General features: G+C 48.6%; 5 protein-coding genes across 8 annotated transcripts; 4 read left to right on the top strand and 1 right to left on the bottom strand.

Moving 5' to 3' along the window:
• Positions 1-35,756: 35,756 nt before the first annotated feature.
• hspb3 (heat shock protein, alpha-crystallin-related, b3) lies at positions 35,757-36,425 on the top strand. Its single transcript, XM_062451387.1, has one exon. It carries the CDS (start codon positions 35,811-35,813, stop codon positions 36,231-36,233), a length of 423 nt encoding a protein of 140 aa, XP_062307371.1. The 5' UTR covers positions 35,757-35,810; the 3' UTR covers positions 36,234-36,425.
• A 474-nt stretch (positions 36,426-36,899) lies between these two features.
• snx18a (sorting nexin 18a) lies at positions 36,900-46,727 on the top strand. Of its 2 annotated transcripts, XM_062451386.1 has the most exons (3): positions 36,900-38,650; positions 38,716-38,769; positions 44,968-46,727. In XM_062451386.1, the coding sequence occupies exons 1-3, from the start codon at positions 37,257-37,259 to the stop codon at positions 45,083-45,085; spliced, it is 1,566 nt and encodes a 521-aa protein (XP_062307370.1). In that variant the 5' UTR covers positions 36,900-37,256; the 3' UTR covers positions 45,086-46,727. The 2 variants fall into 2 exon arrangements, with proteins under 2 accessions (XP_062307370.1, XP_062307368.1); XM_062451384.1 differs by having other exon boundaries at positions 36,904-38,769.
• Positions 46,728-56,882: 10,155 nt separating this feature from the next.
• On the bottom strand, positions 56,883-78,307 carry cspg4ba (chondroitin sulfate proteoglycan 4ba). Its single transcript, XM_062451491.1, has 10 exons — positions 78,124-78,307; positions 75,193-75,356; positions 70,132-73,698; positions 69,401-69,874; positions 69,061-69,237; positions 65,942-66,140; positions 65,311-65,442; positions 61,033-61,205; positions 60,644-60,827; positions 56,883-60,381 (listed from the first exon to the last, which is right to left on the bottom strand). The coding sequence occupies exons 1-10, from the start codon at positions 78,203-78,205 to the stop codon at positions 58,340-58,342; spliced, it is 7,194 nt and encodes a 2,397-aa protein (XP_062307475.1). The 5' UTR covers positions 78,206-78,307; the 3' UTR covers positions 56,883-58,339.
• A 1,605-nt stretch (positions 78,308-79,912) lies between these two features.
• si:dkey-193c22.1 (uncharacterized protein LOC567837 homolog) lies at positions 79,913-83,283 on the top strand. 2 transcript variants are annotated; one of them, XM_062451390.1, is made up of 9 exons: positions 79,913-80,227; positions 80,640-80,666; positions 80,748-80,897; positions 80,978-81,098; positions 81,224-81,436; positions 81,532-81,615; positions 81,836-81,977; positions 82,128-82,290; positions 82,449-83,282. In XM_062451390.1, coding segments are annotated over exons 2-9 (1,110 nt in total). In that variant the 5' UTR covers positions 79,913-80,227; positions 80,640-80,664; the 3' UTR covers positions 82,684-83,282. The 2 variants fall into 2 exon arrangements, with proteins under 2 accessions (XP_062307374.1, XP_062307375.1); XM_062451391.1 differs by lacking the exon at positions 79,913-80,227 and adding an exon at positions 80,324-80,395 and having other exon boundaries at positions 82,449-83,283.
• A 541-nt stretch (positions 83,284-83,824) lies between these two features.
• Positions 83,825-98,227, top strand: wdfy3 (WD repeat and FYVE domain containing 3). 2 transcript variants are annotated; one of them, XM_062451492.1, is made up of 8 exons: positions 83,825-83,995; positions 92,629-92,839; positions 93,095-93,218; positions 93,314-93,423; positions 95,746-95,943; positions 96,202-96,393; positions 96,634-96,819; positions 97,042-97,179. In XM_062451492.1, exons 2-7 carry the CDS (start codon positions 92,660-92,662, stop codon positions 96,694-96,696), a joined length of 867 nt encoding a protein of 288 aa, XP_062307476.1. In that variant the 5' UTR covers positions 83,825-83,995; positions 92,629-92,659; the 3' UTR covers positions 96,697-96,819; positions 97,042-97,179. The 2 variants fall into 2 exon arrangements, with proteins under 2 accessions (XP_062307476.1, XP_062307477.1); XM_062451493.1 differs by lacking the exons at positions 83,825-83,995; positions 92,629-92,839; positions 93,095-93,218; positions 93,314-93,423; positions 95,746-95,943 and adding exons at positions 97,306-97,785; positions 98,132-98,227 and having other exon boundaries at positions 96,253-96,393; positions 97,042-97,208.
• The last annotated feature ends 4,821 nt before the right edge of the window (positions 98,228-103,048 follow it).

Raw genomic sequence — 103,048 nt, 5'->3', positions numbered from 1 at the left:
TTTTTAAAAAGTTTTAAAAATAGTTTTTGGAAAGTTTCAAAGTCTTAATATATTATTCTCTTCTGTACTCTATTGTACTCTGCTATGCTTTAATCTACTCTGTTTAAGGCTTCTCTGTTCTCCCCTCTCCCCCCCTTTCCTCCTCCTCTCCTTTCCTCCTCTCCTCAGTGGGTGTGTAAAACAAAAGTTAACAAAAAAACGATATTTTTGGAAACGAGTTTGAAAAAAAAAGTTTTTAAAGTTTGAAAAAATATTTCTGAAAAAAGTCCTTTCCTCTCCTTTCACTGTGTGTGTGTCTGTGTGTAAAACATGAGTATCTGTACTTCTACTTAAGTGAAGATTGTGTGTACTTTTGCCAACTCTGTCAACAGTACGTTTGGGATTTCTTCAAATTTAGCCCCATAGTTGAAGTGCTGATGACTAACAGCAGGACTAAACAAGGACAGGGAAGGAGACGGGACGGGGCCCCCCTCGCCGGGGGACCTGGGGGCCCCCCTCGCAGGGGCACACCTGCGGGAGGACCTGGGGGTTGGGAACCAGAGAGCAGAAGCACAGCTTTTCAGCAGGAGATATCCTAGAAGCCTAGAGGGTTGGCGTCAGGGAGCAGGGCCAGTTAGCTTCCACAGCTAAACTGGGCTTACAGCATAAGATATATACAACAGAGATAAGTGCTATATAAAGAGATCCCTGAGAACTACTGTCCTCTGAGAGGGACAGTAGTTCTTACCCCTGGTGGGGTGAGGGGGACAGTAGTTCTTACCCGTGGTGGGGACGATCCCGTCTCTTCCCTCGCTGCAGAGCCGGGACAGGAGGCTGGTCTTCCCCGCCCCTGTCAGTCCGATACACACCACATCATACTCCGGCCTGGGGACCGGTGGTCCTTTACAGCACAGGGCCCGGAAACACTGGAGGAACAACACACACACATGAATATTCATGATGCGGCCACTTGAAGAGAAGGGCATGTTCCTTCTAAAACACCAAAAGACCTTGCTTCCGCCCTGTGTGACCCCTGGTTTTGAGGTTGTGGAATTTTTTATGTTTTTGAAAGAGTGTTTGACACGGAAACAGCATAGCAGTTAAAACAGCATATTCTGCAGGCTGATCAACTGTGCCAATGGTGTCTCAATGAGCTGGTGACACATGTTCATCCTTCCTCCCTGAAATAGAACCAAAAAGAGAGAAGGGGAGAAGGAAAGAAAGCCAGATGGGGAGAGAAGAGGGGGGGGAGGAAAGAGGGAGAGGAAGAAAGAAAGAGAGAGGGAGGGAAAAGAGAGAGAGAGGCAGTCGTAGTGTGCGATCGCGCCTCGCTGCGTGTGTGCGCGCGTCAGAAACAGTAACGTCTGCGTGGTGTGTCCCGTCTGGTGGCTCATCGCCGCCACAGGCAGAGCTGTCACTAGATGAATCACAGTCTGGGACTGGCTGCCTGCTGTGAGACATTAAGGGGCAAATGCGGTGTGAACCGTGAATGAGATCTTTAAAGCTTGTGTCGAGAGATCAGTATCCAGAACTAAAAAGAGATCTATTTTATTAGCGAGGCAGACTAGTCTGGCCGGGCAGCACAGGACCCCTGTTTTTCTGTCTCCACACAACTGCCCACCCCCTCCTCCTCTATCTTTCTCCTCCTCCTCCCCCCTTCCACTCCTCTCCCTCCTCCTCCACAAACAGCCACATACACTTTTTAATCCCTCTAGAAGGACGCAGGGTTGCTGCAAGTCTGGGAGACTTCAGTAAAACCCTCAGGATGAGGAAAGAACAGCTTGGTTGCTGCTCACAAACCAAAACTTCTGTTTTGGTTTGTTTTTGTAGAGCCTAAAGCTAGTAGTGAAAGAGTTGCCTATCAGAATGTCATTTAGCAAGGGTAGGTATGATAAGCTAAATCAGAATCAGAATTAGGTTTATTCGCCATGTATGTTATACAAACACGGAATTTACTGTGGCAGGGAGGTGCAAAATACTAAACATATCTTAAATTAAGTCAAAGTACAAAAGTTTAACTATTTCTAAGAACTAAACAATCTAAGAATACAACAATATAAAATAAAATATATATAAAAATAAGAATAGAATGAGCAGCGTGAATGGTCAACATAGTGCAATCGGATACTGAGAAAGTGGCTTATGCATACTAATTTCACTCAATATTTGTTGTTTGTTTTACTTTTAATTGAATGCCTTATTGTTAATATTGGACGTTGTAATTGAGGACCAACTATTATTACTCTTCCCTGTTGATGAGGACTTGACTGGACAGCAGTCTGACATTGGTGGAGCTGCAATTCAGCCAAAATATCAAATGCCACAAGATGTCAAAGCCAAGACCGAAACATCTGAATTACGTGACACTGGCTAGACACACCACACTTCTCACCCAAATACATCTTGGGCCAGGTGTGTCTGGCAGGCTTTAAAGACACACAGCAGAAAGAAAAACTGTTAGGTCTGTAAGGTCTGTATGGTCTGTTAGGTCTTTCAGGACTACACCCTGACACTCTCAGTGTCTCGACTGACAAGAGTCAAAACCACTTAATTTATTCTCCTTCTGGCGTGTAAAAAAAACAAAACTACAGGATTTATATATTTTTTTAAATAAAAGTTTGAATTCAAATACATTTCCTGTCCTGACATGAGCAACGAATACAAGCAGCCTCTCTCTGATCGTGTGTCGGTTCCTCCTTCAGAGGAGCACAGCTCAGACCGGCCCAGAGGTCTGGGGTGAGGAGGCCTGCTGGGGTCATGTTCAGGGTTTCAGCCCTTGTTTGATGGAGACGTGGGGAATCTGGTCAGAGGAACCAGGCGTCTGCAGAGGAACCAGGCGTCTGCAGAGGAACCAGGCGTCTGCAGAGGAACCAGGCGTCTGCAGAGGAACCTGACCCCGCGGCTCCTCCGTGACCCGGCCGGGCCCTGAGGAGCAGGACGAGATGCTCTCACGCGTCCTCAGAGCTGAAACACACGCGTGTCAGTGGAACACATGTAGAGCTGGTTTGATGGTTTGATGAGGTCATTTGTCTCCCCCCTCCTCACACACACACACACACAGCCTTCTCTCAGGTCCGTGTGTAAGATCTGTGAGCCGGTTGAAATGTGCCCTTCAGCTGTCAATTCTCTGAGGTCAGGAATTGCTGACCAATGAATCCTCTGAGGAGGTCTTGGTGAGGGAGGGGAGGGAGGGAGAGGCTGGGTGAAGGGCTCTAACTCAAATCAACATACCCTTCTCCATTTCCCTTCTCTCCCAAGCTTCAAAGCCTGAAACATTCTCCCCCCCACCTCCATCCCCCCTCCCCCCCAGATCGTCCCTGTCCCAGCAGCGCGGGAGAGCAGAGTGACCTGGACATGTGCTTCAGGGGGCTGAGCCAGAGGTGTGTGTTCCCAGGGACCCTCATCTGGGCTCACTTCACAACAGTTGCTGGAGAGGCGTCCGGGGCCTGACCCCAGGCCTCCTGGCTCTCTGAACCCCCGCCAGAGGACACCAGGAAGGGACCTGCACCCCCCCCCCGACCCCCCTGACCCCCCCAGACCCAGCTGACAGGGAGATTGACGAGGGGGCGCTTGGTCAAAGAGCTCGGAGGAGGAGGAAGAGGAGCAGGAGGAGGGGGAATGTCTGGACCCCTCAGCCCTCCTTTCCAGGTATTCCAGAGCGCCTTCCCTCCAATCAGACGCTGCTTCTAATAATCCCTGAGTCACCTTTCCAGGGGGCCGGAACAGTGTGGACCCCCTGTAGTCATCCCTGGAGCGTGACCATCCACAGCGCTGCCAGGACAACAGCCCCAGACAGCCTCAGGACCCATCACCGAGGCAACCAAGCCCTTCCCTCGGTCCAGCCTATTGGGTTGGCGTTGTCACGGGGATCGGAAGATGCAGAGCCCGCACTTGACAGTGTCAGAGTCACGACAATATTCACCTGGTCTCACCTGTACTCTACAGCATCCTGTCATGGCTTCAAGGTGCCTCTGCTGTTCTGCTGTGCTGTTAGAGGCGGTTCTGCTGTGCCGTTAGAGGCTGTTCTGCTGTGAGGTTAGAGGCTGTTCTGCTGTGAGGTTAGAGGCTGTTCTGCTGTGCTGTTAGAGGCTGTTCTGCTGTGCCGTTAGAGGCGGTTCTGCTGTGCCGTTAGAGGCGGTTCTGCTGTGCCGTTAGAGGCTGTTCTGCTGTGAGGTTAGAGGCTGTTCTGCTGTGAGGTTAGAGGCTGTTCTGCTGTGCCGTTAGAGGCTGTTCTGCTGTGCTGTTAGAGGCTGTTCTGCTGTGAGGTTAGAGGCTGTTCTGCTGTGCTGTTAGAGGCTGTTCTGCTGTGCCGTTAGAGGCTGTTCTGCTGTGCCGTTAGAGGCTGTTCTGCTGTGAGGTTAGAGGCTGTTTTGCTGTGCCGTTAGAGGCTGTTCTGAAATAGTTTTCTGAGTAATAAAAAAGTCTGAATAAAACCTTGGACGCTCTTGGCAACACTTCCATACTTCCATAAAAGCTGATGGGACTGGATGTTCTCCTGATTGACTGGCTCTTATTAGATTGGACACGTTTTAATTGTGCAGCTCTGAGGGGCGCTCCCAGACATTACCTCACCGTTGTTGTGAAAGCTGATTAGCCGAGGTTTTATGTAAATGTGGAGCTCTCCTGGAGTATAAATACCAGGCTTGACACCGCCAGGCTGCACTCCCAGATGAGACGGCTCCTGAAAACCTGTCTGACAGGAGAAGGAGGAAATAAACCCTCCCAAACCCTCCATCTGAACAAGATGTCAGGACATCAACAGGGTGATGTCATCTGGTCTGCTGGCCACTGGCCAGGCATGGCACAGATCAGGGTGGAGGGCGGGGGGAGGAGAGGAGGGAGGAGCAGGGGCTGGAGGGGTGAGGAAGAGGGAGGAGCAGGGGCTGGAGGGGTGAGGAGGAGGGAGGAGCAGGGGCTGGAGGGGTGAGGAGGGGGGAGGAGCAGGGGCTGGAGGGGTGAGGAGGAGGGAGGAGCAGGGGCTGGAGGGGTGAGGAGGGAGGAGCAGGGGCTGGAGGGGTGAGGAGGAGGGAGGAGCAGGGGCTGGAGGGGTGAGGAGGGAGGAGCAGGGGCTGGAGGGGTGAGGAGGAGGGAGGAGCAGGGGCTGGAGGGGTGAGGAGGAGGGAGGAGCAGGGGCTGGAGGGGTGAGGAGGAGGGAGGAGCAGGGGCTGGAGGGGTGAGGAGGAGGGAGGAGCAGGGGCTGGAGGGGTGAGGAACAGGGGCTGGAGGGGTGAGGAGGAGGGAGGAGCAGGGGCTGGAGGGGTGAGGAGGGAGGAACAGGGGCTGGAGGGGTGAGGAGGAGGGAGGAGCAGGGGCTGGAGGGGTGAGGAGGGGTGAGGAGCAGGGGCTGGAGGGGTGAGGAGCAGGGGCTGGAGGGGTGAGGAGGAGGGAGGAGCAGGGGCTGGAGGGGTGAGGAGGGGTGAGGAGCAGGGGCTGGAGGGGTGAGGAGGGGTGAGGAGCAGGGGCTGGAGGGGTGAGGAGGAGGGAGGAGCAGGGGCTGGAGGGGTGAGGAGGGGTGAGGAGCAGGGGCTGGAGGGGTGAGGAGGAGGGAGGAGCAGGGGCTGGAGGGGTGAGGAGGGGTGAGGAGCAGTCAGACATGGTAGTCAGCTCCACAGCTGAGCCAGATTCTCTGTTGCTCCATTAACACCAGACTTCCCTTCATGGCAGGCCAGGCACCGGCAACACGCAACGCTGATCCTCTAGGAAAACACAGGGCTGCAGAAGAGTCCTCCGAGACCACGGCTCCTCTTTAGAGCCCCTGGATACCAAAACACCCACGCTAGCTCCGCCCAACCCTGCAGCCCCCCAGCCCTGCGCTATCACTATGGAAGTATTGTGTCAGTGGAACATCATTCTTACGCTTGGTCTACTTTTCTCTCTAAATATATATCTATTTACTGCTTGATGTTTTTTTTACCTGTAGTATAGTACTATAATTAAAGTGCATTATTCTTGTCCTTTATTATTATTAAAAAAAAGACAAATATGAAATATACCCTAGTTGTATGGGACGACTAAGGTTGCGTGACAGGTTTATCCGAGTGGAAGTATCAGATGGCTGCATGTCAGAGTATATGTCCACACACACTCATTAGCCCTTCTGACGCAGTAAATATCTGTGCTTATTAAACAGCTTGTTAATGTGGACAGCATGGCTAACGACAGCGTGATGTCTGGATGCAGGTGTGCAGCAACCAGCACTCCCAGAACGCCTCGGTCCTCCACCAGACACACAGCTTTCACACACGCACACACGTGTGGAAACACGCAGACTCAGACACATGCATGCACACACACACACTACAAAGACACTGCAACAAGCTATGTCCTTGCTGACATAGACAGAGAGAGAGAGAGAGAGAGAGAGAGAGAGAGAGAGAGAGAGAGAGAGAGAGAGAGAGAGAGAGAGAGAGAGAGAGAGAGAGAGAGAGAGAGAGAGAGAGAGAGGTGTCAGGTGGACATGAGGACAGGGATGAGCTAACACCCTTTTTATTTTCCAGACAACTCCTGGGGGTAGAGTATGTGTGTGTGTGTGTGTGTGTGTGTGAGCAGGGCTCACTCCTGACCTTTCAGCAGTGACAGTACTTTATATGGGTGTCCCGGCGGACAAGCGGGCGTGAACGGATATGCGTGTAATACAACTCTAACACACACACACACACACTAGCCTGTCTGGGAGGGTGGGGGTGTAGGGAGACAAACAGGGTCTGAGAGGAAGGGTGGGGGTAGGGGGAGGGAGGGAGGGTGGGTGGTGGGGTCCTGGGGTCTGTGAGGGTGGGAGGTGTAGGAGCACATTCATTCATCCTCATTCATCTTTTCCACAACCCCCCAGCCGCCCCCCCCCCTTCTCTTGTTGTTGTTGTTGCAGCTCCCAGGTTATGGGGAGAAGCTGAAGGGACAAGGCCCAGTACAGTGAGGAGGGGAGAGGGAGGGGAGAGGGGGAGGGGAGAGGGGGAGGGGAGAGAGCGAGGGGGTCCACATGCCGTTCTCGTTACAGGGTGAGAGAGACACGGTGCTCGCCCAAACCTTCAGCTGCTGCCGTGGAAACCCAGACCCCGCCTCCTCCTCACTCTCCCTTTCATGTTGTCTCGACAACACAGCGCTCTCGCCCAGGAGGGTAACAGGAGGGTAACAGGCTCCTATCCTTCCAGACCAGCTCCTCAGAAGGGCGGGATGAGAGGTAGGCTGGGGAGGACGGGAGGCAGGGGGGCTGGGGAGGCAGGGGAGGACGGGAGGCAGGGGAGGACGGGAGGCAGGGGAGGACTGGAGGCAGGGGGGGGCTGGAGAGGCAGGGGAGGACGGGAGGCAGGGGGGACGGGAGGACGGGAGGACTGGAGGCAGGGGAGGACGGGAGGACGGGGAGGACGGGAGGACTGGAGGCAGGGGAGGACGGGAGGCAGGGGAGGACGGGAGGACGGGGAGGACGGGAGGACGGGAGGACGGGGAGGACGGGAGGACTGGAGGCAGGGGAGGACGGGAGGCAGGGGAGGACGGGAGGCAGGGGAGGACTGGAGGCAGGGGAGGACGGGAGGCAGGGGAGGACTGGAGGCAGGGGAGGACTGGAGGCAGGGGAGGACGGGAGGCAGGGGGGCTGGGGAGGCAGGGGAGGACGGGAGGCAGGGGAGGACTGGAGGCAGGGGAGGACGGGAGGCAGGGGAGGACTGGAGGCAGGGGAGGACTGGAGGCAGGGGGGGGCTGGAGGCAGGGGAGGACGGGAGGCAGGGGGGGACTGGAGGCAGGGGAGGACTGTAGGCAGGGGAGGACTGGAGGCAGGGGAGGACGGGAGGCAGGGGAGGACGGGAGGCAGGGGAGGACTGGAGGCAGGGGACAGCACTGTCACGCCTGACTGGCTTATAAAACAACCAAACAGGCTCACCGGATAACTGAGTGTACCGTGTAGGCTGAGGTCTTACCACAGCAGACCGTGTAGGCTGAGGTCTTACCACAGCAGACCGTGTAGGCTGAGGTCTTACCACAGCAGACCGTGTAGGCTGAGGTCTTACCACAGCAGACCGTGTAGGCTGAGGTCTTACCACAGCAGACCGTGTAGGCTGAGGTCTTACCACAGCAGACCGTGTAGGCTGAGGTCTTACCACAGCAGACCGTGTAGGCTGAGGTCTTACCACAGCAGACCGTGTAGGCTGAGGTCTTACCACAGCAGACCGTGTAGGCTGAGGTCTTACCACAGCAGACCGGGTTCGAATCCGGCCTGGGCCCTTTACTGCATGTCTTCCTCTGTCACCCTGCCTTTCCTGTCAGACAAACTGTCCAATAAAGCATGAACAAATGCCCAAATATCTTAAAAACAACAAGCTAACGGTGGTGTCTGTTAGAGAGTTAAGGGGAGAGTTTCAGCCCGCGACAAAACAAGATTTACTGCACCCTGAACAAGATGGCTGACTACAGACACTAAACAGGTGCCGTTCAGTACCCACAAATCAGAAATAGATCCCACGCGGACAGACACACACACAGTGGACCGTTGTGTGGGGTTGTCCTCAGTCCTGTGCTTGTTGACTGGAGTTGATGATGTTTACCTCTGATCCACCAGACAGCCCTGCTGCCCCTCCAGAGAGCGCTTCACAGGGTGACCCTGTCGGCTGGTACCTGTCTGGGGAAACAGAGCGTGACTGCTTAAGCAGACACAACAACACTCCATTGTGTCGGTCGTGAGATTAGAGAGCGGGAACAACAACAACCAATCAGAACCCCACGCCTGCTCCTGACCCTACACACACACACACACACACACACACACACACACACACACACACACACACACACACACACACACACACACACACACACACACACACACACACACACACACACACACACACACACACACACACACACACACACACACACACACACACACACACACACACACACACACACACACACACACACACAATATACAGAACACACACACACACCCCACTTTACACAGCTCTGTAGCAGGAGAGATCGACCCTGAGGACTCAGAGAGAGACAATCCTTCCCCCTCACAACCCAACACCGTGATGACTGCTCCCCCTAGCTTCCTCCGGAAAAACACCACGAGAACCAAGAACACCAACAGTACGACATTCCAGTAGAGCTGAGCTCCAAACACAATATGTGGAATGGAATTTTAACAGCCCGTGGGAGAGCAGTTTCAGGGTCTAAGTACAATCAAACTCTGTTCGTAAATTGAAAAAGACTTCAGGAGGTGACCGCATATGATGTGTGTTGCTAGTTATACTACAATCGTTTCCCAATTGCAACAGAATGATAGGGCTCCATTCATTAAAGGGACTGAAAAAACAACAAACTTTAAGGCCTAAAGCTGTATATTAAAAAATCCCTCTTTTAACAGAAGACCACAAAGCATTGACTCCATCTATGGCTGTTGAGATGTTGTCGTCACGGTGATGTGCAACAGGCCTGGTGACCTGTTTTCTGTGGGTCAGTCAGGAACTACAAGACAACACACACACACACACACACAGGCAGGCAGGCAGGCAGAGAGACAGACATGCAGGCAGGCAAGCATGCAGGCAGGCAAGCAGGCAGGCAGAGAGACAGGTAGGCAGGCAGAGAGACAGACAGGCAGGCAGGTAGGCAGGCAGAGAGACAGACAGGCAGAGAGACAGACAGGCAGGCAGGCAGACAGGCAGACAGGCAGAGAGACAGACAGGCAGGCAGAGAGACAGACAGGCAGGCAGAGAGACAGACAGGCAGGCAGAGAGACAGGCAGGCAGACAGGCAGAGAGACAGACAGGCAGGCAGAGAGACAAACAGGCAGGCAGAGAGACAGGCAGGCAGACAGGAAGGAAGGCAGACAGACAGACAGACAGGCAGGCAGGCAGGCAGGCAGGCAGGCAGGCAGACAGGCAGGCAGAGAGACAGACAGGCAGAGGAGGAGGTGGAGGAGGAGGTGGTGGCCCTGCATGGTGAGGGTTAGAAAAGCTGGGGGGGGTGGGGGGGTGGGGGCGTCGATGCTGTAAATCTTGATGTCACTGACAGGAAGGCTGTTGAGGACCATTACCATAAATGTGACAGACGCTAATTTGATGTGAGGCTGTGTGTGTCTGGTCAGAGGCCAGTCTAGACAGCTCCCTCCAGCACCCTGTTTGTTCCACTGCCATCTGGAGATCACCGCAGCTAGCGCCCACCGGCACAGTTCTCACACACACACAGTTCTCTCACACACACACACACAGTTCTCTCACACACACATACACACAGGGCTTCAGTTGGTCTCCGTTTCAGATGAACGAAACAGATGAAACAGACATCCAACAACTGACTCTTGGGATCGACTCTCCCCACATCTTTACCCACATCTTTAAAAGGTACAATAGATGAAAAACATGTTCAGTAAAACGAGATATGTTTTGTCCCCTTAACTGCTTGTGTGAGCTAGCAAGGCTTTCAGAGTTGTTTAGCAACTAAGACAGCTCAGTGCCAGTGGAATGTCAAATTCTAAGTTTGGAGCGGCCCGCTAATTTCCAGCCAATCCTGTTCCAGCCGATTGCTTTCGGAGGAGGAGGACTGAAAGAGGAGCAGAGGGCCGTGGTTTGATAGTTACAGCTCCCTCATTCAGGTTTAAAACATCCCTCCACCATCTCAACCACACATCAGCTCCTGGTCATCTTACCTAGCGCTAAACCATACCAGACAACAACATTCTTAGCAGGAACCAGATTCAACAATCAGTCAATGGGCCCATTCAGGATCCCTGCTGGAACTCTCTGAAACAGCAGTTTCAGAGTTTGGTGGTGGCTGGTCTAGTACTGGGAGGCCTGATTTACAGCGAGCAGGATAAGACTGTTGCCCGTGGGGACGAGAGAAATATGATCTGAAGAGCAGGTTCAACAGTCAGTCACCAGGACCCCCAGCCCCCCGTCCCCCCTGCCTCCGTCCCCCCTGCACCCATCCACCCCACAAAGAGTAAGCATTAGTCTGTGTGAAGTCTACAGACGAGCGTTTGAGGACAGGACTGGAGGAGTACATTAGGGTTAGCAAGGAGGCCCAGGGCTGGAATGTTTTCTAGATTCATCCACGGGTGGGTGAAGGGGTGAAGGGGTGGAAGCTGAGGGAGGGGTGGAGGAGGGAAGGGTGGAGGGAGGGAAGGGTGGAGGGAGGAGGGAGGGGTGGAGGGTGGAGGGATGGAGGGAGGGGTCGAGGGGTGAAGGGGTGGAGGGAGGGGTGGAAGGAGGGGAGGAGGGGTGGAGGGAGGGATGGATAGGTGGAGGGAGGGGTGGAGGGAGAGGTGGAGAGAGGGTGGAGAGAGGGGTGGAGGGAGAGGTGGAGAGAGGGGTGGAGAGAGGGGTGGAGAGAGGGGTGGAGAGAGGGGTGGAGAGAGGGGTGGAGAGAGGGGTGGAGGGAGGGGTGGAGGGAGGGGTGGAGAGAGGGGTGGAGAGAGGGGTGGAGGGAGGGGTGGAGAGAGGGGTGGAGGGAGGGGTGGAGGGAGGGGTGGAGAGAGGGGTGGAGAGAGGGGTGGGGGGAGGGGTGGAGGGAGGGGTGGAGGGAGGGGTGGAGAGAGGGGTGGAGAGAGGGTGGAGAGAGGGTGGAGAGAGGGGTGGAGAGAGGGGTGGAGAGAGGGGTGGAGAGAGGGGTGGAGAGAGGGTGGAGAGAGGGGTGGAGAGAGGGTGGAGAGAGGGGTGGAGAGAGGGGTGGAGAGAGGGGTGGAGAGAGGGTGGAGAGAGGGGTGGAGAGAGGGGTGGAGAGAGGGTGGAGAGAGGGGTGGAGAGAGGGGTGGAGAGAGGGGTGGAGGGAGGGGTGGAGAGAGGGTGGAGAGAGGGGTGGAGGGAGGGGTGGAGGGCAGCTGTGCTCTCAGACAGAGGGTCCCTTCCCTCCACAGGGGTTGCCGGCAGTGATAGGGGGCCCTGACCGGAGGACAGGGAGGAGGGGTGCGTCACAGGCGCCTCGGAGGAGTATAAATCTTGTAATTGGGAAGGGTGATTAGCCGGGGCCTATTAGCATACGGCGGCAGAGCAGCAGAGCGGTGGAGCGCTGCCTGGGCGCGGAGCGGGACCCAGAGATGTTTTTCAGTTTGGATCTGGAGGATCAAAGCTGAAGGGGCCTCCTTTTGAAGGCCCTGAAACGAATGTGTGAGGGCCGAGGGGAGCGGGGGGCGCCCCATGTCACAGACATTAAAAGGTGGGGGGGGGGGGCGGAAGGGGTAGAGGGGTGTACTCGCCCCCCCCCCTCCCCCCTCCACTCATCACTTATCAGATGTTTTCATGTACTGAAAGATGGGGGGAACGTTTATGACAAAAACACGAAAATGTGATCAAAACATTCCCTTTTCCCCAAGGGAGATAAAGTATTTTTCTGTGAGACCTCCCTCCCTCCGTCTGTCTGTCTCCAGGCTCCGAACGAGACAAATAAAAGATGGAGGCCAACTGAAGCTAACAATAAATCTGTTTTTATACATTGTGCGCAGGGCCAGAGTTCCAGACTGCGGGAGGACACACATGAGAAGCCTTTTCAATGCAAATGAATCCTCACAGAGTACGGACAGAGCTTTGATTTGATCGCTGCCGACTATCGCTCACGTCCCACGGAACACGCCGGGGGGCCGCGCTGATCGCTCACGGTGTCCCCGACAACCCCAGAACAACACAGAGAGCCCGGGTCATGGGGAACAGGAACAGCGGTTTGCGATGAATTATTGACAGAGTAAAAACCAAACAAAACGGTAGAACAGGAGGGAATGGGTCCGCTCCCAGACCAGCGGTGAACAGACCTGTCTGAGGTTCTCTCATACAGCTCGGACAGAAACAGAGGAGTAAAGAGGGGTTCATGACGTGTGTCGATCCGGGTCGAAGAGAGAAGGGTTGTTGATAAGACAGGTGTTGGAACCCTGGAGAACTGTCTAGACAAAGTAAGACAGCTCCCAATCTGGGAGCCATCGGGAGAGTCAGGTGGAACTCACCACATCACCAGGAGGGTGGAGGCAGGTTATGAGGACTAATGACTGCATCGTCAGTAGCTAATGAGGATCTATCCTCACCTCACCAGCCTCCAGTTACATTCATCAACCATTTTTGAACCCTCAGGCCAATGGCTACATCATGAGAATACTCACTTAAAAACAGCTTCACTGATGTTCTTTTGTTAATCAGAATTCCTTTTTGAGGAGGAATTCAGTTTATGTAGCACGATTACAAAATCGAAATTCTCTCAGACAATCATGGAGGTACAGAACAGAGTCTTATCCAGAACATTCAGTCCTGCACACATCACATCACCCTGACCTTTGAACCACATCCTCCCTGTCCACCCCCTGAGCTGTTCCACCCTCCAGGACAACCACCGTTCAGACCAGCTAATTAACAAGAATCCCCAAACAGGAAGCACTGTAAGCTCTGTGTTCCAGGGTCGAGCAACAAGAGCTCTGCCCAGGGGTTCCATTCCAGTCCTCCTGGAGCTGAAGGCTCCTGGATAAGAGATGAAGGAGATGGTTTTCATCTCTTCGTATCGGTTTCTGGTCGTGTCTGGCCTCACCTCAACCCCAGACCTCCTGTCTGCCCAGGCAGAGCCCCTAATGCCCACTGCTTTCCAGCAGGGACAGCTGGCAGTGAACTTGGAAAGTATCGATGAAAGTATCGATGGCGTTCAATGTCAGGTCACAGCCAGAGTATTAAACCTTAACTTAATCACAGCGGTGCATGTTGAGATGAGTTTCAAGTTGCCTCCAAGGCACACACACACACGCACACACACGCGCACACACACACACACACACAAAGCACCGGTCTTGTTTTCATGATTACGATGATGGCAACACCACAACAAAACTCTGCTCACCTCGGTGACAGACAAGCCCTTGTCTCACACCCGGAGAGTTCCAGCAAGACTCCTGAATGAGCCCATTGACAAAGCTGCTCCAAGGGTTCACAGCCTGGGAGACTGGGGTGTGTGTGTGTGTGTGTGTGTGTACAGACACCCCCAGCCACACCCTCAGTGAGCAGGTGCACCATGGTCTGTTATTTGAGGACTGTAGTTTTGTTCTGTTTAGACCCCTGGACCCCCCCCCCTCCTGTAACACCTCCACTCTGAACACCCCCACCCCCTCACGCCCAGGAAACACAGATTAAAAAAAAAACGCCCCACGCCCAGGAAACACACAGATCAGACCAGAAACACTTACACCAGCCGCAGCATTCTGACACTCACAAACATTCCACTTGTTAGGGTTAGCTAACCCTAACCTAACCCTCCCTGTCTCCCTATCTGAGTCTCTCCCTGGGTGATGACATGACAGAGATGCGCACCATCTCCACGGTGTCTCCCATACTTGTGTTTGTTTCATGTGCTTTGACGTGGTTGTCTTTAACCCTGGAATCGTGCAGGCCGTGCCATCTTCATTACACGTTTCTGCTGACGTCAGGCTTCCATCTGAAAAGACCTTCAGATTCATCAAGTGGTTTAGTCATGTTCGGATCCAGCTGGGAATGAGGTCTCCCTTGGTCTGTTTGTTTTTATTAAAGCTGAAAAGCGATCGACCTCCCCCTCTGATGCACGACCACTTCACCTCTCTGACAGGATACTCTCAATTGGTTGCGTCACGTTCACAGCGCCAGGGCAGAGTTTCAAACTGGTTTAGATTCCTATCATTCAGACTTCGCTTTCCTCACCGACCCCATCCTCACACGACCCCAGAGCAGCCGAACATTCGGCGGTTAGGCAAATATTTGTATTTCCCTGAAGAAAAAGCAATCTCCAGAATACATCACATGGCCCAGATAAACGATATCTAATACTAGTTCACGTCGACCTTGTCGATTTCCACATCCGCCTGCCTATTACACATGACTGAGCGTTCCAGCGCAAACAAACGGCTTTCGTTGAGAGACAGGACGCCAAGCAACACATCTGGTCGACCTTCAGGGCCTCTGAGGAAATCGCAGGTCGTTCCGTACCCGTCGCCTTCGCCATTGAGCGCCGAACCGCGGGACTCTGGGGCGGGCCGGCATGTTCGTCGGAAGTTAACCAGACACATTGTTTTAACCTTTGCCTGTAGGGGCCTGTGTGTCAGCCCGTTGCCTGGCAGAGTAAAAGAGGGTCATAGACTTCCTTCATTAAGCACAGTTAGCGGCAACAGTTAATTATGCAAATGAGCAGAGAGCCTCTCTTCATGTGAACATGTGGTTTCCGGACCTCCCCTCTCTCAGCCTTCACCGCTACCCCCCCCCCCCCACACACACACACACACACACCCACCCCCCCCCCCCCACACACACACACACACCCCACACACACACACACACACACCCACCCCCACACACACACACACACACACACACCCCCCACACACACACACCCCCACACACACACACCCACACACACCCACACACAGCACTGCTGGGACGCCCCTCATATTTATTTCAGCGTATTCCCTCTCTTTCTCCACTTCCTGTCGGAGTGTATCTGTGTTTGTACGGCGGATCTGTGAGCGGCAGCCCATGGAGCCCCGGAAGCCTCCGTCGCCTGTTCTCACCCTCAAAGAAGCATCCTGAACGTACAGCTGACAAACACCAAGTTGTCCCCCTAACCGATGAAGGGGCGAGCGAATGAGGAGGGAGGAAAGCCCCCCTACCCTGCCCACGCCCCTCTCCCCCCTACCCTGCCCACGCCCCACGCAAAAAAACACAAAAAAACTGCATCAAAACAGTCAATTAGGCAAAAATGCATGACAGTGAAATTCCACCATTGTTTCAGTGACGGTACTGACAGTCCCATCTCTGCCACCCATCTGATGAGAGAGCTCAAAGGAACGCCAACAGTAATTAATTATCACACGCTCTGGGGTCTTCAGATGTTGGCGGGTCCTTTGTAGGAGCATCCCTCCATGTCAAACTCAGATCAACTACTGACCCCTGTTAGCGCACACACACACACACACACACACACACACACACACACACCACGCAAGCAAGCCTCCACTGACATCAACACAACACAAGTGTTGTTTACAGACTTGGTCCGGTGTGGTTCAGATAAATGTTTATCCACCATTTGAGGGAGACTTCTGGATTAAAGCACTCCTCACAGCCTCCCAGAGACTACAGATGGTGGGAGGGGAGAGGTGCTCCCTGCTGAGGGGAGGGTGGGAGAGGAGAGGTGCTGCCTGCAGAGGGGAGGGTGGGAGGGGAGAGGTGCTGCCTGCAGAGGGGAGGGTGGGAGGGGAGAGGTGCTGCCTGCAGAGGGGAGGGTGGGAGGGGAGAGGTGCTGCCTGCAGAGGGGAGGGTGGGAGAGGAGAGGTGCTCCCTGCAGAGGGGAGGGTGGGAGGGGAGAGGTGCTGCCTGCAGAGGGGAGGGTGGGAGAGGAGAGGTGCTGCCTGCAGAGGGGAGGGTGGGAGGGGAGAGGTGCTGCCTGCTGAGGGGAGGGTGGGAGGGGAGAGGTGCTGCCTGCAGAGGGGAGGGTGGGAGGGGAGAGGAGAGGTGCTGCCTGCAGATGGGAGGGTGGGGGAGATTGAATGCTCTCTCTGGTTAGGTGAAGTTGAGGGAGGGTGAAGGGGAGGGTGAGGGTGCGGGAGGGTGGGGGCAGGGGCGGGGGAGGGTGGGGTCCACATCAGAGACCGTGTCTATTAACACGCTACATTAGCTGTTGGAGCCCTGCTTCTTTGTTTGTTATTTAGTTTTTCCTTTAATTTTCTTGGTTTTCCGGAGCCAATGTCTCAAAAATAACAATGTCAAATGGCTATCAATTCAAATGGCTTATGTAATAGTAAACAGAACCAGATTATAACCCAGCCTGGCCGAACACTGAACCTGGGAGCTAGGTTATTACCCACCAACCCTGCACCGTGCATGTGTAGAAAATACACACAACCCAACACATTTCATACCTCTCGCTGTGAGGAGAAACAAGATTAAACAGACAGTCCAGTCCGCAAACAAATCCCAGTTTTCCCATGTGTGCCTCACTTCCACACAGGTCCGTTTTGGAGCCGAACAAGATTAAACTGTGTACTTGGTTAATCTGGGTTTCTGATTTAGCACTGATTTAGGAGACACAAACTAATATCACACAGTACAACAGGGGGTGGTCAGTGGCGCTAAGCTACGACCTGATGGAGCTGTGGGAGTGGTCAGTGGCCTGCTGAGTCTCTTCTACCCTCAATCCAGGAAGCTACAGCTGATACAGTAGACAAACACTGCCCCCTGCTGGCTGGATAAGAACTGACAACGTTGCCACTTGCCAGTGTACCGATAGATCCTTAAGTCAGGGCTCTTTGATAGTGGTTAAAGATGGACCGCGTGCACACACACACACACCTTTAGTTTATAGGTTTCTGGCCCTCTCCCCCTCCCTCCCTCCCTCCCTCCCTCCCTCCCTCCCTCCCTCCCTCCCTCCCTTCCCCCCCGATAGCTGTAGTGTTGTGGAGTACTTAAACAGCTGTGTGTGATGCTTGCTGTGTGGATCCTATAGAACCCCCATCGTCCAAGGCCTGACAGGAGCCAGGCCAGGCATTTCTCGTGAACACACCAATATCAGCTTCAGCAACACACAGGAATTTATCCAGCTCAATGTTATGCCTGAGAACTTTCCATATGTTTCCACATCCTATTAATTTTCAGTCAACGTTGTGAAACTGAAACCTGCAAACATCTAGGCTGACTGCATAAAATATCAAATAAAACACCCAAAGGATTTTTTTCTGATTTACAGGAAAAATGACCTTGTTTGCAGTGAGCAATTATTTTCTTGTATTTAGCATTAACCAGTTATCAACATCATGAACAATATGGCCTATGGCCTAAACTCAGCTTTGGTCGTCAAAGTAGATTGTTGCCAATTACTGCTTTGTGACCATACAGCGCCACCCAGTGGATAGCTGATGAACTGATAATTGAATAAATCGAGAGCAGTGGTCTTCAACCCTGGTCCTCAGTTGAAGACCACTGACCAAAAGAATATACATATAGAAAAATAATCATCATCATAATCACACACAAAGTATAGTTCAAATTATAATGTATTCCCTTAGAACCAGTCTATTGCTGCACCTGCAAATCCAATGTCTCATCCTTCATTTCCCACGATGCACTGGGATAACAGTACAGGAAGCAATGGGACTTTCTGATTAATGGCAACAGTCATCTCGAGAGCAGAACTGATATCAGAACAGATGGATGGTAATTGGGACAATTAGGACTACAGAATATATTACGGAGTTGAGATGTTGTCATTGGTGTGTGACAACAGCAGGTGGCAGTAGATACTTAGGCAAGCATGGGGCACACAAGCCATCATATTCAATGGTGGTTAAACAGTAAATATTAAAGGCCTGTGTGTTTTCCACAGCTTTGGTTTGTGAACTGGAGCCACAACACCAGGAACGTTCACTACTACAAACTAGCTGCTGCTTCTCAAGACCAGCAAGGAACGGAATAACCACTGACCACCTGACAAGCCTGCCTGCCTGTGTGTGTGTGTGTCTGATCACGGCTAATCTTCACATCCTTAGTACTCACGTCAAGTACATCATAACTCTCCAAATATCCGCTTTCATTCTCGTCGGAGGAAATCCCTGTTTATAGGAGGGGTGGTGCTCATCACGTGCAGCAGAGAGGGTTTGATCCTCATCACGTGCAGCAGAGAGGGTTTGATCCTCATCACGTGCAGCAGAGAGGGTTTGATCCTCATCACGTGCAGCAGAGAGGGTTTGATCCTCATCACGTGCAGCAGAGAGGGTTTGATCCTCATCACGTGCAGCAGAGAGGGTTTGATCCTCATCACGTGCAGCAGAGAGGGTTTGATCCTCATCACGTGCAGCAGAGAGGGTTTGATCCTCATCACGTGCAGCAGAGAGGGTTTGATCCTCATCACGTGCAGCAGAGAGGGTTTGATCCTCATCACGTGCAGCAGAGAGGGTTTGATCCTCATCACGTGCAGCAGAGAGGGTTTGATCCTCATCACGTGCAGCAGAGAGGGTTTGATCCTCATCACGTGCAGCAGAGAGGGTTTGATCCTCATCACGTGCAGCAGAGAGGGTTTGATCCTCATCACGTGCAGCAGAGAGGGTTTGATCCTCATCACGTGCAGCAGAGAGGGTTTGATCCTCATCACGTGCAGCAGAGAGGGTTTGATCCTCATCACGTGCAGCAGAGAGGGTTTGATCCTCATCACGTGCAGCAGAGAGGGTTTGATCCTCATCACGTGCAGCAGAGAGGGTTTGATCCTCATCACGTGCAGCAGAGAGGGTTTGATCCTCATCACGTGCAGCAGAGAGGGTTTGATCCTCATCACGTGCAGCAGAGAGGGTTTGATCCTCATCACGTGCAGCAGAGAGGGTTTGATCCTCATCACGTGCAGCAGAGAGGGTTTGATCCTCATCACGTGCAGCAGAGAGGGTTTGATCCTCATCACGTGCAGCAGAGAGGGTTTGATCCTCATCACGTGCAGCAGAGAGGGTTTGATCCTCATCACGTGCAGCAGAGAGGGTTTGATCCTCATCACGTGCAGCAGAGAGGGTTTGATCCTCATCACGTGCAGCAGAGAGGGTTTGATCCTCATCACGTGCAGCAGAGAGGGTTTGATCCTCATCACGTGCAGCAGAGAGGGTTTGATCCTCATCACGTGCAGCAGAGAGGGTTTGATCCTCATCACGTGCAGCAGAGAGGGTTTGATCCTCATCACGTGCAGCAGAGAGGGTTTGATCCTCATCACGTGCAGCAGAGAGGGTTTGATCCTCATCACGTGCAGCAGAGAGGGTTTGATCCTCATCACGTGCAGCAGAGAGGGTTTGATCCTCATCACGTGCAGCAGAGAGGGTTTGATCCTCATCACGTGCAGCAGAGAGGGTTTGATCCTCATCACGTGCAGCAGAGAGGGTTTGATCCTCATCACGTGCAGCAGAGAGGGTTTGATCCTCATCACGTGCAGCAGAGAGGGTTTGATCCTCATCACGTGCAGCAGAGAGGGTTTGATCCTCATCACGTGCAGCAGAGAGGGTTTGATCCTCATCACGTGCAGCAGAGAGGGTTTGATCCTCATCACGTGCAGCAGAGAGGGTTTGATCCTCATCACGTGCAGCAGAGAGGGTTTGATCCTCATCACGTGCAGCAGAGAGGGTTTGATCCTCATCACGTGCAGCAGAGAGGGTTTGATCCTCATCACGTGCAGCAGAGAGGGTTTGATCCTCATCACGTGCAGCAGAGAGGGTTTGATCCTCATCACGTGCAGCAGAGAGGGTTTGATCCTCATCACGTGCAGCAGAGAGGGTTTGATCCTCATCACGTGCAGCAGAGAGGGTTTGATCCTCATCACGTGCAGCAGAGAGGGTTTGATCCTCATCACGTGCAGCAGAGAGGGTTTGATCCTCATCACGTGCAGCAGAGAGGGTTTGATCCTCATCACGTGCAGCAGAGAGGGTTTGATCCTCATCACGTGCAGCAGAGAGGGTTTGATCCTCATCACGTGCAGCAGAGAGGGTTTGATCCTCATCACGTGCAGCAGAGAGGGTTTGATCCTCATCACGTGCAGCAGAGAGGGTTTGATCCTCATCACGTGCAGCAGAGAGGGTTTGATCCTCATCACGTGCAGCAGAGAGGGTTTGATCCTCATCACGTGCAGCAGAGAGGGTTTGATCCTCATCACGTGCAGCAGAGAGGGTTTGATCCTCATCACGTGCAGCAGAGAGGGTTTGATCCTCATCACGTGCAGCAGAGAGGGTTTGATCCTCATCACGTGCAGCAGAGAGGGTTTGATCCTCATCACGTGCAGCAGAGAGGGTTTGATCCGAGGGCAGAGGAACCGCTGGGTACAGGAGGCATGTCTGTCAGGGCGGCTCTGAGACGCTGACATCTAGACTGGCTGGACCACCACACGGCTGCTGGACTGTGTGACTTCAGAGCTTTTTTGTCCTAACAGGTTGTCTAAATGACCAGAAAGGAATTAGGTCTGTCCGGTCAAACAAAAGGGACAAACTGATATATATATTTTCTTTTTAAGTTGAAATTCTAAACAATTATAGAGAAAATGAACTGAAAATGTCTTCTACGTTTAGTTTCCAACTTTCACAATTATCAAATGATCATTGAAAGTGTGTAACTTACACTTATAGTCTACGAACTCACAACTTTACCTTACAAAAAAAAAACGGTTTCCGATCAGACTAAACAATCTACGATTGACAACGATATTCTCAACTAGCTGTAGAATCAGAGATCTCAGAAATAGAACTGGAATACAAAACAAAAATAGAAAGCTAATTCGAGCCGTCTGTTCCGTAATTCTGTATTCCCCACAGTCTGTTACAAGACTTGGCTGCTATTCTGTCATTATCTCTGAGATGTCCTCATTAGGATCATTTCACCCGCTCCACAAGGTCCACTTTCTTAGTGGGGAGGGATAGCTTAGCGAAATTAGGTTACTGGCTCATTAAATATAAGGTCCAATCAGGGCCCAGCATAAAACTAAATATCAACCTATTCTAACCATAACCATAACCATAACCATAACCTGAACCATAACCTGAACCATAACCATAACCTGAATCATAACCTGAACCATAACCATAACCATAACCTGAACCATAACCTGAACCATAACCATAACCACCAGGTCATGTCCTCTGTGTCAGATCACACTACAGAAAAACTAAATAAACACTCTGGTCTGAGACCAGGGAGATTCTGTCTGAGATTCTGTCGCTAAGCAGATTAGCGACCATCTCAGCCAGAACCTAGGCTGCTGTCTGTCTTGTGGCTGCTGCCAAACAGGCTGTGACTGCCAGCCAGACTGCGAACAGGTTAAAGCAGTCTATAAGCTGGTTTTAGACTAACCCTAACCCAGAACCAAGAGATACTAACAAGGAAAGAGAAAGAGAGAGGAGAGGCGAGAGGCCATGGGACTTCTCTCATGGGATTTGTGAACCCAATCGGGTCACACAATACATGTTGGATAAGCATGTTACTGATGTTACTGTGCTTGACTGTGGCGTTGATCTCGCTGTGTGAGGATGGGCCCCACTGGAACAAAGACCATCACCACGTATGAAAGCTTCGAGGCGTCACAAACCTTTCTTACACACTCTTTCAATCCCAAGGCTGGTGAGACGCTTTAGAACAACAACAATACAGTGAAGGAACGTGAAATGCTGTATATACCATTTATACCTAATATAAATGGTATATACCTAATAGCATTTAACACTTAAAGGAAGCCCTGTTTGGGCTCTTTGATGCATGTCTGTCTCTCTCCCTGCCTTTCCTGTCACTGTGCACTTGAAAAAAAGTTCAATGAAGCATGAGAAATGCTGAAATGTATATCTAAAAAGATCCATGCTTGTGGTTTCTATAAAGGCCAGACCTTCTGGAGAATAACTTGTAGGATTCGGACGGTCGCCTCTGATCTGAACTAAAGTGTGTGTGTGTGAGTGAGAGAGCTTGTGCTTGTGTGTGTGTGTGTGTGTGTGTGTGTGTGTGTGTGTGTGTGTGTGTGTGTGTGTGTGTGTGCGCAGAGTTGAGCTGTGTGGACACAGAGCCTGTCAGCCTGACAGTCTTCTCACGTGAGGCTCCAGGGCTTTGCTGTCTTCAGTAAAGACAGATGGATCTTGCTTCTCTCTTCACCTCCACCTCTACAATTTTCCCTTTTATAGTTTTTTTATCTGCCTCTCTCTTTTCAGTCATTCCCTAGGAACCCTGCACCCCCAGCCTCACACTCTCTCCATCTCCTCCATCTCTCCTCTCTTCCTCCTCTACACTCTCTCCTCTCTACCTCCTCCACTCTCCACCTTCTCCATACTCTCTCCACCTTCTCCACACTCTCTCCACCTTCTCCACACTCTCTCCACCTTCTCCACACTCTCTCCACCTTCTCCACACTCTCTCCACCTTCTCCACACTCTCTCCACCTTCTACAGACTCTCTCCACCTTCTCCACACTCTCTCCACCTTCTACAGACTCTCTCCACCTTCTCCACACTCTCTCCACACTCTCTCCACCTTCTACAGACTGTCTCCATCTCTCCTCTCTACCTCCTCGACAACCAGCAGTACATCCCTCCTTCATTAGTATTCCAGGCCGATACAACTGACGGGTTTCGGATCAAGTCCACTGACTGGTTGTCGTGACAACGTCAGATGGGGTGGGGCCGGTGGGTGGTGGGTGCTGGCGGCCGACATGGCGGCGTTGCCACGGTTATTTGGAAGCCTGGGATATTCCTGTCCCAGGATGAGGGCAACGACTGCTCCCTTCCTGCCTGTCAAAGCAGGAAGCAGTTTGAGAGTGAACACTACCTCTCGGGAGCCAGGGGAGCAGAGCCCAACGTTTCCATAACACAATGGGCCCTCGACTGGTGAAAAATAAATATATATTTATCTTCTTCTTTTTTTTTTTACAGTCTTTAGTTAGCTTAACCTACATGCTTTATGCCTGGGAGTACGGAGAACTGGATTGATTGTTTGTCACTGTTGTCTAAAATTATAACTGAAACTCTCACCCAACAAGCAAACAGAACATAACTTCATTAAAGAACATTTCTGAGGTATTTTCCATTCATTTCCTCTCTAAGATAAGTCAGTCTACTAATAGCCTACCTTGCATCGGACTTCCATGTCCTCCTGACAAAAACAGGATAGACATTTGTTTTGTCGAACAATAATATCCTAAATTTGGAAATTCCTTAAGCAGTGAGTTCTGGTTTAGGATTAATGTACTGTGCAACGGCGCAAGGTCGTGTGCATTTCCCGACACGCTTGTGGATGTCATCCAGCCGAATATGGGAACAAGGTGGGGTTACAGAAGGAATTATAGTAAAGTAAAAGGACAGTAAGATGATCTGTGTTATAGAGGGACACTCTTCATCCACCATCAGGCATACACACAGCTACAGTATTTAAGACAAACCTCCGACAGAAAAGAGCACGCTTCAGAATGCAGACGTTAGCAGCTAACTAGCTTGTAACGCCACACAACAATGAGCGGATAGGGCCTACACAGAGAGACAGACAGAGACACACACAGACAGAGACAGAGACAGAGACAGAGACAGAGACAGAGAGAGAGAGAGAGAGAGAGAGAGACAGCCAGGGTCTGATAAGAAGGTGGATGTGTTTGATGGCTGGAGAGCGTCATCCGTCAGGCACCAGGGGACACGTCACCAATGAGGTTGCCAACGCAGACTCCAGGGAAACAGGAAGACGGATGGATGGAAACTTCCCTGGAGAGCTGTTGGCTCTCATGCAGACCTTCTAAAACTACAAAAACTAACTTGTGCTGTTAAAACACAAGGAAAACCCACAGCACCATGTCTAAACGCCTGGAACAGAACACACGTCCCGGTCAAGGACAACAGGATCAGACAGGTGTGCCAGGGGAAAGAGCCAGGCCTGATCACCTCGTCCTGATTTCTCCCCCTACGTTCTCCACGTAATGATCCGACCACGATGTTTCAACCATTACGTTTAATCATCCTCGCCCTCCCAGCATCCTGGAGACACGACCACACAGCAGGCACCAGGGCCTCCAGCGCATCACACAGCAGGCACCAGGGCCTCCAGCGCAGCACACAGAAGGCACCAGGGCCTCCAGCGCAGCACACAGCAGGCACCAGGGCCTCCAGCGCATCACACAGCAGGCACCAGGGCCTCCAGCGCATCACACAGCAGGCACCAGGGCCTCCAGCGCAGCACAAAGCAGGCACCAGGGCCTCCAGCGCAGCACACAGCAGTCACCAGGGCCTCCAGCGCAGCACACAGCAGTCACCAGGGCTTCCAGCGCAGCACACCGCAGGCACCAGGGCCTCCAGCACAGCACACAGCAGGCACCAGGGCCTCCAGCGCAGCACACAGCAGGCACCAGGGCCTCCAGCACAGCACACAGCAGGCACCAGGGCCTCCAGCGCAGCACACAGCAGGCACCAGGGCCTCCAGCGCATCACACAGCAGGCACCAGGGCCTCCAGCGCATCACACAGCAGGCACCAGGGCCTCCAGCGCAGCACAAAGCAGGCACCAGGGCCTCCAGCGCAGCACACAGCAGTCACCAGGGCCTCCAGCGCAGCACACAGCAGTCACCAGGGCTTCCAGCGCAGCACACAGCAGGCACCAGGGCCTCCAGCGCATCACACAGCAGGCACCAGGGCCTCCAGCGCATCACACAGCAGGCACCAGGGCCTCCAGCGCAGCACAAAGCAGGCACCAGGGCCTCCAGCGCAGCACACCGCAGGCACCAGGGCCTCCAGCACAGCACACAGCAGGCACCAGGACCTCCAGCGCAGCACACAGCAGGCACCAGGGCCTCCAGCACAGCACACAGCAGGCACCAGGGCCTCCAGCGCAGCACACAGCAGGCACCAGGGCCTCCAGCGCAGCACACAGCAGGCACCAGGGCCTCCAGCATAGCACACAGCAGGCACCAGGGCCTCCAGCGCAGCACACAGCAGGCACCAGGGCCTCCAGCGCAGCACACAGCAGGCACCAGGGCCTCCAGCACAGCACACAGCAGGCACCAGGGCTTCCAGCACAGCACACAGCGTTTGGGCTCCTCAGAGGAGCAGCCAGGGTGTCGCTCCCGGTCTGGGGAGACTGCCTGCTCTGGCACGTAGGGGGCTGAAGGTAACCAGAAACGACTGAACGCTTCAAATCTTTTTAGTTTCTTTCTTTTTAAGAGTTTTTTTAGGGGCAGTATACACACACTTTTTAATGAGACTAAAGTCTACAACTCAGAAGGTTGATAGGAGTTCCTTCAGTCTTTTCACCGACGATGGACTAAGGTCATGACACATTCAATTTACATATTTCAGTGTAAACATGCATGTGACTGTCCCTGGAGCAAAGTCAATACATAACCAATTATTTTTCAGTTTTAAACATTCTCATCTCTGTAGTCAACATGGGGGGGGTCAGATGGCTGAGCGGTTAGGGAATCGGGCTAGTAATCTGAAGGTTGCCAGTTCGATTCCCGGCCGTGTCAAATGACGTTGTGTCCTTGGGCAAGGCACTTCACCCTACTTGCCTAGGGGGGAATGTCCCTGTAGTTACTGTAAGTCGCTCTGGATAAGAGCGTCTGCTAAATGACTAAATGTAATGTAAATGTAAACATGCTCATAACCGGCATGCTTGCTTCAACGCTTGAAGGTCCATTCATTGACCAGGCAGTGGCTGCTTCCGCACACACACACACACACACACACACACACACAAGCTGTACGAAAAAAACTACAATACATCAATCTCACCCACACACATCTGACTGCAGCTAGCAGAGCTATCGATATAGGTGTGTATTTCTTTGCTTACCGTGTACAGCCCAATCCTACACAGGGCTAAGGAAAGCTGCATGTGTTCCGACATTGTCCCCGGCGACAGCCCGTTACCCCCAGCAACAAACAAGCCAAGCAAGCCTGTAGTAATTGAGCAAAGGGGGGAGGAGGTTGGAGAGAGAAAGAGAGGAACAGGCAGAGGAGCGGTGGAGCAAAATAACCAGCCGATTCAAGTCGACCAGCAACGTGGTCAGCCGGTGAAGGGAATCACCGATAGTCCGACAGAAAAACGTTTCTCCCTAAGTTGTGGCTGAGAGGAGCCAGAGGGTGGGGAGGGAGGAGTAGAAGAGGGGGTGGAGCTCTAGTATTCATTCATAAAAAATAAAAAACAACGCAAATTAGAGAGGGGGATTTGGGCGGTGGAGCCCCAATATTAATTGCTTGGGTGTATCTTCACAGAGATTAAAGGCTTAGTGATAGCCAGGACTCCGAAATAAGAATGTAAATTGGATTAGTCACCCTTACACATCTACTACACAGGCACGCAGACAGACATGTGCGAGCGTGGACGCGCACACATCTGATCGAAGTGTGAAAACACTGCTGTCCACAAAAGTGGGAAGGGGATAGCCTTTTACATTTAGTCATTTAGCAGACGCTCTTATCCAGAGCAACTTACAGTAAGTACAGGGACATTCTCCCCCGAGGCAAGTAGGGTGAAGTGCCTTGCCCAAGGACACAACGTAATTTGGCACAGCCGGGAATCGAACCAACAACCTTCTGATTAATAGCTCGACTCCATAACCACTCAGCCATCTGACCCCCCTTTTATCAAACAAATAGGTGTGTATTTCCATCAGCCCACTCCTGATCATTTGAGGAAGCCAAACCTTTCCCAAACGTACTGTCAGTCAGGATTGCTTGTTGACGTTGAGGATGTGTAGACGCTACTGTCTGCTGCCTCCTCGTCTTATCCTTACATGAGGATACACAAACAGGGATCAAGCTTCACCTATTAGATTTTGTACCCAATTTAGAAGTTAAGTCAATAACAGGTTTACGATAGGGCCATCTACAACACATTAGCACAATACCACTTTACAGAAATGTCTGGTAAAAATAAATATAAACCTGTTTTGTACAACCAAAAATGAAAAATCCCAATTTCATCAACAAGACCTACGAGCTCATGTCAGGGAGTTCACGCCATCACATGGGAGCTAAATATTTGTGATGTTTGGATTGGAATCTGCCCATGGCAGATGTTATCAGATATGAAAATGATGAGGGAAAAACCACATGACATTGCGAGGTGAACTTTCCAGTACTAGGACCTGGGAGACAACAATGAGGTCGGATCAGGTCACATGTCCCGGAGAGAGCCAATGAACTTCTACAGAGCAGTCCAATTCAGAGCGTCCATTTATGTCCCTGGTCCGTTGTTGAGACTCTCCAACCAGCGGCACCACCCTGATACAATCATTGCCCCCCCCCCGACCCCCCCACCCACCCAAGTCACATGTTGCCCGGAAGTTTTTTCTTGTATTACTCTAAATATTAACTGTACCAGTCAGTATGCCATTTCTTAACGCTCATGTCCCAACTATGTCTCATTGACATCGTTTTCCACTAGCCTATATACTACAACAACATTATAGAACCCAGGCCACCCCCATGAAACACTTCTGGGGGTGCCACTGGCTCCAACCTAACGAGAACTCACAAAAATGTAGTTGCTCTTGTACGACATCTTAGGAGGAAGTTCTTCTCGAAAATCAGGAAACAATTAAAGGTCCCTGAAGGCATCTGCAACCAAGAGCTCCTGCACAGGTAAAGTGTTTTACCATCAGGTCCACCCCCATTGGTCAAGGAACCCTCAGGTGACGTACTGCAGGGCTGAAGTACTGGTATGCATCTCCACTTACACAGGAGGTATTTAGGGAACGACTTCTTGATAACGGCAAACGATCTGATTACAGAGCGCCTTTTATGGAGATCTTTAAAACATGCATTTGTCTTGATAGATTCATCTGGTTTCCAGCAGACAAAAAGCTATTGCACATTTTCATCCAATACTACAGGCCATGTAATAAACCGATATTAGAACAGGGTCAGAGAGCGGTCGACAGCTAGCCAGGAGAGAGAGAGAGAGAGCGGTCGACAGCTAGCCAGGAGAGAGAGAGAGCGGTCGACAGCTAGCCAGGAGAGAGAGAGCTGTCGACAGCTAGCCAGGAGAGAGAGAGCGGTCGGCAGCTAGCCAGGAGAGAGAGAGAGCGGTCGACAGCTAGCCAGGAGAGAGAGAGAGCGGTCGACAGCTAGCCAGGAGAGAGAGAGCGGTCGACAGCTAGCCAGGAGAGAGAGAGAGCGGTCGACAGCTAGCCAGGAGAGAGAGAGAGAGCAGTCGGCAGCTAGCCAGGAGAGAGAGAGAGCGGTCGACAGCTAGCCAGGAGAGAGAGAGAGCGGTCGGCAGCTAGCCAGGAGAGAGAGAGAGCGGTCGACAGCTAGCCAGGAGAGAGAGAGCGGTCGGCAGCTAGCCAGGAGAGAGAGAGCGGTCGGCAGCTAGCCAGGAGAGAGAGAGAGCGGTCGACAGCTAGCCAGGAGAGAGAGAGCGGTCGACAGCTAGCCAGGAGAGAGAGAGCGGTCGGCAGCTAGCCAGGAGAGAGAGAGAGAGAGCGGTCGACAGCTAGCCAGGAGAGAGAGAGCGGTCGGCAGCTAGCCAGGAGAGAGAGAGAGCGGTCGACAGCTAGCCAGGAGAGAGAGAGAGAGAGCGGTCGGCAGCTAGCCAGGAGAGAGAGAGAGCGGTCGGCAGCTAGCCAGGAGAGAGAGAGAGAGCAGTCGACAGCTAGCCAGGAGAGAGAGCGGTCGACAGCTAGCCAGGAGAGAGAGAGAGCAGTCGGCAGCTAGCCAGGAGAGAGAGAGAGAGCGGTCGGCAGCTAGCCAGGAGAGAGAGAGCGGTCGACAGCTAGCCAGGAGAGAGAGAGAGAGCGGTCGGCAGCTAGCCAGGAGAGAGAGAGCGGTCGACAGCTAGCCAGGAGAGAGAGAGCGGTCGGCAGCTAGCCAGGAGAGAGAGAGAGCGGTCGGCAGCTAGCCAGGAGAGAGAGAGAGAGCAGTCGACAGCTAGCCAGGAGAGAGAGAGCGGTCGACAGCTAGCCAGGAGAGAGAGAGCGGTCGGCAGCTAGCCAGGAGAGAGAGAGAGCGGTCGACAGCTAGCCAGGAGAGAGAGAGCGGTCGGCAGCTAGCCAGGAGAGAGAGAGCGGTCGGCAGCTAGCCAGGAGAGAGAGAGAGCGGTCGACAGCTAGCCAGGAGAGAGAGAGCGGTCGACAGCTAGCCAGGAGAGAGAGAGCGGTCGGCAGCTAGCCAGGAGAGAGAGAGAGAGCGGTCGACAGCTAGCCAGGAGAGAGAGAGCGGTCGGCAGCTAGCCAGGAGAGAGAGAGAGCGGTCGACAGCTAGCCAGGAGAGAGAGAGAGAGAGCGGTCGGCAGCTAGCCAGGAGAGAGAGAGAGCGGTCGGCAGCTAGCCAGGAGAGAGAGAGAGAGCAGTCGACAGCTAGCCAGGAGAGAGAGCGGTCGACAGCTAGCCAGGAGAGAGAGAGAGCAGTCGGCAGCTAGCCAGGAGAGAGAGAGAGAGCGGTCGGCAGCTAGCCAGGAGAGAGAGAGCGGTCGACAGCTAGCCAGGAGAGAGAGAGAGAGCGGTCGGCAGCTAGCCAGGAGAGAGAGAGCGGTCGACAGCTAGCCAGGAGAGAGAGAGCGGTCGGCAGCTAGCCAGGAGAGAGAGAGAGCGGTCGGCAGCTAGCCAGGAGAGAGAGAGAGAGCAGTCGACAGCTAGCCAGGAGAGAGAGAGCGGTCGACAGCTAGCCAGGAGAGAGAGAGCGGTCGGCAGCTAGCCAGGAGAGAGAGAGCGGTCGGCAGCTAGCCAGGAGAGAGAGAGAGCGGTCGACAGCTAGCCAGGAGAGAGAGAGCGGTCGACAGCTAGCCAGGAGAGAGAGAGCGGTCGGCAGCTAGCCAGGAGAGAGAGAGAGAGAGCGGTCGACAGCTAGCCAGGAGAGAGAGAGCGGTCGGCAGCTAGCCAGGAGAGAGAGAGAGCGGTCGACAGCTAGCCAGGAGAGAGAGAGAGAGAGCGGTCGGCAGCTAGCCAGGAGAGAGAGAGAGCGGTCGGCAGCTAGCCAGGAGAGAGAGAGAGAGCAGTCGACAGCTAGCCAGGAGAGAGAGCGGTCGACAGCTAGCCAGGAGAGAGAGAGAGCAGTCGGCAGCTAGCCAGGAGAGAGAGAGAGAGCGGTCGGCAGCTAGCCAGGAGAGAGAGAGCGGTCGACAGCTAGCCAGGAGAGAGAGAGAGAGCGGTCGGCAGCTAGCCAGGAGAGAGAGAGCGGTCGACAGCTAGCCAGGAGAGAGAGAGCGGTCGGCAGCTAGCCAGGAGAGAGAGAGAGCGGTCGGCAGCTAGCCAGGAGAGAGAGAGAGAGCAGTCGACAGCTAGCCAGGAGAGAGAGAGCGGTCGACAGCTAGCCAGGAGAGAGAGAGCGGTCGGCAGCTAGCCAGGAGAGAGAGAGAGCGGTCGGCAGCTAGCCAGGAGAGAGAGAGCGGTCGACAGCTAGCCAGGAGAGAGAGAGAGAGCAGTCGACAGCTAGCCAGGAGAGAGAGAGCGGTCGACAGCTAGCCAGGAGAGAGAGAGCGGTCGGCAGCTAGCCAGGAGAGAGAGAGCGGTCGACAGCTAGCCAGGAGAGAGAGAGCGGTCGACAGCTAGCCAGGAGAGAGAGAGAGCGGTCGGCAGCTAGCCAGGAGAGAGAGAGCGGTCGACAGCTAGCCAGGAGAGAGAGAGCGGTCGACAGCTAGCCAGGAGAGAGAGAGCGGTCGACAGCTAGCCAGGAGAGAGAGAGCGGTCGACAGCTAGCCAGGAGAAAGAGAGAGCGGTCGGCAGCTAGCCAGGAGAGAGAGAGAGAGCGGTCGACAGCTAGCCAGGAGAGAGAGAGAGAGAGAGCGGTCGACAGCTAGCCAGGAGAGAGAGAGAGAGAGCGGTCGACAGCTAGCCAGGAGAGAGAGAGAGAGAGCGGTCGACAGCTAGCCAGGAGAGAGAGAGCGGTCGACAGCTAGCCAGGAGAAAGAGACAGAGCGGTCGACAGCTAGCCAGGAGAGAGAGAGAGAGCGGTCGACAGCTAGCCAGGAGAAAGAGAGAGAGAGCGGTCGACAGCTAGCCAGGAGAAAGAGAGAGAGAGCGGTCGACAGCTAGCCAGGAGAGAGAGAGCGGTCGACAGCTAGCCAGGAGAGAGAGAGCGGTCGACAGCTAGCCAGGAGAAAGAGAGAGAGAGCGGTCGACAGCTAGCCAGGAGAAAGAGAGCGGTCGACAGCTAGTCCAAAGGTAATGTAGTTGTGAGAGTGAGAGTGAGATCCACAGCAGCTATTTCCTGGGCCGGATGTCATCATTGAATTCAGGCCAGCCAAGCGTGCTTTGAATTCCAGACGGAACCTATACAGGTTGGAAATGCTATAAAACAGAAGAAACCATTTTCCTGAAACTTAAAAAAAAATCTTAATATACCATCGATAGAGACTAATTACTAGTAAACAAATGTCAGTTAACCTAAAGAACATATACTGTACACCGATTTGATCTCCATCTTTGGACTGGCACAATATATTCTGTGACATCAGGAACAGGCATATCTCATAGGTCCAGAAAATTTAAACTAAAAGTAAATATGCATTTTCAAACATTCCACTTTAACACAGCATAAAATCAAAGCAGTAATTCATTGCTATAGTATATTTGATTAAAACAGCCCTAGTAGGTGTAGTTGACCTTCCAGGGCCTGAGATTCACCACATGTAGGACTTGTAGTTTGGAAAAGGTTGTGTCAAAGTGTTGTGGAACCAGAAAGAACCGAATCACTTCCTGGACTTTGTACCCTTTCTGTTAGTGTTAGTTACTGTTTTAACACCATGCTCACGCTGTGGACTTACTTCAACAACGTGATTCTGTTACTTTACAGGAAACTATGTCTGTAGGATTTACATTTACATTTAGTCATTTAGCAGACGCTCTTATCCAGAGCGACTTACAGTAAGTACAGGGACATTCCCCCGAGGCAAGTAGGGTGAATTGCCTTGCCCAAGGACACAAGGTCAGCTGGCATCGAACTGGCAACCTTCGGATTACTAGCCCGATTCCCTCACCGCTCAGCCACCAGAGGATGCATCAATCATTCGTAGCATAGCCTGCCTAAGTTATCCCAATATCCTGCTTCTGTGTACACACACAAACAGAAACAAATTTGACAACAACCACTCGTCAAACTACAGAATACAACATGCACGTTTTACCAACATTCATTTCAGTGTTCAACCAACTCTCAGACCTTGTTGTTAGGTTAAAATTCGTAAAAACGAGTAGACTAAAATCCCCACTATCAATCTGAGTGAGAGTTTGACAGTGAAGGTGAGTTTACTGATGGTTCATAACAAGGCAGGCTACAGCCTGGGTCTGGAGCCAGACCCCCAGCATGGCACAGTGGGAGAGAAGGTCAGCCGCTCGTCGAGTTCCTGACCTTTGAGGACAGACGAGAGCTCGGCTCGGAAAGTCTGCAGAGTTACAGCTGTGCTTTTCCTGACAACAGCAGTCTGAAAGCATACAAACGTGTGCCTTTGAGCATGAGGGCTATTGACAATGTTTGTATTGTGTTGTGCTCTTATGTGTCCAATTGGACTGGTTCTAGTTGAATCCTTTTATCTGGAAACCTGAGAACTATTTTTATTCAATGTGGGCCAAACTAGTGTAACTAGCTGAGTGAAAACAGTTTGGCAGAATCCTCTCACAATAATGTCAGAGAAAGAGATAAGATAATGAGAATCCTCTCCTAACCATTTCTACGCTTCCAATATTTACTTTTTCAAAACCAACCGTTTTCCCCCCCATAAACATCTCATCTCCCCAGCCAGCCACAACCATTTGGGAGACTGGAACTCCATGGTGGTCTTTGTTTGACCAAATTCGCTACGCTGAAGTCAAGACCCTACGTTTATAAACAATGACAAGCCAGATTACGTGGGAACCGTGATAACAGAGTTGATAGAACTTTGCTCCACTCTGGCCACACAGCGAGTGCCCTAATGACGTAAGATTTCAAAGGTCTTTATAGGTCACACATCTCCTTCTGTGCAGTACATGATCAACCTTGGTGTGTGGGTATGTTACTCTGAGTTTACACAGTGGCTGTGCTCGTTTCATCCTCCTGTGGTCATATTTCCCATGGAAAGCCTATGGGTCTATACTTCCTCCCTATTGTTGAACAGATAAAGCAGTGCCAATCACGACCCTAGAATGTGGGCAAAGGCCCAAGAACGTAATCTCCTGGTCCAAAGTTGGTATTGTAGCCTGTATAGTAAGTAATACGGGAAACAGCACTGGAAAATATGAACACGTAATATCTATAAAATCACACATTCCATTAGTTATTTTACATTCCTGCCTGCATTCAGGCTGCTCAGAACTTGCCACAAGAAAGTACACCTCAATTGAAACTGCACATGTGTGACACTTAACGCTGCCCTGACGTTATGGTGGGTAATGGTGTAGTTGAATAAAAGCGGCTTGCTGCAACTCCATGACATCAAGTATTTACATTCGGTGTTAATGGCGGTAAATAACATGACGGGTGACAGTATAGAAGCATTACAGGACAAAAAATATTTATATATTATAACCCTATTTTAAAAGTCAACCATCACAACATTTTCAGGAACATCGTTTCAATGTTTAAACGTGCATGCATGTTGATAACAGAAATAGGCTATGAGAAGGCTTCGCCAAAAAAGGTGAAAACACCTGGCGAAAAAATAGCGTCATGCCACCCCAAAATACACATCGTAAATAACGGTACACTAACATTAAAAAACACTTACCAGATAATCCATGTACTGTGACAAAAAAGCGACACTTCGAGCAAGTTGGTTTTGAAATGTAGCTTTCTCCCGTGTTACACTAAAGGGACCCTGCTCTTGTATTCCCCACCTTTTAATGGGGCAAAATAAAATCAAGCTTGAAAGGAATATCGACTTATGTCTTGGCTACCTACGAATATATTCCGTTTCGCTTGTGCTACACCACTTGGCTGGAGAGAGCCTCGTCCACCGGCTACGGTCCAGATTTATCTCATAATATCAGTGTTTGGTCGAGGAAACTACAACGCTACGTCATTCATAGCTTTTCTGTACGTAACATGATCAGCTGACCAAACACATGGTCCTATTTTCATTCGGTAAAGGGAACGCCTCCGTAATTTAGGGAGGTATGCTCTTCAAAGGTTGCTACGATATATGTTGAATAAAGAATATGGTGAACATTTGAGTCAGTTGCCGGTACAATTTTGTAAGATTTATGAAAGGAAAGTTTCATAAATGGGCATCAATAAGCTACTGTACATCTCATTGCATCTGTGACTGAAAAAATAGGCCTGTCTATGTATATATAATATAAATTATTTTTTCAACACCATTCCCGGTTTTGACTACATCTATCTGTGTAATACTTCAAAGAGCTGTTTAAAGACATAACAACATTATCATGAGATAACAAGTTCTATTACAACATCATTGCTCGGCCTTGAAAGAGTCCACCACTTAGCATGCTACATTTCACAGCCCGCAGGCAGATTCATAAACGTCATTATCTATCTTAAGCTACAGACTCGATCACTGGGTATATAGGTTTCCACTTCACGGCCTTTCTGAGAGCCTTACATGAAATGTAATGATGAGAGAGTAAGGAATCACGTGTCCCATTATAATTTTATGCAGACTGAATGCTGAAGTATAATTCACTCCCTGAAGCCCCCAGTCGTGTTCAATAATGTATGTGGTGTGCTATAAATGAAGAGTCTCTCAACTGAATATGTGGGTGGTGAAGAAATCACAGTTTTCTTTTTAAAGTTCTTAAGCGCAAATTCGCTGTCGTGATAATACTCTATATCCATTGATCCATATGAAACAAATGATAACCTTGATTAGTTATGACTGGTGCAGCTTCTGAGCTATAAATAAACTTCTGAAGCCTCAAATATTATGTGCCATAAAACAGCCGTCATCAGAAGCCTGATCACTCTGGCCACAAGGGGACAGGATCCACCAGAGTATGTTTTATCTACACTTGATATTGTTTTGGTCATTGCGATACTTGAACGTAGGCTACACATGGCCAACAGTTCTCCAAAATTACTTATCCAACACAGAAAACACGCTATGATGCTGTTTATAATGCAACGTATTATATTGAAAACATAGCCTACGTGTTTAATCATATTCAGCCTAATGTTCCAATTGGATTGTTTTAGGACCATGTTACTCACTTTTGCAACACAAATGGATCAACGAGTCAGAAATGTCACACAAGCCACATTTGCAGTTTCTCAGTTTCGTGTAACACTCACTGTTTCTATCACAAACAACATGTCTTGCCAAGCCAAGGGCTTCCCTTGTGTCCATGCTATCTTATCCTGCACCGTGGCGAGCTCTAAAAACAGACTTCTATTTCCACACACACAGCCCCCTGGGTAACGCTGTCCTTAATATAGGTCCTGTTGACTTCATCGCATTGACAGTCTCGGTCCACCACAGCAACGCCAGAACCGTCTGACAGGACGCAGCCATGGAGGCCGTGACACACTGGGTGAGCTGTCCTGTGCGCTACCAGAAACATTTTGAAGAAGGTGACCTGGATGATTTCGTGGAGGACCACCACCTGTTCGCATTACCAGGCCCCGCTGTCCCGGACATTAAGTCAGAACCACTCGACCGCAACCGGCAGAGAACAGCGCCTGTTTACCAAGTGCTCCTTGACGTCTCACAGTTCAGACCCGAGGATGTTCTGATTCAGGTGTTTGAGGGCTGGCTGTTGGTCAAGGCCCAGCACGGAGCCAGAATGGATGAACATGGTTTTGTTTCTCGTAGTTGTATTCGACAGTATCCCCTTCCTGAGACGCTGCAGCGGGCGGGGGATTTGAGGGCCATTCTGTGTCAGGATGGGATCCTGGTGGTGGAGTCCAAAGAGCGGGTGGAGGTGTCCCAGTAAGGAGCCCTATTCCTGTGTAGGATGGGTGTGGATACGACTAAGGACCAGGTCAAACGATGATGATTCTCTGACTGAATGTTACAATTCTTTTGTTATGGTTGATCATTGTAGGCTACTACTGCCTAAAGCCTACTATTGATTAAAGTCTTTTGAATTGTTTTTGCCTATGTTATTAAAGTACATTTGATGACAGACGACTCTTTTTTACGTCATTTTTAAAGATTTTTTCCCATCAAAATTGAAATAGGCCTACTAAAAAACTATGAAAGATTGCTTGACTGACTTTGAAGTCTGAACTTTAAAAACCAAACAGATGCAGTTTATAATTTGAGAACTGACATGCCTGAAAAGTTAGGGTACGCACTGAGCACAAGCAGTTAGAAGAATAGCTAATGTTTAAAGAATGTTTTCGAAAAATGTAGGAAAAAACTGCCTAACAAAGTAGGCTATTATTTGCCTATTAAAACACATGAAGCTGTCTCGTTTACGCCAGTAAACTATGACATGAATAATCAAACCAAAACTAGTTTGTGATTATGTATTAGAATGCTACATCCACATTAGGCTAATACAATTGGTATTTATTTAGATAGTAGCCCAGTCTACTCGTAAATTAATTTAGGCTACATTTAAAAACACATCATATCAGACAAGACAACACCAGGCTTGATTTACGCAGCCTGAAAAGCTGGTGCTCCTCCCTCGATTATTCAGACTGACTACGTGTGGTTGTTGAGAGAGCGAGGAGTTAGCGATGACACGGGCTGGAGCACAGCCGCTACAGGCGCTTCAACTTTACGGAGGAATATTTGGACATAAATGTACATAGTTCGTTGCCGTTTTATGAAGCTGGAAAGCGTCTTTTTGTAAGAACCCCTTGGAGTAAATGTAAGATATTTTTTCGTTCACAGTGGGCCTTCTGAACTACAAACAGGGATTTCCAGTAGTTTGGTTAGACTGTCCAGACTGCCCGCTAGAGTTTGCTGGCTGGCGAGTTGATTTGGCGCTATCCCGTCCCAGTTGATGTTAAGTATGGCGCTTAAAGCGAGGGCTTTGTATGACTTTAACTCTGAAAACCCCGGGGAGATATCAGTGAAGGAAAATGAAATTGTGACTCTGTACAGCGAACAGGACATTGAAGGCTGGTTAGAGGGATCAAACAGCAAAGGGGATCGCGGATTGTTCCCTGCGTCTTACGTTGAGGTTCTGAAGGACTACACCGCTTCCACGTTGAACAACAACAGCACATCTGGAGACGTTAGCCAGGGATCCCGTTACGCCAATATTCCAACCGGAGGATTTGACGCACCGTTTAAAACTAAGAATCAAGTTGAGAACATCACCAAATCATCCGCACCGGCGTGTAACACTTACGCTCCCTCGGGGCAACAGCAGCACAGCTATCAGGCGAGTCAAGGGAGCGACGACGATTGGGATGATGACTGGGACGATAGCTCAACTGTAGCAGACGAGCCGGGCGTTGGTGGTGGACATTACCAAGATATCGATGGCAATGGACCGTCTACGTACAGGGTGTCAACATCTTCGGTGTTACGAGGTGGTAACGCTCAACATGCCAAAAGCTCCGCAACCGTCAGTAGAAATCTGAACAGGTTTTCAACATTTGTGAAGTCTGGGGGGGAGGCGTTCGTCCTCGGGGAGGCTGCGGGGTTTGTGAAGGACGGAGACAAGATTTGTGTCGTGCTGGGTCAATACGGCCCAGAGTGGCAGGAGAACCCGTACCCTTTCGGGTGCACAATAGACGACCCAACCAAACAGACCAAATTCAAAGGTATGAAAAGTTACATTGCCTACAAGCTGACGCCGAGCCACACGCAAACTCAGGTGAACAGAAGGTATAAGCATTTCGACTGGCTCTACGCCAGGTTGGTCGAGAAGTTCCCCGTCATCTCAGTGCCACACATCCCAGAGAAACAAGCCACTGGCCGCTTTGAGGAAGACTTCATTTCCAAAAGGAGAAAGGGTCTAACGTGGTGGATGAACCACATGACCAGCCACCCAGTTTTGTCCAAGTGTGATGTTTTCCAACACTTCCTAACCTGCAGTAGCACTGACGAGAAAGCCTGGAAGCAGGGGAAACGGAAGGCGGAGAAGGATGAGATGGTGGGGGCCAATTTCTTCCTGACCATCAGCCCCCCAGCAGTCCCTCTCGACCTGCAGGAAGTCGAGAGCAAAATCGACGGCTTCAAGGTGTTCACGAAAAAGATGGACGACAGCGTTTTGCAAGTCAACGCCACCATCAACGAATTCGCCCGAAAGCAGATCACAGGATTTAAGAAGGAATACCAGAAAGTTGGGCAGTCGTTTAAAGTCCTCAGTCAAGCCTTCGAAATGGACCAGCAGCCGTATTCTGTCGGTTTGAACCAGGCGATCTCTTTCACCGGGGAGGCTTACGAGTCCATCGGAGAGTACTTTGCAGAGCAACCAAAGCATGACCTTGACCCTGTGATGGATCTGTTAGCACTGTACCAAGGACATCTAGCAAACTACCCAGATATCATCCATGTTCAGAAAGGTAATAATTTTAGATTTTCTACTCCACAGGCACCTCTGTTAGGGAAATCAGTGTGAGACAACATTCATGGATGAACTCACTCATCGTGATTGATGAAATAGGCCTGGAATGATAATAAACTCATTTGCATTAACTTAGCCTATATTTAAACAGTGGCCTGCCAGAATATACAGCCTATGCTCTAATACTCAGGTTGGAAGATTGACTAAGATACAAATACAGTCACAGCACTTTGTCAATACAGGTCGGTGAACATAGTGTGCTGGCGAAATCACTATGTCTTCATCCCCATTAGTCACGGCAGGTTTGCATTAGAGACAAGCAGGCCGTGTTTGCGTTTGGAAATTGACCACTGCCCCACACCCTGTTTTCATTTGACTGCAAAGTCACATGGGCGGGGCAACTGGGTCACACACTGTATGTTTTTCCATCTGGTGTCCAATCAGACAGGCTGCATGAGAAACTGAGAATGTCCCACTTGTTGCCAGCAAAGACTGTCAACGACAGTGTGAGCTGTAGTGTAAACCGCTCTACGGCAGCGTTGGTAACTGATTTACTCTCCTCTCTCCCACACAGAGCTCATGCCTTTGTTTCTCCCACAAGGGCCACGATAATCACTGCATTGTTTCCAAATGTCAGGTCGTGATAGTGCGGGTGAACCTCTTCTGTTTACAGTACATACAAATGTAACTGTTCGATTGTGTCAGCGGAGATGCTTTGTTTAGGGAACTTGGTTCTTCCTTATTTATCAGTCTAGCAGCACTCCATAACTCCACGCACACAAGCCTCATTTTAACACGAGCCCTTGATACAAGAGCAAACTATTATCTTATCACACTTCAATTTTTGAATGCTCTTCCCTTTTCTCAGGGTGTACAGGGGTCTCCTTTCATACACAATATAACGGAGGCCTTGACCGACTAGTACCTGCCATAGGATGCTGCAGTCAGGCTAGATTAAAGGATGAAGCGGATTAATGCTCAATCCATGCATTATGTCCCTCAAATCCACCTTATTGGATTGACGTTGTTTTCAGCCTGAGGTCATGTAGAGGATTCCAGAATTAGGCTAAGGGGGATGCCACTGGATACATTTTTGATGTCCACGAATTAACGAATAGCAGGGAAATACTGTTTTAACATAATAAACTTAAGGACTTGAGGTCAACAGCCGTGTTAGCTTTCAGACCCAGCGACCCTGCGGGCGGGAAACGCTGCAGAAGCTCCCGAGGGAAGTTCAGAATATTTGACACAAGTCAGACTATTGTCTCCTCCTTCAGGGAGACCCCTCTTGTCCCGCTTCCGTCCGTCTGAATCTGTTCATCTGCTGCTCATCCGCATGGCCTGGGCATTCCCACATGCGCTGGCCTTTTCCTTGTTTTGACATACCTTGACGTAACTACAGCTGTAAAAGATTATCACGTCCCACTGAGGGTACAAGAGCTAGGAGGTTATTTGACATCTTGTCCATTCTACCTATCGGGAGTGGGACTAGCTCAGGGGTAGAACATTTGCCTGTAGATTAAGAGGTTAAAATCCCCCCTTGTACATCGCTTTGGGAATAAGCGTCTGCCAAGTGAATACATTATCATAATGCATCATTTATTGTCTTTGGTTTGAAGGTGTCTGTAAATGGGATGCTGTGTAAGGTGGACAGCTGCTGACTTATTACAGGCTAGGTGTTCAATCATTAGCTATGCCTCTCTCATACACGAGTACTAGCAAACCAAACTGGTATCAGACACAGTGCATAAGTAGGTCAAATGTAGGGGACTAAGCCATCAGTGGTTTGGTGCCAGCGTCTTCTGAACCCCACAACATCCTTTACAATGTTGTCTCGTTTCACCCTGTTCCTGTCGACGGGCCCTGATCAGAAACACATCCTTTACACACACGTCCACTTATCCTCCTCTACATCCTGGTTTTAACACCCTACGCGTGACAGGAACAGATCCTGGATCTATTCATCCGTCTAAACACAGAACACACCAGACAGACAGGTTTCTGTTTGTCGTCATGACAATATATTGATATTGTCATGACAATCCACTCACATCCAACAGCAATGCTGCCCTCCTCCTCTCAGCCTTGTATTTTTTATTAAGAATTGTTTTGTTTGGCATTTTTTCATGCTTAATTGCACAGTTTATAAGTGAAGTGTGACAGGAGAGGCAGGCAGGCAGAGAGGGAGAGGGAGAGGGAGAGAGAGAGGGGGAGAGAGAGAGAGAGAGAGAGAGAGGGAGGGAGAGGGAGAGAGAGGGAGAGAGAGGGAGAGAGAGAGAGGGAGAGAGAGAAAGGGAGGGAGAGAGAGGGAGAGGGCAAAGGGCCCAGGCCGGATTCAAACCCAGGCTGCTACCGTAAAGCCTGACTATGGTAAACACACTTTTCCAGTGAGCTATGGGGGCGTCCCCAGGCGAGCTGTCTGTCTCCCTGGTGGGAAAGACTCAAGAGGACAGCCCTCTGGCCTGGTGTTGGACACCTGGTGACAGTGTTGCTGAGCTGTCTGAGTCTGTAGAAGGGGAAGGACACATCCTCTTTCCTCTCTGCAGCTGTTAACCATCAGTTAGCCGCTTAGCTAAAGTTGTTTTTTTGTTTGTTTTTTACACTTAATTTATGGTGATTTTTACATTTACATTTTTACATTTAGTCATTTAGCAGACGCTCTTATCCAGAGCGACTTACAGTAAGTACAGGGACATTCCCCCGAGGCAAGTATGCTGAAGTGCCTTGCCCAAGGACACAACGTCATTTGGCACGGCCGGGAACTGGCAACCTTCAGATTACTAGCCCGCTTCCCTCACCGCTCAGCCACCTGACGCCCCACCCCACTCCATTAAACAATTTACAGACAACATAGTAGGACAGATCAATAGTGACAAGATATATCCTACAGTGACAATATATAATACAATATATATTTACAGGTCTAGGCCAGGTAACATATTTACATGTTGTATAAAAGGATCCCATGTTTTACGAAATGTATTAATTGAGCCATTCAGTGTACATCTTATTTGTTCTAGTTTTATGTTTTGCATCATGTCTCTGATCCATTGATTATGTGTTGGAGGCTTCGAATCTTTCCATTTAAAAAGAATGGCACGCTTAGCCAACAATGAGGAGAAAGCACTGACCCGTTGTAGGTTTGCTGGCGGATCGGAGTCCTCTGAACACGGTGTTATACCAAAGATGGCAGTTGCAGAAGAATATGATATGATATGCTGAATATGATAATTATATATTTGGGAAATTGTTTTGAAATAAGAATCGCAGAACTCAGTGAGTTTTGAGCAAGACCATAACATATGGCCGTTGGTCGCAGTGGCCTGTTTGCATCTGTCACAAACAGGGTTTATATCTGGAAATATTCTTGCAAGTTTAACTTTTGAATAGTGTAGACGGTGCAAGACTTTAAACTGTATTAAGGCATGTCTTGAGCAAATAGACGAGGCATGTACCCTGAAAAGAGCCATCTCCCATTCTACATCAGAAAGTGTTACCCCAATATCATTAACCCATTCCTCCCTTACATGAGATACAGAGGGATTAAGTATGTTCATGATCTCTGCATAAATAATTTATACTCTAACTCTTTTTAACAAATTAACCTTTAAGAAAGAGTCCAAGCAGGATAAGGGAGGGAGGTTTGAAAGTTAGGAAATTTCTTACGCACAAAATCTCTGATTTTTAAGTAGCGAAAGAAATTAGCATTTGTCTGTCCATATTTTGCGGACAGCTGTTCAAAGCTGGCAAAAGTGTTTTCAAAATATAGGTCCCTTAATGCTATGTATACCTTTATCACGCCAGATCTGGAAGCCATTGTCCAACAGAGATGGCTGGAAAAGATGATTATTTGTTATGGAAGAGTAGATAGAGATGTTTCGGATGCCTAAGCATCTTTTGAATTGTTTGAGGATGTGCAAAGACTGATTTACAATGACATTTCCATTCACATTATTCACTATTGTTGGTAAAGATGCACAGAGTAAAGCAGGGAGTGTGAAATCGGATCGCTCCACAGTGGGTACATCTGGTGTAATATATAATGCTGTTATGGGCTCTGTGATGGGTGCTGTTTGGTTCTACATTAGGTAGGTGTGTGTTTGTAAGGAAACCTGAAGTAGGCAATATTTCCATTGTAATCAGTGTTTCCAGCTGGGGTGGTTTGCATGTGTTTACATGAGAGGAAAGGCTAGACCTATGACATGGTGGAGCACCTTTTAGAATGACTGTGGTCTAGGAAACGGATGTCTCTCTCTCTCTCTCTCTCTCGCTCTCTCGCTCTCTCGCTCTCTCGCTCTCTCGCTCTCTCGCTCTCTCGCTCTCTCTCTCTCCCCTTTGTTGTGTGTTAGAGAGGTTTCCAGATCTAGTTTAACCCTCAGCAGAGGGAGACGCTGCCAGGAGGCAGATTGTGCAGATTTTTGGGGGATGGGGTAGAAGGGCTCCTCTTTTAGGGAGAGTCAGCATGTTTTCCCAGGGCTGTGTGCACTAGACTCAGCCTCTCCACTTCTGCTGGCTGCTCGTTCTGAAAGCAGGCAGAATTTTTAGATGCAGTGTGAGGCTAGAGAGAGATGTTCCGGAACCAGCTAATAAAACAGCTTTAATAGATCCATTGATCTGCTACTACAGAGACGCCAGAGATCTTCCTGGATCGTGAACTGAACTTCCTCTCCCATACAAAAAAGATATCTTCAAATTGTCAAAACTGTCAAATGGGGACCTAAATATCTCCTTAACACCTTGAAGGTGAAGATAGGTTTGCCCTCATCAAGGGGAGATGCCGTGCTGTCCTCACCTCATGACTACAGGAGGGTTCTTTCAACAGCAACACTTATCCAGGCCACAGTCAACACTGCCAGCTTATTGATGGAAACTAATGAGCTAGGATAGCACCTCCGGCCCTGAATCGAACTGAAGCTAGTTTCCAGCTCCTAGATTTGAGTGGTTGTATTGAACCATCTATATCTGTGTTGTAAGTGGATTTTATCAAGCCTACTTTGGTCTAGTTTTCTCTCCTGATTCCCGTTCAACCAGAACGTCTGTGACCATTATCAGGCAGTTCTCATCAGAAGTAGAGAAATCTCATCACATGTCTTGATTATCTTAGCAACATGCAACGAGGATAGACGTGAAACAGGTTGGGTGAGAACCAGCATCTGCAAGATGCTGTGAAGGGTGTATGGGACACACAGGACTTCCTGTCTTTTAAAGAACTCACACGTTGATCCGACCGCAGCCTCATGGCTGTAGATCCCCTCTCTCAGTATCTTCCCACCACGTCACACCTCCACCGGCTGATCGTCATCTACTCTGTACGCTAGTGACACTGACTGGTCAGGATAAGATAACGGAAATATGTTGAAAGTCAGCATACCTCGTAGCGATAGAGAGCTGGGATGTGGTCTTTGCAGACAGGTCATCCTAAGCAAGACGAGGGGGTCAGGTGGCTGAGCGGTTAGGGTAGCGGGCTAGTAATCAGAAGGTTGCCGGTTCGATTCCCGGACGGACAAATTACGTTGTGTCCTTGGGCAAGGCACTTCACCCTACTTGCCTCGGGGGAATGTCCCTGTACTTACTGTAAGTCGCTCTGGATAAGAGCGTCTGCTAAATGACTAAATGTAAATGTAAGATGGTGTTTTGGGTAACCGCTGTATCTGGCAACACTGAATGTGACTCAGAATCAACTTACAGAGACGTCCACATAGTTTTGATTCTCTAGAAAACACAGATGTTCAGCAGTTTCTGTGTAACTTAGATGGAAGTTCGATAATAATGATCTGTTCTGAACAAAGGCTGTGTTCACTTGCTGATTAAGTATTAAGGCAACCCAGTTTATTATTTGTGGTTAGATATCCCTCCCACCACATTTTTGGGATGCAGCTGCTACTTTTTTCTTTTTTTTCAACTTTTTTTTAGGTGGGGGGGGTGTGGGTACGTTTTGTTTAGCTACAAGTGGGAGGAGAAAAATGAGGACAGCTTGGAATCCTGGGAACCAAAGTGCTTCACATGAGTTCCTGTGGTTCAGAGAGATTCTAACCACCGTCACTTATGGCTTCTATATAAAACGTTTGATCCTGACTTTCATTACTGCTCGGTAATAATAAGTATTTTAATTAAGTTGTTTTAAAGTACATCTGAAAACACACCATGGGTTTAGGTCTATATAAGGCTCATGTAAATGTGTTCCCCCCCCTGACAGGAGCGTTGACGAAGGTGAAGGAGAGCCAGAAGCACATGGAGGAGGGCAAGATGGACACCCCCCAAGCGGAGGGTGTCAGCGAGCGCTGCAACATCATCTCCTTCGCCACGCTGGCTGAGATCCAGCACTTCCACCAGATCCGCGTGCGCGACTACAAGGCCCAGATGCAGCACCACCTTCAGCAGCAGATCGGATTCTTCCAGAAGATCACGGGGAAGCTGGAGGAAGCCCTACAGAAGTACGACAACGCATAGGAACGCCTCGAGCCTCCACGTGTCGAGCCTGGGTCTGGTGGACCTGCCGGTGACCGAACGCCTCCCCCCCTCCTCCTCTCTCAGACCTGCTCCTGTCAGTCAGCTAAGCCTTGGTGGACGTTCTCTAACACTGCCATCCCCGCAAGAGCAACACAGAGTCCACCTGGGGCTTAGGACACAGACTCCTCCTGGCTGCTGTCTTAATATGACCAGAGGGTTTCTGTTTTTACAAGGTGTGCGGTGACAGAAGAGGGGAAGTCATTGTGCTAAATATTAGACGGATGTTCTTACCGGAATATTCATGGTCATTATGCCTTCACTTGAAATCTGATGTGATAAAGGCAGCCAACAGTGTAAACACTGCTTAGGTCAGCAGGCATAGTCCAGGAAGTGAGTGGAAACATGTACTCTAATCTTATTTCTTGACCAAGAGAGAACAATGTTCACAGTGTACACCTGATATTTACCTTTGCTGCTTGAGGTATGGTGTAGCCTTTTTCAAACTGTTTTAATCTAATGTTTTTAACACAAGTGACTTCGAAGGATGGGTTGTTGTAGCTAATGTACTATCGTTAGAGCTGTTTAGTGGTTTACACACTGCCTTGATGAAACCGACTAGACTAATATCTCCCAATCCTAACAAGGCCAATCCTAGCAGCAGGGATGTTTACCGCAGCCGTCACCACTGTCCTGTGCCTTCTGATTATGTCTCTCTGGTCATTTTTTGTTTTATAACATATATATATATAAAAGGTTTCTATATATAAATGTATAAATATATTCACTCATGTTTTTACGAAGCACGATTTTGCAGTATTCAACTGCAGTTTCTGACCCGTGAGCTGAGAGTTGGTTTGCATCGCTAGATGGAGAGGAAGATATGCCGTCGCCCTTCGCGATGCTCCAACGGCATCTTTCTTCCCGGGTTAAGACAGATTTTGGGGCTTTGATACGCACAGAAGCAAGGAAAAAACGCTCTCTAGTGTACGATTAGTACTAAAATGTTCCGACTACAGGATTCAGTACGGAGGACAGGACTTGACTGACACGCTCTAAAGGACCGAAGCCTGGAGAAAGCACCGGAGTTACTGAAATAGACGTTGAAGTTTCCTGAAATTACAAATAGTTTTTAAGAAGATGTCGATATTTTTGCGCACGGTTCAGGTTGATTTTAGTTAGGTGGTTGCAGGGCTGCCAACTTTTCCAAAAACCTTAGAGTGAGATTTGGTCCCTATCCCCCCCCCCCAACTGTCACCGGCCTTGCCTGTTTTTTTAATGCAGTCGATGGTGCAGTTTGGGATCCAGCTGTACGGATAATTCTACTTTTGAAGTCCAGGAACATTATGAACCGAGTGGAGAACCAAAACACACTCCTCCATGGATTTCCGTCTTTCTGTGATTTTTGTGTCACTACCATTCTATAGAACGCTTTACGTTTGGTTCAGTTGCTTATTGCACAATATAACAGGAGAAGTAGCCTAATCAATAAATTGGTTACACACTTTACATTTGTGCTATTGTTGTCGTTTGTAGTATCTATATAGTACTGTATGTAACTTGTTGCTAATGTAAGACAATAGTTAGCATTCAATTGTAAAATAGTGTAAGCCAACAAATCAGATTTTTTGGATTGGGTTTGTAAAAAATAAACAATATTGTAAGTATGTTGAAAAGATAGAGAGAGAGACATGCAGCAGGCCACATTCAAAACCAGGCCAGCACAGTAAGGATCAGCTTACATGATACACACACTTACCCAGTGAGCTACCAGGTTGCCCCAGGGCCTGTGATTGTGCAGGTTAGCAGAGCCAGAGTCAGCCCCAGGCTGGCCCCAGGGTCAGGCTGGCTCTGGTGAGGCCTCCCTGGGTGAAGACTGACCTGGCGTGCCAGTGACCTGGAACTGGGGTTCCCTTCACACCAGGCAGCGCTGGTGATGAGACAACCATCTGGGTCGTCTGAGCCGTGGTTCAAACACCAGAGAAGAAGACAAACACTGAGCAACAAAGGGTAAATATATATATATTTTTACCAGCTGCAGACAATATGACGAAATGTTTTTCCTATATATGATTATAACCCCATGACCAACAAGATCATGATATTTACACATGACCTCAGTCCAAATATGAACAGTGTAGCATCAGGTTATTAACATATAACTCAACGTGTTTGCTTCACTGGAACTCTGGCTGGTCTGTGACAGATTAGGTGCTGTCATGGACAAACAGCACCATCTTGACTCTGGGGAGAGAGGGCGTCTGTTGTTCCTGGCGTGGAGCTGAGGCGTGAAGGATGTCAGGACATGGTGGTGGCAGGGCGGGTCAAGCCAGGAGAGACCAGCGGATATTTGATCTGAGAGTCTCTCCTCTCAGCACCAGTTGGACTCAGCTCGTGGTAGCTATGAAAATGCCTTCCTCTATGTTTAACAACCTGACAAGACTTTCTTTATCGTCGATTTCATCGCTTACAGGATGTGCTGTTTGCCGTTGCATTCTTAACTTGACAAGCGCAAACAGTCTGGAAACAGAGTTCCCTTCGACTGCGTACAGAGGAAGCTGGTGTTCAGCTTGATCCAGCTTGAGTCAGATGGCTGAGCGGTGAGGGAGTCTGGCTAGTAATCTGAAGGTTGCCAGTTCGATTCCCAGCCGTGCCAAATGACGTTGTGTCCTTGGGCAAGGCACTTCACCCTACTTGCTTCGGGGGGAATGTCCCTGTACTTACTGTAAGTCGCTCTGGATAAGAGCGTCTGCTAAATGACTAAATGTAATGTAAAACCGAGGAAGTCCTTAACTGAGCGACAAGAGTACTTCCGTTCATTAAACGCATCTCTTTCAATTATTCATGTTTAGTTAATGAGAGCCCCGGGGGGTGGCAGATGCTGTTGTCATCGTTCTATCTGGAGCCCCGTTTACCGGACGGTTATTCCTCTTATCTCCCTCTCTTCTTCCACGTCCCTCCCTCCTCCCGCTCATCCTTCTGCCTCTCTTCCTCTTCTATCTCTCATCCCTCCTTCTCTTCCTCCTCTGTTCCACCTCCCTCTCTTCCTACTCTGTTCCACCTCCCTCTCTTCCTCCTCTGTTCCACCTCCCTCTCTTCCTCCTCTGTTCCACCTCCCTCTCTTCCTCCTCTGTTCCACCTCCCTCTCTTCCTCCTCTGTTCCACCTCCCTCTCTTCCTCCTCTGTTCCACCTCCCTCTCTTCCTCCTCTGTTCCACCTCCCTCCCTTCCTCCTCTGTTCCACCTCCCTCTCTTCCTACTCTCCCGCTGACTTCTCAAGCACACAACTCTAGTCCCCTGCTATGGATGCAGGTGGTCAGATGGCTGAGCGGTTAGGGATTCGGGCTATTAATCAGAAGGTTGTTGGTTCGATTACCGTCCACGCCAAATGACGTTGTGTCCTTGAGCAAGGCACTTTACCCTACTTGCCTTGGGGGGAATGTCCCTGTACTTACTGCAAGTCGCTCTGGATAAGAGCGTCTGCTAAATGACTAAATGTAATGTAAATGTATGGATGGACAGCAGCTCTACACACACTCACACTCTCTCTCTCCACCCTCAGCACAGTACCATTCACGCTGTCTCTCCGTCAGCACAATCGACGCCTTGGGAAACGGGTGTTTCCCTTTTAGCACCATCTCTTCCCGCCAACTCTGTTCAATAATACAGCAGTTAAACCAATTTATTCATGTTAAACCAGCGCCAAACTTAGCTTTGAAATCCATTTGGTTATATAAAGGTGCTGGGACCACACAATTCACACTTCAGTGTTTGGGAGGAGGAGGAGGAGAAGGAGGAGGAGGAGAAGGAGGGGGAGGAGGAGAAGGAGGGGGAGGAGAAGGAGGGGTTGTATCTTGTGACAGGACACTGTCAATACACATCTGAGCACATTCCACAGTCACAGATAGAAAGTGTGTCGCACTGACAGCTTGAAAGTGCCTTTCAGGAAATGCCTTCCAGATGCCCCTCGTCAGCAGGAAGACAAATCAGACTAAATGCAACTGTCGAGGAGGAAGAGACTCTTGAGGAGGATAACAAGCGGGGAACAGTGATTCCATTCACAAAGTCTCTTCTAAAAGGCAACTTTTAACTACGATGGTTTGCATCGTAGTTCCAGCGCTAGATTGAGATACTGAGGAGTTTAAGTGGAAACAGTTAAAACAGACCTTTCAGTTGTCGTCGCTGCTCCATAGCGGATTGTCTCTGTTTGTCTTTCCATCTTTTAAAGTACCCTGGATTCCACACCACATTTCCCAGAAAGTCTGTAGTACTTCTGTTGTCAGTACTAGAGATGAGCAATAGGTATGGATTTTCCTTATGGCTCTTGGCCCGGATTCTGGTCCAGATGTTCTCTTCATTCTGGAACAGGAGAACATGTGATAGTTTGCAGTGGAAATCTTTGGTTTTTCTCTTAGGTTATACAGTGACTCTTAATTACACGTGGTATTTATTAATATCTGTAGGTTTAATACCAACAAATACCGTTAACTACAATAAAAGAAGGTTAGCAGATAAACTTCCCTCGAAAAAACATTCATCTTATAAGCTGGCAGCGAGCATGTTTTTTTTTTACAGCGCTGTTTTCATAATGATTGAATTAGAGTCTCAAGATCCAAACTCAGATAACATGGAATTCCTGTCCCACCCTCACATTCAATGGTGGTTCCTTGAGCCAAAGGCAAAAACGCCTTGAAAACATTTAGTTTCACGCATGTTTGTGTCTTGGGTGGTTTAAAGAAATAGATTGAACAGGCCTGCTTTTCTAGAAAGCAAGTACAACCAGCACTACCATGACATCTCTCTTTCACCTCAGTCTCTTATATCTCATAGAACCCTACACAAACTCTCAGCCCTTAGAAACTGCTCCTATGACAAGTTCACATTGGCAGGACTAATGACTTATTTTGCAACAAGAGTGAGTTCTGCTTTGCCCTCATGCCAACCGGCTGTGGTAATTTCACGTAAGATGCCATTGTATTCGTCTGGCCACCGTTTCCTGTCATTGCCCAAGTTGATTAGGGCTCCCCGGTTCCATGTGACCGGTGGAGGAAGAGAACCTGCATTTCTTACTTCACATTCTTCTGGCGTTGCTGAAAGATAGAGTGTGAAACTACACAGAAATTGGTTAGGAGGATGTGTCTTTCTGTGAATAAGTGTGAACTACTGATCCCAGGATATCAATTCATACTAATATCAGTTTGATTCACAGACCAGTGAAGGGCATTTCAAGGCCACATGGCCAAACAATGATATACTAACGTCATATAAATGAAGGCTTCTGACAGTCTCTACTGAATATACTTGTGTGCAAGTACACTCCTATATGCATGTGTTCAACACTTTTACCAGCTTAAAGGTTTAATCATTTAAGTGCTTGCACATTGTGACTCCGTGTCCAAGGATTGAGCTGAAATTGAATTCCCCGCTTACAGGGCTAACAGTGTATTCACACACTGTGTATACACAGCAAGGCCTCTGCAACTGATGAAATCTTACAACATCAGCCAAACGACGACGTCGGCACAAAACGTCTTTTTCCTCGTGTCTTTCCTCTACAGAGGGGAAAAACCTCACTTCTCAACCCACGTGCACTCAAGTTCACGCTCTCGGAATGTGCTGGGTTTGTCTTTGCTCAGCAGATCCTGCCTGTTTTCAATTACGTCTGGGAGTCTTGCGTGCCCCTGACGACAAGCCAGGCTCCCTGAGAGAGCATGGGCCGAGACAGGAGGACAGGCCGGGCTCCCTGAGAGAGCATGGGCAGGAAGGGTCTGGAGGGCTCTGTCCTTGGGCGCGGAGCTCAACTTTTCTGGGAAAGTCCCAAACCTCTACCACTGAAACTTGGTTTTTGTTAAGAGTCCAAACCAAACACTGTCTGGTGAAGTCCCTTAGTGAGAACCCTGCTGTTGTCAAGGTGCGCTTCCAGGTAATCCTATAATCCTAGCCTCCCGCTGAAGGTATTGTGTGTGAATTGTTTGGCGTCTCATTACACTGCATTGATTTCTCGGTGAAAACCGTGAGCGGTGATCTGGTTTCCACTGTGATTCATAAGATGTGTGACGGGCTGTACTCGGACACGTGTCCTCTTTACCATGGAAACCACAACACGCTCTACCAGTTTCTGATGGTGCTTCTATGGAACACATTTAAATTGTGCGTTTATTGTGTCCAGTAATCGTGTCAAGAGCAGGAACTACTCTGTGTTCTGCTTCCTTTGTGTCGGGGTCCAGTTACCTGCAGATTGTCCCTGCTGTTCTCTGCTCCACTGTTATTTTCACTGTTTCTGTTCATGCGAGCTCTCTGGTATTCCTGTTAGGATGAGGGCTGTGTGGTTAGAGACTGCACAGAGACGACAGATAGGAGAGCATGGCGTCGATAATGCCCCTTCTCTTCAGACTGTAGACATCAAATCTGTGCTTCAACATCGGGGACATGCTCAGAATAGTTCTATGACCAGGGAGTAGTTTACTCCGAAATATAAAAGTATAAAAAAAGGGGGAGCTAATCACTATTCCTGTCCAACAAATCAAAACATTTTCTACTGTTATCTTTGATCATTTACAATAGTTTCTAGTTGTTCTGGGGTTTAGCGGGAAGTGGCAATGCATCATTAAGCAAACCAGACTGGTGAGAGTCGGGTGATCCTGGATCAACAAGTAAAGCAGCAGCCGCTGTAGTGGAAGGCCCGCTCAAGCCTAATGGCAAAGTCAATAATCAGTTGGATGGGAAGTATCCCATAAAATCTGAACAAGAGATGAAAGCAACTATTGCAGACACAACAACTGTGAGCACCTAGTCACACGTATTCGCTAAGGGGTTCCCATATCCCTACAGGTAAATTTGTAATTCTATTCTATAGAAATCTGATTACAAACAGATCCTTCTTTAAGAACCTGATGCAGGTCTGAAAACACAACTGTACTGTATAATAAGGTATCCTGCACATGGAACATCAGCTTCTAATGGCTAGCTAATGCTAATCCTCATATTGGTCTTTTCTCGTTTGTTCAGGCCAAGGCTGCTGTTAATTCGCATACAAAGTTAGCCGAACAATTGGGAGACAACATGGTTGGAGCAGGTTCCTTCTCAACCGGGACATAATATGTTCAATCTGCATTCCCCCTCCACTACACTTGTTTTAGTATTTGTAAGGAATGTTTAGGTCTTCTGCACCTACTGACTGCAGTTACAGTCAGTAGGTGCAGTCAAATCATTATCACATTGAAGAAAACCACAACTTCAAGTCACCCATTATTAAAAACGCATGTGAAAATGATCAGTCTCAAGCATTCCTTCTTCAGTCACGGTTGCATTTTGATCCACTGACAAGCGTTGGACCCCGAGCGCTGATCTCTCCAGACCTCCTCTCAGGGGTGGAGGAGAGCTGTACCTGGCAGGAGGGGCAGGAATCTGGGAGCAGTAGGCATTCTTGAGCCTCTTTTTGTCTTTATTGCCCCTTTTGCACAGGAAGCTCTCTGGTGGGGCCTCATTCATGTTGTCTGAAAAACGCTGACTACCCCACGCCCCCCTCTGGCTGCCTCCCAACACACACACACACACAGGGATGAACACACACACACTCATTTGGTTTGGTCTTTGTGTCTCAGAGCCTGTGTTCTCTCCCACCAGAATTTCATTTATAGCTCTAATTACAACAAACAAACAACAACAGCTGGGGAAAGACATTGTTTTCATCTTTTCTCACATCAGAGAAACCCGTTCTCTTTGATAACTGTTACACCACTGTGCAGGTTTCTGAACTGTTTCCTGCTCATTCAGTTCCTGTTGAACAATCAGTCTTCTGGTCATGTGACTGTTCTGTACTTGGCTCCTCTGTACACTCGGTGTCACACCAGTGACAGCATCATTGTGGTTTGTATGAGGATGTGAGACAGATTATTTTTCTTCTTCAAATGAATTTCACCCCAGTTGCTGAGTCAACTGCTTACAACAAGCATGATTCAAGCTCACATGACTTCTTTCAACGTCAACAAGTTTAAATAGTCTTTACTCTGAAGTGAATTCTCTGGGAAACTCTAGACCTCAGACGACTCAAGATTCAGTAATTTAACTGTCAACGTACAGTGACCACGTACTGTGGGGTGTGCTAATAATATTATATATTTCATCACACAATCTAGCTAATGGTTGTGTCTGTAGTGAGACTGTGTAGTCAGCCAATCAGAGGAGAAGTGCTGCCTAAGGGCTTTCTGGAATGACGCCCCCTAACTCACACACACACATCTGACGTCCAGCCAGTGACCTCTCTCAGTACCCACCTCACCACTAAAGTCCCCTCAATGATTTACTAGCTAACATGCTTCACTGGTTTCACAACACCACACTGTGGCTCTGTGAGTTTCATCCAACCACACACCGATTCAAGATTCACAGTGTGAACTAAAATTCGTGTTTTTGTATTTTACAGTAATGGAGAACCCCCTGTGCGTGTGTGTGCGTGTGAGTGTATGTGTGCGTGTGGTGTGTATCTGTGTGTGGAAGTGTGTGCATGGTTGCCTGTGTGTGTGTGTGTGTGGAAGGTTCCACATCTTTGCGTCAGACTGGACATCTGCTATGACGTACCTTTATGGCCCCACTGGGTCAGGATGTATCGACGGCTTCTGCAGTGCAGCCAATCAATGATCTTCTGGGAGTTGACTGCTTTTACAGGAGTCCAGAGGGTGGGTGTGGCGTTGGAAGGATGAAGTTATAAGACTTAAATGTAACCATAGACTCATTTAGTAATGGTCTGAAAAACAGAAAATACTGGACACGTCAGCCTTTATTTATGGGAACATAAAAGTCCATTTGAGAACTTGTATTGTTGAAATATTGACTATAAATGTACTGGAAAGCTAAACATTCCTTTAACCGATATAAAGGGCCTAGTGAACAACTAATCCTGTTCCCGAAAGATGACAAATACGACGGCTCTATGTGGTGACAGATTAAAAATCTCCGCGGACAATTCTGTGGACAGTGAGAGCGAGCCTGTGCTTTTCAGTGGCGAGGGGTAAAATTGTTGTGGGTGTTAATGGGAGATGGTGAGTTATTGTCAAAAATGTCTGTGGTTCTAGTTCTGGCCATGTCTTTGAATTACGAAAAAAAACAAAAAAAAACGTTAAAGTGATGAAAATATTTTCTAACCGGGTCACCAACTGCAAGCCTACGAGAGGGAGGCTGAATGTTGTGGTAGTAACAGCAAATGCATGCAGTCTTGTTCTTGGCCCTGAGAGCTAAGCATGCGCCCAAATCGCTCCAATAAGACAACGCGGGTGAACTCAGCCATAGAAAAATATTTTATCTTACGATAAACTTTAATTAAAGCTGGCTATATAAACTACTAATACTAATAATAACAATTGATAAGAGGTCCACTAATGTGTTGAAAACATATGGAAAAAAAAACAGTAATTTTATCAATTTACCAGCTAACTTGCTTCAGAAACACTGAAAATGAATGGGTTTGAAGGTTGAAATATACAACGTTTGGAACTATAGGTCGCACATGACACGCTTTACTTCCGCATTCTTCGATTACAATGGAAGTCTATGGAAGTGTCGCAACTCTCTTTTTCTATGGCTCTGGGTGAACTGTGTAGCAGAAAGACATAATGTACTCCTTCAGTAGCCACTTTTATCCATAGCAACAAACAGCACAGAGGGATTTATATGGAAGCAATTCAGTGACAATGTGTTTAAAAGGCATTGAATACTTAATATTTGACATTTAAACACCACCGAATTTGTGGGTTTTGAATTAATTTCTTTAAAATTGAAATATGAATTTATTTAAATGTAAAAAATCTGATTCCTAAATTCAAGGTTCGGAAATTCAGGTTGCTCAAAGTTGAACAGTAAAATTCAAATTCCCAATATTCCAGATCTCTACCACTGAGCTATACTCCAGACAGACATTTAACTGACAGTTCTCAAACACAATGTAGGCTTCAATTATACGTTTCAACCAACACTGCCACGTCACATTCTGAATCACAAGGAGACTTTTCACAGCTTCTGTTAAACAGGATGGTTTTTAAACGTTCAGATTGGCAGACTGGCGATTATCTTTCCCTAATCAGGCTACAAAATTGATTAAACACACAAGTGCATACGCAGTAGATGGCTGGCAACCAGTTGATCTAACAAACCACAGTAGGGCACGCAAGACTAAAGTGAAACTGTCGAGAGTCTTATTATTAGAGATCTAATTTGCCATCTGGAGTGTAAAACCACACCAAACCTTTTCAGAAACGATCTCTTTGTCTTTCCTAAACTGTCTCCCAGACTATAATCTAATCCCACAGGGTGCACGCAGTCTCACACTCTATCCTCCATTCATTCATTCCTCACACACTTGCTAAAAAGAGTCAAACATGACAAGTTAATACAACGGTAGTCTGACGTTCGACTCTGTTCAGGAAAGAGATAATGGAGGATATTAACGTGCGCTGTAACGCTAAGGTTCAGGACCCCGTTGTTCTACGAACAGCAGCACATTTGGGTTTCGAGGCTGGCCTCGTGGTGGATGACAGGTCGGTATTGTGCTCGTGCAACATTCCAGACAACGAACGTAATGAAGTTAGCAGCTTGACTGCTCGCCACAGATCATGTGATGCTTCAGCCAGACATCCAAATTTGGAAACTTTTCAGACTGGAGTCAGCGGTTTTTATCGGAGGGTAAATGCGGGTGTATGGATGTTATTTGAAATTTAAATTGAAGCAAGTATTGAAAACAAACTGAGGCTTTTCTTTACTTACTGAAATGTATTGCAGGTGGGTTTCAAATCTAAATACAAAAGTGTATTTACAGACACTTTACAATGTCTACATCGATGGACACTAATGTTCACCATTGTGGACCTGGTGATTCAAGACATGAAACCATGTTTCCCCACATGACAACGTCAGGAGAAGAGTTCAGTGCAGTTCTAATGTTAGATGACTATGTGCACTGACAGCAATGTGTTAAGTAAGTAGGTCAATTTAAACCCCATTGACAATAGCAGAACTTTAAATTTTAGCAGAAGACTGTGGGGGTTCATTCAACATGGGCTTAATCAAGAAGCATTTGTACCATTTTAACCAAGAAAAACATATTCCTTTCCCTGAATTTGATATAATTTTGTAGAAAAGTTGTCCACTTACATTTTTAATCATTGCCATGTCCTCTCTCCAGCAGAAAAGAGCCTTCTACAGATTTAAATGTGATTACATGTTTACCCCTGACTCATGACATAAGAGTTCCTAAGACAACGTGCTCATTTTGACAACTACAAATTACATTTCAAGATGCCCTGATAGGATTACGTTTTCAAAAACACACAACACCATTCTGACAAACACACTCCTGCATATGGGTAATAATGGAGTGCATTTTCATATTTAACATCCTTATTATAGTAATTAAGCAAATCCAGATCAAGAACTATTGTAATTCCACATTCGCATCCTGTACTTTTTTTCACTTTGCATTTTGTTTCAATAAACAGAATTTCCGCTGCTAAAAAACAAACCTGCTTCATGATTTGACTATAAGAGGCAGGAAGAACTAGTGTATTTATATTTAAAACGATCATTTAACAAGATACATGACAGACAAAAATACATGTATCCATTATTGATTACAGTCTATAAATATGTACATTAAAGGTTAACAAAACATATAGTAGTGTGACACACACTGAATATGAATTTATTAAAAATCATAGGTTTAAATAAATATGGCTGATCTGTTCCATAGGCAAAAGTTAGATAATTAGACATGGATCCATACAGATACACAATACGTACACTTACAGCAGAATTACACCAGGATACTATAAATACACAGTAGTATTACACAGACCGGATGTGTTGAACATGGGATCTGAAACATTCAGCGCTAAACCAAAAAGGGAGATAGTCTTACAGTAGAAAATAGGAACACCATGTTGTGGGTCCTCGTGGAGCAGAATAACTACAAGCGTGCTTGGAATATCAAGCGAAGACTCAATCAGCACTATAATTAAATACTTCAGCATACACAGCAACATATTTACGTAAAGGTCGATGTTGACCTCAACAATTGAAATGTATGTCAATTGCTGAATAGTACCAGTATGTATACTCACTGGGTTAATTCAAGATATATTTAGGTTTACAGGGCACAACAACACCAACATCATGGAGTTAAGTTCATCAATCCATTGACAGAATAAACAGACCATTGTGGTGTATTCATCTCATGACGTCTACTACTTGAATCAACATTTGCATACACTTAAGATTAATATTAAGTTCAAGATATAAAAATACTGTGTACGGAAAAATAAGCACTAATAAAAAAAGTGGTTAAACCTTTCGATTTGAATCTTGCCAAACAAAAACAGCAAACTGATTTGATCTATCAGTAGAACACACAACCAGTGCTCAAGTTGAACTATTCAGTCCAATTCAAAACAATTCCTTGACATGAACAGACATGCAAGATATCACAGTGAAACATTTTACAAGCAATGGATGATTGTACGATTACATCCACACCTATTTATGTCCAACAGGAATTACAATATCATCATCAGACTTTAAAACAATACCTGAGTTTACCAACACAGCTGCTTGGATTAATACTCCCATGTATAAAAGAAAATATTAAATGTGCACAATCATGTCAATTGAAGGTATACATTTCCCCCCCAAATTAGTGTCAGTGTGTATTTAGTAGTTCACAGTATCACGCAATCCTGGAACAGCGAACCACAAATTCATGTTTCTGGTTGTCATAGTGACAAGTCACCACAGCAACAACTGTGAACTGGATGGTTCCATGGTGAGTTTGACGATGACCATTTGTAAATGCTTTGGACTTATATACTCTAACTGCAATAGAAATTAGAACATTTACTCATGGTTTTAACCGTTTTGCTGATACTACTTCTGCGAGGTGCAGCAACATTTTGATGACAGTACTCAAACTACCATCTTGTACATATTAACGTTGTGAACTCTTTAGGACCAGTTTTTTGTTCTAGATATCCTACTGGACCTTTACAATTTTAACATAAGCCTGCGTGCAGTAAGAATGTCCAGGGGGAGTGACTAGTCTTAAACTCTCTGGCCCTGAATCATAGAAGGGGTAGGACGTCATACCCAGTACTGGTTCTGTTGCAGAACTGGGCTAGACGTTCTAATGAGATGGGAGGAACCTTCTAAATCTCCACTGTTCCAGGAACAGAGAGGCAGGGAAGCATCCTGGGGATAGTCAGCCGGCCCCTGATTGGACGGGAGCAGCCTGTCGAGGATGGGGCTGCCGGGGGTCAGGGGGGTGACAGTCACCATGGGAACGGTCACGCTCCTCTGAGACTGGTCCTGATAGGACGGACTGCTTGGCACACCTGAGGCGGCCGAGGGTTTACCTGTTCCAGGTTTGTGCTTCCGTCTCTTGTGTCGCAGCAGGACCACCAGCACCACGAAGACGATGACGAGGACCAGGAGAGCCAGGAGAGGAAGGATCACCAGCAGGGGGTTGGAGCCCGAGTGGGGGTAAGACTCCACTCGTACCGGCGTGATCCTGTAAGGTTCGTCGTCTCTCGCAAGTGTGGGTTTGCCAAGGGTCGTGGTGGCCGAGTTATTCTTGTCGGGGGTACCCCAGCGGTTGCGACCCCTGAGCTTTGGTTGGTTCTTGGGTCGCTGTGTGGAGAACAGGGACGTGGTTCGGTTGGACGTCGTCCCAGTCCTGGTGGTGTGGAGAACAGTCTGGAGAGCGGGACTGGTGCTCAGGAAGGGGGCGTTTGTGGTCGCGACGAGCATCGGGTCGTACGGAATGACCGTGAACCGGAACTCCCCTCTGGCGGGGGCGACGTTCTCCGCTAGTAGGAGGAACGCAAACGAGTCGTTCAGTTCCTGCACTCCGGTCATGTTGGCGTTCAGCTCGATCGCGATGTTCTCCTGCCGCACGTCACGAAAGGAGAAAGACTGAACAGGCTCTGGTTTTCTGTCCTTCTTGGGTTTCACTCTGAACAGCTTCCCATACCTCGGCTGGGAGATGACTTCAAACACGGGCTCGCCGCCGCTTAAACTCGCCAGTTCTGAGACATTGAGAAAACCAGTGGTTATTCTAACGGCCATGCCGTTGGGAATTTTGACCCCTTCACCAAATCGGATCAAGGGCTTGACGGTGACGTTGCAGACCTGGCTGGTGAGGTTAGCTTCTGAAGTAAAAGCGCTAAATTCGAAGCTATCTTGAGCAGATGTAAGGTTCACCATGTGATAGGACAGGCTTCCTGTCCAAAGGTCCTCCTGTTCAAACAGAGTGACGTGGTGGTCGCCCATTAGAAGTTTGCCATAAAGCGGAGGCCTAGTGACACGATAGTGAACCGTGGTGTTCTTTCCATTGGTCTTAGCGGACAAACTGTCTTGGGTCAGCGAGACCGAGGTCTGCCCTTGCTCCAGCATCAGTCCAGTATTATTAGCCATAGAAATGGTGATCTCTGTCACTTCAAGGTTGAAGAGTTTGTAGACAGGCTTGTGATGACCATCCGTGACGCTGAAATAGAACACCCCCGAGGTGGGAGTTCCATCATGGACGAAGAACAACACTCCACGATTGATTTCAGCCTGGGTAAAGGATGCCACGGATTCGTTGAGCTTTCCTTCAAGTGCCAGGTAGCCATTGTTGGGATTGCTGATGATGCTGTACTGGATATCCTCAGGCGGGTTGTCCAAGTCTTCGACTTTGAGATTTTCAGGGCCGAGTGGGACTGTGTCTCCCTGTACCACACTCAGACTCGGGGATTTGGTCTTCAACACAGGCGAATGGTCGTTCACCGGGGTGACAGTGATGTTGAACCACTCCTCCACCACCTGGCTGTCCTCTAGAGGGCGCTGGGCTGACTTTCCCTTGGCATTCAGCCAGGCGTCGAAGACGAATCGATCCTGTGTGGTTTCAGAGTTGTCGTGCCAGTAGGTGATGCCGTATTTGTTGAGGATGAACTGAGAGAAGTTGGGTTTCTCCTTGGTCAAGTTCCTCTCGCCCACCACAATGACGCCGTGATCGGGTAAGAACTTAACCTGGAACCAGACTTCGTAGGAGCTGCGCTCTGGGATGGAAAGCTTTGCCTTGAGGTTGGAAGCATCCAGCTTGGAGTTGTCGATTACGACACTCTGGCCTTCCGTGACCACAGCACCTGTTGATGATACAATGGCTTGATTTATATTAAAGTTCAAAAAAGGTTTGAGTTACTTTCAAAGACACCGTCAAGGCTCTCGTCTCAACTGGTATTACATTCATACACTGTAACTACAGTCATATAATCAGGTTAACATTTTCCAAAATATTATTATACATTTATATTATATTTAAATAAAAAATATATTTAAAAAGATACAATGATACACTAGCGACACATTATTATCAATAAATATGTTTTTGAAAAAATTCGCTCTTACCCGTATTTGCTACAAGCAAACTCTTTCGGTCAGGTCCAACATTTTCATAGGAGATGTCGAACTTAAAAGTCTGGCTTTCGAGAGATGCTGGTGGTGACGCCACAGAGAACGTCATGGTGTCCATCGCTGCCCACCCAACTGAATCTACAGGGCCTTGAATGTACCAAACCTTCCTTCCATCCACCTGAGGCAGACACAGATCAGAGAGGCTTAACCTCCCCACAACACTAGGAAGTCTTCACAAAAATACTGTTATGATCATGTACCATCACCTGTGTCCTGAGGCATGCTTCTATTGACATCTGTGACGTTTTGTCAACTCAGAAAAAAAGAAAGAAAAACAGTCTAACATTCCCAAAAGTATTAATTATCTTAGGTTATCTTCTTACCATAGCTTGAGTGAACGAGGAGATATCGATCGTGGAGTTATCAGCCTGCGTTATCACCAGTCTCCCCAACTTGGGTCGACGGATCACACTGTATGTGATGGTTCGGTTCGACGTCCCACTGTTGTCATTGGTCCCTGTATCCAACTCCTCGTTTGTGATTGGTGTTGATGACCCTGAGGTTGGGGAAGAAGTGCATTGATTTAGTATAGGCTTAACATTCTTTTGCTAAGACCTGGTTCTTGTTACGGTGTAACTGCATATGTAAGTGTGTAATAAGAAATTGAACAAATTTAGCAACATTTGTATGTGATGCATCAGTTATGTACTATACAGTATATTTGCATTGTAGAACTGTATAGAAATAAACACATTAATTAATGTATATATATACTATAATATTCATGTTTTAATATATTTATATATGACACCATATATGGGGCCTAGACCTATAGGCTAGAGCTTTGTTACAACTGAAGACAAAAGTGTTTAACAGCTCAAGCTTGCTTATAAACTTCACACTGAGAACATCACACGCTCACAATGTGTCTGGCATTCCAGTTTAATGTAACCACACAGTTTAAAAACTGTGAACAGTTGTTTTGAATGGAGAGTTCCCCTCTACTTGACTCCAAATTATGCAAAACAAACTAGAACAGACACAGAGAAGTCCTTTGATGCGTTATAGTCGTACCGCAGACACAAACACTTTTCATGGCATTTAATAACAACTACAGTGAAATAGTGTCAGACAGTCACAAGCGAAGCACTTTAAAAGTTTGAGTTGTGTGCAGTCATAAGCCTACTAGGAGCATGGCAATGAGGAGTTCTGACAAAACACTTCATACTTGAGAGAAATTGTATCATGTCATTTAACTGAATAGGAGCTATGTGGATGCAATGATACTAAGAAGTCAGTCACAATCCATCTCAAGAGAAGGGGGAGTCGGGGGGGGAGTAGAGTTGGTAGATGGGGGAGTGAAGCACAGTGAAGTTCATTCATCACTTCTTCTCCTCTCAGATCTCTCCAGGGAGACTTCCTCCTGAGAGTGGGAGGAGAGATCATTCTTCTTCATTTGTGAGAAAATGAATCGATTCAATCAAACGCTTCAGGGCCAAAGGGCAAGGTCCTGCCTCCTGTGTCGAGCAGAGAGCACGTTGTTTATAGTGTGTGGGAGCTCACCTCTGAATGCCAGGCGTTCATGGGAAGTGATCACGCCCAAGTTTAAGATGAGGGCAAACCTTTTCTCTGAAGACTTTTTTCAGCTTTATTTATTTGACTAGAGACAATAAAAGGAATGGAGAGAGAAGGGGAAGAGAGAGAGAGAGAGGGGGGGGGGGGAGAGAGAGAGAGAGAGAGGGGGGGGGGAGAGAGAGAGAGAGGGGGGGGGGGGGAGAGAGAGAGAGGAAGAGAAAGAGAGAGAGGGGGGAAGAGAGAGAGAGAGTTAGAGAGAGAAGAGCAGGGAAGAGAGAGAAAGAGCGAGACAGGGGGAGAGAGAGAGTTAGAGAGAGAAGAGCAGGGAAGAGAGAGAAAGAGCGAGACAGGGGGAGAGAGAGAGTTAGAGAGAGAAGAGCAGGGAAGAGAGAGAAAGAGCGAGACAGGGGGAGAGAGAGAGTTAGAGAGAGAAGAGCAGGGAAGAGAGAGAAAGAGCGAGACAGGGGGAGAGAGAGAGTTAGAGAGAGAAGAGCAGGGAAGAGAGAGAAAGAGCGAGACAGGGGGAGAGAGAGAGTTAGAGAGAGAAGAGCAGGGAAGAGAGAGAAAGAGCGAGACAGGGGGAGAGAGAGAGTTAGAGAGAGAAGAGCAGGGAAGAGAGAGAAAGAGCGAGACAGGGGGAGAGAGAGAGTTAGAGAGAGAAGAGCAGGGAAGAGAGAGAAAGAGCGAGACAGGGGGAGAGAGAGAGTTAGAGAGAGAAGAGCAGGGAAGAGAGAGAAAGAGCGAGACAGGGGGAGAGAGAGAGTTAGAGAGAGAAGAGCAGGGAAGAGAGAGAAAGAGCGAGACAGGGGGAGAGAGAGAGTTAGAGAGAGAAGAGCAGGGAAGAGAGAGAAAGAGCGAGACAGGGGGAGAGAGAGAGTTAGAGAGAGAAGAGCAGGGAAGAGAGAGAAAGAGCGAGACAGGGGGAGAGAGAGAGTTAGAGAGAGAAGAGCAGGGAAGAGAGAGAAAGAGCGAGACAGGGGGAGAGAGAGAGTTAGAGAGAGAAGAGCAGGGAAGAGAGAGAAAGAGCGAGACAGGGGGAGAGAGAGAGTTAGAGAGAGAAGAGCAGGGAAGAGAGAGAAAGAGCGAGACAGGGGGAGAGAGAGAGTTAGAGAGAGAGTTATAGAGGGGAATCAAACCCAGCCCCTGTGTTAAGTGGTAAACTTTCTACCCAGTGAGATTTACCCCCTTTCACCCCTTTACCCCTTTCACTCTCCCCCCTTCACCCTCCTCCACCCTCATCATGTCCTTAGGGTCACTGCCGGCATATAAAGCAGGAACCACCTCTCAAGTACCCACTTACCCGCTGCCTGGAACACCCAGTCAGGCTGCCAGCTGGCTGGGTGTTCCCCCTCCTCACCCAGCCTCCTCACCCAGCCCCCCTCCTCACCCAGCCTCCTCACCAGCCTCCAGACCAGCCCCCCTCCTCACCCAGCCTCCTCACCCAGCCCCCCTCCTCACCAGCCTCCTCACCAGCCCCCCTCCTCACCCAGCCTCCTCACCAGCCTCCAGACCAGCCCCCCTCCTCACCAGCCTCCTCACCAGCCCCCCTCCTCACCAGCCTCCTCACCAGCCTCCAGACCAGCCCCCCTCCTCACCAGCCTCCTCACCAGCCTCCAGACCAGCCCCCCTCCTCACCAGCCTCCTCACCAGCCTCCAGACCAGCCCCCCTCCTCACCAGCCTCCTCACCTAGCCCCCCTCCTCACCCAGCCTCCAGACCAGCCCCCCTCCTCACCCAGCCCCCCTCCTCACCAGCCTCCAGACCAGCCCCCCTCCTCACCCAGCCTCCAGACCAGCCCCCCTCCTCACCAGCCTCCAGACCAGCCCCCCTCCTCACCCAGCCTCCAGACCAGACACCCATGCAGCCAGAGGCCTAACTCAGGCCTGCTCGCAAACAGAAGCAGGAATAACCCTATATTTAGCCAGAGGTACTAAAATGTAGCATATGAGAAAAACAAACTAAATAAAGAAAGAAATGACATAATGGCTTGTCAACATGCCATCCTGAGACTTTCAGTCGATTAACGACACAGCAGAAGTGGTCCGGGGAGACTCTCCCTGTTAGAGCACAGCGACAGCCTCATCCAACCAGCGGTGCTGTAGAAGGGTGGAGAACCGCAGTGTTGATTCATGCCTTATGAAAGAGGTTGCTGCCCTCTGACTAAAGGCTTTTGTGTCTGAGGACTGTGACACACCTGTTCTGTCACAGTTCTGAGTGGGCTGACAGGCAGCCTTCATTAATCATATCAGACCATGGCAAAGCAAAACTGGAAACAGAAGACAGTTTTCTGATTCTCTATATGACTGGCCCACTCATCTTTTTGAATTCGTCTTTTATCCTCGAAGCTGTATGGTAATCATTTTTTTACTAAGTGTATTTTTTTAATTACTAAGTGTATTTTTTTCATTACTAAGTGTATTGTTTTCAACTGAAACCAGTCGGAAAGATTCTGAGGTTCATTCATGGAAATTAAGAGGAACAAGACGGTGTGATTCACCTTGACAACAAAAGCCACTTCCTTAGTTACCATAGTCAGCGGTCACAGCCATGAGCGAAGATAGAGATGATGAAGTTTCAGTTCACCTTTTCTGTTCATATTAAGGATTTTCAGTTAAAATAGTTCCTGGTGCTATTCACTGTTTTCCTGTTCAGACCATCACCTCACAAGATGACATGGTGATGTTCTCGAGCTCAAAGGCAAAAAAGTTAACTTTTTTATCTAGAGAGTAGTACTGAAGGTGGCACAGTGTTCTATAATGCTTGCTAATCCTGCTCCTTAGAGAACAGAAGGGTAGACTTACATTACATTTACATTTAGTCATTTAGCAGACGCTCTTATCCAGAGCGACTTACAGTAAGTACAGGGACATTCCCCCCGAAGCAAGTAGGGTGAAGTGCCTTGCCCAAGGACACAACGTCATTTGGCACGGCTGGGAATCGAACTGGCAACCTTCAGATTACTAGCCCGACTCCCTCACCGCTCAGCCATCTGACTCAATCAAGACTATTTGTCTTGATTGTTGTGGAACACAAACTTAATATGAAAATAGATTTAATCTGTAAGGTTGTTGAGGTCACCATGGTTACCTGGAAAAACTTTAAGGGGGTGGTTCCTGTCTAGACTAAGCACCAACGCGCTGGCTGTGATGCTGAAGATCTGTCTGGGGGCAAAGTTCATCCCGTCGTTGACCTGGAAGTTGAAACCTCCCGACATGGCACCTTTTAGGAGCAACACAAAGAATCTCTGGTTTAACTTTGTTTCCTTTCAACAGTAGACTGGTTTAGACCCCTGAATTAACTTATAAATAGCTAAGAAAGACAGAGAGAGAGAGAGACAGAGAAAGATAAAGAAAGAGAATGAGAGAAATATAGACTGTGTGTTCAAGCATAGCAGTGATTAATTTACAAGAATATGTTTACACGGAAAATAAAAAAGCAAAAATAAAAAACAGTTCTCAAATACACTAAACTTGACCTATACTAAAGATTATACTACAAATCCTTATGATCTCCACAGGGTAATCACAGCAACTCCATTCATCATGGCTCTCAACAGCGCCCCCTTGTGGACTACATCCTTTAAACACAATAACGTCAGTGGCGTCATACCTCAGAGACAGCAACGACAAAAGCAAATCCAAACCAGAGAATCATCTTAGTTTACCAGAGCTTGTCATCTTTAACTGAGTCTTTAAAAAGGCGTAGAGTCAGGCCTTACCACTGTGAACAAACAGCAGCTGTCCCTGGTCTATGTGAGCCTGGGTGAAGTTCAGCACCGGCCTCATGGGGGCGCTCTTCAGCGCCAGGTGGCCATTGCTGGGCGGGGTCACCATGTACTGGAGATCCTCTGGGGGCGTGTCCTCATCCCGAGTGTTGAGATCCTCCAAGCTTATCTCCGTCACTGATCCCACCCACACCTGGAGACACAGTCATTTCACAAGAAGTTCTGTCAAAAGATTCCTTTTTTTTGTAAGCGAAACCATGTGACTCCGACTTCAACCACACGAAAAACTTACATTTCAGGAGACGTTTATGTAACGGAACACTTTCAAAACTGTCAAAGAGGCTGGTGAAGTGTACTGTGGAAGCTATTCTTGGGGAAACTGAAGAGCCAGTACTCACACACACTCCGACAGTGACACAATCACAAGCAGGAGTGTGCTGTACAGTCCAGCTCATGGACACGTAACTAAATATATCCCGGCGCTGGGGCGGTTCACGGTTGGCGACACGCATCACCGAGAACAAAGACAGAACCACACAGTGAGATATACACCTTGGGGAAGTGGAAAGGGCTTCTGATCGTGTCCTGATTGGTCTTCTTGGCGTCTCATCAGTTAACGGGATGACACATCTGTGCTCCCTCAGGTCTTGTTTTAAGCACCGGGGCTTCAAACAAGTAGCCTTCCCATTCAAATAGATAACACAACCTTGATGTTTCACACCGTGATAACAATTGTTTTGTCAGTAGCCAACCGCAAAGGACTACTAATGAGATAGTGTGAATGTGATTTGCTGCACTTGTTGTACTAAAGAGGACTGTGCTTTGTATTTTTGTGCGATGATTGAGTGGCTCTCTGACTTCAAATGTATGGTGTTTAATCTCCTCATATCACATCTACTCTCTACAGGGTGGCTTAGGAGAGGCTGGACATCTTCATGGTGTGTGTGTGTGTTCAGGTGGGTAAAAAATATCACTGGAGTATTGTAATAGTAGATTTGAAAGAAAGTGGGAGCTTGGCTTTCTGTGTGTGTGTGCATGTGTGTGAGTGTGTGTGTGTCTGTGTGTGTGTGTGAGTGTGTGTGTGTCTGCGTGTGTGTGAGTGTGTGTCTGCATGTGTGTGTGAGTGTGTGTCTGCATGTGTGTGTGCCTGCATGTGTGTGTCTGCATGTGTGTGAGTGTGTGTGTGAGTGTGTGTGTGTCTGCGTGTGTGTGAGTGTGTGTGTGTGAGTGTGTGTGAGTGTGTGTCTGCATGTGTGTGTGTCTGCATGTGTGTGTCTGCATGTGTGTGAGTGTGTGTGTGAGTGTGTGTGTGTTTGCGTGTGTGTGAGTGTGTGTGTGTGAGTGTGTGTGAGTGTGTGTCTGCATGTGTGTGTGTCTGCATGTGTGTGTCTGCATGTGTGTGAGTGTGTGTGTGAGTGTGTGTGTGAGTGTGTGTCTGCGTGTGTGTGTCTGCATGTGTGTGTCTGCATGTGTGTGAGTGTGTGTGTGAGTGTGTGTCTGCATGTGTGTGAGTGTGTGTGTGAGTGTGTGTCTGCGTGTGTGTGTCTGCATGTGTGTGTGTGCGTGTGTGTGAACACGTCTCTTATAATCAGCAGTTTCACAGGATGTCTCCATGGGAGACATAATAAACACACACAGGACCGTGACTCAACATTTCAAAGAACACGACCACACTGCTTCAGATAAACCCAATCTTCTAGAACAATCTACCGAAGCCTTCAAATCCATAAAGGAAATATTAATATTCTGCCAGCATTTGAAACTCTTTGGTTTTAAAAAGGCCATACCCATGTCATACCAGCCCTGTTCTACTCACACTATAAGGCTAGTTTGATTTCATGCATGAATACTTTATCACTTTTGCATGAACACATTTACTCTGTTATAGGATGAACACTTGTGTTCATCATACTTTAATTATAAATTATACTCATCATACTTTAATTATAAAACTGTTCTGAGTGGTCAGTGATTGTTTCAATGTCATGTGATGAAGGCTGGGCAGTTGGTTTTGTTGACCCTGTAAGAGTTGCACTTTAATGAAAACCACAACATCCTGTTGACCTAGGCAGTGACTCATTCTATTTGTACATCTCAGTGATTCCAAGTTATTTTTTGTTGATTTTTCACTCCCCATACTCACTCCAAAAACCTGCACAATCTGTGGATCGTCTATAATTACTTTGTGGTTGTAACGCCACCTTGTGGACAATTGTTTTTTTTTAATTCACTGAGAAGACGGTTCACTTCGAATTGCGATGTCGTACACATCATGGGAAATTTACTAATTAATTAACTGATTAATTGATTTTCAACACGTATTTATCCGTAACTCATTTAACTATGATATCATTCCAACCCGCCTGTCATTCGGTCAATAAATGTGTCAATGCAATCCGGAAAAATCTCTCTTCCACTGTGATTTCTTCTTCTTCAAAAAAAAAGTTAATTCACAGTCAAACACAGACAGCATCGGCACACACTTCGATGAGAGACTGGAGAGGCGAGAGGAATTTGAAGCATTCTGGACTAAAACACTTGAGAAAAGAAAGCAGCACTTCAGCCACTCTGAGCAGCTGGAGTTCTGTGGGCTCCTTCTCAAGTCCCCTCTTGCAAGTCACATCCTATCCAGCACACAGGTGACAGCTTACACTGACACAGCACAAACGCCACTTAGTTTAGCTTTCAAGCTTACTGTTTTCAACAATACTTTTCCACTCTTCAACAGCTCTGCATTTCTTTGTCTTCCCTGTGAAGAAGCGAAGCAGACTAAGGGCTCCTCCTGTGTTAGTGTGTTTTTCTTGGCTTCTATCCAGATCTCCCACTCATCCACATAGCTTGGATTCTATCCCCCAGCCACCCAGCCAGGCAGCAAGCCAGCCTGCCAGCCAGCCAGGCAGCAAGCCTGCCAGCCAGCCAGCCAGGCAGCAAGCCTGCCAGCCAGCCAGCCAGGCAGCAAGCCTGCCAGCCAGCCAGCCAGCCAGGCAGCAAGCCAGCCAGCCAGCCATCCAGCCACAGAGTCTCCCAGTCCCTGCGTCTCCCACATGAACCATATTTAACAGTGAGACTTGGTGCCAGAGCTGCAGTTTAAATATAGGGCATGGTGCACTCACCCTAAGGACCTTGTTGGACGTAATAACAGGAGGCTGGTCGTTGACAGGGGTCACCTGGACGTACACGGTCCCAGGCAGACTTAGCTTTTGAAGGGCCGTGTCATTGGCTACGACAGTGAAGTTGTCATCCAAGGTCTCGCTGCTGTCGTGGACGTAGTAAATGAACTCGTGCTCCACCTGGGTCGGCAGTGAAGGAGAAAATAAATTTAACATGAAGAAATTACTGTATGCTGTGTTACATAACCTTAGTGGGATATTTACGGAACCTTACAGTGTTGTCAGTATAACATTCAAATTGTAGATCAGGAAACTCTGGATCAGGATTAAACATGTTCTTCACCTGCTGTCTCGTGAAAGACGTTAAGGGCACACCCGGAAGCCTTGAGTGCTCAATGTGGCCGTGGTTTGGCGGCTCCGTCAAACTATAGAGAAAGTTGGATCCAGAGAAGTGGTGGTTGGTGACCATGAGCACTTCCTGGGTCACGGCCTTCGAGCCCCCCTCCTCCACGGAGACGTTCGCCACGCGGAGAGGGATGAGCAGCGGGACGATGTCCACGGACATCCTCAGGTCGCTGACCTCGGTGACCCCGTTCGTGACGTCCAGGGAGAAGGTGTCGTTGCCCCGGCCGGGTTCCGCCTGCACGTACTGGATGTTCCCGGCGTTCACGTCCTCCTGTGTAAATGAGCGGACAGGTTTTTTTTTCGACCCGACGTACCGTTCTTCGGCTTTGACGAAACGCCGCAGGAAACCGTGAGAGGGGGCGACCTTCACGGTGAACGCGATCTCTGATGGCAGGTTGTCTTCGTGTGTGATCTGAAATAGGGGACAGATCAGATCTTACATGTGAGGGGATTGCCATGTCACTCAACATTCTGTTACAATTCCGTGTCACCTAGCAACAGCGTCATGACAAAATAAAAAATTTGGGCTCTAAATGACACTGGCCTTGGTACCTTGAGGACAATCTGGGATTCTAAACATTTTACAGTTTCCTATAGCATAACTGTGAATTTTTGTCAAATAAAATATTGACAGTTTGACTGTATTGACTGCAAATCACATAACCTCACCTGGAGTTTGCTCTGATCCAGCTTCACCGGTTTCCCCTCCTCCACTACCAAGGAGTTGTTGCGCTGAACGATAGGTGGTCTCTGATGGCTCTCCAGGAAAACCTTGATATTCACCCTAGCATTCAAGACCAAGTCTTTGGCCTTCACAGTCACATTGAAAGAATCTGCCAGGTTCTTGCTATCGTCATGCTGATAGGATATAAGGCCTGTTTTGAGGTCATCCTGTGTGAATGAGGTAACTTTGGCTTTGTGGGAATACAGTCCACCGTTCTTAGGTTCTGCGTACACCTTGTAGGTGACCTCGCTGTCATCTCTGACGTCGAGGTTTGTAAGCACGCTCAAGTTTCTTGCGGTCAAGGTCATGGATCGACCTTTCTGAACTAGCAATCCTGTGTTGTTACCAACCCTCAGGAAAGGGTCATGGGCGCTTACGTCCAGAAGGCTCGAGACGAAATGTTTCCCGTCTGACACAAACAGGACGAAGCGTCCGGTGCTCACCCCTCTGTGGACAAACAGCACCTGCTTCTCCACGAGGTCTTTCTGACGGAACTGGAACAGCCTGTGGGAAGTGTCGTTCACCAGAACCAGGTCTCCCATGGGTATCCCTCGACGCGTGTATAGCAGCTGGCTGTCGTCAAAGTCCGAGTCTGGATCATGGTAACAGAGGTCCTCTATGGTCAGCAGTTTCTGTCCATCCCTTACAACGTGGAAAACTTTATCGACAACACGGACTGGCTTTTTGTCGTTGACTAGCTGGATGACTATGTTGAATGTTCCCTCTTTGGATCCGATTTCTTCTTCTGTGATGGAAGATTTAAACTGTTGGCTCGTGGAGGCTATGAAGGTGAACCGATCCTCAGTTGTCTCACTGTTGTCATGGATATACATAATCCGCTCCTCCAAAAGATCCTGGTTGCTGAATGTTAGGATGTTGTTGTAACTATTGTTGGAGTTAGACAAGTTTATGCGTGCTATACTTCCGTGTTTGGGGCTTGTAGTGATGGTGTAGTATATTTCCTTAGTGCTGAGAGTCTCTGCAAACAGCTCATCCTTTGTAATTAGTTTACTCTCCCCCTCTTTAATCGACAGTCCTTCGTTTTTCATAAACACACTGTTGACATCAGCCTTTATGGTAAGTTTAAAATCATAACTTTCGGTCTGGGCATGCTTGGAGAACACTTGGAATCTGAACACGTCACTTGTGTCTTCGTAGGGTCTGTCAACCAGTTCATATTGCACCTTCAGATCAGTAACATTCCTTTGGCTAAAGCTTGAGTTCTTCATCAACACTTCATCGTCAAGCAAAAGTTTTCCTTTCTTCGGCACGGACAGGAGCCTGAAGAGAAGATCGTCCTCGGACAGTTTCACAACTTCAGAAGTGGCGTAGAGGTTTCGGGAGTCCAACGTCACTTTTCTGACCTTATCAACCTCGACCGGAATGTTCCTTACAAGCTCATAGCTCGCCCACTTCACCGCGATCGAGAAGACCAGCTCAGAGGTGGCTCGTGACGCCACGGTGATCTTGCATTTGAAATAATCCGAAGCATTGGAAGAAGCCTGGATTTCTCGGAAGGTACTGAAGTACCGGAGACGCTCCTTCTCCAGAAGTCTCTGGGAGAATGAACCGGTGGGTTTCCATTCGCCGCTGGAGTGGAGCCGGTGCAGCTCCCCAAAACGAGGTGGCTCCACGACATCATAACGGATGTCTACCACCTGTTTCACAGAGTTGGTCTGCACGGCAAGTTCCCTCGACCCAATCACAGCTGAGTCTCCCTGAGTGACCTCAAGACCCGTGTTGTTAGCGATCTTGTATTCTAAACCCACAGCCATGACCCGTAACACGACGGTGTTGCTCACTTTGTCCCCATCGCTAACCCTCAGCACTATTCTGGAATTCCTCACCCCTGTGTGAACGTAGTATACTCTTTCCTCCTTCAGGTCTGGGTAGCTGAACGTAGTGACTGCAGTTCCCGGGTTGTTTTCCAGCTCCAGGAACCCCGCGTCTGCATTCAGGTTCCCCAGAACAGAGAAGACGATATCGGCGTGGTCACTGTCGATGTCCGTGGCGTTCAAAACCTCTGTGGTCAAATGCTTTCTGGAATTCTCCAGCAGGGTGAAGAGATTGCCTCCAGGAAGACTCAGTTCTGGCGCGTCATTGGTGGGGGTTACCGTGATGTTGTATCGGTACATCTTGTTCTCCTTCAGGTAAATGGGGACTTCCTTCCTGCTGCTGGTGAAGATGGAGAACATAAAAAAGTCCTCTGGATCTTCAGAGCCTCCGTGGATGTATATAACCCTCCCGTGCCAGAGGTCTAACATGCTGAAGGTGTTCTGCTCCTGGTCCTGGTCCACATCAAGCCTAATCTGACCGTGGACAGGTTGCTCCTGAATTCGGAACATGATCTGAGACTGTCGGACTCCGAGCTTCTTAAAATCCAGGAGAACCTTGATGTGCTTGGACTCGAGAGATGCTCTGCCGCCCTCCGGAACTACGAGGCTTCGAAGATGTACGAAGTTCGACCCGTGTTTCTGGTCCAGACCCCTGGCAAGAGTGGAGGTGTGGAGGGCCGGGAGAGGGGTGACTGAGTCGAGGCGCCGCGAAGACACAGTCGTTGGACCTACAGGTTCTGGCTCTTTCTCCGGATCACAACCGACAGAGATGTCCTTGGTGACCACCGCCTTGGGGAGACCCATTTTGACACTGTTCACTTTTATTTCCTTCAAACAACCCTTAAAAGATCCTCCTCTCACACGCTTTCCAGAGACAGACAACAGCCCGTTCCTTCTGACCTCGGACCGGGTGCCGTCGTCGATCCCCCCGACGAAAAGAGAACCTTTCGACTGGAGGCCTTTCGAGTGTGAACTGAAGCTCGTCTTCACAGACTCCTCATCCACTGTGAGCTGGAGGTTTTGTGAGGTCACGTACATCTTGACCTTATGCCATTTCCCGTCATTGATGGATCCAAGGGAGCGAAGCTCTGTTCTGGTTCCCGATTTTCCCACAATAGCCACCAGCAAACCCTCTTGGATTTCCACAGCGAGAAAGTCCCCCTCTCTCGCTGAACTGTAGAGGACGATGCCCTCCTCAGCTGAAGTGTGCACCACACACTCAAACCCCCCGTCCTGTTGGACACTCCAGGGTGGTAGGGAAATGTAGGCTCTGGAGCTGAAGAAGCTAATGGGGTCGTCTTCGTTGGCCAAGAACTGAGGACTACAACCCAATGAGACTTCATAGACGTTCTTCAAGCCGGCGTACGGCCTCAAAGACGAAAGAATGTCGTGCTCGTTGAAGACAGCCTCGTCGATGCAGCCCCGGAAGTTTGGCAGGCCGCTCGGCAGGTAGACCTTGTCCAGACTCCCGGAGCCTCCAACGTAGAGCCCGTCTTGGACGTCCAGGTCCTGCTGAGATCCCGGCATCTCCAGGCTGGCGTGGGAGTGTTTGTCAAGGACGAGGGTGAGGTTGTCTCGGTCGTGGAGGACCTCTGCTGTGTGCCACGCCAGGTCGTGGAGCTGCGAGCCTCTCTCCGACTGCAGCAGGCGCTCCCCAGAGCCCAGGTCCAGTTTGACCTGAGAGAGGACAACATCCCGTCAACATAGTGTGCGAGTTATCCAAGAGGATGAATGCTAACAACATAGTTGGGATAACTGTGACAAATTGGACTTTCAAAAAATACAAATGCTCTATTCATAGCATATGAAGATATTCTCATTTGCAGTTACCTGAAGACAGGGATTACTGGCATTTGCATGTTTTCTTAAATGCATTTTCCATGATGTAACCCGCTGTTAAAACAGCGAGCTTTGTTTTGTGAGGTTGGGGTTTGGAGCAGGAAGAGACCAATTATCTTTTGCCTTCAGCTATCCTACGACTGTCATCCTCATCCGTATCAAAGCCTCTTGAGGACAGTTCTTGTCGGGGCTTGAAAAGTACTCGCTATTCATGCAATGTCTCAGCACAGCAATGTAAATATCTGATTTATTTACTAGCCTGGAGACAACTTTATGACAAAACATTGTTTGCTGACCTGAGAGAGTTAAAGGGAGTGGACCAGAACCAGAAAAAAACGGGCGACACAGCTCAAATCGATACCCAACAACAGAAGTGTGGCCTTAAGAGAATGTCATTTATTTGACTATAGTTGACACACAGTGCAAAAAATCTCAAATGCAGCTCAAGACTTTCTGATATGTTTCTTTTGAACTGATTTGCCAAAGCATCTGTGTTTGGGGTGGTCTAATATCTTCTGACAGAAATGCTTGGGTGAGGGCATCGGGAGAAACAGTCTTCAAGAGACAAATGTATTTTCTACTTTCACTCTGTCAGCATAGCTCAAACTCCCCCATCCTAAAAATAGTGTGGCCACCATGCTTGAAACCTTTTTACAACCAACATGAGCTCTCAGTAACTTTAATATGTCTGCTTCAACTCGTAACAGAGATCGCAAAAAAAACAACCCTTAGGCACCGTCAGTCAGTAACAGATCGTAATGCTATTTTAAAGCCTTCTTCATATTTCCCACAGAGATGATTAATATCAATACTCGAAAAGACAGATGCATGTTTGCAATGCAACACACACCTCAATGGATTCCGCACATTATTCCATGTGTGTGTTGTTTACCAAAATATAGCCTTCCCCAAATTAAAATACTGAACTAGTGCGTTTATCAAAAATATCACAGACGGATGCAGGAATATTGGTTTGTCTTTGTTTGCCATGAGCTGCGTCAGAACTCCCAGATCGAGGTTCACGGTGACATGCAGCGGCTGGTGAGGAGGGAAGCTGTCCAGCTTGTCTCTGCTGGTGGAGCTGTGCTGAGTGAGTGACACTGTCAACTGGGATAGAGGCAGACCCTGAGGGTCTGTGATGTGTGTGTGTCTAATTTGAAGTGTGTGTGTCTACCCTTTCCTTTGTGAGGGTGTGTGTCTGTGGTTTGTGTGTGCGCCTACCCATGTATCCTTATTGTGTGTGTGTATCTGTGCATTTCTGTGACAGCATTCCCCTGCTGTTTCTGTGTGTGTGTGTGTATCTGCACGTGTTTAGGCGATAGATGTACCCACCTGCAGGCGGCCGGCTTCCAACCCCACCAGTAAATAGTCGCTCTGGCCAGCAGCGAGGAACAGCAGGCCGTCGGAGCTGGAGGTTCGGAAGCGAACATGTAGCAAGTTCCGCTTGGACGCCTTCGCTGCCTTCAGCTGTACGAAGCCGTCGCCGTAAAAGGAAGCTGGAGACGGAGGGGACAGAGGAAGAACCGTTTCATCTTATGATCTGGATCCTCACAGGAAGTACCACAAGATTCTATGTTGTGTCGTCTCAACTCATGAAACTGACAAACCGTTTTTTGGGGGGCTAACCCTGTTTGTGTTCCTGAACCAACAGAACAGAAATGGGGTTCATGCTACAATTAAGTGTGGCCACAGCACGTAGCATTGTGTTCTAAATATAGCATACAATATGTGACATTTAAAAGACCAAGCTAATTATCAGCATGGTTGCATTTTATGGTTTCCATCTGCTTTTGTACTTTAATGTAGAGGACTGTGAAGCCTGAAGAGTCAGACAATAAATGTACACCAGAGCTGGTTTGACGGAGAATTTGCATTTGTCTTCTGGCATCACCATGTGGTGGAGAGGATGAGCATTTTTTTTTTTTACTTTTGATTCATAAAGAATGTCTATCTGATGAAACAGAAACATGACAAAGCTCTTTTCAGGACACTGTCGTGTGCAGTAAGTACCACTGCCACAAAGCAGAAAACGTGCACCTCCTTTGTATTTCCAGATGACAAGCCACACACACCGTCCAGCTCTCTAATCTCATGTTACCCGGTCTTTACCCTGCCTGCCCCCTCTAACTGAGAACCAAGATGAGAATCTCTTCGGTTCTCACCTTACACCACAACCAGGCCTACCCCGAGCACAGCAGCCCAGCAGCTGAGCCAGGGAGGGAGAGAGAGAGGCCTGGAGGTAGGGAGGCAGGGAGAGAGAGAGGGCTGGAGGTAGGGAGGGAGGCAGGGAGAGGGCTGGATGAAGGGAGGCAGGGAGAGAGAGAGAGAGGGCTGGAGGTAGGAAGCTAGGGAGAGAGGGGGGGGGGCCCGTGGTTGAGGTGTTCAAGTCCGGGCCTGCCCTGCCCTGACAGGAACCTTCAACCTGAACATTAAAGCATGTGACGTCTCCTCTTCGTCCCAGGCTCCCGGCCCGTACAGCTGTTCCCTCCTCCCACGACACCCCCTCCCACGACACCCTGTATCTCCCTTTCATCTGGACTAACGTGCTGCGATGCTTTCTCATCCAGCCAGGGTGATATGTGAAAACCCCTCGCCTTGAACGTCTAGGGCAGCACGTGTGTACTTTGGGGTCAGATGGCTGAGCAGTTCGGGAAGCGGGCTATTAATCAGAAGGTTGCCAGTTCGATTGCCGCCCGTGCCAAATGACGTTGTGTCCTTGGGCAAGGCACTTCACCCTACTTGCCTTGGGGGAATGTCCCTGTACTTACTGTAAGTCGCTCTGGATAAGAGCGTCTGCTAAATGACTAAATGTAAATGTACTTTGACAAACTCTGGAACAAGAAGCTGATGAGCTCTGATTCTAGCTGGCAAAAGTGTGTGTTTGTTACAGACATGGTGGTAGGGTGAGATAGATTGATGAATCCATGTTGCTGCACTTTAGTTTATCCTGATTGTGTTGAATGTCTGATCCTTTACTTGATCACAGTCAGTTAATGCATTGAAAAACGATTTCCCAGCAGGCTACCATTGATCTGAAAAACTACCAGACCATTAAATTTAGGCCGTGGTCTACAGTTTGGCAACTTGTGATGATGGTCAGTGTTGGAGAGCAACACCATCAAAAGTGAGGTCTAAGGGTTCTAGACTACCAGTAACAGATATGACAGTAAGAAACCTTTTGTGGTTATTAACACAATTAATAAGTATTCATGCTGAAATAAACATGCCACAACTTATCTAATGAGTCTAAATTCATCAAGCATAGCCATCAGTCATCAAATGATACATTTAAATAAATGAGCCATTGCTTCATTATTTCAGTTTTTTTTAATTCCAATTACTGCCCACTGTGTTAATTTCCTCTAAGACATATGGTATACCATGTCTTGTAGTTGACTACATCAGTTCAAGAGTTCAGATCACACTAGAGATAAATCAGCATGACATTTCGTTATTCCAGTGCGATGAGCATCTTATTTTGAATTGCGAGAGAATGAGAATAGCTGTGATGTGAGCTGTCGCCGGGGCGAATGTGTGTTTCCTTGCTTGTGTTTACAATACACAGCCTACATACATATGTTGTGTGGATGCATATACAATACATACATGAAAAAAATCCAGGAGATTATTTTAATTGACCAGCATCTGAACCGTCTTTAACATCATTTTAGTTTGAGTTGTAACTGCAATGGTCAAACTAGTAATTGATGACTGGTTTAAAGTAAGAATTATTTAGCCTAATGCCATGAAATAGCCTATACATAAAACGTGTCAATTACGTAGGCCTACAGATTTCTAGATCCTAATGTTGCATACTGTTTGTGAACTTTGCCTAATTGAAGAGGAGTCGTATCGGAATTGATTTGCAATTTTGTCAAATGGGACAATTTCCTTTTCCCGGCTGATTAGGTTGCACTACGAGTGGCATTGAGTCATGTTTGTTATTAATAGACATAGTTAGTCCATGATGCTGGATGGAGACACCGAAGATAACAAAGTCAGTGTGTGGATTCAGCGTCAATGTTCAAAAACCTTTCAGAACGGACTGCTATGAACAATAGCTGTAGGTATAACCAGTAAGCAACAACGCAGGAATGCGATACTGCGTTAATGGTATGCAAGGTATGCCTGTCAATTTAGAAACTTAGATTAGGAGTTCAGAAGAACTAAACTCTCATTTCCAAATCAGTACCTGTATGAAATCAGAAGAAATATGCTACAGATTCCACAAGCTCTCTCGCCCACTTGAAGTTGCATTCTTACCTCCAAATGCCAGTTCACTTAGGAGCGACCATAACAGTCCGTAAAAATAAAATGTATAGACGTTTCTCGCATGAGATTCCATGATCTTACTTCAAAAAAAGTTTTCAGAGTGTACTCCTGTTGTTACATATTTACAGATAAGAGTGACTTGCTAAGATTTCGATCACGTAGTCGACCGCTTCATTCAGAAGTTGCACTAGCCTGGACTGAACGCACAGAAAGACCACGGTTAGCTCAGTTAGCCCCTCCTTCGCTTCAGTGCCCCCCCACCTCTCTCTCTCTCTCTCTCTCTCTCTCTCTCTCTCTCTCTCTCTCTCTCTCTCTCTCTCTCTCTCTCTCTCTCTCTCTCCCTCCCTCCACCAAATGTCGCTTACTGCGTCTACAAGTGGGGTGAAGACTGGATTACTATAATAAAATTTAAGAAAAGTGAAAGAGATTAAAGTTTAATTTTAGTTTAATTAAATTTAATTTAAGTTTAATTAAAGAAAATGTCAATCGCCTTAAAGACAGAAGGGACAAATTCCCTTCTTACAAAGAACAATTCCCCCCTCACGGTTGTCCCAGCTGCCAGTCTTACTTGTTTGCTTCGGCATTTGACATAGAAAACAAGACTCCTGTCATTCTAAACCCAAATGTTGCCTTTCTGTATAGTGTATTTAAAAACTATAGCCTGGCCGTTGTTAAAGGCTACTGTAATATATTTAGAAACGCATGTTCAATATGCCTACGGTTGGCATATGCTGTGAAATATAATGCTGTTTAGAAATTTAAAAATCAATTCATCAGCCTAGATCAGCCATTCCCAACCCTTTCCAGTTTGCGGCACACTTGCATAGCTCAAATATTTTTGCGGCCGTCCAACACATCCCTTTCACTTTATTCGTGCTAATCACACATGTTTAACAACACCGGGAGCCAAACAATTCGCATTCACGGCAACAAAAAAAGAACTTATTTGAGCGATCAAAGAGGCAAAGTGTGCATCAGCGCCACAGTAAGCACACATCGTAATTATTTTCATAGGGGCCTAGGTTTGGCGGCCCACCTGTATTACCCTAGCGGACCACTAGTGGACCACTCGCGGACCACAGGTTGGTAATCGCTGGCCGAGATAAAGCAAACTTTTTGACGGTCCAAAATCCCTCCCAAAATCTTCTTCTTACAAAATATCACATGCATGATTTATACTGTGAGAAGAAAGTTTATGACTAAAGTCTGCATCCCATCAGCATCTCCCAACTCTTGGTATCTTATTACAGTATCATTTTAAGTAATTTATTGAATAAATACATTTGAAAAATAAAGCATACTGTCAGTTTAAAAGGTCTGTGTGACATGTCTTCCGCTTCCACACTGCACAGAAATAGCACGCGAGAACGTTCTGAAGATGATGCTTTGCCTAGTCTGCGAGAATTTGAAATATAGAACTTGTGTTCTATAACTTGGCAATGATTGTGTAACTAGCATTGGTTTACAAACTTCTCACTATACAGTAGATTTCTGTTCTTTACTAATTTAGTCCATCAACGGGGGAAATTGCACGCATTTTATTTGCACACGTGTATGTTTGATCCATCAACATGCTAAATCCTTGTTTTAGACCACAACAAAATTCAGGACTGGCGAACAGGCCTGTAGTAGGTGTAGGTCAAAGCATAAACAGCCAATCAGGCTGAAGTACGTTACCTCGATGTCCCACCCCCTAAAAATAAACACCAATCAAGGATGTTTCAACACGGCAGCAGGATGAAGCACCAATCAAAAAAGGAGTAAGAGTACAGTATGGTGGTTCACTGTACTCGATTGTGATTTCCGGTACCGTTTGATACACCGGCACCCAGATTTACTAAAACCTGAAATCGGCACAGAATGACATAATAACCTTTAAAACACGAAACATATATAGAAATAGATGAATTGCGACTACATAAGCTTACACAAGACAACGCATTTGATAGAATGCTCATTTTTCTGACGGATCCAGTTCGGCTGCTTTCTAACCTTGACATATGACAAATAAAGCGTTCAGAGAATCTACGAAGCTTTTTACATTTTAAATTGTTTGTTTCGTTTTGCCTTCAATACAACCAACGCGTCTTGTACGGTAAGTAACGACTAAAAATGCTTTATCGTCAAGGCCTGAATATTAATACAACGGGTGCATAACGTGAGGATTCAGCAAGCTTACCCATATACATTATTGTTATTTAATTTGCGTCATCAGCGCTCACAATAAACTCACGCCAAGGGGATGGTTAAATAACACAAACTGGTAGGTCATGATGTCAATCGTTTCAGTGTTACAGTAACAACGTAACCATCACTGCCTAGTACGGTAGCTGCATCATAGTCTCAGTCGATGACAGCTCAAGACAGATCAGTCTGAGTCTAATTAATGCTATCCCACAACAGATACAATAGCGTAATTGATTAACAGCCAACAGCGTACATTCCTACAGCTATTGATCACTTGAGAATGGATGAGCTGTAATGTAATGTAATGTCTCCTTTAACAGATAACATATCGCATCGTGCTACAAAATGTAAGTATTGTATTCTAACCAGTAATGAAATTAAATCAGCATCTATTTCCCACAGTAATTGACTATTCCCTCCATCTCCAGGATTGGGCTGAAATACCATGTTTCCTTGCCCATGGCAGCAGGTGCTTTATTGGTTGGCATTCCATATTCGATCTCATTGGTTGCCCAGTGGATGTATGGGTGGCCCAATAACCCTGGCTATAAGAAGTACATTGAGGCACTGAAGCCAAGGTACTGTCCTATACTGTTGACCTACACTGTTAGTCTTTTTTGGTATCTCACACCAACGTGCATTTTTCCTACTCATCCAGGAGAATCTACTGCTTGACCAGAGCAATTCTGGAGACACTGAAGTACCTGCAATACGGCAAACTGTACTTTCAGTGGAAGTCATGGTACAAGAACGACAAGAACCGCAAACACTACGAAAAAGTATGTTTCAGGAAATCCTATGAAGGTTTCGCGTCGTGATAAGAAGAGTCTGTGCCACGTTGCTGATTACAGTTTGTGTCAGTTCTCCACTTGAGTTGTGTTTGTGTCTCCTTGTCGTTACCCAGGGTATCACCTTTGGTCGCAGAGAGAACAAACTGGACTTGTACTACCCTCCTACTGGGGGTGAGCCAGGATGCAAGCCAGCACCTGTGATTGTATTCATCTATGGAGGAGCGTGGGGTTCAGGGGAGAGAGCTATTTACTGTCTCCTGGCCATGCAGATGGCTAAAGAGCTGAGTGCAACTGTTATCTGTCCAGACTATTGTACCTTTCCAAAGGTAAGAGTCCAGTCTGCAGTCACCTTGAATGCTGACAAAGAGTTTTGTCAATCTCAGAGTAAAAAATGACTGTTTTTAACTTTGTATATTGCTAGGGGAATGTTTTGTGTATGATTCAAGATATTGCTGACTGCCTAGTGTGGACAATAGAAAACGGACACAAGTTCAAATTTGATCAAGTAAGTCTCCATAGTCTATTTTTCCTTTTTTAAGTTTTTAAAAAACTAAAATGAGAGAGAAAACAACAGCGGCTTAGATAGGACTTCAAAACCAAAACATAATTTGAATTTGGAAATTAAAATACATATACACAGCATGTATACATATTAAAATATGTGAGGATCATTGTAACTTCTCAACTGTCTTACGTGTCTGTTTGGTTTTCTCTCCTTTGTGAAGGACAAGGTGGTTTTGATCGGGCACTCCGCTGGTGCCCACCTGTCCACTCTCGCCACGCTGTTTCTTATAGAAGGCAGAGAAGAGCTGTTCATAGAGACAGGAAAACAGCTGGAGGTCATAACAGCTATCAGAGGAGTTATTGGTAATCATGCTGTTCGCTTTATACAGATGAATGAGTTTCACCATGTTTTATGTCTGCAAAATATGCGATTTTTGTGTTTTTGTTTGCGATGAATGACTTTGAAATGACTAGGAGTTTTGACTTTTCCTTCCTGTTGTACTGTCCCTCCAGGTTTGAGCGGGGTGTACAACATCATGGCCCACTACGAACACGAACAGACTCGAGCTGTGGAGTTCGTCTCCACCATGCACAAAGCCATGAATGGAACGGAGAACTTTCCCTACTATTCCCCTGAACATATCCTGAATGAATTTGACAAGGAAAACTTGAAAAGGTGAGATGACCCCAACATCACCAGCTCATTTAACAGTGTCTGTTTGTGTACAGTATACTCTACCTATTCTACCGTATTAGTATTTAAAAAAAATTAAGCCAGATCTTTTAGCTGATTGATTAGCTGATTGATTAGCTAATTGTCCTCATTGTCCCCAGAGTCCCTCCCTTCTCGCTTCTCCACGGAACCAACGACATCATCGTCCCCGAGGCGTCTTCCATACGCTTCTCAGAGCTGCTCACCTCGCTGTCCATTAGAGTTTCCCTTTACCTGCTGCCTAAAATGGACCACACAGAGATCGTGACAGACCTCATGGCCCCGGACCGACACTTCTACCCCACCGTATACAGCTGCCTCAAGCAGGAACACTGCAAACTGGTGGGAGCCTGGTGAAGTACCACTCACTCCACATACAAAAAACCTTCTTCTCATCATGTGCCGTGCGTTTCATTGTTTACATCGTCGTAATACCTCAAACTTCTACTGAATTTAGCCTTGACTTCATATTCATTAACCATGGTTTTATTTCAATAATGATTCCTTTATTGAATGTTTAATGTTTCTTCTTGATTCACGACCGTGAAATCTTACCAACTGATAAAGGGGTGTCCTTTTAACAGAGCGATCTACTAAAGTTAGCAGGGTGTGAAATTCAGCATTCAGCCTTTGCAGAAAATATCATGAAGACTTTGTATTATTATTATCGGCCAGTATTATGTGAATCATCAACAGTATTGACTTTGGGAAATTACTTGGTGGTTCTGTAGATTTCTCACCTTTTTCTACAGGGGTTGATTGCATGCATCATGGTTGAGGGCACACAATAAAATGTTCATGAACTCTAGGTCAATCATTTTCTAAATCTGTACTTAAAAACTGTTTATTGAATATTTGAAATTAACTAATACAAAACTAGTCACAATTTAAAATGTTTTCAACGTTTCTTTATTTCTGTATAATATACAGTACTACACCTCATATTTGGCATACTTACATTTTCTATCTTTTTCTATTGATAAACACAAATCGCCAGACAACCTCAGTTCAGAAATCAGTTATTGCTCATTAAAGATGTAAATATATTCACAACTTAGCAAGACGTTAAGAGTTGTTTTGCCTGAAAAAATAATGTGATTATTTTTGTTACCTTTCGATACTTTGCTTGCAAAACCTTTTTTGGAAAATATGTTTTCAACCTTTCGAAACTTGATATTTCACTTACTCTAAAGTGTTTTAAAAGCAGCGAACTGTTCGAATATGGCACTAAAGAGCGCTTCTTACATACAAAATGTTTCAAATATGTTTAATATGAATTTAGGAATGGAAACATTAATTTACATCGATAAATTAATAACACAGCCTATTTATTTTCATGCGTTCTCAGACGTGTCAATACTCAACATCGGCCTATGTGAAGTCTACCGTAGTGTGTCCACCAGGTGTCAGTATTTGTCTTGGGGTGAAGGTGTGGATCCTTGAACGCCAGGAGGGAGCAGCGTTGGGACCTGGGACGAGTTTGTGTTGTTTGGATGTGAGGATTAAAGATGGCCACCATCAGAATGAGACAGAGCTGTAACCACTTTGGGATTATGGCATCATTTGTGATATATGGATGAAAGAGGGCAAGGAGGGGTCTATTGATACTTGCCGGATTCGCCGTTTTCCATTCTTCTGGAATATTTCTGTAGCTGTCCTCAACTCGCTGGTAAGTCGACGACTGGTAGGAAGGCTAACCCGAAATGCATTACTATTTAGCAATAATGCTAGTGCTAGGCTAGCTAGCTCGTAAAGCGTTCGCTAGAACGGAGGCTTTCGTTGTCTGGCTTCCGACGTATCAGTCAAAATACTGAATATGCAGTTGGTACCAAATGATACCAAACACGCACAATTCCTCCATTTAAATTGACTGCTGTTTCAATTTGATTGTGTGACCTGTCAATGCGCACTGACATTAGAGAAAAGGTAGTTTTTTAGACAGCAACTAGCAACAATCGTGCTAACTGGCGAGCTAGTTTACGAATCAGGGTCGGCTTGTCTGTGAGAATTTGCCATTGGATTTTTACCGGTACAGTAGCAGGCCAGTTGAGGCCAAATCGATCGATAAAATGACTTGCGCTTTTGATAATTAATTATTTGTGGGTTATACATCAACCGTCCCATTGTCTTTTAAAGGATAGCACAAATTGGACGTTGGGGTGTTGTATAGCAGAAGGGTTGCTTGATAGACAGTTGGCATCTATGCATCTGGCTGTGTTGGTGCCATGACAGTTGTGCCTTTTTGTTTCAACCTTTAATCTATCTACCCATTTGTTAAACTCATGTATTGTGTAGCACATTTACATCCACTGGCCTGGCCAACTCACTGAAATACCATTGCGTTGTTCTTGCTGGCACGATAGCAAGTTACCACTGCCGCTGGTCACCATTGAAGACCAGTTTCTGTTCCAAAAAAAACACAGAAATATGCAGTTAGCTAATGTGAGTTAGGATAATCATCCAATAAAAATACGTAAGCGGTCCAAAATACTAAATGAACCCTGGAGCGTAAGGAAGTCCCGTTACATTTTGTAATGCTAAGCACTTTGGCTTCAAGGAAAGCTACAGAATATAAATTTTTATTTTAACACCACTCGCATGACGACCACTTCCATTGAGACAGTAGGTTCAGACCGGTGATTTGTAAAATGTTTGATTTCAGGTGGCACAGTTTTAATTAAGATTGTCTCCAAATTAGGAACAAATTGCATTGAGTAACTCACAGCATCCATTAGCATCTCTCTCACAGTCAAGTAAAGACATAACGGTTCGAAAACCTTACAGCGACAGGCCCTGCAGGTTGGTACCAGTAGTGAGGGTCATTGTGCACATTGCTACATTTGGGTGTTTACAGTTTCTGTGTGATGTCACGGATTCAAATGCCCACTCTGTTGACGCGTGGAGATGATGTTCACTTATCAGCAACGTCACACCTTCATCAGGATGTTTGTATTCCAAAACAACATTAAATCGACATTTTCGCAATGTGGAGCACAAATTATCCTTCCTTAAGATTAGGCTATTGGAACATTAAAATGAGGGTACTGTCTGGTGTTGACCCAAGGGATTAGATGATTAGTATTATGCCCACTGTTTTTGTTTGATCTTATCAGAGGCTCTGGTATCAATGATTAAGAGAGCATCAAGCTAACTGACAATAGTTGAGTAAAAAAAAACAAAGACAAATACTAGCAAAAAGCTTTTAGTATTGTAAGTACACCCCTCATTGATTTATCATGATGTGTCTGTACTGCAGCCCAAGGGCACTGCTAATGTCCCTGTCTCCCTGTCCTGCAGGACTCCTTAGGCCAGGTTAACTGTATCATTAAAGAGGTTGCTGAAAATGTGGATTCTGATGCACTTGCCACTCTTTATGATTACATTTTTGCTATGCAGACTTTCAGAGAAGACTATATGCATTGTTGTTTGTGAGAGAGGAGCAGTGTTGCTAAGCTTTAATAGACAATATTAGTTATTCAGGGAAAGTCAGAGTCTTTGTCATTGAATCTGGAGATGGAATGGAAAAGCCCTCTGGTACAACAGGTCTTTCTGCGGATGATGAAGCCGCAGAAAGTGTCTTTCGCTCAATTTACATACTTGATATGCTGCTCTGCTCCAGGGTATGGGCATTGAGTAAGAGAAGGAGAGAATAGGTCTACATTCTTTCTCATCGTGGCAACGTTTACCTAGCTTGCCTCTTAAGCAGGGCCAATGTGTCAGTTGCTATGCTGGAAGAGTCAGAAATGTCTTGTGTGAAGCATAGAAAATCATCTTGTCTAAATCCAAAGTTAACTTGGTTTCATGCAGTCTGCTATTTTAACTATTGTGGTCCTGATTTATGATTGCACGGGCAAAATTATTCTCAACCTCTCCCTGCAAAGCTAATGAAATCACTGTACAAACCCAATGGCTTCTCATTTAAAAGAATTTTTAATGATTCCTGCTCGAGGCAGCAGTCGTGGCCACCCCCCCACCCTGAGGCCCAGATGGTACGTTCCTCCCCCGGCGTGACGAGGGCCACAGCCCCCCCGTGGATAGCTGGTGACAGGGCGGATCAGCTGTGCCTGTCCCTGCTGGCCTCGCGCTGGCACACAGTGCCCCTGGCTCGGAAACAGACAGACCTCGGGCGCACCTACTCCTTCCAACGAGCGATGCATTTTTGCTGTTGTTGTGGTCCTTCCTTCGTTCGTAAAAATAAACGCTAACCGGCGTCAACTGTCGTTGCTGTAGCTATACTGTCATCCCAGGTCAGGAGGAATCGGTGGAGGTGTTTTGCTGTGTGTGGATTGTTTCTCTCTCGCTTGGCAGTGACGTGTTGAGATGCTGGCAGGGCACCGGGAGAACAGCAGGTATGGAAAAAAATGAGCCGTTGATGAGCTGGTCTCTGCGGTGACCATGGTTTGTTGACGAGCTTGTCTCCGCGGTGACCATGGTTTGTTGACTGCTTAGTGAGATGTCCAGTGAGATGCTCGACATGGAATATCTTTTTCAATGACTGTGAAACTGATTTTTTTTTTATTATAGATTTTTCGACGTCAAGTGTGCCTTGACGTAGCTGTTCGTAAGGATGTATTCCTCTGATTTTTCACCCTGTGTGTTATTTAGTTTTATCTGGCAGTACAATTTGTGTAACTTTTTGTGTAGACTGTTGATGACCCATCTCTGTGTAATTGTGTTGTACAGGAGCCTGTGTTCATGTGTTATGGCAGTGGTTCTCAACCCTGGTCCTCAAGTACCCCCTGTCCTGCATGTTTTAGATGTTTCCCTGCTCCAACACACCTGATTCAAATGAATGGGTTGTTATCTAGTTATGCAGAAGCCTGCTAATGACAATTTTTTAAATCAGGTGTTGGAGCAGGGAAACATCTAAAACATACAGGACAGGGGGTACTTGAGGACCAGGGTTGAGAACCACTGTGTTATGGTGTCTTTAAACTAGACATTGTGAACGATTAGTTTTCTGAAGACGAATCTCAAATATAAAAAGATTTGAAGTAGTATTACTTAATCAAGGCCTCATCCTTTTCATGTTGTGTAGGTGAACCTGCAATCTGAATTAAATTACAGATTTTGGCATTGGCATTACAGATCAAAATCAGAGGCCTAGAGCATTTCTCCTGGGAACCCATAACATGTTTTCATATTCCTTCAGTCCATTTGCCCCATTTTCAAGCGCTCAAACTATTTGCCTCAGGTATATGTGTGGAATGTCACAGTTTTCCTAGAAAATGATTAAGCTGGAAGCCAGACAGGAGTATCCAGGCAGTTGATTCACAGCCTGAATATAAATCCAATAAGGAACCTGCTATCACTGAATCAGGCCAGACGTGTTCGGCATGAGTTGATATCATGCCTAATCACGCGTTCCACAGTATGCAATAATCAATTTGATTGGATACCAGATTGCCTTGTACCGAGCCATAATTTGGGTCTTTGTGGTAGAAACCAAACTACGTTTGCATCTCAGCCATTGACAACAGCCGAAGATGTGGGCTACTGATTTTTGCGAGCAGTTTGTTTTTATCCGTGGAGTTCCCAGCCTGTTCCAAGTTAGGGAGCGAGACGTCTTTTGTGTGGTTACGTCACAGAACCCTCTCCGGAGGAACGTCAAACCTTTGAAGAGTCGGAGGATTTTCCAGAGCAGTGCTTCTGTCTCACAGGGGTTTGTGCTAACAACGCTCTTTCAGACTCTCACTGAAGCTGGCGTCCTTTTAAGATGGCGCTTTGAAAAGACTAGAGGGCAAATTCTATCTTTGTAACTTTCGGTTGAGGAGTGGACGTTTCGGCCCTTCGTCCTGTACCTCTAATGGTTGTTGCCTGTTATCAATGAGTTTGTGCATCGAATAGATTGATGTTATTCTCTTGGCACAAAGAAGGATTTTGTTTTGTTTACGGAAACTGTTTAGTTATTGTTTTCATTCAGCCTGGTACAATGGTACAAAAAATAGTTTTCCTTGTAATAGAAATAAAAAAATTAAGTGTAGGCCCATGTTCTTGATTAATTTCCCCTAATTCAGTTAAATTATGTTATTGGGAACATACTGTTTTTCATCTCAGGAAGACAACAACAACACTACTACCAATACCTCGTTTTTGAAGATGACACAGTCACCGAGCAGTCTAGGTGGTTTTGGAGGTGAGGAGAGACTCCAGGCTCCTCCTCCTACCGGCCCCTGGCCTCCGCTAGCGGGCGTGGTCCCAGGGTCCCAGGTCGTGTGTTTGGCCCAGTGAGGCTTGAGCTCTGCTGTCTTTTGAACCTGAATCCTTCCTTCCTCACTCTCACTTCCCCTCAGGGCTTCATGACTCAAAAAGCTCAAATCTGGAGTTTGTCTGGCAGAAGACCTGCATTACACACCGTCTACGATGTTTTGTGTTCCAGGATTAGCGATATATTGTTGAGCTAGGCCTTGTGCTAGCAGACTAACATCAATCAAAGGGTATTGTTATTATGAACACCCATATGCATAGACTAGCATTGTTAACCAATAGCCTACAAGGATGAATAGGCAAATATGTAATGCATTTAGCAGAGTACCAAGCAGAATAGCAAGCAATCTTTTTCAATAGTTAGCATTCTTGCGAGTCAGCTCAATGGAGGTCCTTATAACAGTTCCCAAGGCTTTGGAGAAACAGACCGTGGTTTCTACGGAGCCCATTGTGTCTCGTCTATTGTCTGGCTGGAAGGTGGTCGGCGGAGTCTGAAACGGAACAAACTCGGGGTCCTGCTACGTGTCAGGTGGATATTTTTAGTCGTGCAGATACAGTTTCTGCTTTCAGCCATTTCTTCTTTCCTGAATGTTGCTGGCTCGGTCCGTGCCATCTAGTTTCATCTGAGCGTGTGCAGATCGCTAACGCGAGGCAGGGACATACGCTTTCATTACGCCCGCTTTTTAAAAACGGCAAATATGTCCCCGACACTTTTTATTCGGTCTATATCCCTGCCATCTGGATCACATTGGTTTGCATGTCATTTCATATTATTTAATTACACACACCCGCCTGTAAGGATGCTGGCAGATAGCCTAGCTGTCCTCACGTTTATAACACCTAGGTTAATCTAGTGATAAGTGTGTCTTAAGTGACTCCCTTATCTCGGCTGGTGCTAACTGTTTGTGTCCTGTTATAAACTACTTAGTCGGTGCCTGTTACACTCTTGGAAGCAGGCGCATGGAACACAGGCAAGATTTATGGATGTCACATCCGTTGAACATTCTAGGTCACCTTAGTGTGTAGTAGTAGTAATAGTAGTGTGTATCAAGGGTCAGTGAGGATAAGCAGTGTTGATGTTGCTGTGTCAGGACACGACCTGTTGACTCAGACAAGACATCTGCTTTCGGAGGACTTTAGTCTGTAGTTGGTGCAGTGTGAACATTCATGGCTTGGTTTCTTTTGCACCATGTATTACAGTGACAGAACAGTCACCGATTCAAGATGGCCATTATTCTGCTGATGTTGCCAACTGTCATGTTCCCCAATTAGGCCTGTTCTTATCGCAACGTGCAGGCTTTCGGTTTTGTTTGTCTTGTCCTAAAATTCTTCTAGGCCTGTACCCTCCACCTTATCTCAGACTAGCAGAGCTAGTAAGCTCTTACAATAAGGAATGTTGACTAAAACTATCTCATGCTTGCTTAGACAAGGAACACAGACCCTAAGAAGTGGATTTGAGGTCTGATTAGCTTCTAACTTTATGCTCTGGTTGTATTTTTCTAACAGTTTCTGAGAGTTCCTGTTTTTAATTCCTGGAAGAGTTTAAAAGTTTGGGTGACTTTGGGCACTGTTTATTTGCAGCCTGCCTTATCTGCCTTGATATCAGTGCATGTTAATGAACAAGTTCAACATTTATAACAGTTCACTCTTTAACCTAAATTAATCACTAGTCTGTATTTAGCAGAATTAAACTAAGCCAGGTCTTCAAATTCACTAATCTAGGCACAATTAACTTTTTAATTTGCTGGCAGTTTTGATCTCTTCAAATGTAGCAGCCTAAATCTTTTCAGTCTCCAAGCTTCTTCCTCACAGAGAGGTTGAAACTTCCACAGCAGTTCTGCTGTAGCTAAAGTACTAGTAAGTAGGACTCACATATATAATGAGTTTACTGATGTGAAAGTTGCCTCACTTGGTGAAAGCTGTCATGCTTTGCACATTTGCGAAAAATGCATTCGTGGACCACCAATTTAAGTGTAGGCGCTCCATCGAGCAGCAGTCAAATCATGATGCTTTCAGCTTCTCACTGGTCACACTGACAGATCCAGTATCCTACAGCACACTAGTTGACAGTGGGGTCACAGTAGCCTGGCTCTGCCGTCCTACGTACTTCCGCTCAATTTTGATTTTGCTTCTGTACTAGGTCTGGCCATGAGGTAAGTAAGTCAGATGTCTCTGGTTAATTTTCTACCGACCAATCAGCGAACAGAGGGAGTGGCTGTCGTGCGCTAGTTTGTGTTGTAGTTCTGTAATGGCGGCGGAGAAAGATGCGAGCGAAGCCATTCGGTCCGTTGTGGCAACAGTGCCGAATATCCATAAGCTAAAGCCGGAGCAAGAACAAGTTTTGCTGAGTTTTGTTGGTGGCCATGATGTTGTGGCCCTCCTCCCCACGGGGTTCAGGAACAGTTTGATTTTCCAGCTACGGCAGCTAGCTCTGTTACAGTAGTGGTGAAGGAATTGGCTAAGGCGAACGCTAGCGATTGGTTATGGCAGATCAGAGTGGCTCTGGGCAGATCCAATAGTTTTAAACTTCAACAGAGTACCCGCCTACAAGGAAGTCAACGCTTGTCAATGGAATGAGGCCAGACTCTCTGTACAAATGAAATGTAGGAGAGTCTGGTTAGGACCAGGCTAGGGCCACAGTGCATTTGGATGGAAAGAGATCTAAACCGTAGTGTTGTCGCAGGGAAAACCACAGCTGCTACGGTGCTGTAACTCAGTACTTCTCTTTCCCCATCCGTAGTTCCAGCTGACCTAAACTGAGTGCCTAATCTGATGTCACTTTCATGAAGTATCCCGTCCTGCAGATTCTTGCGGTGTTCCACACAGATGCAGGCCGATGTGGCTGCTGATCCGAGCTTCACAAACACAGAACCCTAAGTAGCCGGTTTTCTTTGTTTTCTGTATTTGTTTTGGGTTAGGGTTCGGGTTCGGGCAGGGAAAGCTGATCTGTGAGGTTTGGCCAGGAACGAGCTCTGGAAGGTCTGGACAGGCGTCAGCAGAGACAGTCACAAGACTGCTACAGAGATCCTCTGCAGTCTGACTCAGCCAAGCTTGGGAAGTTCAGGTGCAGGAAGGAAACCCCCATAGTTTTGCAGAAGTGCGTGTTTCTAACTTGGACTTCTGACTGAGTCTAACCCAGCCTGTGGAGACTCCCTTTCATAAAGGATAGTTTAGCATTAAGTGATGTATCGCAGCGAGGCATGGTAAACACGTTTGCTGTTTAGTTTCATCACAGCGTTGGGTTGGAGTCCTGTAGGCTAGTGTACTCCCAGCTTCTCACCAGGGAGAGCAAGGAGGGGAGATATCAGTGCTCTGCCTCAGTAGACTTGTTCATTAAACAAACAAACAGGATATATATATATATTTTAACATTAAATAAACCTAATATGATACATTTTCATTGGCAGTTTTTGTCTAAGATACAGGAGTCCGTGTGGGTGTTTGTCAGTGGCGACAGCGATGTCATGGACCGAGTTTGTCTGTCAGGGAGCAGTCGACTTGTCAGAGAAACAGGCTGTGGTCGTCAGAACGAGGAGATGAGGGGAGCTGGGCAGAAAACAACATCCATGTGACCCAGCAGAGAGGAGAGAGAAGCTGGGCGGGCAGGAGTATCACCTGACAGTCTCTCTTGTTAACCAACGATCAATGTCCGCCGACATATTGACCCGTCCTCTCTCCTCTCCTTCAGTGAGCTGCTGTCTTGCCGCTCACCTCGTCACCGGAGCAGATCTTCTGTTCTTCGTTGCTTCCCTTTCATTATAGTTGCACAGTTTTTCAAGAGTTAAAATCTAACAACCAGATGGTATTTTGTTGAGCTTCCTCTAGATCAGCGATTCCCAACCTGTGGTCCGCTAAGGTAATACATGTGGGCTCAAATATAAAAAATCTCGAAATTTTGCAGTGAAGGTGAACTGTCTGGCTCCTGTGGTGTTGTTTAACACGCGTGATAAATGCGAATTAAGTGAACGGATGTGTTGGACGCCCGCAAAGATATTTGAGCTATGCAAGTGGGCCGCAAAGTGGAAAAGGTCAGGAATGGCTGATCTAGATATATTAAGATTCCTTGCTTCTCTCCTCCTCCCCCCCCCTCGGCAGGGCTGGCTGTGTCCTGACGAAGCCCCTCAAGATGAACATGGTGAAGAGGATTATGGGCCGGCCCCGACAGGAGGAGTGCAGCCCTCAGGACAACGCCCTGGGCCTCATGCACCTGCGCCGCCTCTTCTCTGAACTCTGCCACCCGCCTCGTCACATGACCCAGAAGGAACAGGAAGAGAAGCTGTACATGATGCTGCCTGTCTTCAACAGGGTGAGGAGATTCTTGGTTTATATGCATTTATGATGTGTGACGGCCCCTTTCTGCTCCTTTTCCCACGGCTTCCCTTGAGTATAATGCCTGACGTTCTGCCTGACGTTCTGCTTGACGTTCTGCTTGACGTTCTGCCTGACGTTCTGCCTGACGTTCTGCCTGACGTTCTGCCTGACGTTCTGCCTGACGTTCTGCCTGACGTTCTGCCTGACGTTCTGCCTGACGTTCTGCCTGACGTTCTGCCGTGTTCCCCAGGTGTTCGGCAACGCTCCCCCCGCCACCATGACAGAGAAGTTCTCTGACCTGCTGCAGTTCACCACCCAGGTGTCTCGCCTCATGGTCACCGAGATCCGGAGGAGAGCCTCCAACAAGTCCACAGGTAGGCCGGGGTCCAGGTCCACACCCCCCCACACACACCAGGAGTGCCCGGGGTCCAGTTCCTGGAGGTGAACCAGTGTGTGTGTGTGTCCTCAGAGGCCGCCAGCAGAGCCATAGTCCAGTTCCTGGAGGTGAACCAGAGTGAGGAGGCAAGTCGAGGCTGGATGCTGCTGACCACCATCAACCTGCTGGCCTCCTCTGGACAGGTGTGTATCGTGTGTGTGTGTCCTGTGTGTGTGTGTGTCCCCTGTGTGTGTCCTGTGTGCAAAACAAACTGACGTCAGCGGCAACAATGGAGTGTCTCTCTCGCTCTCTCTCAGAGCACCCTTCATGCCCCACATACCTTATGCACTCCCCTCCAATTTATCCTTGTTTTGACACATTCTGAATCCTAAATCCCTCCCTCCCTCCCTCTCTCGCTTGTGATCTCCGACATCGTCTGCGAAGAAAAAAAGGAACCGTCTGAGCTTGCACCCAGATGGACACTGCTTTGTCTATATTTAACCCCCCCCCCCGTCTCCACCCCTCCCTCCAGCTTCCGTTCTGTCCAGTAACAGATGAATGTTCTTTTCTCCTCCCCCCCTCCTTCCATCCCTCATTCCCTCCCCTTTCTCTCTCTTCCTCTCTCCTTCTGTAACAGAGCCACAGTCAGATAGGTATGATCCCCTCTCTGTCTGTCCTGCAAGGTAGAGTGAACTTGACCTGAGAGAGGTGGGTGGGAAGGGAGAGAGAGAGGTGGGAGGAAGAATGGAGGGAGGGAGAGAGAGGTGGGAGGGAGGGAGGAAGGAAGGGCGAGAGAGAGAGAGAGAGAGAGAGAGAGAGAGGTGGGAGGGAGGGAGGAAGGAAGGGCGAGAGAGAGAGAGAGGTGGGAGGGAGGGAGGAAGGAAGGAAGGGCGAGAGAGATAGAGAGAGGTGGGAGGGAGGGAGGAAGGAAGGGCGAGAGAGAGAGAGGTGGGAGGGAGGGAGGAAGGGAAAGAGAGGAGAGAGGGAGGGATGGAGAGAGGGAGAGAGGAGGGAGGGACGGAGAGAGAGGGGAGGGAGAGAGGTGGGAGGGAGGGAGGGAGAGGTGGGAGGATTCATAGGGCTCTGCTACCATCTCCACCATCATCACCATTGAGACCATCTCCTCCCCTGGGAGGAATCCCTGTAAACAAGCACATGCACTCACATATGGGAATAGGACTCGTTTCAGCTGCCCTTCCACACGCACTAGCGTGGCTTAGACCCATAGGGAGAATGACTTCATCACGACAGTCTATCCCCTGTACAACTGACTAGTTTAGCTCCTATAGAACTGACTACTCTTACCCCCCCCCCTGCCTCTCCCCCCCCCTGCCTCTCCCCTCTCGTCGTCTGAGCTCAGGGATAGTTGTTTTCTCTTTCTCCTCAGTCCTGCAGGCCTGTGTTGATTGCAGTGATTCAGAGATGAGGCCTCCTTCTGGCAACTGTGATGGGGGGGGGGGGGGGGGTTAAAGAAACTGAGAGAAGTTGTGTGTGTGTGTGTGTGTGTGGGAGAGTGTGTGTGAGAGTGTGCATTTGATTGTGTGAATCATACCCATAAAATAGCCCGATGCCGGCCCTACTTCAGAGTCTCTCTGCCTTGGTGAACAGAGATGACACACACCACACACACACCACACACACACCACACACACACACACACATGGGACACATGGGACAGCCTGTCTCGTTAGTGTCACAGAGCTGTCACCAGTGCAGGTGACAGAACTGGCAAAAAGCTAGTCTCAGCTGTCTGCAGAATGGAACGTAAACATATGCACACACACACACACACACACACACAGACACACACACACAGGCACACACACACAGGCACACACACACAGACTGAATCAACACATATACTGCTCTAGTCCAAAGTAGACTAGTGAGCCATTTGTGAGACAGTTTTCATGAACTGTCCTCCTGATATCAGGCCACTGTGGAGTTGTAGGTGTATGAGATAAACCTTCCCATGTTTGACCTTATTTACATGATACCTTTACATTTACATTTACATTTAGTCATTTTAGCAGACGCTCTTATCCAGAGAGACTTACAGTAAGTACAGGGACATTCCCCCGAGGCAAGTAGGGTGAAGTGCCTTGCCCAAGGACACAACGTCATTTGGCAGAGCCGGGAATCGAACCGGTAACCTTCAGATTACTAGCCCGACTCCCTAACCGCTCAGCCACCTGACTCCCTTTATCTTTACCTTCATACCTTTATACCTTTACCACTACGAGATAGGATACTTCTCTGTGTGTGTATTTAACTAAAGTTGTTCCCCTGTATTTGTATACAAATTAAGGGTTAGTCTTGGTCTCTACACATGTTATATCAGACACCTTTCAGCATCCAGCTTTACAAAACACTGACTAATAATGTGGATGTTACTGCAACTTATGTTTCTGCTTTCTTACATCCTTCTGTATTCAATTAGGTTTTCACCCAAGCAAAACCCCTGAATAAGATGAGTTCTAGGACTGCATCTCTGTAACCAGTGTGTTCTCTCTCCACCCCGACAGAAAACAGTGGACTGTATGACCACCATGTCGGTGCCGTCCACGCTGGTGAAATGTCTCTACCTGTTCTTCGACCTTCCCCACATGGTGGAGGCCCCAGTGGCCCCCCAGCCCCCCCAGACCCAGCCCCCCCAGCCCCAGACCCCACCAGAGCTGCCCCTGGCTGACCGCAGAGCACTCCTCCAGAAGGTCTTTGTACAGGTGAGAGGGAGATATGAGAACTGTCTCTCTCTCTCTCTCTCTCCTCCTCTCTCTCTCTCTCTCTCTCTCTCTCTCTCTCTCTCTCTCTCTCTCTCTCTCTCTCTCTCCTCCCTCTCTCATCTCTCTCTCTCTCTCTCTCTCTCTCTCTCTCTCTCTCTCTCTCTCTCTCTCTCTCTCTCTCTCTCTCTGTGTGTCTCTTTCTCTCCTCTTTCTCTGTCTGTTGTTCTGGGAAACCCAATGCTTGGTCCTGCTCCTCAGATCCTGGTGAAGCTGTGCAGCTTTGTGTCTCCTGCGGAGGAGCTGGCCAGAAGGATGACCTGCAGCTGCTGTTCAGCGCCATCACCTCCTGGTGTCCTCCCCACAACCTGCCCTGGAGGAGGAGCGCTGGGGAGGTCCTCACTTCCATCTCCCGCCACGGCCTCAGCGTCAACGTCCTCAAGTACATCCACGGTACGAGGGCCTCGCCCGCACGCACGCTGCACATGGCCCGGAAACTGTCAACCGTTAACTGTAAACAGGTTTCTCTTCTCCCCTCTCCATCTCTCTCTCTCCTCTCATCCCTCCTTTCCCTCCCCTCTCCAACCCTCCTCTCTCTCCTCCCATCCCTCCTCTCCATCTGTCTCTCTCTTCCTCCCATCCCTCCTCTCCATCCCTCCTCTCTCTCCCCTCCCTCCCTCTCTCCCTCCACAGAGAAGGAGTGTCTGGCCACGTGTATCCAGAACATGCAGCAGTCAGACGACCTGTCGGCTGTGAGATGGTGGAGATGTTCTCTGGTCTGTCCTGCTTCCTGAAGGACTCCAGCGACGTGTCTCAGACCCTGCTGGAGGACTTCCGCCTCTGCCAGGGCTACACCTTCCTGCAAGACCTCATGCTCAGGTCTGGAGAGGAGGGGGTGTGTGTGTGTGTATTGTATGTGTGTATTGTAGGGTGTTTGTATGATGTGAGGTGTGTTTATCATGTGTAATGTGTATTGTGTGGGGGGTGTAAACCCGTCCCCTACTACCTGTCGTTAGCAAACCAGACCATACGTTAGCCCTACCCCACCGGGCTGAATGTGAGCTTTAGATCTGAACCCCTGTTCCTCCCCCGGGCCTCCAGGCTGGAGCAGGCTAAGGAGGAGGAGTCTCAGGACGCGCTGAAGGAGCTGGTGAGCCTGGTGACCTGTCTGACCACCTACGGGGTGTGCGAGCTCAAACCGGCCGGCCTCACCACCGGAGCACCCTTCCTGCTTCCTGGCTTCGTCCTCCCACAGCCTTCTGGGAAAGGTCAGTCCTCCAGACCCCCACCCCCGCTGGGACACTGTCCTGTGTTGCGCCTCAGTGCTGGTGTCTGAAGAGGTGTCTAAGTGTGTTTCCCCTCCAGGCCACACGGTGCGCAACATCCACGCCTTCTGCGTCCTCCAGAGCGCCTTCCTCCGAGCCAAGACCAGCCGCCTGGCCCGCACGCTGCTGGACGCCGTGGGCAACGTGTACTCCGCCGACCCCGCCAACTACTTCATCCTGGAGGCTCAGCACACGCTGTCCCAGCTGGCCGATAAGGTGGGCCGCGTCCCCGAGGCCCAGCCCAAGTACTTTGAGCTGCTGGAGTTTGTGGTGTTCAGCCTGAACTACGTCCCCTGCAAGGAGCTGTTCACGTGAGCGTGCTGCTGAAGGGCAGCGCGGCGCCGGCATGCGGCATCACGGCCACACGCACGCTGCTGAAGCTGAGCCGGCACGACGCCGTGTTCAGGCGACGTGCTGCGGGAGGTGGGCCTGCTGGAGGTGCTGGTCAACCTGCTGCACAAGTACGCAGCCATGCTGAAAGACCCCGCCACTCAGCCTCCCGGCGTCAACCACGAGATAGGTGGGTCACCGGGGGCTGGGGGACCCCCGAGCGCAGGGTTGAACCATTTTATTTGATTCATAATTACATTTTATAAAGATGTTTTTGAGATGAGTTTTTTCTCTCTCCCACATCACACACACTGTTCCTGAGAGAACTCCCTCTGAATGCAGACTGTTCAGGGGAATGCTAATGTAGGGCTGCTTGTTTTGGCCCCATTTCCTCTCTCTCCTTCTCCTACTCTCCTCCCCCTTTCTGTTTTCCTCATCTCCCCCCCCCCCCCCCTCCCCCTTCCTTCCTTTCTTCTTCCACCTGTTTCTCACGCCCCTCTCACTCTTCCCCCCCCCCCCCTCTCCTCTCTCTTCAGGTGACTCTAAGAACAACACTGTAGCAGATGAACAGAAGCAGTTGGCTTGGCTGGTGATGGAGACACTGACTGTACTGTTCACAGGGTCTAACACCACGCAGGTGGGTCTCATACACACACACCACACACACACACACACATCCTTTGTCCTCTCACAACCCCGCTCCTTCTCTCATCACATTCTAACTCCCAAAAGCTTCCTCTTTCTGTGAAAAAGCAGAAAGTGCCACAGGCCTGTTTGAGAACCCGTACACACACACACACACACACACACACACACACACACACGCTCTCTCTGACTCTTTCTGTCTGTCTCAGTCTCTCTCATAGTCTCTTTCTGTCTCTCTTCTGTTCTCTCTCCGTCGCTCTCTCTCTGTCTCCTGAGGGGAGAATGGAGGCCAGGCACATGTGATGAGTCATTTTAGTTTCCAGTCTCCTCAGAACGTCTGATCTGCTCTCAGTCCTCAGTTCACTCCCCCAGACACCTGAAACTCTCTCCCCTAACTCCTCCCTCTCTCCCTCTCCCCCTCCCTCCCTCTCTCCCTCCCTCTCCAGGTCTGTTCAGGAGTTGGTGGTGCCCGGTGCGTCCACAACATAGTGAAGTACCGTCAGTGTCGTGAGCAGGCCCTGCGTGTGATCCAGCAGCTGGTGTTGTCCCCCAGCGGGATGATGGACATGGGCACCCTGCTGGGCCTCATGCACTCTGCCCCCTCCACAGAGCTGCAACTGAAGACCGACATCCTGAGGGTGGGAGGGCCACACGCACACACACACGCACGCACACACGCGCACAGCGCACGCACACACACACACACACACACGCACGCGCACACACACACGCACAGCGCACGCGCACGCGCTACGCGCACACACACACACATACATACACACACGCTGCTCTAATGACCCTTGACCTCTGACCCCTGCAGGCCCTGCTCTCTGTGTCTGCGTGAGAGCCACCGCACGCGCACCGTGTTCCGCAAGGTTGGGGGCTTCGTGTACGTGACGTCCCTGCTGGTGGCCCTGGAGCGCTCGGCTGTGCCTGCCCGCCGGACACGGCTGGGAGCGCTCCAATCAGAACCAGCTGTTTGAGCTGCTGCACATGGTGTTCTGCACGCTCACGGCCGCCATGCGCTACGAGCCCGCTAACCTCCCACTTCTTCCGCTCGGAGATCCAGTACGAGAAGCTGGCGGACGCACGTCAGGTGAGCGAGGAGCTCCTCCTCCACATCCCGTCACGCTCCCTGGAGCCCTCTGTCTTGTTCATACCAGCAGTGTCACGTTCTGTTAATAAGTGAAAGGTGGGAATTACAGACACATGATGAACGTGGGCTGTGTGTTTGTGGAGTGTTTGTGTGACTGTCCCCTCACAGTGTCTCTCCTCCTTCTGCCGCTGCCATCCCCAGGCTGCTGGGCTGCTTCTCAGACGCCAAGAAGCTGGGGCCCACGGCCGTGTTCCCCTCCAACGCCCAGCCCTTCCTCAGGCTGCTGGAGGAGGAGGCGGGGCCAGGGGCGGGGCTGGGGGCGGGGCTGGGGACAGTGTGTGCCCCACCCTCAAACACTGCAGCAAGCTGTTCATCTATCTGTACAAGGTGGCCACCGACTCCTTCGACAGGTCAGTGGGGCGGCCGGGTTCCTGGACTAGAGAAGGACAGTTCTGTTAGGGAAGAGAACAGGGACTAGGACTTAGTCCCTGGTCTCAGGACGTAGTCCTGGATTATTCCAGTCCCAGTCAGAAGCAGCTAGCATCAGTACATGAGCAGCTCACCTCTTCACAGTGGATATTGAGTTCCTCCCTGATCGATCAAACAATGATGAAGGCCAAGCACACTTCTGACTTAGCAGGTTTGGTGTGAACATGACACTGCAGCGCTGAATACCACACACACACACACACACACACACCCTGCATGTGCTGTAGCAGTAGACTCTTGGTGTTGCCAGCTCTGCTCTCTTTCCAACTTTCTAACAGCTTCCTTCTTTATTTCTCTTTCTCTCTTTTTCTTCCTATAACCTTTGGCTCTGCCTGGCTGTGCGTCTGGGGTCTGCTCTGCACGTGTGTGCTCCTGTGTGTGTGTGTGTGTCCCCTAAATTCCTCTCTGTCTGTCCTGACACACACGTCTGTCTGTCTTTGTGTATCTGTGTGTGTGTGTCTGTGTGCGTGTGAATCTGTGTGTCTGAATCTGCGTGTGTGTGTGCAGCCGTGCGGAGCAGGTGCCCCCCTGCCTCACTCACGAGACCTCCCTACCCTCCCCCTGGGGAACGCCAGCGCTCGCCAGGAAGAGGTAGCTACTGCTCTCTGCACTCCCTCCCTCCCTCCCTCTTTCCCTCCCTCCCTCCCTCCCTCTTTCCCTCCCTCCCTCCCTCCCTCCCTCCCTCTTTCCCTCCCTCCCTCCCTCCCTCTTCCCTCCCCTCCCTCCCTCCCTCCCTCAACCCTCCCTCCCTCCCTCCCCTCCCTCCCCCTCACCCTCCCCTCCCTCTTCCCTCCCTCCCTCCCTCCCTCTTCCCTCCCTCCCTCCCTCTTCCCTCCCTCCCTCCCTCCCTCTTCCCTCCCTCTTCCCTCCCTCTTTCCCTCCCTCCCTCCCTCTTCCCTCCCTCCCTCCCTCCCTCCCTCTTCCCTCCCTCCCTCCCTCCCTCTTTCCCTCCCTCCCTCCCTCTTTCCCTCCCTCCCTCCCTCCCTCCCTCTTTCCCTCCCTCCCTCCCTCTTTCCCTCCCTCCCTCCCTCCCTCCCTCTTTCCCTCCCTCCCTCCCTCTTTCCCTCCCTCCCTCCCTCCCTCTTTCCCTCCCTCTTTCCCTCCCTCTTTCCCTCCCTCCCTCCCTCTTTCCCTCCCTCCCTCCCTCTTTCCCTCCCTCCCTCCCTCCCTCTTTCCCTCCCTCCCTCCCTCCCTCCCTCTTTCCCTCCCTCCCTCCCTCTTTCCCTCCCTCTTTCCCTCCCTCCCTCCCTCTTTCCCTCCCTCCCTCCCTCCCTCCCTCTTTCCCTCCCTCCCTCCCTCTTTCCCTCCCTCCCTCCCTCCCTCCCTCCCTCTTTCCCTCCCTCCCTCCCTCCCTCCCTCCCTCTTTCCCTCTTTCCCTCCCTCCCTCCCTCCCTCTTTCCCTCCCTCCCTCTTTCCCTCCCTCCCTCCCTCCCTCCCTCTTTCCCTCCCTCCCTCCCTCTTTCCCTCCCTCCCTCCCTCCCTCTTTCCCTCCCTCTTTCCCTCCCTCTTTCCCTCCCTCTTTCCCTCCCTCTTTCCCTCCCTCCCTCCCTCCCTCTTTCCCTCCCTCCCTCCCTCCCTCTTTCCCTCTTTCCCTCCCTCCCTCCCTCTTTCCCTCCCTCCCTCCCTCTTTCCCTCCCTCCCTCTTTCCCTCCCTCCCTCCCTCCCTCCCTCTTTCCCTCCCTCCCTCTTTCCCTCCCTCCCTCCCTCTTTCCCTCCCTCTTTCCCTCCCTCTTTCCCTCCCTCCCTCCCTCCCTCTTTCCCTCCCTCCCTCCCTCCCTCTTTCCCTCCCTCCCTCCCTCCCTCTTTCCCTCCCTCCCTCCCTCCCTCCCTCTTTCCCTCCCTCCCTCCCTCCCTCTTTCCCTCCCTCCCTCCCTCCCTCCCTCTTTCCCTCCCTCCCTCCCTCCCTCTTTCCCTCCCTCTTTCCCTCCCTCTTTCCCTCCCTCCCTCCCTCTTTCCCTCCCTCCCTCTTTCCCTCCCTCCCTCCCTCCCTCTTTCCCTCCCTCCCTCCCTCCCTCTTTCCCTCCCTCCCTCCCTCTTTCCCTCCCTCCCTCCCTCCCTCCCTCCCTCTTTCCCTCCCTCTTTCCCTCCCTCTTTCCCTCCCTCCCTCTTTCCCTCCCTCCCTCCCTCCCTCCCTCTTTCCCTCCCTCCCTCCCTCTTTCCCTCTTTCCCTCCCTCCCTCCCTCCCTCTTTCCCTCCCTCCCTCCCTCCCTCCCTCCCTCCCTCTTTCCCTCCCTCCCTCCCTCCCTCCCTCCCTCTTTCCCTCCCTCTTTCCCTCCCTCTTTCCCTCCCTCCCTCCCTCTTTCCCTCCCTCCCTCCCTCCCTCCCTCTTTCCCTCCCTCCCTCCCTCCCTCTTTCCCTCTTTCCCTCCCTCCCTCCCTCCCTCTTTCCCTCCCTCCCTCCCTCCCTCTTTCCCTCCCTCCCTCCCTCTTTCCCTCCCTCCCTCTTTCCCTCCCTCCCTCCCTCCCTCTTTCCCTCCCTCCCTCTTTCCCTCCCTCCCTCCCTCTTTCCCTCCCTCTTTCCCTCCCTCCCTCCCTCCCTCTTTCCCTCCCTCCCTCCCTCCCTCTTTCCCTCCCTCCCTCCCTCCCTCCCTCTTTCCCTCCCTCCCTCCCTCTTTCCCTCCCTCTTTCCCTCCCTCCCTCCCTCCCTCTTTCCCTCCCTCCCTCCCTCCCTCCCTCTTTCCCTCCCTCCCTCCCTCCCTCTTTCCCTCCCTCCCTCCCTCCCTCCCTCTGTATAGAAGTTGTCTGCAGGAGTTAGAACTGAGCTCTACCTCCCCTCCCCAAATCTGAGGCTCAACCTTTGAAATCCTTTAAAGGGAACTCTGAATACCATGCATGTCTACGGGCAACCCTCCTCTCCTCTTTTCTCCCTCTTTCTCTTCTCTTCTCTGGCTGTTCAACTTTCTCTCTCTCTTTCTCTCTACCACCCTCTCCCTTCCTCTTCCATCTCATCATACAAACATGACCTGTCTCATCTCTGTAGAGCTGCTCTACTATTAACCTCACACCAACCCTCCTCCTCTCCTCCGACAGTTCTGCTGACTCATGCCTCTGAGGCTCTGAACTCACCAGGGGGGAGGAGGGGGGGTGGAGGAGGGGGGGTGGAGGAGGGGGGGTGGAGGAGGGGGGGGGGACTGTATAATCAACACCTCATCCCTGTGGCTACTATGTCTTGATTGGTGCTGGGTGCAGGTGCTGGGTGCAGGGAGGTTAACTCGACACCAGCC

Source organism: Osmerus eperlanus, chromosome 25 (assembly GCF_963692335.1).
Source record: "Osmerus eperlanus chromosome 25, fOsmEpe2.1, whole genome shotgun sequence".
Taxonomy (NCBI): domain Eukaryota; kingdom Metazoa; phylum Chordata; class Actinopteri; order Osmeriformes; family Osmeridae; genus Osmerus; species Osmerus eperlanus.
Note: the sequence above shows the minus strand (reverse complement) of the source record. Positions and strands in the feature narration are given on the sequence as shown.

What these genes read in the sequence shown, in the direction of transcription:
- si:dkey-193c22.1 (XM_062451391.1), top strand. An exon ending in ATTGAGGCACTGAAGCCAAG is followed by an intron (nt 80,898 to 80,977) that starts GTACTGTCCTAT and finishes CTACTCATCCAG; the next exon opens with GAGAATCTACTGCTTGACCA. An exon ending in ACTATTGTACCTTTCCAAAG is followed by an intron (nt 81,437 to 81,531) that starts GTAAGAGTCCAG and finishes GTATATTGCTAG; the next exon opens with GGGAATGTTTTGTGTATGAT.
- wdfy3 (XM_062451492.1), top strand. Translation starts at nt 92,660, where the DNA reads ATGAACATGGTGAAGAGGATTATGGGCCGGCCCCGACAGGAGGAGTGC. An exon ending in TGCTGCCTGTCTTCAACAGG is followed by an intron (nt 92,840 to 93,094) that starts GTGAGGAGATTC and finishes CGTGTTCCCCAG; the next exon opens with GTGTTCGGCAACGCTCCCCC. An exon ending in AGCCTCCAACAAGTCCACAG is followed by an intron (nt 93,219 to 93,313) that starts GTAGGCCGGGGT and finishes GTGTGTCCTCAG; the next exon opens with AGGCCGCCAGCAGAGCCATA.
- cspg4ba (XM_062451491.1), bottom strand. Translation starts at nt 78,205, where the DNA reads ATGGAATCTCATGCGAGAAACGTCTATACATTTTATTTTTACGGACTG. An exon ending in TGGAAGCCGGCCGCCTGCAG is followed by an intron (nt 73,699 to 75,192) that starts GTGGGTACATCT and finishes GTCCTCTCTCAG; the next exon opens with GTCAAACTGGACCTGGGCTC. An exon ending in CCTCGTTCACTCAAGCTATG is followed by an intron (nt 60,828 to 61,032) that starts GTAAGAAGATAA and finishes TGTCTGCCTCAG; the next exon opens with GTGGATGGAAGGAAGGTTTG.
- hspb3 (XM_062451387.1), top strand. Translation starts at nt 35,811, where the DNA reads ATGGAGGCCGTGACACACTGGGTGAGCTGTCCTGTGCGCTACCAGAAA.
- snx18a (XM_062451384.1), top strand. Translation starts at nt 37,257, where the DNA reads ATGTTAAGTATGGCGCTTAAAGCGAGGGCTTTGTATGACTTTAACTCT. An exon ending in TATCATCCATGTTCAGAAAG is followed by an intron (nt 38,770 to 44,967) that starts GTAATAATTTTA and finishes CCCCCCTGACAG; the next exon opens with GAGCGTTGACGAAGGTGAAG.